Raw genomic sequence first — 139,865 nt, 5'->3', positions numbered from 1 at the left:
AAAAGCTGACAATAGAAAAACTCTGACAGAGGGACGATTTGAGAAACATACATTTTCAACTGAAAAGGCAATGGGGAATGAGACTGCTGTTCAAAGTACAATACACACAATTAGCCAAAATAACAGAGAGAATGCTTGTCAAGAAGCCAGATCAGGCAGTATTAATGAAGTGTGTTCCACTGGTGAGAACTTCCAGGGACAACTAGGTAGAAACAGAGGGCCTAAGGTGAGCCCCATGCTTCCATTAGATAGAATGCAGCCTGGTGCTTGTAAGCAAAGGGTTCCTGTAAGTGATAAGTGTCTTCAAATAAAAAAGCAGGAGGGTGAGGCTGTCGGTACAGATGTCTCTCCATGTCTGTTCTCAGATCATCTTGAACAGCCTATGAGAAGTGATAACGTTTTCCAGGTTTGCTCTGAGACACCCGATGACCTGTTGGATGATGTCGAAATAAAGGAAAATTCTAGCTTCGGTGAAGGTGACATAATGGAGAGGTCTGCTGTTTTTAACGGAAGTGTCCTGAGAAGAGAGTCCATTAGGAGCCCTAGCCCTGTAACCCATGCAGCGATGTCTCGGAGTCTCCGCAGAGGGTCCAAGAAATTAGAATTCTCAGAAGAGAGTGATTCTACTGAGGATGAAGATCTTCCCTCCTTCCAGCACTTACTGAGCAGACTAAGCAACACACCTGAACTTACCAGATGCATCGGTGCTGTGACACAGTCTGTGTCAGAGAAAGTGGATGGGGCGCAAGCACCATGGAAGGGTGGCATCAGTGACAGCAATAAGGAGGTGATCTTGGTAGAGGCATCTCAGGAACATCAGTTTAGTGAGGATGCAAAATTCTCTGGCAGCATGTTCTCTTCACAGTACAGTGCTGCCCAAGGTTCACCTGGAAATGCAAACTCCCCGGATCCCAATTTTAATGCACCTTACAAACAAAGGAGTCACCAGTCTGAGAATGAGGAAGCTTTTCTAAGTGACAAGGAATTGATTTCAGATAATGAGGAAATGGCAGCTTGCCTAGAAGAGGATGATGATCAAGAAGAAGATAGTATAATCCCAGACTCAGGTAGTTTTGTTTGCTTATTTGCACCAGTCTACAGAACTGAGCTGAACATATACAGTCAAATCTCTTTCCTGGGGCTGGAGAGATTGGGGTGGTTAAGAATAGGTACTTTGTGGGGTTGGGAAGGGCTGGAACTATGCCTCAGCTGTTAAAAGCACTGGCTGCTCTTCCAGGGAAAGTAGGTTCAATTCCCAGCATCCATGTGATTTCAGTTTCAGGGGGATCCAATACCCTTACACAGATACACATTCAGGCAAAACACCAATGCACATTTAAAAAGTAGGGACTCTCTTATAAGAAGCCCAAGTTGAGTTCCCAGCACCCAGTCAGATATCTAATCACCATTGTAGCTCCAGGGGTTTGGGATCTAATGCCTCTAGCTTCCATGGGTATCTGCTGCATTCATATATAAGTAGCCCACTCAGATATACATAATTAAAGATAAAATAGCCCACTCAAACATACATAATTAAAAATAAAATCTGTTTAATGCTTTCATTTACCCAGACCGTCTGGGAGCATGAACTTGAGTAACCTAATTTTCAGTGGACCTGCTTCTAGTTTTTATCACAGAATTTTTCTGATTTGTTTGGAAGTTTTTTGTTGTTGTTTTTTTAGACATAGCCTGTGTAGCCCTGGCTAGCCTGGAACAGAGGTCTACCTGCCTCTGCCTTCCAAAATCTGGGATTAAAACATTTATCACTTCACCCAGCCTATTTTAGGAGTTCTGAAAGGAAACCCAGTGTCCCAAATGTTCCATTTCTGTGACATGAGAGGGAAGCAGAAGCTGTACAAGGGAAGGAACAGGTTCTGCAGGCCGGGGGGTTCACAGTCTGACTTTACATGTGAGTCTATTGTCATTTTCTGTAAAGGGGCATCTGGATATGAGAGTGAAGACGGCTCACAGAGTGATATTTTAACCACTCAGGTAAGAAGCTTGCACACGTTTGATGTCCTTTGTATATGGTGTTGTGAACCCTGCATTCTCATACATGCTAATTTCATCTGTGGGTTAATGATCTAACATACATGATCCCTTGTTTGCTCGCGTGAGTGTTCTAAAGCATTTAGATGGAACTCTACTTTTTATATCCACAGTCTAGCTCACTGTAGAACACCAAATCTTAACTTTAGAACAAGCCAGATCTAGAAAATCCTACTTGCCCCATAGCTAAATTACATGAAAGCACTATTATATCAAAAGGGACATGTTTATTCTCAGAACCAAACTGAAACCTACAGGATTCTTTCCACTAGAGCCCATCTTACCTTTCAGTGTGTTATGGATATTTCTTTTCATCTTTGTCTTTTATAATCTACTTGCTTCTTAGTATCTATATGTCATCTCTTTCTGCTTGGAAAAGAATGTACAGGTATTCATTCCTGCACCTAGTACTTGCTACAGGTGATTAGCTACATTTGGAAGGGGCTAAATGCGTGTACTCAAGGCAGAAGAGTCTCCTGGAAAAAACATTATCTTTTCACAGCTAGAACTTAGTCCTATCACCTTTCTTTTTGATTAAAAAGAAAGTCCCAAACTTCTTTTTAAACCTTAGATTTGTCTAGGTCTTTCTTTCCTGTCTCTCACTAACTGAGCAACTTCTGAAGGCCCCTCTATTCCTCTACAAAGTCTTGGGCAGAGTACACAGCAAGTCGGAGTGAGCATTGGTTAGAGTTCTCTGCCTGACTGTGATCTTAATTAATTGGCTCATTTTCTCTGAATTAAAATAGTTATATTCTTTTTCTTTTAAACATACATATTTGTATGTGTGTAAATGGATAATGCCACTAGGGTAAATGTGTAGAGACCAGGTGACACCTTATATGAGTGAGTTCTGGGGATCACATCAGGTCTTGTTTGGTAGCAAGTGCTTCTATGCTCTGAGCCAACTCACTGGTCCCATGGTATGATTTGGAACCTTCTGAGTCATCCTGCTATAGCTTTTGTTTCTCTCCTAAAGCATAAATGTGCTTTTAGCTGTAGCATGTGAGTGACTTTTCTTGTCTTTCTAAGAAGTACTGAATTAAGTGAAATTGGGAATTCTTGGTATTCCTGAGGTCATTTTGTTGTCACCAAAGACAGCATCACCTATTGGTTCCAGCATTGCAATGGTAGAAGTAGGTGCATCTCTGTGAGTTCCAGGCCAGGCTGGTTTATATGGTGAATACAAGGCCAGACCTGGCTACAAAGTGACACCCTGTCTCAAAAAATAAAACAAAAATTGATTAAAAGGCTTAAGCTTTCTCACAGCGTTCCACTCCTGATCTTTTCCGGATTTAGATTTGGGGCTCTGTCAATATGTCTGTCACCTAATTCTGTCCCTTAGCTGCTTGTTTTTTACGTTCCAACTTTTTATTCCATCTGTCTTAGCCATACTGTATTAAATCTGACATTCAATACACTATGTTGTTTCTTGTGTCTCTGATCCTATTCCCAGAAATATGTTCATTATTTAATCGGGATTCGTTTTTTTCAAAGTGTTTTTATATCAAGTATCTATTCAAAACAGGTAACTTGGATCTGGATTAGCACAAACAAGCAAAATGATTACAATGGGATCTTTCCTCTACGTTTATATAGAACTGAGGGTAACATGATACAGAATGCCTTATGTGAAATCACTGATAAACCTCTGTGATGCTTATGAGATGTGTGCTTACATGTGCCATCTCAGCCAGGTGAAGATGCAAGATTGTCTCCTCTCACTACGTAGGTCCCAAGGATTGACCTCAAGTCATTAGGCTTGGTGCCAAGTACCTTTACCCACTGAACCATCTCTCCATTTTATAACCCAAAGATTTCATTCGTTTGTTCATTTCTATATTGAGTACCTCCTGGGAAATGACTCTGATAGGCAGTGAGATGGGCTTGGTGTTGCATACCTGGCATGCACGTAACCTTGGCATTCCCAGCGTGAGGGAAGCATAGTCAGGAGAATCTCAGCTTTGAAGGTAGCCTGGGATACATAGACCAGTCTTCAAAACACAAAGAAAACAAACAAGGGACGATTCCTCCCATTGGGGCGTGTGTGTTCCCCCTGAATATACTGATGCATTGGCAGCCTGAGCCAAGTAATGAGGCATGTCCTGATAGACAGTTATTGCTGGGCTTTGAAAGATTAGAAGAGGTTACCAAATGGGAAAAGAGGGGATGTAGGAACTGAAGCAAAAATACAGATGTACTGAATGCATAGGAATCACTGAGCAGTCAGTCTAGTGTTTCTAGAAAACTGGGCTTATGGGAAATAAGGAGACATAAAAACTGAAAAAAAAAGGAGAAATAAAAACTGGGCTGGGGACAAATAGGAGATGGGATCAAGGTGTCCTCAGACTTCCTAATGGTATCTCTAGGAATCTGAACTTTGACCTGACGGGTATAATGACTAGGTTCTCTCATGTTCAAAAATACTGACTTATTAACTGAGCTGTATTATGCCACTTGAGGCTCTTTTGGAAAGAGGAGTCTTAATAAATGCGGCTTTCAGAGAACTTGGGCAGTATTGCAGCCATATTAAAGTGTCAGTGTATCATCGTGGGAATAAAACTGAAGAAGAGAGCGCTATAAAGAGATATTTCAGAATTAGAGTCAAGCAAACATGGCAACCTGTCTGACTGTGTCCTCCCTGCTGTGTTTGAACAGTTTACCTATAGAGTAATAAGTTTAAATTCCTTCCTATAGGAAAAGCCAGAAGAAAGTCACTGTAGCAGTGGTCCGTCACTTTTCCCTGATTTTCTGGTGTATTTAATGGCTATTCGGAGGTTAGATGTACTTGTGAGTGTTAAGAATTCAGCTTTTAAAGCATTGGTCTTGTATCCGTGTGGGGCCTTGGCTAGGGTTTGATCAGTGATGTCAGTACTCATGGATACCACGTGGTGGCATTGGTGGCGCTGCAGATGTTGGCAGCAATACAGACTCAGTAGCAGTGGGAACCTTAGTAAAGTTCAATTTTTTTTGTCATAAAATTATCCTGAGAACTATGAATTTAGTGTAACTTTTGGAAGAAAACAGCTTGATTTTAGTGGAAAGCAAAGTCATTTTCAAGGGTCAGAACAAAGAAGAGACAGTGAAACAGAATTTGTTCCCCTCCCACAGCTGAAAACCAGGCATCACCGTTTCTTCTAAAAGTGGTGAGGAGACATATATATATTTTAAGAAATTTTTATATGCCCACATTCTTTGCTTGTCAAATACCTTAAACTTGCTAGATTGTCTGTGATAGGGTCTCACTGTATAGACCAGGATGGCCTCAACTCAAACTCAACTGCTACTATTAATGCTACTTTGCCTGGTTTAGATCTCTCTCTCTCTCTCTCTCTCTCTCTCTCTCTCTCTCTCTCTCTCTCTCTCTCTCTCTCTCCCTCTCCCTCTCCCTCTCCCTCTCCCTCTCCCTCTCCCTCTCCCTCTCCCTCTCCCCCTCCCTCTCTCCCTCTTCCCCCCCTTTCAAGACAAGGTGTCTCTGTGTAACAACAGCTCTGGCCGTTCTGGAACTTAACTCTTCAGTCTAGCCTTGAACTCAGAGATCTGCCTCTACCTCCCAAGTACTGGGATTAAAGGTAGCTAGACTACTTCTTGAAATGGATCAGTAAACAATATGAGCCCATGTGCGAGAAGAGCTTATTTTGAATTTAAAACAGTAACTTGGGCTGGAGAGATGACTCAGTGATTAAGAGCAGTAACGGGTCTTCTAGAGGTCCTGAGTTCAATTCCCAGCAGCCACATAGTGGCTCACAATCATCTATAATGCAATCTGATGCCCTTTTCTGGTGTGTCTGAAGACAGCGACAGTGTACTCACACACATAAAATAAATAAATCATTAAAAAAGAAAATGGTAACTTGTTTACAGTCTTTCTAGAATGTCATAGGAAATTATTCAGTACTTCATTCATTTAAAAACTAGATATACTTGATCTAAGCACAGTGATGCATCTTTACACTCAGCTACAAATCTTTTAAAAATAATAAATAAATAAATTGCAGCTGGAGAGATGGCTCAGTGGTTAAGAGCACGGTCTACTCTTCTAGAGGTCCTGAGTTTGATTCCCAGCAACCACATGGTGACTCACAACCATCTGTAATAAGATCAGATGCTCTCTTCTAGTGTGTCTGAAGACAGCTACAGTATACATAAAATAAACAAATCTTTAAAAGAATAAATAAATCCGGCTTGAGAGAGGGCTAACAGCCACTCTTACAGAGGACCTGGATTCAGCTATTGGCACTCACATAATGGCTCCCAGCTGTTCTGATGGATCTAATGCCCTCTTGTGACCTCTGAGAGCATCAAGCATACATAATGTAGATAAAACATCCATAAACCTAAATTTTTTTAAAAATTTTTTTATCAGACTTTTTTTTGGGGGGGAGGACTAATTAAATGTCTTATCTCACAGTACCAAATCTTTGAAACCTCATTTATGTAGTTTGTGAACAGATTCTTGTGAATTTTAAGCTTATAGTACTGTTACAACCCCGCTCCACCCCCATCTTTAAAAAGAAAATAAGGAGCTACAATGAAGCAAATCTATTTGGGAGAGCTGGAAGGTGCCCTCTCCTCCAACATCATTTTGAAATAATTTCAAGGTCATTAACCACATGAGTATGCTTGGACTAAAGGGTATTTAACCAGAACTCATAACTCCATACGAGGTGATCTTAGTTCCCATGCTGAAATTAATTGGTGTGACATATTTCTACTTTATGACACATCTCTTGAAGTATGTAACTTTCTTAGTGTTCTTGTTTGGCTTTACAGCAGAGGGCAACCATGAAAGATAACCTGATAAAGCTCCAGCAGGAAATGGCTCACCTGGAAGCTGTGCTAGAGCAGCATGGGAACCAGCCTTCTGGCCACTCCCCTTCCCTCCTAGCTGACCATTGTGCCCTGGAAGACCTGCCAGATCCAGAACAAAATATATCAAGAACAGGTTTGTAATGCTGTACCAATGCAGTATCATAAGCAAAATTCTTCCCTCCCTCGGCCCTCTATTTTCTTTGAAAAATGAGGACTGAGTTCCAGCATTGTGTGGTCTTTGCTCAGCACATATTTACTGAGTTGCTCTGTGAGTAATTTGGGAACCTTATTCCTGGTCCTGCTCACAAGTGATGTACCACTGAGAGGGACCCAAACGAATCACTCACTCGTGTTCTCTGGGTGTTTACAAGGAGGTGCTGTGGACCCCATTGGAAATAGAAATAGTTCTTGCTCTTAGTTGTTGGAGATTGGTAATAGGTAGCCTCGTCATTTCAGAATGCCACGTGAAACTATGAACCATTCAGAATCACAAAGTGAAACCCAACTTCCTGTGTTTTCTGATTTAGAAGAAACATTTGTTTCAGGAGCTGCACCTTAGTTTTCAGGTGGAAAGTGGGCTTTGGTGGTCATGTTGGTAATCCCAGCACTTGGGGTGTGGTAGCAGAGGAATAGGAGTAAAAGAAGTTTTCCTTTAGAGAATCCTCGCACATGGCCACCCACAGGAGGAGTTGGTGCTTAGGAACAGATCAGGGTAGTGAGCCTTCACTGAGTTCCTTCACTCTGACATCAACAGTCCTGCATGACTTGCTGCTCAAGTTCCTCCTCCAGCACTTTCTCCTCAGTCCTCTGGGCCTTGAGGCCTTCCTTTGACTCTTAGGGACTCGGTCTGTTTATTATTCAGTATAGTGACCTTGGTCTCCACATGTGCCTTGTAATTTTTCTATGTTCAGAAAGAAACAGTAGCTCATGCAAGGGACACTAGGAACTGTTGCTATGACACTGCTTCAAAATCTCTCTCCTTAAATACTTTCTTTGTAACCACATCTTTATTTAGTTCATCACTAGATAATGAAGCCCAGAGTCCCATCCCCAATACAGTTATCTGTGGGGTACTGTCACTGTCATTACTGTGAAAATAGACAGGACTTTCAGTGCTCTTGCACAAGATAAAAATTGTTACTGTCTGGCTTGGAATATCTGCCTAAACCTACTACTTCATATTTGGCATGCATGCTAGAAGGGGGGTTGGTTGGGGTTTTTTTTCCTGTGTTTTTTATTTTGTTTTGTTTTGGCTTTTACTAAATGTCTGCAGATAAAATGTTTCGTTGTGGCTCATTTCTATAGTACTTGACTGTCTGGAGCAACTCCAGATTTGAGCCTGTCTCACCTTAGGCTGGTGCATTAAAAGAAACTCAGTTTCCTTTCTTTTTTAAAGGAAAGGCCTGATAGCACCGCACCTTTAATGACAGCACTAAGGAAGGCAGGTACAAGAGGATCTCTGTGAGTTAAGACCAGCCTGGCCTACATAGCAAGCTCTAGGATGGAACCATGGAGAGACCCTGTCTTTAAAAACAAAAAGATACTTTTAATATATATATAGACTTACACACTGGGCTTAATAAGGAATGGCACAGGTGCTCGGTGGGCCTGACAGCCACTGTAATTCCAGCCTAGGATGGCAGGGATCTCCAGATAAAGCTGGCTAGGGATACTTGCCAAACAGCAAACTCTGGGGTTGATTGAGAGACATTACCTCGATGAGTAAAGTCAAAGAGACATGGAGGGGGCTGGAGAGATGGCTCAGCAGTTAAGAGCACTTGCTGGTTTTTGGGGGTTTTGTTGTTGTTGTTGTTGTTTTCAGAAGACACAGGTTCAGTTCCCCACACTCACTACTGACTGTAGAGGCCCTTATTCCAGAAGCTCTGACACCCTCAGACAGATGCATGCAGGCAAAACACCAGTGCACACAAAAATAAATTAAAAAGCCATAGAGAATCATTTTTTACATCAGTATCTGGCCTTTAAACACTAATGTACATGTGTGATCACACACGTTACTTACAATATGCTGTGCATATCTGAGCAGGCGCTTTGATTACTGATCCCCAGCCCATGATCTTAAAGAGGATAAAGGCCCTTACCTGGGAATTTAACATGAATGTCCTGCTCCTTTGCATATAGATCTTCCTGTTTCTCTAAAGTTTATTTCACAAGTTGCATAATATTTGGGCAGAAATTTGTACACATACATTTTAAATTATCTTCCTCTAAAGATTTGCTTCAATCTCATTAGGTGTGCATATTCCCCATCATTCAGAAAGCAAATATTAACGTTCATGAGGTGATGGCTCACTGGTAAAAGTGATTTCAGATACATCTAAGCTTTTCTAGCTTTTCTAACTCAGTGTTTTATTCCTAGAAATACTTTTCAGTTTTTCTAGGATCCTCCCCTGTGAATTCTGAATGAGTTGCTATTAGTTAGCATAAACAGCTTATATAACCTGCTCTGTGTGTGTGGGGGGGGTGTTTACTCTTAGTAGCAGGATTTTGCTGAGTGATCCTGATTGACCTGGAACTCACTCTGGACTTTAGTGTCTCTCTGACACCAAGCCTGACCACCAGTCTTTTTAATAGGTTAAAAGATGTTTAATTTAAATATACGTATTTAAATTTTTAAATATTTTTTTGTTATCTGCATGTATATATGTATACTTGAGTGCCTGGTGTCCAGAGGTCAGAAGACAGGATTGGTGTCCCCTGGAGCGGGAGTTACAAGGTTGTAACTACATAAACATCATATGGTTCTGGGAACCAAATACAAGTCTTCATTTATGGACTGTTTTTGATGTTTAAATATAAAGTCAAGTGGATCTTTGTGAGTTCTATGCCAGCCTGGTCTACAGAATGAGTTCATTTCTTCCTTTAAGCCATTTCCTCAAAGGGACTAGCACGTGCGAGTCTTACCTTAGGTCTGTTATGATTTTCCCCTTCCTCTGCCTTTCACTATTATTTCCTATTACCCTAGATTCCTTATCCTATACCTTGAGGTAGGGATGTGTGTGTGTTCCCAGTAGTTGAAAGTATGAGGCAAATGTCCTCTCTGAATCTTCCCTGCACCCTACCTTCTCCCATTAAAGCTCCAGTGGCCCTGTGCCATCTCTGTTGAGCTCTGTGCTTTCGGTTCTTCTGCTTTCCTGGTAGCGGAGGAGATTTTGGTATAGATCAGTTTGCTTCCGGGATAAGAATACATTATATATCTTTGTTTTTTTATCATTATTGAATACTACCTGGTACTATCCTTTGTCTGCTGAACTACTTGTATCCATAAAATTCTGTCTACTACATTTGCTTAGATATCAGTTTCAGGGCTTGGGTCGTGCTTCAGTTGGTAGAGTGCCTGGCTAACAGTGAAGGGAAGCATTTGGTGATCTGGTACATCAAATCAGGTGTGATCACACGCAGCTGGCACCCTGCACTTGAGAGGTGGCAGCAGGGAGATCAGGAGTCCAGTGTTATCCTCAGCTGTGTGTTCTGCCACTGTCATTTGTGCTGGCACACGCTGCTAAAATGTGCTGAAAAGATGACAGTGCTGTTACATAGAAAAGAAAAAAGGGACCAGTTTGATTGTCATAGATTGCTGCTTTTAAAAAAATCAATATCCTCACCTGAATTAAGACCATCAGAACAAATAAGTAAAATAGATTTTTCTCATTCCATTTAAAGCAATTTTAACTTCAAAGAACATTAATGGAAATCCTGTAAGCCAGAATCCAAAGACCGCTTGTGATGACAAATTCCAACCACAACCTCCGGATGGTCTCAGCAGTGGAGTTAACAAGTCAGGGACTGGAAGGTAAGAGATGTCAGTTTGTGGCATCTGAGTGACATCTTTGTTACACTGAACTCCTGTCAACTTTCCTTCCATCCCTGAGTGGTGGCCATGACTCATGTGATTCCTGTGCAAACATGAGGACCCGAGTTTGGATCCCTTGACCCCATCTAAAAGTTACCAATAGCTGCACACCTGTAACCTTGTGCTGGGGTTCCTGGAGCAGGGCTAAGACAGGCAGATCCTGGGTGCAGTGAGTTCTAGATCAGTGAGAGATGGACATGTAGCCATATAGAATCCCAATGGGTAGATTTCCTCTAGCCTCCACACAACCCAACTAAGCAACCATGCTCACACACCTGAATGCAACCATAACAGGTGCCTACACCCATATTTAAGAAAAAAAACGCCAGGAGTAGTAACACAAACCTGTAGTGTCAGCTCTGGGGACACAAAGACAGGAAGCTCTTTAGTGCTGTTGGCCAGACAGTTTATCTAAATCGGTTCACTGGAAAGAGACCCTGCCTCGAAATAAGGTTGAGAACAATCAAATTGGATACTCAGTGTCAGTTTCTGGGTTCTACCTGCTCCCTTATACAGAAAATGTTTCTGCCATTCTCCCTGGGTTTGTTTTTTGTTTCTTTGTTGTTTTGTTTAGGGGTTATATTTGATTATTTGTTTGAGTTGAGTCACCATAGCTGGTTTGCAACTCTCTGTAGAACAACCTGGCTTCAAACTTGGAGTAGTCCTACTTCAGCATTCAGAATACTTAATGACTCTAGGTCACATTCCTTTCTTTATTTGGATACAGACTTTGTTAGGTATGTTCAGGCCTAAGCTACAACCTGAGAAATAAGCACTTAGACCTAACTTTGTCGTTTAGAGGTTAGAATGTAATGTAACTGAACTAAAACCAAAGCCTGCTGGCTGATGGTATTCTCCAGGCAGACCTTGTCCTAATTGAAAATTTTGCCTTCCTAGAAAAAGGGTATCTGTTAATTTACTCTGGGAATAGTGTATAGAATCTGGATTAACAATAGTGGGTATTTGGCAAAAGAAAATATGCTGATGTGCTTTTAAACAGCTCTGAGATTGGCCTCGGGGCCTCAGACCAGCCCTGAAGGGGGGTGTCATGTGTCAGGAGTGGTGTGTTAGCAGGCAGTTTGGATCCAGGCCTTTTTTTGCTGGTCATCCCTTATTTCTCTGACAGCCAACTGTTTCAGTCATGCTTTGGCTACTGAGGAGTCACAATTAGGCCTTTCTGAATTGGTGGTGATGGTTTTCTTCTTTCATCCGTCTTTCTAGGCCTTCCCCTTCTAAATCTCCATTGGCAGGCAGCAGGTGTTCTGCACATGCCCACTCTAGGGGTCTTCAAAATAGAAACTCCGCCTCTCAAGAGGAGCTCCTTCAGCCTGTTGAATCGGAGAAGTCAAATGAAACACAGAACTTAACAGGGCGGTCTTGCTTGCCAAGGCAAGATCCAGGTAATGCTTTTTTAATGAACAGGCAGTTTGTTTCACTGTATATCTTTTATAAAGCTGTTCTAGTAAGCTTATCATGGATGTTTGTTGTACTTACGTAAGCTCACCTTTGAAAAATTAACTAAAGTTGAAGTCTGAGCTGAAGTCTGTCCATGGTGAATTACCAATAGTTTTGAATATGGTAAACTCTGGTCATCGAAATGTTTCACTTCATCTGTTAGAACTTGAGACCCAGAATAAAGTTAGAAGCCTGCTATTTGATGGAAACTATGTCACATCCCAGAGTGATTTAAATATATATGTGTGTGTGTGTATATGTAAATAAATGTAAATGACGATCTTATGTTTCATAAATCACTTAGTAGATAGTGTATTTTATTACTTGTAAATCTAAGCATTAGTAAAAAAAGGTTTTAACTACTCATCAAAAATACATTATTATAAAAACCATCAGATTTAGCATCAGATGTAGTATTTAGCTGTGTTCTTACCTGGCTTCTTTTTTGTTTAAGATGTATTTATTTTATGCTATATATATGGGTATTTTGCTTACATGTATGTCTATGCACTGCATGTGTACTTGGTACCTGTTGCCGCCAGAAGAGGGTAATAGGTGTCCTGGATTTGAAGTTCCAGGCTGTTGTGAGCTGCCATATGGGAGCTGGGAATAAAACCCAGATCCTCTGGAAGTATGGCCAGTGCTCTTAGCTGCTGAGCCTTTGTTTTTCCCCTAGCTTAATTTTTGATCAAAGACATATTCCAAAATATTTTTAAATGTATCTACTGTTTTTTAACATTCTTATCACCTGTTGATTAAGTGAAAAATATAATGGTTTATTTATTATTTTAACCTTTCCTTTCTCATGAAAGTCCTATATATTGACTGTCCCCAAATTAGACAATGTAAGAGTACTTAAAATCACCTCCACTTCTGTTCAGTTATTAATAATAAAATATTGTTGTTTCAGCTGGGCATGGTGACACAGTACCTGATTGGCAGAGGCAGGAGGATCTCTGTGAGTTTGAGGGCAGCCAGGGCTACATAATGAGACCCTCTACCAAAATAATAGTAATAATAATAATAATTGCTGTTTCTTTAGTTATTTTCCTCAGTTTTATTTTTTAAATATAGTTCTAAACATAGTTGGACATGTCTATGGTCTCCGTTACTTGCGTTGCTATTTCAGGAGGACTGCTTCACCTACAGTTCAAGGCCAGTGACAGTGTGCAAACTCTATTTCAACCAATCAATTAAAATAAAACAAAAAATAGTTTTAAACTTTCTGTGTAGCCAGGTAAGCCTTGAACTTGTGATTCTCCTGCTTCAGCCTTGAGTAGCTGGGGTTATAGGCCTATGCCACCAGGCCTATGCAGTAAATATTTCTGCACTGGCAAGATGTTTATCAGATAAGAGCACTTGTGATTTTATTTTATTTTTTTTCATTTTAAACAAGTTTATTTAAACAACAAGACGCTTGACTTGAAGGGAAAACTATCTAGGATCATTTTGTTTAAGAGTAATTTATCCCTACTTAAAGACAGCTGGCCCTACACGTAACAGCTACGTACAAAAAAGTTATAAAATTGTCCTTGGTTTTACAATGATAAATGAAAAACATTAAAATTCTCCAATCGAACAAGGTATGCAAGGATTTTGTGTTGTTGGGTTCTTTTGTTAAAACAGTGAGAGCAAAATAACTTACTGGAATATAAAGAGAAGAGTTGAATGAGCCACTAATGGAGAAGGGGGTATTTTCACAGAACCAGTACTTTTTCCAGACCATCTTCATCTGATGTCAACCAAAAGAGAACACTGGCCATTTAGTTTAAAAAAAGGAAAAGAAAAAAAAAAAAAAGCAATATGCTTGTGCACATACACCAGTTACTTTATGTACAACAAAGAAATGGGGATAGGGAGATGGAAGAAGAGAGAAAACTATACTGTAGTAGTCAGGATGTGGCGGCACCAAATTGCGGTTCTAATTGAGAATGTATTCTTGGTCTATAACAAAATTCTGGAGTAAAGTAGCAGGCTTCCTTTTTAGTAGACACCTCCTGTCTGCTGCTGGAACACATCAATCGTATCTTCATCCTCCATTTCCAACTGTGCAGGTGTGTCTGTTTCATTGATTGGTTGTCCATCAAACCAGAACCTGATCTGCCTCATTGACAAATCTTGCCATTCACAATAGGCTTTCATTAGTTTACTAAGTGGTGTGTGCCTCTTAATCTTAAACTGCACCACAGAACCACCCTGTCTCACCACCTTCAAATTAATATGATCATTGTTCTCAGTCTTGACTCCTTCCTTCGGTTTCTCATCGGCCATGGCGAGCGCTAGAGTCTCCTCAGCTGCTGCTTCACAAAAGAGGCACCAGGTCCGCCGCACTTGTGATTTTAATCTCTGGTACTCACAGGATAGAAGGAGAGAGTCAACCCCTATAAATTGACCTCTGACAATTATATCACATGGATGGGGACAAAGTGTAAAATCTAATGGGTGGGCCAGAGAGATGTCTGAGCAAGTTGCCTTCTGAACTCAATGTGCAGAATAGGTAAATGTTAAAGAAAAATTATAATGAATGACCCCACTACTTTGTTAGCATAGACATAATTTCCTCAATCTCATTGGACATTAAGGTCATTTATAAAATTATGCCATTGTAAACAGTTGCACATATTCCATCACTAATCCTTCTTTAAAGATGTATTTATTTTTATTTTATGTGTATGGATATTATACCTACATGTGTGTCTGTGCACTGTGTACATGCATAATACTTATAGAGGCCAGAAGAAAGTGTTGGAGACCCTGGATCTGGAGTTAGAGGCAGTTTTGAGCTACTGTGTTGGTGTTGGGAACCAAACCTGGATCTTCTGGAAAAGCAGCCTTCTCTTCAGCCCCAAATGTTAAGGTTTTGGCATATAATGCCATATTATTCTTTAGAGAAGCTGAGGTGCCATGCTTTCACCAGTGTATCGTCCTCTTAACATAATTTAATGGGTCTTTTTCTTCATAGAAACCAGAACCTCGAATTCATCACTTATTGCCTCGTAAATTAAATTGTCTTCCCTGCAGAAGGAACCCCATACCTGGAATCTGGAATCAGCCTTTTCTCTAGTGGAGACCCAGAATCGGAGTCCCCGAAAGTGTCCTCCCGTGTTTGCACTTCACCAGCTTCATCCTCTGCGCTGAAAATATCCCAAGGTCAAGTTGCTTTCAGGAGTCCAGCTGCTGGTGGTGCTGATACTGCAGTGGTAGAAATTGTGAGCAAGATGAAGCCGGGACTGACCTCTTCAAAAGAGAGAGTGGATGGAGAGATATCCATGGTGGTGTCAGGCTTGACCCCCAAAGAAGTAGTGAGTGTGTCATCTGTTTTTCTCCATCGGGGACAAGTTAGGCCACCAAATATTACTACAATTACTGGCAGTGGTTAACCTGTAGGAAGAAAGTTATTTTAGGAAATTCTTAGTGAATACTAGGCACCCTGTGAGATGATAAAAGATTTTGAATTGTATTGAAATATCCTTTTTATCAAAACAAGCAAACAAAAAACAACTGGGTAACTAGAGAGCAGCTCTCTTCAGAAGGCATTGTTTTCCCCCCAGTTCACATCAAGTAAACTTGCCCACAGACTAACTCAGTGTAAGCTGGTTCCACAGCACTGCCAGACAGCGGCGTTTCCCCGGGGCTTGTCTTTATCTTACCTGGGAATGGCCTGTCTGTCCTTTCTGCCCTGTAGTACTTACTCCCTTGCTTATTAGGATTTGGGCCCCTGGGCCAGAAATGGAAATTGTTTCATACTAATAACATTAAGCCAACTGATCCCATGTTTCTCTTTAAGCTGTTTATAGATTCCAACCATTCTGGAAATTTTATTTCTCCTATAATTAACTGTGACAGTAATATATAATAACCCGTCAGACCATCGATTGGATTTAATAATAGATGCCATTTATTACATACTGAGAGGCAATGTTTAAGCAAGAAACTCTTGCTTAATAGAGCCTTCATAGGCGTGGCTCCATTCCCCATCCTAACAGTGCTACAGGTAGTGACTCAGCATAGATTCTCTATGGCCCCACGTGTCCCGCCGTGGAAAAGGCAAGGCAAGCTTTGTCTGCCCTGATAAGTACAATGCATACATACAGGATGGTAACTTTATGTTATCACTTTACAGTCCCATGTTCACCCAGCAGGTCGCTCTGAAAATTCTTTTTATTTTATGTATATGAGTACACTGCTGTCTTCAGACACACCAGAAGAGGGCATCAGATTCCATTACAGATGGTTGTGAGTCACCAAGTGGTTCCTGGGAACTGAACTCAGGACCTCTGGAAGAGTAGTCAACTGCTAAGCCATCTCTCCAGCCCTGCTCTGAAAATTTTTACCTGTACTTGTTTAAATATCTCCTAATGGACTTTCTTACACACCTAGAATTCCCGTTAATTCACTGAAATTTTTTATTACCTCATTTCTTCATTTTGTGAGTTCAGCTTTTTAGAGGTAGCTAGAGTGGTCTAATCATTTTCGCCTTGGGCAATTCTGAGCTGCAGATTAAACTACAAGTGCTTGGGTACATGTTTTCTTTAAACAAGCAAAGAGGAAAACTTTGAGCTCTATTCAGACTTGCTGAAGTGTGTTAAATTTATGATGAAAGCCACTGACTGTATATTACACATGATTAATTTTGAAGCCCATATTAGGATGATCTTTTCAGCAGTTGCTTGTCTAACCGAACACTGTTTTAAAGCTGGGATTTCAGCAATTAACCACTTCAGAATTGCCAGTGACACTGTCAGAGGGCAACTGCAGAGGTTGGAGGAGTGTGGAGGGTGATGCCAGCTTCCCAGCCTGATGTTTCCCAGTGCTCAGACATGCAGCATGAGGCAGCACAGGCTGGCTCCCACTGCAGTACTGAGGGGCACATGAATATTGGCACGGGTGGTGACAGCTAGAAAATGAAGCTTTTTGGTAAACAAATTTATTTACCAAACAGTAGCCACCAATTATAGCAACTGTGCCCATAATGGATCTGGTTAATTTCTTTTACTGCCCATTGATTTTTATTTGCTTGATAGATAATAGCTAAGGGACTCTAGATTTCTTTTGGAAAGAATGAGTCTCCTCCAATATTTTTTCTTAAGAGAGAATTGATATTTTTTTGCACTAAATCTACAAATACTTTTGCTTGAGTGCTTTGTAGCTATCAGAGTTGAATCTTGGATTTAAGCTATATATTATTTACAGCAGAACTTCTTATATAAGGCTAGTTACCACTCAGTTTTGTAGACTTAGAAATTTACTATAGGATAGTGGGCTGTCATTCTGTAAAGAAATTTTGAGGATCAAGCCATATGATCTTTGGTTATAATTCTATGGCTTCTAGTGTGACATAGACTACATTAGAATTCTTTTCTCTGATCCACGTATGGTTTGGGGTTTTTCGTTTGAAGGCATTGTTTACTTGTTTGAGAAATTGTCAATTTTGAGACTTAAGCCATGTTATATGTTTAAAAGTCAGGGTGTAGTGATCACGGTGACTCCACAGTGTTTGCTATGTAAGCATATCAACCTGGGTTCAGTCCCCAAAACACAATGTGGAGAGAAGCACCTCCACATTGTCTCTGACACCTCCAGGACCGCGAGAGAGCGCGCGCGTGCGCGCGCACACACACACACACACACACACACACACTCAATCAATCAACATTTTAAAAGTTTTTTAGAGATGTGCCTTTTATGAGAATGGAGACTCAGAATCAGAGTAATTAATAATTACTTAATTACTGTGTAATTAACTGTGTAGCAGAGATAACCGCATAATTCAATGTTTGATTTTTGTTTCAGGTGATTGTGCAAAAATTTGCTGAGAAATACGGCCTTACCTTAACTGATGCAATTACTGAGGGGACTACACATGTAATTATAAAAACAGGTATACTACAAACTTTTACAGACTATGTTATATTTACATCATAAGCCACACAAAGAGCTGTCTCAATCAAGTTAAGAATCCCTAACCCAAAAGTTCAAAATCTTCAACTATTTGAATATAGACCTAACATCTAGAAAATGGAGAATTTTACCCTTCATGTGATGATTCATAGCCAGGATGTAGGCATGTGAAACATGTTTCATAAAATTGCCTCCATGGTTTGCAGGTGAAGCTTATCGAAAGGGTACAACTTAGTTGACATGCACAAGGCCCTAGATCAGCGGTTCTCAGCCTATGAGTCATGACCCCTTTGGAGAGATTGGAACAACCCTTTCACAGGGGTCACCTAAGACCGTGTGAAAATGTAGGTGCTTATATTACCATTCATAACAGTAGCAACATTACAGTTATAAAAAGCAATGAGATTCTTTAATGGTTGGGGAGGTCACCACAACCTGAGGGAACGTATTAGAAGGTTGCAGCATTAGGAAGGTTGAGGACCACCACTCTAGGTACTATCTCTAGCACCATAAATAAGAAATTACCCTCAGATTGGCTGTGGAGACTCACCTATGATCTCAACATTCGGGAGACTGAAGCAGGAGATCAGAAATTTAAGGCCAGCCTAGGCTATGAAGCAAGGTTTTGTCTTTTTAAAAAAAAAAGAAGAAGAAGCAGCAACAACAAAATTTGAATTTTTGCTATGTTTGAAGATGTCTCGGTTTATATGCAAATTTGCTGAAAATACTTTTAGGCCTAGCATTCCAGAGTACTGAGCCTGTTTAAGCAAACCATGGACGAAGTCTCCTGATAGTCACTCATTGCTTTTTAAAGATAGCCATTTTGTTGACCTTATTTGGGTTAAAATTTGGGAAGTGGCCAGGCAAAGTGCTGAACCTATTTGGAGTTCGGTGTATATAGAACAGACCAAATCATGGAAAAGCAAGTGAGGCAGAGAAGAGAACAGGGGAGAAGTAAGTCTTCACACAAACTCTGGAGAGTAGCTACTAGCTACCTGTGGCCTCTGGCTTGAGTGTGACTAAGTCCTATAACCTTAACATGGAAAAGGGAAAGAGCAGCTCACTTGTGTGCTTGTATAAGACAGCTCTGGAGTTTTCACTGGCTGTAAAATTTGAGTAAACTAGTAGACATTTCAGGCTGCTGAAAAGCTTATCTGAAGTTGGCCTGCATCAATACAAGCCTGATACTTGTAGCAAGTGAAGTATGGATCTAGCCTTTGATGAGTCTTCTGGAGTGATTGTCTCGGTGATGCCCTCTGTGCTTAGCACCGTGCTTCTCACAGTGGCAACTAATAAGCTTAGAGAGTATCAAGGGATAGATGGAGAGACTCGGGTTCCAGGGCTGGAGCAAAGGCACAGTGGTTAAGAGCCCTTGTTCTTGCAGAGGACCCTGGTTTGATCCCTAGCACCCACATGGCAGCTCACAACCATCCAAAACTAGTTTTAGGGGATCCAATGCCCCTGTGACTTTAGACACAAGGCATGCATATGATATGTAGATGTACATAAAATCTAAAACTATTTTTAGTGAAAGTGATGTTTGACAGTGAAGGAATGAGAAGACTGAAGGGGCCAAGATAGATAGGTTTAAGTGGATGAAAAATTATTGTTAGGCTTCAGAAACTTTTTAAAAGTTCCTAGGGGTGTAGGAGGTATGAATTGTGGCTACACTCTAAAACCTAGCTATAGAATTGGTTTTCTAATGTACTCTTTTTTCCTCCTGAGATGTTCCTACCCATAGGGCCCTAGGGTTTTCCAAGGACTCCAATGCTCTTTGTCTTTTTGTCTTAAGAATGCTAAAATTTAGGTTCCTTGTTCAGGGGATCATCCCAGAGGGCAGTGCTCAGAGGAACAGGTGCCAGAACAAACTATAGCATGCAAAGTACTATTTGAAAGGGGAATGTCGTTGAATTTTAATATATATTTTAAGCAGGAAGTTTAGATCAAAGGTGATAAAGGCTGAAAAGAGAGCCTAAAAAAAATACGTATTAAATCTAAAGCAACTCTTTAAACTCAAAAGCAATACATTTGTTGTCTGTGAACAAAATCAGCTTTTATAGCATTTAAACAAAAAGCTTCAAAAAATTATGAGGAATTCTGTGAGGCAGAATGACCACTTCTGCCATTTGCAGATGCCTGCTGTGTTTGGGATCCAGTTGAATACTTTCTCCTGTTTAAATGTTTTTTTTTCTTCTCAGTTTGCTTAGTTCTTCAAAGAGGCGTTTGAAACACTAGGCAATAAACAGATTCTTCAGCCACTGCTTATTGAGAAAATAGCAGTGATAAGACTATTTTTCTGTCCCTCTCACGAGTGCAAGGGAGTAAGGTCCCCTGGGTAGACACTGCCTGGGTGAACTTTTGTCACGATGTCTTACATATTGCTGTCTAGTGAAGCAGATCTTCATCCATATCAATTACCATTACAACATGGGTAACTAACGCAGGACAGAACCCTCAGCTAACCTTGGCATCACTAAGTTGAGGCCAGCAGTCCTCTGCTCTTCACATGGCATCTCTCCCAAGCATCCGTACCCCACACCTGGTTATCTGTGATCAGAGGTGAATCACCATTCCAGACTGATCTCGAGAACAAGGGCTGGGGCTCCAGCTTTCCAGGGGCAGCGCCTCTTCTGTCTTCCTCAGCCTTTGTATGGTTTTCATTTTTGCAGATGCTGAGTTTGTGTGTGAACGGACACTGAAATATTTCCTGGGCATTGCAGGAGGAAAGTGGATAGTTAGCTATTCTTGTGAGTACAATGTGGGGGTGGGGGGCTGTGCTGTTCCCTTTAGCACCTTAGAGCTACATTTTACACCTAACATTAACACCTGAGGTTTCTGCTGATGCCAAGTCTGAGCCACCTAAGGGTCTCTAATGATAACACAAAGCTAGCTTTGTCTTTAGGTGCATGTTGCTTTGTTCAGATCTGCTGGTATTGCCAAGAAAGTGATTTCTTTTATAACTAGTACCACCTGATTTTTTCTTGGCAGAGTTAGCATATGAACAGGGATTTATTTAATAGTCGTCGGGAATCCATGTACAGCAGCGCTTTTATAATGTTTACATTAAGTATCAGCTGTCTCCAGGAGATCTCTGCCACGAGCCTTATGAATCTCCTCTCTTGTAAACCATTGAGCTTCCCGCCTTCACAAAAGGGAACATGTTCTGATCTCTGACTTACCTTTCCTGTATTCTCTTCAGGGGTGATCAGATCTATCCAAGAAAGAAAACTTCTGAATGTGGTAGGTACCTGATACAAACTAATCCAGGACACCTTGTGTGGGGGTGTTGGGGTCAGGTGGAGGAGGGTGTAGATCTATCTGCTTTCTTCTTCAGTACACATCTTTTCCTCAACAAGGGGGAACCATCAAGAGTGATGCCAGAGAGAATAGGCCAGGAAATATATTCTTAATCATTCTAGGTTTCAAAGGAAGGTCTTTTCTTTGGGGAAAGAGAAAGGACTTTACAGATTAAAGATTCACAGGTACAAATAATGAATCACCTCCAGAGAGAGATGAGGTGATGTGCCTCTGTGACCCTGTCACTTGGGAGTTTGACCCTGTCTTTGATGTGCCTCTGTGACCCTGTCACTTGGGAGTTTGAGGCCTGGCTAGACTACATAATAAGACCCTGTCTTTTGGTTGATTGGTTCCGTTTGTTGTTGTTAGCTCTGGCTGTTCTGGAACTTGTTCTTGAGACCAGGCTGGCCTCAAATTCAGAGAGATCTGGCTGCCTCTGCCTCCTGAGCATTGGGATTAATGGCTTGCACGACCACCGCCTGGTTTAAGAGCCTGTCTTCTTTTAAGATCAGTAACAGGCTCCACAATAATTGTTGTTGTTATAGGTAGCAACAGAAAACATAAAGATTTTGATGTAGGATTGAGCTTGGCTTATTAAGGAAAAGTAGACCATTGTAGTTGAAGACAGGGAATTAGTGGGCTGTGTACAGGGACCAGAGGTGAGCTAGGGGGAAAGAGTCAGCCAAGGACCAAGGCAGGTCAGATTTTGTGTTAACCATAGTCATAATTTCAGTTTTGTTTTTAGGATAATCAGAAGCATGGAGATAGTATCTATTTTAGGGTTCCTTTGCATTTTTAGTGTGGGGGAAGGTGTGTGATTTGGCACATGTGGAGATCAAAGGACAACTTGTGGGCATCAGATGTTGGTTCTTTCCTACTGTGTGGAGGCTGGGATCAAAAGTCAGCAAGATCAAACTTGGTGTCATATTTGGCAGCAAGAGTGTTGTCCACTGAATGAGAGATATCTCTAGCCCTTTGCCTGGGTTCCTGATACTCTAACAACACTTAGCAAGTCTTCCTTACCGTCTTAGAGTTTCACTCACAATGGCATCCAAGCATTCTTCCTGAAAACTCCAACCTCCCAAAATAGTTACTATGGAAAAAAAAAAAATCTAAGTTTCTTTAGTTTGGAGTGTGTGTCTCTGTGTCTGTGTGCACACGTATCAGAGACAACTTTGTAGACCCTCCTACCTTTCTATAGGTTCTAGGGTAGACTCAAGTTGTCAGGCTTCGTGGCAAGCACCTTAACCTACTGAGCCATCCCACTGGTCCCATTTTATCATTTTGACCTTTTTAACTATAAATCTCAACAAAACTCTGAAGAACCCTAATTTCTTCAGATGGCAAAATACAATTGATTTAAGTGATCAAGAATCCTCCAGTTACCTCACATGGTGTTAGCAGTTTAATCTAAATGCTAAGTGAATGTTGTGAGAAGATAGAAATGTTAGAAATTAAAGTGCATTTAAAAAAAGAAAACAAGTCCCAGTGGTGTGAAAGCCAACTGGTAATTTCAATAAAGATTCTCTTTGGGGTTGTTGGGATAGCTTAGGTGAAGTGAAGGCATGCAGACCTCAGGACCCACATGGAGATGGGGAGGGCCAGCCTCAGCAAATTGTCCTCTTAACTTCTACTTGTGTATCACACTAAATAGATAAAACGGTTGCTGTAATAAATTAACTTTCACAGCTGAAATCCTGGTCATTACATCTACTCCATAAAATAATTTCCTTACTTTTGGTCCAAACTTGTGATTCTGAATACCTAAAATAGATTTGCTGGTTCTGCTTCCAATAAATTTTCTCACTGTCTGTCTCTCCCTCCTCCCTCCCCCATAACAGTGTTTTGTGTTCGGGTTTATTGATCCTTTTCTCTGTGTGCATTGGTGTTCTGCCTGCATGCATGTCTGTGTGAAGATGATGGATCCCCTGAAACTGGAGTTACAGACAGCTGTGAGTTACCATGTGGGTGCTGGGAATTGAACCTGGGTCCTCAGGAAGAGCAGCCAGTAGTAAAGTGCACTTGCTACTCTTTCAAGGAACCAGGGTTTTATTCCAGCAGCCTCATGGAGTCTCACACTTATTTTTAACTCCAGTTCCAGGGCATCTGACATCTTTCAATCTTTCAATACTGGGCATGCATATGGTACATATAACATACATTTAGGCAGAATACTCATACGTATAAAATAAAAAGTAAGAATGAATTTTTAAAATAAAATTTCTAAGACAGGGTCCCACCTGGGTTTGGTATCTAGGTCTTTAATCTCAACTCTTGGGAGGAGGCAGAGTCAGGCAGATTTCTGAATCCCAGGCCAGCCAGGCTCCACTGACTTGTCTCCAGAAAATAAAGAGAAGGTTTCATTATGTAATCCTGGCTGGCCTGGGACTCATTAGTGCTTTGTTGCTGAGCCATCACCCACCCTAATGATCACAGAAGTTTGTGTTTGGTTTCAGCGTGAATTTGAAGTCAAAGGAGATGTTGTGACTGGGAGAAACCACCAAGGTCCAAGGCGAGCCAGAGAATCCCAGGAAAAGGTAAAGTCCCTCTTGATGTGACAGAACCCCAGCCTAAGGCTCTGCAGCCAGCTGGTACGGTGAGGTTAGTCTGTCCCTGGTAAGGCATTTTTCGTGATTACTATCGGAGCACGGGTGGCAGTGGAGACAGGCTTTTGTTTTGTTTTTTCTTCTAGCCAAGAAGGCAAACAGGGATTACTAGTACCCCATAAATAAGAGAACTTTAAGCTGAGAGTGCAGTTGTAATTTGGGTTCCAATCTGAGGTTTAGATCCTAGCTGATGATGACAGAGCTTAGACTTCGGAGATGTGAAGCCTTTTGTGCTTTCTGCACCATGGTGTCTTTCTGTAAGCAGCACAGTGGGTACTGAGTGGTTTGTAATCCAGTTTTACAATTCTGTGATGTGTGTGCTGTTGTGTGTGTGATGTGTGTACCTATATTTTACACTTGAGAAGATTGAGGGCCGGTAGCTTAGATTCCCCAACATCACTTAACCTGGGAGTGGTGGAAGAGGCGGAGCCTGTACACCTGAGCTCCAAGTCTAAATTCACAAGTGTCTTGGCTTTAGAAAGGTGTAGACAAGCTTCACAGGAGAAAAACAGATTATCCCAGCAACTTTGCAAGAGCAGGACACTCGATGACTTTCCCCAGCATGTTATAGCAGATGGTGCAGCCGGAACTCCATCTTCCTTGCAGGAAAAAGTCTTCCCAAGATTTCACACGTGCCTGGCAGGCCTGAGCCAGCTGCTGTCTGTTACTGGATTAGTGCTTATGATCCCGGGCTGCTTTTCTTCTTCAAGTGTGTGCCAGCAGGTGCTTGAGAACAGTCCCACACGGAGCACCTTCTGTTCTTCGCAGAAACTCGAGACTAGAAGAGGTGGTTTTTCTCAGGAGATCAGGCCTGGAGTTCTGAGCCCTGGGATCAGCCCATCCTCTCTCTGAGCCTATCATACCTGTTCCAGGTGCCAAGAACATAGCTCGCTCCGCTTCCACTTCTCCCTGTTCCTCAAAGAGTTCTCCATGAACCAGCCATGTGTTCTTAAACCCCTGGAAGCCTCACACAATCAGCAGTGGGTTCCTTCTCCCTCAAGATCCCTTAGGATTTCTCTTACACTCAGAATAGCAGGGATAGAAATGTCTTGGGCAAAGTAGTGACGTCCTGAAGATACTAAAATGTCTCTACAGTATTTTCACAAAGAAACCTGGTTGTAGAGGCGAGCTTCAGGTTTTGTGCCTGAAGACACTCATCATTGTCAGCCTAGATAAGAAGATGCTGAAGTTTTCTTCTCAAGGCAGCATTTGTCTCCAGCCGGGTGCCTGGGAACCTTTAGCTTTTCTGAGCATCAGGCCCTGCCAACATGCTGGGGATCTGTTTTATTCGTACAGATTGGGAGAGCGGCAGAGGCTCCAGAACCGTCATTCCCAACAATAACTGATTTGCCCGCTGTTCTCTTTCTCCTGCCTGCAGTGTCAATAGAGTCATCTGTGAGGTTTTAGCCCCTTGAACTTTCTATCTCAGCCTCTGTGCTTAGGTGATTTTTGGACCCAGACTAATTTTGTGTTAGTGTCATAAAAGGGTAGGAAGGAAAAAAGAAAAAGAGAGAGAGAGAGAGTTACTCAAATGATACATGAAAATATGTCCTAAGTCTGATGGCACTCCTGAAATGCTAACACTCAAGGCTAAAGCAGGAGGATTATGAATTGGAGGGTTAGACTACATATTGAAATCCTTTATCAAATCAAAAATATTAATAATTGGCGCAAATTTAGATTTCTTTAAAATAATAGCTTGAAAGCCTAAGAACTTATGCTAGTGTACACGTGAGCATTTGTGCTATCTGACATGCCGGTGTACACGTGAGCATTTGTGCTATCTGACAAGCCGGTGTACACGTGAGCATTTGTGCTATCTGACAAGCCGGTGTACACGTGAGCATTTGTGCTATCTGACATGCCGGTGTACACGTGAGCATTTGTACTGTCCAGCACAGTTGTTACTAGACACATTGAAAACAGTTAAAGCAGATAAGGTGGTTCAGGAGTCAGGCAGGTGTGTTTGTTTCCAGTGTGGCGTAGTGGCACATGCTCGAACTGCTCCAGCCTGAGGCTCTATGAAGTCCTGCCTTTAATTAAACCAGCTCCTTGACAGGTGGTGCACAGCTTCAGTCCTACTGTGTGTTAGAGGATAGGCAGGGCTACATGAAGAAACCCTGTATAGGGGAGGGGCGAGGTATGGGGGGCGCATCAAGGAGGACAGCTCCTCATTCCCACTGTGCATGGTGGCACATACCGTTAATTCCAAGTCACCTTTATCTACATAGAGAGTTCCAGGCTACCAGGACATAGTGAGATCTTTTCTCAAAAATTAAAATAACTCTAAAAGTTTACAAGTTCGGGCTAGGGGATAGTAGCACACAACTTTAATCTCAGCACTCAGGAGACAGAGTTTGGATCTCTGAGTTTGAGGACAGTGAGGACTAGACATACAGAGAAACCATTTCTTGAAAAAAAATTTTTTTTTTGATTGGAGAGATGGCTCAGTAGTTAGCAGCACTAACCGCTCTTCCAGAGGACCCAGGTTCAAATCCCAGCACCCACATGGCAGCTCACAACTTTCTATAACTCCAAGATCTGACACTCTCACATAGACATACATGCAGGCAAAACACCAATACACAAAAATTTTAAAGTAAATAATAAATTATAGAAGGCTGGAGAGATGGCTCAGTGGTTAGGAGCACTGGCTGCTCTTCAGAGGTCCTGAGGTCAGTTCCCAACAACCACATGGTGGCTCACAACCATCTGGAATGGGATCCAATGCCCTATTCCTCTGGTGTGCATGAAGATAGCACACTCATACATAAAATTAATAAATATTTTTTTAAAAGAAAGGGGAAGTTTAGAAATATGGTTCTTCACTAGCACCATATTTTAAATGTTTAACAACCACACACGACTGTGACCTCCTGCCTTATGAGACCAGATACAGGACATTTTCCGTATCACAGAAGTTCTTCAAATAGCACTGAGAAGCAATGTAATTACAGTTTCCCTTAGGATGTATCTGTGTGTATAAGAGGAGCGTGTCCACATGGTATAGGTGCTCTGCTGTCTGAGTTCATATTAGTTCTGATGTAACAAGCCTGAGTAATTGTCTAACTTTAGCCAGATAGCTCTGAATTGCTTGCTGTTAAACATAAAGAAGGACCAGAGGGGATTATCTGTTCCTTTGTCTTTAGTTTTGTTCTCTGACAAGGGTCACCCAGCATGGGCTTGGGCCTGATTAGTAACAAGGTGGGAAGTTCATCCCTTGAATAACAGAATGACTACAGGGACCAGAGAGATGACTCAGAGGTTTCGGCACCAGGAAATCTGACTCCTGGCCACTGCACTTGACATATATGATATATGTGCTTTTCTTTTAGAATGACTAGAATGTAGATCACTTGTATACAAATATCAAAAAAAAATCTAAATCAGTTCAGAGTCTTGAACTGATTGTCCCTGGGAAAGGAGACAAATTGTCAGGGGATGAAGGTTCTTCCATTGCATGGGGAGAATGTCCCTTTCTTTTCTAAAAGACCCACACTCTGAGCTTAGAGGTACTATTTCTAGCATTTGTGAGGTGGGAAGGAGAGTCAGGAGTTCAAGGCCAACCTACATTATAAGTTTGAAGCCACCTGGCCTATGTAAAATCTTGTCTCACAAAAAAGGGAAACTGGAAATGTAGTTCATTGGTTGGTGCTTGCTACTCACTAAGATCTGATTTTGATTCCCAGCACCCATAATTCACAACTGCTAGTAACCTCAGCTCCAGAGGATGTGCTGCATTCTTCTGGCCTTCTTGGAATACATATGTGTGGCGTATACTCTCTGTTCTCTGTCTGTCTCTGTTTCTTTCTCACACGTGCACACAGTTAAAAATTATAGCTTTCTCTCCACCCTATCACTTACTCTCCTCTTTTTGCAGCTCTTCAAGGGCCTGCAGGTCTATTGTTGTGAGCCTTTCACCAATATGCCCAAAGGTAAGGCTACAGAGTATTTCAAAGTGAAGGTTCCTCACCTTTTCCTCTGCTTACCCTTCAGCTCCAGGGGCTGGAGTTCTGTGACTTAGGGGGGGGGGGTCTAGAAGCAGTGGTCCTCACACCTATTTCCTCATGCTTTGCTGACCCTTCCCCCAACGATAAAATATTTCATTGTTACTTCATAACTCATTTTGCTAATGTTACAAGTCATAATGTAATAACCCAATATGCAGAATATTCAATATACAATTCCCAAAGGGGTCGTGACCCACAGGTTGAGAACCGCCACCTTGGCGTCTGGCCATGAGCAAATGTGTGGTAGCAAGGGAGCCTAGAAGTGTAACTTTGCTTTCTTCTGTGCTAGTTATTGATTGGATTTTTAGGAGGTTTCAAGTGTCATTCATAGTCTTTAATGTAGTGAAAGCCAGAGCCACTAGTGGGTATCACTGTGGGAGGGGTAAACTAGCAACTTCAGTTCAGGCAGCACTTCCACAGTTCCCAGGAATAAGCAGATGTTCCTTCTAGAACAGTACAGGATGCTTTGAGCATCTCCAAAGAAGCCTTGCAGGTTGGTCAATCAGTGCTGCTGATTCTTAGGCCCATCCTCTTAAGAGATTCATTCCCTAGATGTGTGGATCCTAGCTCAGCATGCCATCTTTCCTAACGACATGCTGGATCTCTGACCAGGGTGACTTGTATTTCTCCCCCACTGGACAAAATGCCTTCCAGTCTTTCACACTTAGAGTAATTACCATCAAGAAAGGTGCTCTCAGTAGCCGTAATTATCGATTACCAGCAACAAACTAGGATGGAGGAGCAAAGAAGAAAGACGGGGCTTTTCACATAGCATCTAGCAATTTAGCAAATTACAAGAAATTCAGTTCTCTCTTTTCAACATGTTTCATTTGGGAGACTATGAAGCCTTATCTACTGCGTGAATTCATGGAGACTGATAACCGAGAGTGGGCAGCAACCATATCAGTGTCTGACTGACTTAGAAGCCGTACTAATGTTAGGGTCTTTCTATTCTTTAAAACAAAACAACAACAACAAAAAACAGCTGAGCTTAGGTGGGGAAAGACTCATTGAGGTTTGCTCGGGAGACTTGTAGAGGGCCCAGGAGTAGATGTGGTCGCTATGGTGATTTTACATCTGTGCTCTGTAGAGGAGCTGGAGAGGATGCTGCAGCTGTGTGGGGCTTCCGTGATAAAGGAGCTTACATCGCTCACCAATGACACAGTGAGTATTTGGGGTCTTCAAAAGGAGAAGAAAACACTCTTCTTCCATTAAGCAAGTCCCATAAAGTACCCCAGAGTGCTTTCTCTACCCATGACTGTATTAGAAGACCCGTCTGTGAGTAAGGGCTTGGGAACTGTAAACATTGACTATATTGAAGGAGGTCTTTTCCTTCTAGCCCTTTTAACCATGTGGAAGTGAGCACGTGACTTTCCCAGAAGCCTTGCTTTGACACTAAATGTTTTTTCCTTTCTGGGGATGCAGGGAGCTCATCCAGTTGTGATTGTGCAGCCAAGTGCCTGGACAGAAGACAAGGACTGCCCTGGTAAGGTTCCTCTGTGTGCTTACGTCCATGTGTGCACTTAGATCACATGAGGTTCTGTTGGATGGGTTTATTTCCTAGCAGTTCTACCTGGTGATTACCTGACTAATACAATTCTCCGCTGCTTTTGTTTCTTTCATTTGTTTTGGGGGTTTTGTTTGTTTTGGGGGGCTTGTTGTTTTGGTTTGGTTTTGAGGCAAGGTCATGTCTTAGAACTCAGAAATCTACCAGCCTCTGCTTCCTGAGTACTGGTATTAAAGGTATTGTCACTATGAGCAGCCTATTTTGTTTTTGTTTTTGTTTGTTTGTTTTGTTTTTGTTTTTTGGTTGGCCTGCTATCCTGATCTCAAATACTTGGCAATCTTTCTGCCTCAGCCTTGAAAGTGCTGAGATTATAGGTGTGCCCCAACTACACTCAGTGTTTTTATGGGGTTTTGTTGTTTGGTTTGGGGTTTTGGTTTTTCAAGACTGGATTTCTCTGTTTATCCCTGACTGTCCCTGGAACTCACTCTGTAGATCAGGTTGACCTCAAACTTACTAATTCATCTGCCTCTTCCTCCTGATTGCTGGGATCAAAGATATGTGCTACCACTACCTTACTTTCAGCCTATTTTTAATGTTTGTGTGAATGAACAACTAAAATGTCTACTAAAAAGCTTTATTATGGGAGTGGAGAGGTGGCTCAGTAGTTAAGAGCTCTGATTTCTCTTCAGAGTTCCTGGGTTCAGTTCCCAACACCACATGGCAGTTCATAACTGTCTGTAAATCCAGTATCTGACATTCTCATATAGACATACATACAGGCAAAACACCAATGCATATAAAATAAAAATAAATAAATTCAGAAGAGGGGACAGGCTGGAGAGATGGGTCTGTGATTAAGAGCACTGACTGCTCTTCCAGAGGACCTAGGTTTAATTCCCAGCAACCATATAGCAGCTCACAACTGTCTGTAATTCAGTTCCAGGGAATTAAGTGCCCTTAAGCGGGCTTACATAAATAAACACTGTTGTACATAAAATAGCTAAATAAATATTTTTAAAAATATCTTCTGGTGGTTCCTCAGAAAAATGGACATAGTACTACCTGAAGACCCAGTTATTCCACTTCTGGGCATTTACCCCAGAGACGCTCCAACATACAACAAAGATACATGCACCACAATGTTCATTGCAGCTCTATTTATAATAGCCAGAAGCTGGAAAGAACCCAGATGTCCTTCAGTAGATGAATGGATACAAAAATTGTGGTACATTTACACAATGGAGTACTACTCAGCTATCAGAAACAATGACTTAACAAAATTCTTAAGAAAATGGATGCATCTAGAGAATATCCTGAGTGAGGTAACCCAGTCACAAAAGAACAGATATAATATGCAGTCACTGATAATGGGATACTAACCCCAGAAAGCTCAGAACACCCCAGAAACAACTCACAGACTGTGTGAAGTTCAACAACAACAACAACAACAAAAAAAAAAAAAGAATATATTTTAATTAAAATAGAACTGTATCACATCCCCCTTTCCTCCCTATGGCCCCTCTTAGTCTCTCTCCTATCCCCTCAAATTAATAGCCTCTTTTCCTATATTATTGTTACATATATACATATGTGTATGTATATGTACCCACAAATACTTAATTACAACCTTAAAAAATGAAGGAAAAAAAAAGAAAATATCCAATAAAGAGTAGAAAATCCAGTGGGGGAAAAATACATATATTTTTAGTGTATGTGTGCCAATATGTGTTTACTTTTATAAGATTTTATTTATTTTATGTATGTGAGTACACTGTCGCTGTCTTTAGAAACACCAGAAGAGGGCATCAGATCCCATTAGAGATGGTTGTGAGCCACCATGTGGTTGCTGGGATTTGAACTCAGGACCTCTAGAAGAACAGTCAGTGTTCTTAACCACTGAACCATCTCTCCAGCCCCATGTGTTTACTTTTAAGTGTACATTTGTGCGGGTTAAAGGATAACTTAACAGAGTTGATATTCTCTGTCCACCGTGTAGATCCTAGGGATCAATCAGCTCAGCTTGTCAAACTCTAGAAGGGTTTTTGATGTTCTTGCTGTTTTGAATTATAAAGGTAATATATGAGGCCAGATGTGCTGGTCCACACTGTTAATCTCAGCATTTGGGGGGCAAGACAGTTGGATCTCTGCCAGTTCAAGTACAGCCTGGTAACAGGTCAAGTTCAAAGCCTACAAGAGATACACAGTGATAACACACTTGAGTGTGTGTACAAACATGCACATTTACACACAGATGATCTGCTGCTTATGGTATTTTGTCTTTTCACTTAAGATATTCCTCCATACCATCTGCTCTCTCTGGTGGCTTTTCTTTAAACATGTTGGAACTTGTGTTATTTCAGTTTACAGAGGCTGGGCTTTTACTGTGATTGCTCCCCTGGCTTCTGAATAAGTGTTGCTTCAGAGCACCTGATTAGCCCTAAGAACTTATATACTCAGATCTTAGGGTGGGTTGGTTAAAGTCTGGTCTGGGGGACTGGAGAGATGGTTCACAACCATCTGTCATGGGGTCCGATGCCCTCTTCTGATGTGTCTGAAGAGAGCAACAGTGTGCTCACATACATTAAATAAATAAATCTTTTGAGTGTTGTCTGGAAGGATGACTTGACACCAGTCTCTGCTTGTGTTCTGTCTGCAGATATTGGGCAGCTGTGCAAGGCACGTCTAGTGATGTGGGACTGGGTGTTGGACAGTATATCTGTCTACCAGTGTCGGGATCTGGATGCCTACCTGGTCCAGAATATCACCTGTGGCCATGACAGTGAGCCTCAAGACTCCAATGATTAATGGTCTTTCCGTGCCAGGAGAGCATCTCAGTCTCCAGTACATCAGCCTGGACAAAAAAACAGCTTCTACCTATGTAAGGGTGCCTTAAATATTTTCTAATTAAGTCCCCCTTTGAAATCTGTCTTGAGCACAAAAGTTTTCACCTGAGAAGACTCCAAGACTATTTAAACCTTGACAATTGAGCAAGATGCTAATCCGTTATATATGGTTCTTGGAGAGATTCGCTCATCTGAGCTGGGCATGGTGGTGCCCATAATCACAGCACTTGGTGTAAAAAGTTGGGAATGTCATAAAGTCAAGGCTAGCCTGGGCTATATACGACTGAAGAACAAGTAGCTAGTGGTCCTGATTTGTTCCTTATGAAATGGCATGTTCAGAATGGCCAAGAGTCAAGTCCTTCAAGGAGATGGCATGAGAGCTGTGATTTGACTTAGAATCAGTGCTCCTCAAGGCTCCAGGCTTAATACCAAAGCACCAAATAACACCCATTTCCCTCCCCAACAACACCTAGAGTAGGGCTTGTGCAGGTCTTAGATGTCAAAGACACTGAGGAAATTCAGATGCAGATTATGTATTTGATGTGCATGTGAAGTTTTTCAAGTGCCAGTGTCAAGGAGAGCCTTCTAATTCCCTATAATTGATGAGCAGAGTATCTGTTGTAGTAGCTCTAAGTAACCCATTCCTCTTTAAATACAAGGTCTCCGATATGAATATTTTATGTCTATAAAATGATGGATTCCACCAGTAAAGGAGCTGTTGCTTTCTTTGAAGTAATTTTTTCCCTTTTCCTCCCTGTTGCTCAACCATACTACTTCATAAATAATTTTGCTTGCTGAAGGAAGAGAACATATTTTTCATGAACTCAATCTTGAACTATTACAGATATTGGGGAAATGGGTCTTCCCTGGCCTCCCAGTGTGCAAGGGCAGTGGAGACCTAATTATATAAAGTATGTTTATAAATGCTGTGCTGTTAATACTGCAAATAAACTGAATAGCAAACATTTTGACAAAGAATGATTATTTGGGGGCCTTGTAAGATGGTTCAGTGGGTAAGGTCCTGTTGCCACACCTAACAGCCCGAGTTCAACCAACCCCTGGGATCCACATGGTAGACAGAGACCTGAAACCTATAAGATGTCTCTGGCATGTCCAAGGTCCTAGGAACCCAAGTGTTTCAGGTTTCATGAAACCAAGAGCAAGGTGGCAGCAGGCCTCTCTCTGCCCTGAGGATGAACCTGCTTTAAATTCCTTCAAGTTAGCTGGGCAGTGGTAGCCCACAATTTTAATCCCAGCACTCAAGAGTCAGAAGCAGGAAAACCCCTGTCTTGGGAGTGGATTTCTTTCAAGTTAGACCAGGCATTTTTAATGCCAGCACTGAGGAGGCAGAGACAGGTAGATCTCCATGAGTATAGAACCAGCCTGTCTACAGAGGGAATTCCAAGCCAGCCAAAACTACATAAGAAGTCCCAGTCTCAGATAAGTAAATAAGTTGATATTGACTCAATTGTGACTGGGGACTGAGTCCTCTGTCCTGCTGATCTACTGCCTCTCATCAAAGTTGGTTTTCTCTACTATATCTGCATCTGGCTGCACTGTCTCCTAACCCTTTGGAGGCACTTTTGTTGTAGGGACTCAAGTAATCAGGTTGTACTCGCTGGATAATTCGTGGTGTTCTGTCTTAAGACCTATCATGGCAGTTACAAATCCCCTCACAATGGTGTCTGGATTCCTGTTGGGTTGAATTGAGACAACTGTCAAGGAAAGACAGGGCCTCGTGTCTCCTTGGCTAGTCTGGAACCTCCTGCACTGACAGGCTAGCCTCAGACACAAGAGACTCACCTGCCTCTGCCTCCTGAGCACTAAGGTTACAACAGTGTGCTGCCATAACCGACCTGTGTGTCCTTTCATAATCCATATGCTGTTGGGAGAATAGAATCTCCTTCAAGACAGAGATGAAATCATCACACATCAATAATGACAGGACAGACGGGGAAGGAGAAAAACGGAGTGAAGCGCACTTTATTCTCAGTCTTCATCATTTTATCTGAAAAGTGGGAACAAATTTCCTATTTATGAGGCATTCCCTAGCCGCCAAATGACTGAGGGAAACCTGGGCCTGCCTTCTGGCCCCTCCTTTGTCCCATTTGCATCAGTCATGACCCCAGGAAAGAAAGCAATTTAGGTTTTAGAACTTTACAAAAAGTCTTCCTTCACTGGCCATGGTGGGCAGACAACAAAGGAAACCTGCCTGGCAGAGACAGCTCATGGATCATGGCTCTCATTCATACTCATTCAGCCTCCCAGTTTGTTTTTCAACTATCAGAAAATACTAGTTCAGATTGGGAGGTGGAAACTGAGGGGTCTGTTCCTGGTCAGACTGGACCACTTGAGACTCTATCTCAAAACAAAAAGGCTTTCCAATTCAGCCTTATCAAAGCAGAACCCTCCCCAGACCTATTACTTTGCTAAATACTTATCAAGAAATTGATGGGTCTCCTTGTTAGTGGTTATCTTACTTTGGGTTGTATTGCTATGAAGAGACACCAAGCCCACAGCAACTCTTATAGAGGGAAACATTGAATTGGGGCTGGCTTATAGTCTCAGAGGCTCAGTCTATAATGGATGGGAAGCATGGCAGTGTGCAGCCAGACAAGGTACCTAGAGGAGCTGAGAGTTCTACACCCTGATGCAAAGGTAGCAGATGGGGACTGTCTTCCAGATTGGGCAGAGCTTGAGCATAGGAGACCTCAGAGCCCACCCCTACAGTGACACATTTCCTCCAACAAGGCCATATCTTCTAATAAGTTCCACTGCCCAAGGGCCAAACATTTGAGTCTTACGTGTTTGTGCAACCTGCTGTCCCTAAACACTGATGTTAGTAGAAAAAGACATGGCCGTCTAGAGCACCCCTGCTTTCATGGATCCTGGGTAAAAAGCAGATTTAACTGAAATACACTTAAAAGTCATGTAATTGATTCAGTCTCTGCACACATACACCCCATTTGACTGGAGCTCTGTTTGCCTTTCCTAGAAGTCCACTTCTGGCCACGCCCTCTGTTGCTTGCCCTAGTTTAAGAGTTCTATGGGGGGAGAGGGTGAGGGGAAAAAAATCTGAAGATGGTGTGAATCTTGATCCTTCGACCTCCAACTGATCCCTTCCCACTCTTCCACCTTGCAGTCTCTAACCCTCTCTGGGCAAAGCAACACTTTCCAACTTGTTCCTAGATTGCCTGTTATCTCACTCTGCAAAGAAGCTGGAAAGGGAAGAGGATTATCATGCAGGCTTAGGGAGGGGGCTCAAGAGGAGAGCTCTGGCTGATTATCTCCCTCCTTAAAAAAAAAAAAAAAATGTAACCAGAATCCACAAAGTATCTGCACAAAAACATGCAAGAGTATAAGAAAGGAATCAGTGTTGGGACGGTTGGAGCGGAAGGAGTCAAGATGCCCAGAAAATGTATCCTGTGAAGGCTGCTAGGAGCTGATAAGAACGGCTTGGGAGGCAATCAGCACCAAAAAGGGCAGAGTGAGGGAGACTGCACATGTGCCCAAGGGAAGCTGGACAGAAGGGAGGCTGCTGCTCAACAAATGTGAGGTTCACTCACGGATGGCTTAAACTGACTGAGGCCTCTGCATCCTGCTTCCAAGATGCCTGGTGCCTGCAAATAGCCTAAAAATTTGCTAAAACAAAGGACCGTCAAAGAGATGAGTCGGCATGGGAAAGGTTAAAGAGAACTGGAAACAGTTTCTACAAAGAGCATGCCTTGAGGGATCTAAGCTAGTTCTCAGCAGAGGTGGTGCACACCTATTACTGGAAACTGAGGCACGATTGGATTGGCTAAGCTTAAACTGGGCGTGAATGGTATGGAGCTCACACTTAGGCAGAAAGATCACTCTCCCAGGCCTGTTTGAGCTACAGGAGATCCTGTCTCAAAGAAACAAGAAACTGAGCTGGTGAAATGACTCAGCAGGTGAACGTGTTTCAGTCCCCAAACCCCCGGGGTGAAAGGAGACAGGACACCTGACTCAATTGTCTTCTGATCACTTGAGCCCTAAGGCCCACTTGTCTGCACGTAGAGACACAAAAGCCAACACCGTAAAATGTAACACAAATTTGAAAACACTGATCCTGGACAGTAATGTGGCTGAAGGATGTGACCTTTGAACACCTGGTTTCAGAGACCAAAAGATATGACATGTACCTTAGCAGCGTGGTTTCAAAACATGTCCCCTTGATAGAGGCCTTGGTGTGGAGCAACTCCATTCTAGATTCCTAGACCTGCCCTAGACCCACTGAACCAGCAACTGGCAAGTAAGGCCCACCCAGTGACCTGGAACTCTGCATCAGACTCAAGGCTAAATAAGCAAAAAAAAGGGGGAGGGGGTGGAATTAGGTCTTGTAAAATGTCCCCTGCATATCCTCCTTTTGTCTCAAAGAAAGGTAAATCTTTGAGTCTGAAAAGAATAAACAAGGTTGGGGGGCTTGTAAGAGGTTCTTATCTCCAAGGTTGCAGCAGCTGACTTGCCGTTAACTCCACAATGGCCCCTTAAAAATAAACAAAGCCAAGGACAAAGATTATATTATATTAGCAACCTAGGAACAGAAGGCCAGACTAGTTAAAAAAAAAAAAAATACAGCTAGAGGTTTAGGAGTTTTTATTAATATTTAAATTGCAGCAGTGAAACCACAGCTGCAGCCTTTGACTTCAGCGTGGAGATATGCAAATGTGGCTTTCAAAAGCAAGGCAATTTCACACAGCCCTCAAGGTAAAAGAACAAATAAAACAAATGATTTTGTAATTTATCTCCATTGACTGATGGAGAGCAAGGCCCGGGCAGCCCTGAGAGAGTCAGCAACTACTTGCTCTGTAAGGGGAGCAGAGAAAGCCTGCCTGGAGAGAGGGACACAAGCAGCTCCACAGACCAGGGACAGAAAAGACCAAGGAGATTAGGAGGCTTCTGGGAGGAGAAGATGACTACAGCAAAGTGGACAATGTCAGAGACCCAGCCTTGGGTTCTGTGAACCACTTGATCCTGACAACTTACGGGAGCAGCAGCAATAATCATCCATTACTACCGTTTGCCACACTCCTGGGTACCATGCATCGCTCCCTACAGACAAAGAAAATAAAGTTTTGAGAGGTCAAGTCACTTGCCCTAGGTCACACTATGAAAAAAAAGTGACAAAGCTCAGATTCAAAGCTGTGTCAGGCTCAACAGCCCATACTTTCTCCAGTGCATTTCTCTGGGAACCAATAATAAGATTTAGTGATCAAAGCCAGCTGTGGTGGCACACACCTTCCTTTAATTCCAGCATTCAAGAGGCAGAGGCAGACCTCACAGAGCATCTCTGAGTTCGAGGCCAGCTTGGTCTACAGAGGGAGTTCTAGGACAGCCAGAGCTGCACAGAGAAACCCTGTCTCAAACAAACTTGGTGATTGAAGGGGGTCTATAGTTGTGAAAGTGGGTGACAGGTCCTTCAGGCTTTCAGGTTTCTTACCATCCAGGGGAGACAAGCTATAGAAGAATTCTAGTTCATCGGTTCTTTGGAAACGATGTGGTGGGCCAGGACTCAGAAAGACTTATAAAAGAGATCTTGGCACCATTTAGCCAAGTAAAGAGGAGGCCAAGAGTTTCTGGCAGGGCCCAGTAAAATCCCTCAGGCTCTGGAATTAGAGCCTGAAGTGCCAGTGTAGAGGAGACATGACAGAAACATCATTGGTCATTTCCCAGTTTCCTGAATTCTTACACCTTAAGCACAACTCTCGTGTCATCCGACGATCCCTTCCAGATGCCCTGGCTTACCACATGTAGGAACTCATAGACTTCACTCAGGCTGTATTGAGCGCCGATTTGACACCTCTGCAGGGCCCAAATCCTCTTCAACCCCATCCTTCACAAAGCCTTCCCCCTGACTTCCCAGACTAGAATCCCTCCCCAGTTAAAATCCCCATCCTGGGGCTGGAGAGGACTCCATGGTTAAAAGCACTGCCTGCTCTGCCAGACAACCCAGGTTCGATTCCCAGCACTCACCTGGCAGCTCCCAACTGTCTGCAACTCCACTTTTAAGACATCTGATGTTCTCCTTTGGTCTCTGCTGAATACACATGGTGCAAATAATGCATGTGCAAGCAAAACACCCATACAATAATTTTTTTTGAAGTTTAAAATACCCATTCTGCTTCATTTGTATTTGATGTTGTTATGTAATCCTGCACGGCCTGGGACTCACTTATGTAGACCAGGTTGGCCTCAAACTGAATTCAGAGACCCACCTGCCTCTGCCTCCTGCATGCTAGAATTGAATGAGCCCCCACACCCAGCTTTTTTTTTTTTTTTTTCTCTTAATGTAGCTAATCTTTATCATTCTTAGTAACACTTCAGTGTGCTACTGCAGGGGTATGCTTATGAGTGCAGGTCCCCCGGAGTGGGAATTACAGACATGAGCTGCTTGGACACATTGGTGCTGGAGACTGCACTGAGTCTTCTACAAGAGCAGAAGTATAGTCACCACGGAGCCATCTCTCCAGCCCAGTTTGTGTCCTTTGCTTTTTGTTTTCTTCTGTTTTGGCAACAGGATTTCACCTAACCCAGGCGGCTGGTGTCAAACTCACTAAGACCAGGGGTGACCTTGAATTCCTGATCCTCCTGCCTCTAACCTCCCAAGTACGAGATTTTTCCATCTGTCAGCCACGTGTGTCTACCTCCGGTCTTCCCTGTGTGCTTAGAAGGTGCTTATGCTCCCAAATGGGTTGGTTAGTGGGTTTTTGTTTTGTTTTTCCACCTTTATTATTACACAGTTTGCCCTTGGCAGCTGCCTTGTTAGGCTAGGCATCCAGTGAATATTTGCTAAATGGGTTACAGGGGACCCAGGAACTCAAGGGCTTCTCCTGCTGTCAGCCCCACCTTTAGAACCTTGGAAAGCAAGCCACTGTACTGCCTCTCAACAGGCTCCACAACCCAAGGCATCTACACATCTGACATCTTTTCCAGAGCCTCTTTGTCTTCTGCCCACCATGAAGCCTATCCCTTTGTCATTAGTCAGAACAGCACCGACCCATCAGCCTGCCCTGCTCACCAGAGAGCCTGCTGCTGCCAGGACCAGAGGGCATAATTGCAATGTCCCTAGGAATGCCTCTGCAAGTTCAGAGAACTAGCACCGCCATTATCTCTCCTCACTCGGGCAACAGTGGCTTCGCAGATGATAAGACTGAAGTTCAGGCACTTGTCAAAGGTCATTGTATGAGTTGGTGGCAGAACTGGACCCAACCAGTTCAGGAGCGTCCCTATTCATTAGGGGCACAGATAGAATGCTTTCATTAAGGTGTCTGGTCGGTGTCTGGGGAAGTGAGCTTTGACTGGAATTTGGAGGCTGATGAAGGTCAAGGAAAGTTTGCAACTAAAGGCTTTTCCCTCACTGGAATCCCTGCTACTCTCATGAGTTAATTCCAGAACAGGGAAAGGTATGTGTTCCTGTGTGTGCGTGTGTGCTGGGCATGTGGAGGCCACAGGTCAACATCAGGTGGCCTTTCTCAGAACCCAAACACCTTGGCATGTTTGGTTTCGTTTAGTTTGGTTTCCTTGGCTGGCCTGGAACCCATCGTAGAGACCAGATTGGCCTTGAAATGACACAAATCTGCTTGCCTCTGCCTCACAAATACTGGAATTAAAGGTGTATATCATTATACCTGACAGATGTCTTTTTTTGTGACAGGGTCCCTCACTCAGGACCTTTAGCTGGACTTGCCAGTAAGCCCACAATTCCTTTTTTTTTTTTAAGATTTACTTATGGGCTGGAGAGATGGCTCAGCGGTTAAGAGCACTGACTGTTCTTCCAGAAGTCATGAGTTCAAATTCCAGAAACCATATGATGGCTCACAACCATCTGTAATGGGATCGGATGCCCTCTTCTGGTGTGTCTGAGGACAGCTAGAGTATATTCATATAAAATAAAACAAATAAATGTAAAAAAAAATTACTTATATTTTATACAAGTACGTTGCTGCTGTCTTCAGATATACCAGAAAAGAGTGCCAGATCTCATTACAGATGGTTGTGAGCCACCATGTGGTTGCTGGGAATTGAACTCAGGACCTCTGGAAGAGTAGTCAGTGCTCTTAACCGATGAGCCATCTCTCCAGACCCCCACCCATACCACCACCACCACCACCACCACCATTACCACCACCACCACCACCACCACCACCACCACCACCACCACCACCCCACTTTTTCATGACTACAAGTTCACAGTTAAATCCTTCACCAACCGAGCCCCTTCCGGACTTTGAAGCATTCCCAAGGTCATTCAGGAGGAAAGGGACTGGGTAACTACAGAGACTGCAGGTAAGCAGGTGTCTTGCCGCTTCCCTTGAAAACTTCATAGAACAAAATGACTGTCAGTAAGTGACATTCCAGGGACACCTGGGGGTCCTCCCAGCTCCTAGTTGATAAGGCTCTAGAATAGAATAGACTATGGACCAAGTTAGAAAATGTTGCCTTGGCAAGCCTTGTCCCTGGAACCTGGGGAGGGGGAGAGCTTTCCTGGAACTAAGAATTTTTAGGGACTATCTTTGGAGTCTCCCCGAGGCTTCTAAGCTTGCTGGTGGGATCATCCCAAACAAGTAGGATCAGAATGTCATGAAACCTGAGCCAACTCTGGTTCCTCATCAAAAGCTAAAACACCAAGAGGAACTGTGTAGCCCAAGCATTGAGCACTCCCTCACCAAAGGCCAAGCACAGGACTAGGCCCTCCCCTCCTCAAGAGCTGTAGAGTTTTCTCCAACACCAGGCTCCACAGCTCCTCCATTGTGCTAAGGTGTCAGCGGTGTCCTGTAAAGACTGAGGTCCCCAGATAGGGGATATAAAGTCTAAGACCAGAAGGGTGATCAGTATACCACCTTGGGAATGCACAAAATGCCACAGAACTGTACACTTTGCAAAGAGGAGTTGTATGTGCTATGAATTTTATGTACACCCCAGATCAAACAAAACAAAGCAAATTCTATATCCCGGGAAGGGAGAACTGAGCCCCCAGCTCTGAGGCTTTGAAAGGGTCAAGGCTCCTCGCAGGGAGTGGCAATGCCAAACAATGTGAGGGCCAGGCTGAGCCTCCCCCTCCTCCTCCTCCACCAGATGGGAACTGGGACTCCGGGAGAAAGGCCCAACTGGGGCACTTAGGGCTACAGCCCAAAAGAGTCACCCAGCGAATGCACGGGCCACAGCCGTCGGCTCATTTGCATCATAAGCGACTGGCTTTCTCTGCTCGTCCCTCATTAGGACACAATGGACAGTTGTTTGCTGGCGCAGCAGATCATTTACCAAGGGAGAGAGGGGACAAGTGACTGATAGGCTGTGGTGTTGGGGGCGCGCAGCACCCCTCCACCCCTGCGTTCCACCAGCCACGGGAACTTTTGTTTTCGTGCTGAGAGTGGACCTTACAACGCCAACCAATCCCCTCCTTTGGCAGAGGTGCTGAGAGGATGTGAGACTTAAAGTCAAACAGCTAGAGCTGGGGCTTCCAGTACCAGGAGCTGACTCCAGATTCTTGTTCCCGGGCTCAGCCCACTTCAGCCCTGCAGTCTCTTCCCCCTTCCTCTTTCTCATCCGGGGTTCTAGTTCTCCAACTCCTGTTCCCGTCTTTGTTGCCCAGGGTGCTCACTCCCTATCTCATCTCCTCGCCCTGCCTTACCTCTAATTAACCCTTGGAAGGGTGGATCTGGGAGGAGTGCTGTGGAAACTTGTGATGTGGAAACGTGTCTGTGTTTTGGGGACAGGTGAGAACAGAACATGTCATGTCTAGGGGTCATGTTTTGGTTTTGCTTTTGTTTTCTCTCCTCCGATCTGAGAAGCTCTAACTTATGAATGAGTGCTGGGTTACAGGCATACACTACCAAACCTGCCTTGGAGCCTATTTTATAAACCAGGCACGAAGACAGCCGTGTTTTATTTCTTACCATCTTTCAAGGTAAAGCGGAGCTCAGAGAGGTTGAGTAACTTGGGCAGGGATACTCAGCTGTCCGGTGATAGTTGTTTGATTAAAAAACCTAGGTGGACATTTAAAAGAGTTGACCTAGTCTCTGACTGTGAGATCAAGCAGCCAGAAGCTGAGAGAAGCAAATTCCTTAGTTCCAGGGGACCTAGTGCTAAAGCCTACAACCATGGTCTGGAACCTGAAGGTGAAGATGCTGGGGGGGGGGGGTGATGAGTTCCAGGTGTCTCTGACCAACTCCATGACAGTGTCAGAACTGAAGATCGGTGGGCCAGCTTTCCAGCAGCGTCTTGCCAACCTAAGTGGTGAAATGCTACAGGGGGGTGTTAGCCTTTCCAGGCTGGGCCTGGGTCCTCACAGCACAGTCATGCCAGTGGTTCAGAACTGCAGCGATTCTCTGAGCATCCTGGTGAGGAATGAAAAGGGCCACAGCAATATCTACAAGGTCCAGCTGACACAGCCTGTGGAAGTGCTTAAAAAGCAGATGTTCCAGCAGGAGCAAGTCCATGAAGACCAGTTCTGGCTGAGCTTTGACGGAAGGCCCGTGGAGAACAAAAAGCTACTGGGGACGTGTGGCCTAAAGCCCCAGTGCACAGTAATCATGAATTTGTGCCTAAGGGGGGGGAGGGGACTACTGTGCCTAAGGCCCCTATCCAGAAAGTTAAAAACTAGCTGTGGTGGCGTACACATTTAATTTTGGCACTTGGGAGGCAGAGCCATTTAATCTGAGTTCGAAGCAAGCCTGGTCTTCACTGAGTTTAAGAACAACAAGATCTACATAAAGAGACCCTGTCTTACAAACAAACAAACAAAGCAAAAGAAAACCCCTCTGTTCTTCCCCCAGACAGCCTCTCACAGTCTAACATTGGGTGGTAGAGGCTCATGGCATGTACAGCCTCACAGAAGGCAGCCACTGCTCTGTTCTCCAGTGACAGCCTCCTTGAGGACCTTCGCTGACTCCCACCTTTCTCTGGGCCCCCTTTGCAGGATGGTAGAACAGCACAGATGCAAGGCTTTGCACCACCCCCCACTGGGGGTCACGGGGGGGGGGGGGCAGTGATCCAGACAGAGCAACCTGGCAAACCAGACCATGGGGGTCTCCCTCCCACTAACACCCCTCCCTACTCCCATCTGCCCCTCCCTTTTGTGGGTCAAAGCTGCCAGCTTCTAAGTCTGTTTCATTATGCTCTGTGGGTGGGGGGAAGGGAGAATCAGGGTGATGGGTGTCAGGGTGTCTGTGTGCATGAACATAAGGCCTCCGGGTTCATTCTGACACTGAATGAAAAACTCGCCAATTATTCGTCCAATCTCATTAATATGCAGACAGACATCTGTTATTTAGGAGTCAACAGCAGAGGCATTTTCTTGGGGGGGAGGGGTACTTATGTACACCTCTCATCTCTGGCTACTATGGGATAGCTGCTTGGAACTCACCTCAGCCCCCAGAATCTGGAACGCCCTGTCTCTGACTTCATCGTAGCCTTGAGGAAGGGGGGTAGGGGTTTGCTAAAGATGGAGGGTAACCTAGAACTTAGATGAAAGGAGGGAGGCAGAGGGGAACCAAAATTATAGAGGAAACTGCTAGAACAAAGAGCTGAGCTCTTGCTTGGGGAAGAGGGTGGAGCAGAGAGAGCGGCAGTGGGAAGGCCTGCCAGGGTCCTGATGTCCACTGGGAAATTAGAGACATGACAACTTGCCCTCCTCCTCAGGCCACTGGACAAATCTGAGTGGATCTGCGAAGGTTGCTCTAGCAACGTGGGTCCTTAGAGACTTCAGAGAGCTGGGCCCGATGATAGGATATGCCTATAATCCAAGTGCTGTTATGGTTGAGGCAGGAGGATTACAAGTTCAAGGCCAATCCGAGTTATATAGTAAGATCCTGACTGGGGGAAAAAAAAAAAAAAAAACAGCTTGGCATTGTGTCCCAAGCCTGTATCCCTCAAAAGAACCATTTTCTGATGTTCTTAGGAGCTGGGCCTGGTGGTGTAGACTGAGACGTTGAGAGATATGTATCTGTATAGAAAGGTGTGTGTGTGTGTGTGTGTGTGTGTGTGTGTGTGTGTGTGTGTGTGTTTCCTTCTGAGTCAGGGTCTCACTATGTAGCCCTGGCTAGCCCCTATCTCCCAAGTGGTGGGATAAAAGGCGTGTTCCACCATGTCTATCTGGAGAAGATTCCTATATTAAAGGCCAGCCTGGGTAACTTTGTGAAACCCTGTTTTAAAACGATAAAAAGGGTATCCCCAGGGAAATGGTCAGTCCAGAAAGCATACGTATGGGTGACATTATCCTGACTGAGCTGGTTGTCTGTCTGTACTTAGAACTGTAATGGTGCTTTAAAAAGAGACCATGAATGTGAATGAGAGCAGGGTGGGAGGGTACAAGGGAAAGGCTGAGAAGGGAAGGAGGGGAATTATGGAATTACAATCTCAAAAGAAGTTGAAATATAGAAGGGGGCATGGATACAGATATCACAGCAAACATAAAAGCCTAGGATCACTCCAAATAGAGAGAGGGTGGAGGGGAAGGGAGGAAGAGAAAAGAAAAGTGAAGAAGGAAAAACCTGATTCTTCATACCTTATTCAAAAGCACCGCCATATTGGTTATAAATGTTGACACCAGGCCATGCATGGTAGCTCATTGATCCCAGCACTTGGGAGGCAGAGGCAGACAGATCTCTGTGAGTTCAAGGCCAGCCTGGTCAACTACATGAGTTCCAGAACAGCCAGAGCTGTTACACAGAAAAACCTTTTCTCAAAAACAAGACAACAAAAGATTGACACCAGCTGAGACCCTGTCAAAGAGTCAAACAATGTTCTCAAATTCTTTCAGCTCTCAGGAGAGTCCTCTCAAGGTGATAGCTATGATCAGCCCCTTTTCCTAGGTATCAAATCCAAGGGTCAAGCAGGGGCTGAGGCTAGGGCTGGGGTTGGGGAAAGCTGCAAAGCTGGACACAGCCCTAGGGCTCTTTCCGTGCCTGACTCTCCAGGGATGCCTGGAGTCACTGTTGTGATTGGGGCTTCATAAGCTGAAGTGTTTGAGAAATTAGCCCAGGAATCTCTCACCCACCCCTGGCTGAGGTTAAAGTACATGGACAGCACCACAGCACAACCGGTTATTCCATTAAATGATTATCGATGCTGCATTGGTGTCTAAATTGAGGGGTGGAGAACAACTGCAGAGGAAGTCAACTCTAGCACACTGGGCCAGGGAGTGGATGTAAGGTCCCCTATAGCCTGCAAGGACCTTTGTGGACTTATGGACAGCCCCATTGCCTCTTCCTACCCTTTGGGATCCTAGGCCCTGAAATAGGTCTGGCAATACAGCCCTGAAGAGGAAACTGAATTCCCTCCACACTGGTTTCTATTAAACTTTGGGGGTTGTTCCCGCTGATTTATCTTCCTAATTAGGTTTGCTTTGGGCCGTTATTGAGATGTTTTTGTGTTCTCTAAGCACAAATGGTACAGGAGGAGGACTGGGAGAAGTGAACGGGTGCAAACCTTGTGCTGTGGTGGCTACAGGCTTGAGCCTGCTTTGTCGCTTTGTATCAGACAGTCCAAGAACATCTCAATTGTTGTGAAGATGAGGAGAGTCTCATTCTGAACCCAGGCTGGCCTTGAACTCTTAGCAGTCCTCCTGCCTCAGCCTCCCTAGTACTGTGATTACGGGCACTACACCAGGCCCACTTCCATTTTTATGGTGAATCCCTACTGGGAAAAAATATCAGTCTTCTCACAGAGACAGAACCCCACCCCCTCCAACACCTCTTGACTCAGGACTTGGGAGTCCCTGAGGAAGGTCTTAGAGTAGTCCCTAAACAGTGGAGGGATGATGTAATGGCTGGTATCTAGATTCCCTTAGATTGGCAGCAATGGCTTTGGGATAGGAACCCCGCAGCCCCCAGGTGGTGAGAAGGAGGGTCCAGTAAGCCAGAAAATGGGGGAAATTCCTCCCTAGAGAATTAGAATGGGGTCTGGCAGAGGGAAAGGAAGAGATATTTTGTTGTCTTTCAGAAGAGCCCAAACCTTCAATCTCCACCACGCCATCCATCCAAAAACCCAAATTCAACCGCCTCTGCCTGAAATCCCTGGTGGCTCCTCATGAGATGGTGCTGACTCCCTGTGGACTCTTCAGTGGCCTCACAGGACCTGTCCAGCCTCGTCCTCCCTCCTCGCTGTGGAGCCGGCCCAGGCCACACTTACTCTTTCCTTTGTACATCTGCACTTGCTGCACCTATGCCAATGGCTCCTCTCCCTCAGGACTGGCTCAGGGAGCCCCACGGCAGCCTGTGTGTGTATAGGGTCCCTCAGCCAAGGTACCATCTATGCCAGTTCTCAACCTGTGGGCCACCACCCCTTGAGAAGTCAAATGACTTCTTCACAGGGGTCACCTCAGACATTCAGAAAACAGATTGTTTACATTACAATCCATAACAGTAGCAAGTTTGCAGTTATGAAGTTGCAATGGAAACTATCTTATGGTGTAGGGAGGATCCCCACCCACAACATGAGGAACTGTGTTAAAGGGTTACAACATTAGGAAAGTTGAGAATAACTGGTGTACACTTAGGGTTCCTAACTCCCCTACTGAGCTAGGCTCCAGTTCAGGGACTGTCTTCATCTTTCAATCCAGAATATGGCACCATTAGCACAGCACATACTTAGTGAGTGCAGGGAAGGACAGTCTGTAAGGGGTCCCAGCAGATGGGAGGGTAAGGCCTGCCTTCCCTCTCTCTGGTCTGGGAGGATGGAGTTGGGGGAGGGGAGAGCCAATGATGGTTCCTGGGGGAGAATGTCACCAAAAAGAGGCCAGTGGGACCAGAGCCAGGGAGGGAATACAGGACAGTCTGAAACCAGACTCCCAAGAAAACAGACCAGTACTGTCCTTGCTGACAAGTACTCCAGCCATCCCCTCTACCAGCTTTCATTCCACAGGGGCTGGGGGGGGGGGTGACTCTCAATTACAGATGATGTTCCCCCCACCAATCATAACAGAGCTCAAGACAGAACTGAGGGAGAGCCCCTGTTTGGACCCCTTCAGAGACCCCAGGGGTTACCATCCCCTTAGGAAACTTCACCTTATACATGGTTCAGATTCAGTGATGTGGAGGCTTTCAATGCCTTCCTGTCTCCATAATCTCTAGAGCATCGCAGGCTCCAAGCCAGGGCAGAGATGGTGAACAAGGGGCTTGTGCCACTTCAGCAGGCCCTCTGCCATGCTAGCAGGACACCCAGCCAGGCTCAGGAATGCCGAGCAGTTGTATATCATTGGCTTGCTCCAAGTCCCCCTCTCCCAGGGCTGTCCACTCGCATTAACTGAAGAGCCCCAAGGTATTTTACTCCCCCCCCCCCGGGGGGGGGGCTCCTAAATTTTATCCTTCCGTGTATGGCTTTTTTTCCTGTGTTTTCTCTGGGGGAGAGGGCATTGGTCGATTGCTTTTCTTTGGTGGGGAGGGAAAGAAGGAAAAAAAAAACTAAGTCCATAGTTATTTTCTATGGTCATGGGCTTTATTTGCGGACTGCTGGGGAAGGGGGAAGCTCGAACTGGTTGGTGGGTTGGTGGGAGGAAAGAGCTTCTTGCTTTAAAATTTAGTGCATGTTGCCTGAAGGTTAGCGTGTACGAGAACAGATGTGGAAGTGAGAGGAGAGACAAAGAGAAGGTCATCAAATGGACACTTTCCTTAGGGAAGGCAGACGGGATATGGGGACCAGGGTGAGCAAGGAAGATATAACTTTATATAGGAGACTCAACCAAAGTCATTGCCTGGTTTCCTGAACACCCACCTGCCCTCTCCAAGTTCATGCCCCAGATGCCTACCCTGTTAGCAGCAGGGAAGGAGATAAGGATGTAGAAAATGGGGTGAGGGGTTGTACCCTTCTAGCTCCTCCAACCAGAATTGCTCCTCTGCCTGCCCTGCCCTTCCAGCCAGGGTCAGGAAGTCAGAAAGTCCAAGAGCACACAGGGAAACCTTCCATGTCTCTCACCCAGCCCTCTTCCCTCTCTGCCCCACCGTAACCCCTCACATGAGGTTACAGCTCTTGGCTCGATCCTTATGCATCTCGTCCTCATTGCCCCGGTCTGGCCGTCCTGACAGCTGAGTGGATCGCTGCAGCCCCCGGCGAGAGTCGGTACGGCGCAGCTGCCTATGGCCACGGCCAAGAGAAGCCACTGTGGCCACATGGAAGACATCCCTGACGCTGCGCTCCGAAGATCGGGAGGAGCATTCAACGTAGGACACAGCTCCCACCTGCTTGGCCAGCACAGTACCCTGGAAAAGCAGCAGATGGGTGGAAATTATAGGCCTTCATCTGGGTTTGGGAAGGAGCGTGAAGGCTGTGGGCTGGGGTTGAAGGTCATGCAGAACTGAGGAAGAATTAAAGGTTAGGGTCAGGGGTTAGGGCAAAAATCAGGGAGCAAAAGGAACAGGCATGGGTGTGAAGTCTAGGTCAGAATTCAGCTGGAGTGAAGGGGTCTCACCTGCTCATGTGTAACAGGGATAAGTCTCTGCTTGGATAGTTCCCTCAGTGTGGCCAGGTCAGTCCGCATGTCCAGCTTACAGCCAACTAGAACCACCTTGGCATTGGGGCAAAACTCCTGAGTCTCTCCTTGCCACTGGTTGGGGGTGGAAAATAGAGTTATGGAGGGGTGGAGGAAGATTTAGGGAAAAGCTTTGCTCCATGAACACAGAAATCACTTATCCTTCTAGACCTTCCCAGGGAAGAACGGTGGTAGTAGGCTGGTCTTGGGTAGAGACCAGGGCAGTGTGGAAGGCAAGGAGAAGAGAAGAGGGTTTCGGTGAGAGCTCTAGGCTTGTTTGTCAGCCTGCACACTGCACATTTCTACTCCCCTTTCCCATACTTTGTCCTGAGAACAGACCAACTACACCCTCCCCCGCCTGGGAACTAAGGACAACCTGGCTGACTCGATTGCTTTCACCAGGGACTTTTCTGATGGAAACAATGGCCTGGACAGCCAGCCACTGGGCTTTCCAAAGCCCCAGAATCAGCATTCACTGCCCTTTCATGGCCGAGGAGATGGGGAAGGCAGATAAGCGGACCCAAGGCCCCAGGACCATTTCAGGTGGGAGGCATGGGGCTGGGGCAGAGAGATGACAGCTTCAGTCACTGCTGAGGATCATGCCTTGGGTGCCTAATCTCCTGAGTAGTTCCCCCAGACGCCCACCTTCTTGAGGACACTGTCCAGTGTTTCTGGCCGGCTAATGTCAAAGCAGATAAGCACAGCATCAGAATCTGGGTAGGCCAGAGGCCGGACATTGTCATAGTAGGAAGAACCTGGAGGAAGAAAGAAAGGAGATAAAGCCACCTGAGTGGGTGGCAGGCCTGGAAGGGAATAAGGGACTCAAGTGACCCTGGTTAAGGTATACTGGTGACAAAAAGTGAAGCAGTGGTCTTTGCGGTCTTTAGCACCCATCACAAAGTGTGTCTTGAGGAGAGCAGGCAGGAGAGAAGCAGAAACAGTGGGAAATGGCTTATGGGTTCCTCTGCTCTAACAGTGATGATTTGTAAGAATCTCAGGAAATCTACCACAATTCTAACAAATTTTGTTTTTGCGTTCTGGGCTTTGATGACACATCTTCTAAAGTCCTCCGGGGAACCAAGTAAAAATAAAAAAAAAAAAAAACCCTTCCCATGAGGTTGGAGCAAGGACAGGCAGGGAACGAGTGTTCCTGTTCTTCTGGGACTCTAATTCAGCCGGGTGGGGGCAACTTTTCACCACCGTCCCCCACCCCAGAAATTCTAAATAGCTTATTTAAACCCAGTCCCATTTCCTAAGAAACATGTACCAAAATAAGTCATTTCTTTCCAAGTTCCTTGGATAAGCAGGAACCAGCTGCAGGGCTGATATTAGTTTGGTTTCTGTCAGACATAAGAAACTCTGCCTCAGTTTCCTTGGCTCAAAACAGAAATTGATGTTCTGTTCTGAAACTGGGTAGATATCTGAGCTGACCCGGAATCTAAGGCTCTGGCCATGGGAGGGGCTAGAGTAAGGGACCTTGGCAGTCAGGGTGACCCCGAGGGACTTGGCTACCTGAAGTATCCCACATGTTGAGCTCGATGCGGCGCTTGTCGATCTCGAAGCTGGCGGTGTAGTTCTCAAACACCGTGGGGACATAACTCTGCAGACACCGATGGGTCAAAATGAGAGCTTCCCTCCAGCACTCACCCTGACAACTGCCCTCCTCCCTCGACACCCGGTCCAGCTCAGTCCCTAGACAGAAGTTGGTCTGCGGCTGGGCTAAGGGAAGATACGGGGAGCTACTGCCTCCACCTCCATAGAATCCTAGCTAGACTCTCAGACCCCACCTCGGGGTCCCTTTAGCCCCTAGTTCTTTCCCTGTCGGATGGCCCGGACCACCGACAATTCTCCCAGAGCGCCCTCCCGGATCCTCTGATGCTCCTAAGCCCCATCCATTTCACCGCGTTCCTTGATTCTTTCCACTCCAATCCTCTGCAGTCCATTCAGAGCCCCCAACGCCTCCTTCCCCTCCTCCGAGCCTCTTTCTCTCGTCCCTGGTTACCCTGGTACCGGCTTCCAGCGGCCCCCGGGGCCCCTATTACCCACTCCCCGCAGCCTCGGTGCCCCTCTCTCCAGACGCCAATTCCTCACCCCGGGGTAGGCGTCCTTGGCGAACACCTGCAGCAGCGCTGTCTTGCCGCACTCCGCGTCCCCCACCACTACGATTTTGCAGCGGCCACTCTGTCCCTCCATAGTCCCGGCTACGCGCCGGCCCCCCACGCCGCCCCCCTCGCGGGCACAGCCGCCGCCTCTGCCGCCTCCTCCCCCGCCGCCGCAGCTGCAGCCTCTCGGGCCGCCGACACCGGCATCTCGCGGGCCCGCGCCGAGCCCCCGCCCGGGGCTGCGGGCCCCCTCCGCCCCGCCCCTAGCCCGCGGGCCGCACCTCTGGCCCCGCCTCCCACCCGCACCGCCGAGGGGCGGGGCCCTGCGTGGGGCGGGGCCTGGGAGGAGGGGTGCGAGTCAGACTCAAGCGCGCAGCTGTGACCCCAGGAGTGCCCGAGGGATTGTGGCTAGCGAGCTCCGTTTATTTGAGTTTCTCGGGAGTGGAGGTGGGGCGGACCTAGGGAGGACCGGGGGCGAAGTTCTGAGGGGTCGGCTGCAAAGCTACAGGCACAAGCGCAAGGCCTGAGCCTTCTGTGTGCCCACGCGTGCACGCAGGTGTGCTAGTGCGGCGGACACGCGCGGCGACAGCGATCTATTTCCCGAACACAGGGGGGCGTAAGATGTTAGGAAAGGGAGGATTTTTTTGATTTGTGTCTCCTTCCTCCACTCTCGGGTCCAGGCAGAGCTTGGGGAAATGGAAGTACAGACCCTAGCACTCCCACCCTACATTAGTGACATCATAGCTTTCCATCTTCATAACGACCGGTGGCGGGATCTAGGCCTGTGACCAACCTAGAAGCGTGGACTTAGCTCCTCTAGCCAAGTACTGAGTGGAAAGTTTTAGAGACGCGTTTGCGTCCTCTGGTGGACGTTGTGGTAGAAAGAGCAAAGGGAAGGCTAAGGAAGCTAGAACCCACTGACAGTCGGCTCTGCTGGGGCCAGAGCTAAGCCCCTAAAGCCAATTTCAGCCTCATCTCAGACTAACAGTAATCAAACCGCCATTTGCATGACATACTTTGCCTAGAGGAGGATGAAAAGATGGGCTTGGGGGCTGAGAGGAGGGGAGCTGCGATCGGGATGTAAAATGAATGAATGAATGAAAGAAAGAACGAATGAAAAAAAAATCCTGGGCTGGAAAGATGGCTCATTGGTTTTGCCAGAGGTCCTGAGTTCAATTCCCAGCAACCACATGGTGGCTCACAACCATCTGTAATGGGATCCAGTGTCCTCTTCTGGTGGGTTTGAAGAGAGCTACTGCATACTCACATATATAAAATAAATAATTTAAAAAATACTCCTTCCTTAGCCGGGCAGGATGCTGCACACCTTCAATCTCAGCACTCAGGAGGCAGAGGCAGGCAGATCTCTCAGAGTTTGAGGCCAACCTGGTCTACATACTACATAAAACTCAGGACAACCAGGTCTAAATAGAGAAATCCTGTTTCAAAACAAACAAAACTTTTCCTTAAGTCTAGGATGTTGGTTTTAATTTTATCTCGTTTTGAGTAACCGTGTAATGGTAACCAAAGCACGAAATATCATCACTATGTTACAGGAAGTAAAAAGACAAACAGCACTAACAATCAAAACTGTTAAGTTTGAAGTTAAGATGTAACTCAGGAGTACAGCTACATTCATGAGGCTCTGGGTTCTATCCTCAACAAAAGGAAAAGAGAATGAGAAAAAAAAAGGTGGGGGGAGGGTGGTGGCGCATGCCTTCAATCACAGCACTCGGGAGGCAGAGGTAGGCAGATCTCCGGGAGTTCAAGGCTCGCTTTGTATTCATGGCAAGTTGCAGGTTCCAGGCTCCAGGCCAGACGTGGCTACGTGGTGAAATCCTGTCTTAGGGGTTCACATGCTTGTAGCTTGCCACTGAAAGAATACAGTGAACGAGAAGACTGCTTATTACTAAACGGTAGAGTTAAAACCTGAGGCACGATGTCACTGGGTTCTGATCCACAGGTGACTAGCTCCCCAAATGTGACCTAAACTCAGATTTTTAAGTTATCCTTCAGACTGTGCCACGACAACTTTTAATTCTCATAGGGCTTCCTATGAATAAATCAAGTCTTAGAGTCGGCATGCCCCAGAAGCTTCTCATGCTTATCAGCCACACGCGCAAACACCACCACCCGCCACCTGCACCGCTAGTCTTTTCGCGCCCTCGCAGCTCGGTCAGCAGAGGGCCTAGCCCTTTAAGTCCGCCCGCGAAGCTCCACCCCCGAGCAAGGGCCCCGCCCCACCCACTGGTGTCCGCAGCCTGCGCTCTTCCTGACGCGTGTCCCGCCCTCCCCAGCTGTGCACCGGCTCCGTACAGCTGGGAACGCACGTCGGGAGTCTAGCCATGTCCGCGGAGAGGGAGGCAACCGAGGCGGCCACTGTGGCGGCGGCGGCCGAGGCCGGGGCGGAGACCGGGACCGGAGCCGGGGAGGGCGAGCCTTCGCAGCCCCCGACAGTCGAGGTGGCGAGCGACCCGCAGCCGCCACCGGCCCCCGAAGCGTCAGCATCCGCCACGGCGCCGCCGCTGCGCTGCCTGGTACTCACCGGCTTCGGTGGCTATGATAAGGTGAAGCTGCAGAGCCGGCCGGCGGTGCCCCCGGCCCCGGGTCCCGGTCAGCTGACGCTGCGCGTGCGAGCCTGCGGGCTCAACTTCGCCGACCTCATGGGCCGCCAGGGGCTGTACGACCGGCTGCCGCCTCTGCCCGTCACCCCGGGCATGGAGGGCGCGGGCGTAGTGGTGGCCGTGGGCGAGGGTGTCGGCGACCGTAAGGTGAGCAGCAGCGAGGCAGGAGTGGGCGCGTGCCGGGGGTGTGGCCGGGCCGGGAAGCCAGCAGGGACGCGGGTGGACTAAACACGGAACACATGGAAAGCAATTTATGTCTTGAGGCTCCTGAGAAAAGGATTTACTGGCCACAATGTTATTGCCCCTTACCAAGGCTTTTGCTTTTTTTTTTTTTTTTTTTTTTTAAAGTAGTGGCCGCCGCCCCAAGCGGAGTTGGGGGGGGGGGGAGACAATAAGGCGCCCAGGCGCATGCGCAGGATGACCTACTCGTCTCCTCCCCCCACTCCCCTAAAACCACACCTGTACCCCTGCCCACTAAACACTCCCGGGGCACTTGTGTTCTGTAACTCTAAGTGGTGGCTAGCTCCCACTTTCCCTCCCGACGGAGCTTTGAGAAGCTATGTAGATGGGGTTAGGCGGGGGCGCAGAGGCCTTGCCAGAGCGCTAGTCACATGCAGCCCCGTGGTGTATGGGGGCGTATGACGGCCCCTCCCCGTACTGGGCCAAAGGGGACACACCCATCATGGAGCCGAGAAAGCCTGGCTTTCCCCACCGCCAAGGGCCTTACGCTACTACTCCGGTATTTGCCGTGAGGGAGGCGGGATCAGTCTCCCATCTTTGTCTTGGGCTTGCTCTCGTGACTGCAATTCCATCTCTTCAGTGACTCAGCGGGCAGGCCACGACCCAGGGCTACCCTTGGGAACTTTCTGGCCCAAACTGCTCCTCCCTTTCAAAGGACCCCAGCCTCCGAAATCTAGGCAGAGCCCATTTGGACTAGGGTAGGGAGGTGTGGCACCTTGAGCAGGTTGGCCCAGCTTTGCCAGTCTGTTTCTCGTTTATCATTAATCACAGCCATAACCTTGGCCACATGAGACTTACAGATGACCAGCTTTCTGAGAGATCTCGATTGAGGCCTCTTTATATCATGTATTTAGGAGTTTTTTTTTTTTTTTTTTCAAATCCAGCACCTTCATGAGAAACTGCTCCAAAGCAGCCTGAGTCTTGTCTTTGCTAACCTACTGGTTTTGCTGAATTTGCTGAACATGAAAACCGATCCTCCTTAAAGTCATAAATCCAGCTGTGGTCACACCCTTGCCCTGACTTAGAAATAATCCTACTCTTTGATAGTGCTAAAAGGACTTCTAGAGGGTAGGGGGTAGAAGGGGAAGTTAACAGTTCGTGTTACTGCTAAAGGCCACCCATCTATCCACTCCTCCCCACACTTTCCGCCTGGTAAATACAGGATTTCCTGCCTAGGGCAAGAATCTGCTGCAAGAGCCTGGATTCTTTGGGGAGGGCTTTCCCACCCTCCTGGTGGCTGAGTTGGGGAGGGGTCATGGCCCTGAGTTGGGAAGGCTAAAGGTTAGGTATGAGCAAGATTGATACTTGTTCTAGATTCCATCTGGGACTGGCCGGTTGTCCTACCGGCTTATTGCTCTGTCGTTAGCTCTCTTGGGTTGTTGCTACTGTGTCTTTTAGACTTTCCGTTTTGGGGCTTCCTTCCCCAGGCCAGAACTCAAAGAAAAGGCGTCCTCTCCAGTGGTGTGTGAGGACAGATGACATGTAAAAGGACCTGTGTAGGGGTCTCATTCTCCTACCCTGTGGATCCTAAACGTCCCTGTAAGGAGTTAAAATAAGCCCCGATTGCCTAGGACAGTACCCACATTTCTCTCTGTGTGGTCTTCAGAGAGCCAGGACTCATGGCTGACGGAAGCTCCCCCTCCTCCTGCCTAGTTGCTAAACTGGAGAGATCCTTCTGTCTTTGTCCCCTTGCCTCCTGCAGAGAGACCCTCATGCCATCGACTAGGAATGGAAGACAACGCCTTTTTTCCTTGTGACTGGAATGGGTTGCCCTCTTTGAGCATTAGGCTTGTGTACCAGGTCTGGTTCCTGTTTTTTTCTAGGGCTGCCAATGTGAGCCTATAGACAACTGCAGAAGACCCCTGAGGTGGTCACACCCAAGCATTTGCTGTTTACAACTCAGGCACATTTACCTGCCCGTGCCTTGGCCCCTGCCCTGTGCAGCCCTCACAGTTATTTGCTGACTTCTCCTTGCTGTTACTGTCATCATTATTGTTAGCTAACATTACTAAGTGTTAGCGATTGTACATTACACTATCACTGAATGTTGTTTTTTCCTAATTGGAGATCTTTCGAGTCCCCTCTTGCAGATGAGGAAACTGGTTAAGCGGATTTTTATTTGCTCGTGGCTGCGCTGTCATTAAAATGGAGGCAGAGCCCACTTTTAGAATCAAAAGCAGCTCCAGCTCCTTAACAGTAGTTACGCTTGCCCTAACTGTTAAGTTTCTTGCATTCAGGGATCTTATGAAATAATGAAGTATGAGATCTGTTATGTGGGGATAAGGGCAGCCTGAAGCTGATGTGAGGATTGATTAGATGCTGCCCTATGAAGCACTAGATAGACACTCAGTGACCACCATCAGTCCTGTGTCTCCAAGGGCCTGGGCCTGGCAAAAGCTAGTAGACACCTGTGGAAAAATGGATAAGTAATCAAATGACATTTTCCCCTTTTTTCAGGCTGGGGATCGGGTGATGGTGTTGAACCGGTCAGGGATGTGGCAGGAGGAAGTGACTGTGCCCTCAGCCCAGACTTTCCTGATGCCTGAGGCCATGACCTTTGAGGAAGCTGCCGCCTTGCTGGTCAATTATATCACCGCCTACATGGTTCTCTTTGACTTCGGCAACCTAAGACCTGGCCACAGCGTCTTGGTACACATGGCTGCAGGTGACAGGTCCCTTTCTTTTTTTTTCACCCGACCTGATTTCCCTTCCAGGCCCCTGTCTGTAGCCTATCTGGTTAGTTGTCATGGCAACACCAGACTGCCTGGCCTGTGGAGCCCAGAGGCCTCTGCAGTATAGTTGCCGTGGTAACATTTAGACACCAGGTCCAGCCGGCTGTTCTTAGCAGCATGCTCTCACCCTCACACCACACACCAGCTCCTGTCCGGTCTCTGTCCCTCTGGTCCTCAATTATGGAATTTGAACATGGGCCCCAAAATGAACTAAGGCACAAAATGAAAGTGATGGGCTGACTGTACTCCAGCTTCCCAAAGGAAGTACCTAAGTGACTCTGTGCCCGTTTCATGCTGCAGGTGGTGTGGGCATGGCAGCCCTGCAGTTATGCCGCACCGTGGAGAATGTGACAGTGTTTGGAACGGCCTCAGCCAGCAAACACGAGGTGCTGAAGGAGAACGGGGTCACACACCCCATCGACTACCACACGACTGACTATGTGGATGAGATCAAAAAGATCTCCCCCAAAGGTGGGGGCAGGACCTGGGAGGTGGGCACAGCACAGGGAGATGGGGCGAGGGGTGTCTAGATCTGTGGATATTAATGGGTCTTCCCCCTGGGTCTCACTCTTTGACAGGAGTAGACATCGTCATGGACCCTCTGGGTGGATCGGACACTGCCAAGGGCTACCACCTCCTCAAACCCATGGGCAAAGTTGTCACTTATGGTAAGTTGTACCAAATGCAGAGAAGTTGCGTGGGACAGGAGAATGGGACTAATTAATAATAATCAATAAATAGAAAATCCCACCAAGGGGGTGGGATCCAGGGGCCTGAACTTTTGAATAAGGAAGCAATGGGCTGTCTGTCCTCTACGGTGAGGTCAGGTTTGGAAGGGTCCTGGATATTTGAATGGATTGCTGCCCCTGGGTGACAGCCACTTATTCTTCATGCGCCTCAGTGAGTCATAGTCATTCTGTATCCCTATTTGGGGATTATTTCTGATTCGAAACCAACCAGTCTGCCTGCTTCCCGCACCTGGGCTGCTTCGGCAAGCTGGATATTTATTTTAAAACCTACTTTACACACACAAAAAAGTAAATATAAAAATAAGAGCAATTTTGGGAGAGAGCATGTGCTCTCTCTCTCTCTGCCAAGGGCTCCTGACTCTTCCCTCCACATGTCCTGAATGCTGAGGTGACAGCAGTGTGGTGCAGGGCGCAGTCTTCATCTCCTTTTCTTCCTTTTTTGGGGTAGGGAGAGACAAAATCTCACTATGCAGCTCTCTGGTAGCTCTGGCTAGCCTGGAACTTGTAGAGATCCCCCTGCCTCTGTCTCCTGAATACTAGAATTGAAACTGTTTATGACTACATCTGGCTTTCTGGTTCTGTTTGTTTTCTGAGGTAAGGTTTCAGTATAGAAAGCTGGCTTCAAACCCACTTATATAGTCAGGGATGAGCTCAAACTTCTCATCTTGCCTCTGCTTCCCAAATGCTGAGTTTCAGGGTCACAACGCATACCCACCTGACTTACATAGTTCAAGGTAGGCAGCCATTCCAACTTGACTACGTCCCCAGCCCTTGTGTGTATAATTTTGTTGTTGTTTTTGCTTTGTTTTCCTTTCTTGAGACAGGGTTTCTCTGTGTAGCCTTAGCTGTGCTGCAACTTAATCTGTAGACCAGGCTGGCCTCGAACTCAGAGTTTGCCTGGGATTAAAGATGTGATCCATCAACCGCCCGGCTGTATGTTATTTTTTTTAATGTTTGTTTATTGTGTGTGTACACAGAGGTACCATGGTGCACATGTGGAGTTCAGAAGTCAGCTGGCAGGAGACAGTTCTGTTCTTTTCTTCTACCATGTGGGTCCCAAGGCAACTCTGGTTGCCCGGCTTGGCTTAAAGTCATCTCAGTGTGTGTGTGTGTGTGTCTGTGTCTGTGTATGTGTATACAAAGAATTAGTTTGGGCCTAAGCCTGGAATTTCCAGGATTGTCCTTCTGTTGAGTATTAATAAGGAGATCAAGAAGCTAGGCAGACCTGTACTCAGACACACAGAGATTTACCTGACAGCTGGATCATAAGACCTGTCACTCTGTCCCTTAGGAATGGCCAACCTGCTGACAGGCCCCAAGCGGAACCTGATGGCCATGGCCCGCACCTGGTGGAATCAGTTCAGTGTGACAGCCCTGCAGCTGCTGCAGGCCAACCGAGCTGTGTGTGGCTTCCACCTGGGCTACCTGGACGGTGAGGTGGAGCTCATTAACAAAGTAGTTACCCGCCTCCTGGCTCTGTACAATCAGGGCCACATCAAACCCCGAATTGACTCAGTCTGGCCCTTCGAGAAGGTGAGCATAAGATGGTCCCAGTCAAGACGCACAGAGCCCAGGTCCTCAGGAGAGGATGCAGGGGCAGATGGACCTGCCTTCTTTAGCCTGACTCTGAGGTGGGGCAGAAGGCATCAGGAATGATTTTCTCTTTTCCTCCAGGTGGCTGACGCCATGAAGCAGATGCAGGAGAAGAAAAACATAGGCAAAGTCCTCCTGGTCCCTGGACCTGAGAAGGAGACCTAGGGCCAGCGGCTAAGGGCCCTGGAGAGCCGGGAAGGGAGAAGATGGGAAGCCCTATTGTGTTGCCCACCAGCCTCTCACATTTCATCTTATCATGATGCTCTACCCTCCCTCCCCCCAGAAAAGGCCTCTGTGCTGAGGACTGCTTCCCTGCTCTGAGCTTATTCTTTGACCAGGGCTCTCCCTTCCCCCTTCCTGCCTCAGGAGAGGTTGGGAAGTGACCACTTGGATGTCTGGGCCCTGCCAAGGGGACAGAGAGGGTCAGCAGGAGGCTGGCTGCTTCCTGCCCCCCACCCTGTCCCTGGGCCTGCCATGCAGCTTTTGTGCCAAGGTTAGCCAGTCCCTCCCTTCCCTATCTTGTGTGCTTCCACCTCAGCCTCATCTTCCCTCCTGCCCCACCCCCACCCAAAGAATCTGTGTGTCAGCTCAGGATGTGGGGCTAATCTGTGAGTCCAGCATGTACCTGTGTCTCCGTTGTGTCTGTGCAATCCAGGCCGACAAGGCCCACCCCTGGACATAATCAGTATCTAGCCCTGTCTCCTGTCCCCAATGTCGCAAGCACAATTAGACTTCTTCCACCTCCAGTTTGCTGCCTCCTACAACAAGGGCAGGAATCAGACTGACACCCTAGCTCACCACTCTGGGAGGGGTACTGGGTACCCCACCCTTCACTGAGGTCTCTGGATTTGTCTCAGTGCCTTAGCATCGGAAAACCTGTGCTTGTGTGTTTGTGTGTAGCGAGCAGCCCTATCTCTGGCTCCTTTTCCACCCTTCTCCCCAGTGCCTTCCTCATCCTGGTGGAGCTGAGGCCTACTCCTCCCCAGTCCAACACTGCCAAAAATCTGTGTATGTGCCAGGGGTCGGGGTAGGGGGCAGCTCTAGTCTCTGGGGATCAATTGCTTTCACTGTGGTCTGTGGCCTGTCCTGTCTCTGTCAGTGGTGAATAAAGAGGCAGTAAGCTGGATCAGCCAGAGTTCTGGGAGACACTGCTGGGTCTTATTCTGGGACCAAAGTGAGAATCCAAGCACATTTCCTTTGCTATCTAGGGAGGCTGCTACCTTCCCAGAGTCTGGATACAGCTCTGGCCATTCAGCCCCAGACTTTGTTTACACTGGTGGGGGAGAAGGAGCTTGGGCAAGGGAATTACTGGGCTGGTTAAAAGGAACGGGGCTACTGGAGCCAAAGTGGGGACCTTTGAGGCTAGGTGGGGGTCACCTGCTACTTCTGAGCTTGGATTAGAGAAAGCTGTTACTCCAGCCACTGTCAGAGGGAATATGGAGGAAGGGACCCAGCCTCTCTGTTGTCTTAATTGAGGCCTCTATATAGGAAGTGTGATTTCTGCTTTTGTGTCCCCCCCACCCCATTACCACAGCTGCCTTTGTGTTTGTGTCAATAAAAAGCCAAACCCTGAGTCCTGACCAGATGTTGTATCTGAGAGTCGCTGGAGGGTGGTGGCACAAACCTTTAATCTCAGCAGTTGGAGGCAGAGACAGGCAGCTCTGAGTTCGAGGCCAGCCTGGTTTACAGAAGGATTGCCAGGGATATACAGAGAAATCTTGTCTCAAATGAAAAAAAAAAAAAAAAAAAAGTGAGAGAAAGTGAGCCAGTCCAGCGTCAAGGTCTCGGTTCTCTCTCCCTCAGGTATCTTGAGGTAAAGACTGTCACACTAGGTTGGCCCTTTCACTGTTCTTGGTAGAACTAGACAATAAGTGGTCCCAGTTCCCAGCAGGTGGATGCAGACCTAACCTGACACAGAAGTGAAGACAGCCAGGCCCTGCTGCCCTGGGGGCACAACTGCCAGGGCCTCCACCTCCCCACCCCCACGGGTGGGCTTCTGGAAGTGGATCTCCAGGATGTCATGCAGCTCCTGGGCATCCAGGACATCAGGAATATTTGTCACCAGCACTGAATGAGATGCTTGCTGGAATTTGATCTAGAAAGAGGAAGTGAATTGTAAGGGCTCGTGGGAATGCAGGGCAGTGGGGAGCAGAGGTTAGAACAAGGAACATCCCACAAAAAAAAACATGGAAGCTAAGGCTCCTGTATAAGCCGGAGAGGTTGGGGGGCCCTGAGCCCTCCGGCAGGTAGACACTTCCCTGGCCCCACCTTCACTTACCTCAGCTTTCTGGATCTCCCCGCTCACATAAGGAGAGACCCTCAGAAGGACCTGCTGTCGGCCCAGTGGGACTATGAACTGGCCGATCTGGCATAAGTTCTGGGCCACTATGAGAAACGGAGAGATGGTCTTTGGCATTTGAGGCTTCTCTTCCCCCAGTCTCATGCACCCTGGCCCCTTAGGTACCTCCCCTGAAGGACCTTTACCTTCTTCATTAGCAAATCCCAGCATGACAGTCCCTTGCAGCATCTCGCGGGTCTCTACATCCCCACCTCCATTCTTGGCTTTGCCAAAGAAGATCTCCAACTTGTCTAGTAGCTCCTCTTCACTCAGCCTAAGTCCAGCAGGAAAGCCACTGACTAGCACCCTGTGGCTATCTGGCTGGCTGGACACCTAGCAGGAGACAGGACAGGCTCAGCTGGCCCCACTCATTTGTAGGACCCAAATGCTGAATCCCACCTATTGCATGGAGGACCCTGCCATTCTGGCACCTGGATGTTGGTCACCATGGGCAGCTCCAAGGGCTGGATCTGCACCCGCAGTCGGCAGTCCTCTATGTCAACTTTATGTTCCTTTTGTTGTAGCAACCGCTCAACCACTGGAGGTGAAGGGACAGGATCAGTACTGGGAAACCTTATGACCTCCCTTCTGAGCCTCCCCAAGACATCCCCTGCACCAAGGCTAACCTTTGGGGTCATCAAAGGTGACCAGAGCAGAACCTCCAGGCAGAGGACAGCAGATCTTCAAGTTAGAAACTAGATTCTTGGGTACTTGCCCACCCTGTGTAGTTAGGCCTTGGAATACCAGGGGGACTTCGGGCACTGGGAATGGGATCTAGAGGTTGGGAAAGGGAGGCAAGTAATAACCTTGAAAAGTAGGAGAGGTCCCCACCACTCCCTTCTGGACAGGATGTGTCCCCCAATTCTGTTTGATTGATGGTTCAGTTCAGACAGCCTTCACAGAAGAGCTGGGCTGTGTGGGTACAGGTCTGTCACAACTGCCACTTTTCAGACAAGCTCTTGGCTTGTCCTCACTGAAGCCTGGGAGGTAGGTAACTTGATCTCACAGATGAGAAAACAGATCAAAAATTCAAACAATGTAGTGTGTGTGTGTCTAGGTATTTGTCCAGGCCAGAAGAGGGCGTTGTTTCTCCTGCAACTGGAGTTACAGGTAGTTATGAGCTGCCCCCAGGTAGGGGCCAGGAACTGAACCTGTGTCCTCTGCCAGAGCTGCAAAGTGCTCTTCGCCACTGAGCCATCTCTTCAGCCTCTTTCTACCATGAATACTTCAGTTCCCACCTGACCTTGTCTCTGGGAGAGTCTATGCGCTCCCTTTTCAGCTGCTGTAGCTCCTGCAGCCTCGTCTTGAGTCTGGATTGCTCCTCCTGAAGACTGTAGAGGACCTGTTGGAGCAGAGAGGAATAAGAAGATAACCATCAGTCTGTCTAGAACCTGGAGGAGGCAGGGTGGGAATGGGGCTGGTCTGGACTCTCCAGAGCAGAGACGTTCAAATCTCTGAACATTCCCAACCTCTTTTCCCTCGCCTGGTCCTAACCCAGTCCACCCAGGGGGCCTGCAGCAACTACAGTTGATTCACAAGCCAGGTCCAGAGTTTAACACTAGCTTAGCTCTTGCTACAAGACCCTGGGCAGCACAATCCTCACACAAAGAAATGAAAGTAGCTGAATCCTCTAGAAGGAGCCAGGGCTTGAAGTAGCAAGGTTTCACACTACTTTGCTAACTTTTGTTGTTCTGGGGGATTGAACCCTGGTCCTTCAACCTGGCATTCAAGGTGTACACAATCACTGAACTACGCTCCCCAGCCTATTAGTTAATATTTACTGAGCTAGATCTGTTTGCTTTCTTTCTACCTTTATTTGTGTGAGGAGCCCTGAGGACTCAAACTTTGTGGAGTTTGTTCTTTCCTCCCTCCCTGTGGGTTCTGAGGATTACACTCAGGTTGCCAGGCTTGCTCAGCGATCACCTTTACTCCCCTTTTTTTCTTCTCTTTTCCCCACCTCTTCTTCTTCCTCCTTCTTCTGATAATAAAAGTCTCAAGTAGCAAACTGGGCATGGTAGCATTTGCCCTTAGTCCTAACACCTAGGGCTACAGAGGAAAAAAAAATCCTCAGGTAGCCCAGGCTGGCCTCACACTCTTTACAAAGTCATGGATGATCTTGAACTCCAGTTTGCACCTCCTCAAAGCTGGAATTCCAGGGGTATACTACCATGCAGGGATTGAACTTCCCCAAGCACACATTCTACCCAACTAAGCTACATCTCCAGCCCTTCCTTCAGCTGTCTTGAGGCAGAGTAGTCAAACATAGTCCCAGTTGGATTTCTACTCATCACATAGCTCAGGCTGGCCTCAAACTCACGGCAATCTTACTTCGGCTGGCAGAGACCAGAGATTACAGGCATGAGCTACCTGACCCATAAACTAAACCTTTCAAAATGACTATACCCCTCAATTCTTGTTACCATGCTAGAGAGGTAACTGTCTTGTCCTGACTTTATAGATGAGGGGACAAACTGAAAAAGGTTAAAGGATTTGTCAAAAGCCATTTGGCCAGGCAGACTGATGCCGGAGGGAGGGCTCTGCCAATCAGTGCTTCCTAGTGAAGAAATGAAGTCCAGAGTGGAGAAGGAATTTGCATATCCCAGTTTTCCTCTTTCCACACACCAAGCCTCCTTTCAGGCTGGTGTGCGTTGGAGCGAGTCCAAATAGAACAGTGACAGGACAGAGAGGGAGAAATACCCATGAATGCACCTTTGTTTGTGGGAGAGCACCGACTTTGGCTGGCAGAGCTTAGGAGGACATTAGGAAACCTGATAAGTAAGACTGGCCCAGAGAATGTCATCTTGGAAGGATCCAACCCTGACTCGATCTCCTCTGTATCCTTAAGGTCTAGAGAAGCCTCTGGAACAAAACAGGCATTGGTAAACATGCGACAAATGAAGCTCGTGACAGGTCAGGAGCCTGTCACAGGTCTCACTGAAAACACTCTGTTTGGGTTTGCTCTGGAGCAAAGGAGAACTAGAGCTGGACCACATTATGCCGGCTCAGGAATGGCGAAAGGTCCCTGTTTATATCTGTGACTCAGAGGTTACAAATGCTATGTTTGAGGGCCAGTAAGATGACACCAGTCAGGATCCATGTAGGAGGATGAGGAGTGTTTTTAAATATTTTCCCCCATAAAGATGTAGTTCTTCCTTTAAAAAAAAAAAAGATTTATTTATTTATTTATTTAATGTATGAGTACACTGTCACTGTTTCATTACAGATGGTTGTGAGCCACCATGTGGTTGCTGGGAATTGAACTCAGGACCTCTGGAAGAGCAGCCACTGCTCTTAACCGCTGAGCCATCTCTCCAGCCTGAAGATATAGTTCTAATAATCTCTTTATCTTTTTTTTTTTATTTAGAAATAATTTTTGTTGTTGGTTTGGTTTGGGTTTTTGGGGGGGGTTGTTTGTTTGTTTGTTTTGTTTTGTTTTGTTTTGTTTGAGACAGGGTTTCTCTGTGTAGCCCTGGCTGCCCTGGCTCTCACTCTCTAGACCAAGCTGGGCTCAAACTCAGAGTTTTTTCCCTGCCTCTGCCTCCTGAGTTCTGGGATTAAAGGTGTGCACCACCAGTTGATCTGGTGAGTGAGTGTGTGTGTGTGTGTGTGTGTGTGTGTGTGTGTGTGTATACAGATATATGTACGTACATGGCACACAAGCAAGTGGAAGTCTAAGAACAAGGCAGATGTCAGTCCTCTCCTTCTACCTGTTTGAGACAGGGTCTCTCAAATGTCACCACTGTAGAGACTAGGCTAGCCCTGGACTTCTGGGGACTTCCTGTCTGTAGCTACCACTTAGATGTTGGAGCATTGGGGTTATAGATGCAGGATACTATGCCCAGCTTTATTTGGGTTCTAGGGATTCAAACTCAGGCCCTCATGTTTGCAGGGACCTTGTCCAGGGAGCCATATCCCTACTCTGTAACATTTTATCTTTTTAAACCTGTTGTTGGTCATGAATATTTTTATTTTTTTGTTTTGGTGTTTGGGATACAAGGTCTCTAGTTAGCCAGCTAACACTAAACTCAATCAATCCTCCTGCCTCAGCCTCTAGAGCACTTGACTGGAATTACAGAAATACACCATGCTTCTGCCCTTTCCCCTGTTATAAACGATGCTACAAGAGTAATGTCTGCACCCATGTTCTCTGTTCACAGTGGGGTAAGCCCATTGCAAGTAGAAAACACTGTTAAGTCCAAAATGCCTAAATTTTTGGGTCCTGGGTCTGGGATGACCAAAACTACAAGAACCAACACTGGAGGCAAAAAGGGCCAGAGCCACTTAATGCCCTGCTTGAACTACACCACAACAAAAGCCACTAAGAAGTTTGCTGTTTGAAACACAGTAGGGGTTTCTGCCACCAGGAACATTTCCGAAATAAGTGTCTTTGATGGTCCTGTGTTTGCCAGAGTTTCTGTGGAGCGCATTACTGCAAGAGCTGTTCCATTCATAGCAAGGTGGTCAGGAATCAATTTCCTGAAGACTAGGGGACTCAACACCTCCACCTGATTTAGATTTGCTACCAAAGCCCATCCCATGTGACAAAAGAAAGAAAACCAACATCTTCTGAGACCCTAAAATAAAATAAAAATTATACTTTTAAGAAATGCATTGAGGGGATGGGGAAATGGTTCAGTGGTTAAGAACACAGTGCTCTTCTAAGAGTCCTGAGTTCAATTCCCACAAACCACATGGTGGCTCCTAACCATCTGTAGTGGGACCTGATGCCCTCTTCTGGTGTGTCTGAAGACAGATACACAGATACATTGTACTCATATCTCATGTCCATAAAATGAATAAATCTAAAAAAAAAAAAAAAAAAAAAAAAAAAAAAAAGGAAATGCATTGAGGGCTGGGGAGATGGCTTGGCAGTTAAGAGCACTGACTGCTCTCCCAGAGGTCCTGAGTTCAAATCCCAGCAACCACATGGTGGCTCACAACCATCTGTAATAGGATTCGATGTCTTCTTCTGGTGTGCATGAAGAGAGTGACAGTGTACTCTAAATAAATAAATAAATAAATAATTTTCTTAAAAAAAAAGAGAGAGAGAAATGCATTGAATAAACCAGATATGTAGTGTAAACCTACAGTCCCAGCACTAGGGAGGCTGAAGCAGGAAAACTGAATTTGAAGCCAGCTTCGGTTACATATCTTGGCCCTGTCCCAAATAAATAAATAGAAAGATGTGGGAGAGACACACAGACGAACTCTGAATTCACTTGGCAGAGCATGGTTTAGTATGCCATCCCCATGACTCTGTGCCATAATTCAGAGATAACATCATATCACAAATGGAAAAGATCAAAATTCAAAGAGTACTTCCTCGCTAGGTGTGGTGGAGCAGGTCTTTAACCCCAGCACTGGAGAGGCAGGTGGAACTCGGAGAATTTGAGCCCAGTCTGATTCATGTTGGGACTTGAAAGCCAACCAAGTCTACATGGTGAGACTCTGCCTCAAAAGCTCAAAAGCGAAACAAAAGTAAAGAAACAGTGAAAGAAGACACTTCCTACTGAGTGTGCGTCACTTTTTGTGAAGTCAGACCACTGCGAGTTGAAGACTTACCTGCACGTGAACTTCTGATTATTGTCTTATGGTAAGTATAACTGTTAATTGCTTAACCCAAATGCCCAAGTCGCTACACTTCTTTAGTCAGCCTCCCCTCCCATACCCTCCCCCACCCCTAATCCCCGTGCTGGGGACAGAAGCAAGGACTTAAGGACTTATTTATGTTAAGCACATGCTCTATCCCAGCTTGGAGGTGATTTTGTGACACTTGACTGAGCCCCACTGTACTTGACACATAAGAACGTCCTCAGAAGCCGCTGGTCTACTTCCCCTGCCTGCTGGGTAAATGGCATTAGGCTAAAATGAGGTATGTGGGGGGGGGTGCTGGTGAGATGGCTCTGTGATATAAGCACATGACACCCAAGACTGATGACTTGAATTTGACCTCAGATCCCATGGTAGGAGGAGAGAAACTTCCAGAAAGTTGTCCTGTGACTGGCACATGCTGACCTTGGCAAGTGTGCTCACACACTCACACACACTCTCCCTCCCGAAACTCCCCCCCCCACACTACCAACAATAATAAAGATTATAAAGTGATTAAAAGACGAATTATTGGCAGGCTGGAGAGATGACTCGGCATTTAAGAGCATTGACTGCTCTTGCAGAGAACTCAGGTTTGGCTTCCACCACCCACACCACCATCTTTAACTTCCCTGAAGGGAATCCAGTATCTTCTTCTGACCTCTGAGGGTTCCAGTCATGCACGTGGTGCACATATATGCATTTAGGCAAAACACCCATACATAAAATAAGATAAATAAATCTGGGGCTGGAGGAGCTGGAGAGATGGCCCAATGGTTAAGGACTGTTCTTCCAGAGGTCCTGAGTTCAATTCCTAGCAACCACATGGTGGCTCACAACCATCTGTAATGAGATCTGATGCCCTCTTCTGGTGTGTCTGAGGACAGCTACAGTGTACTTACATATAATAAATAAATCTTTAAAGAGAATTCTGGGGCTGGAGACATGGCTCAGCAGTGAAGAACACTGGCTGATCTTGTAGAGGGCCTAAATGTATGCAAGAGGCCCCGCAGACATACACATAGGCAAGACACCCATATAATGATAAAAGATAAAAATAAATCTTTCAGAAAAGATAAATTAATCTAAGACAAATTTAATGTTATTCTTTATTATTATTATTATTTTTTTTGGTTGAAACAGGGTTTTTCTGTGGAGCCTTGGCTGTCCTGGGACTCACTCTATAGATCAGGCTGGCCTAGAACTCAGAGATCCACCTACCTCAGGCTCCTGAATGCTGGGAATAAAGGTGTGCGCCACTACTACCTGGCTTTAAAGCAACTAAAAATAATAATAATAATGCGGCTGCAGAGATGGCTCAGCCGTTAAAAACATTTGCTGTGGGGGCTGGAGAGATGGCTCAGTGGTTAGGAGCACCGACTGCTCTTCCAGAGGTCCTGAGTTCAATTCCCAGCAACCACATGGTGGCTCACAAGCACCTAAAATGAGATATGATGCCTTCTTCTGGTGTGTCTGAAGACAGCTACAGTGTACTCACATACACAAAATAAATAAATCTTAAAAAAAAAAAATAGGCAGGAACTTTCCATTCTTTAAAAAAATTTTTTTTTCTGTTCTTACAGAGGACCTATGTCAGTTCCCAGAACTATGTGTATGTCTGAGTACCATGTGCATGCAGTACTAGAGGCCAGAAGAGGGTACCAGGTCCCCTAGAAGGTTGCTGGGCTCCAGGTGAGTGCTGGGAATGAAACACTGTTCCTCTGGAAGAACAATCAGTGTTGTTAACCACTGAGCCATCTCTCTAGCAGAGTTGCCAGGATTTCTTTTAAAAATGTATATTTTGCAATTGTTTATATTTATAGGTATTTTGCTGGTATGTATTTCAGTGTACTACATGTGTGCCTGGTGCCTGGAGAGGCCAGAAGAGGGCATTGGATCCCCAGGAAGTAGAACTAGAGTTATGGATGGTCCTTAGACAGGCTGGTGGTGGGAACTGAAGCTGGGTTCTCTGCAGGAGCAACACATACTCTTAACTGCTGAGCCATCTGTCCAAGCCACGACTTTAATTTTCAGGACAGGGTCTCTCACTCACTGACCTGGAGCTGTCCCTTGTCTCTTCTCCCCACTGCTGGGATTACAAGCGCATGCCATGGTGCTATTTTGTTATCTGGTGGTTCTAAAAAATATTTATTTATGTATGTGAGTACACTGTAGCTGTCTTCAGACACACCAGAAGAGGGCATCAGATCCCATTACAGATGGTTATGCGCCACCATGTGGTTGCTGGGAATTGAACTCTGGAAGAGCAGTCAGTGCTCTTAACTGCTGAGCCATCTCTCCGGCCCTCTTTATCTCTGTTCTTAAGGTCTAAATTTCTTCTCATACCTTTTATTAAAAAGATTTATTTGTTTATGTATGCGAATACACTGTGGCTCTCCTCAGACATACCAGAGGAGGGCATTGGATCCCATTATATGTGGTTGCTTGGAATTGAACTCAGGATCTCTGGAAGAGCAATCATGCTCTTAATGGCTGAGCCATCTTTCCTGTCCCTGCTCCCTCATATTTTTAAGGTAGGCAGTTTACAGACTGAGCTAGTTCCCTAGCCCTCCTCTGGGTATCCTTGTGAAGAAATTTAATATTCTTACACAGTAAGTGAAGAAATGGGGATTAGACTGTAAACTTTAGAAGGGCTAATGTTTGGTCCAGTGCACCATGTTTGAAGAAACTAAGATCTGAAACCAGGCAGGGTTGCTCTTCATTGCTCCTTTTCCTTATTTAGCTCCTGAGAGCTTCCCCCTCCCCCCCCCTTTTTTTTTAATGTATCTGGGAGGCAAATGGAAGTTTCCATGTCAGAGAACAAGGGGAAGACTGAGAGCTGTTGGGGACAAGCTGCATTGGCTCTCTCCTCACAGGTGGCTGCCCACTGTAGGACTCTGTGCATGCTCCTGAGGACTGTTGGCAGGCAGACTTCACAGCTCAACCTAGCATATCAGAGGTGGCTTCAGTCAGAGGCACTTAGAGAGGAGACCACCTGTGCCAGAGAGGACCAATCAATGGTCAGGTTGATGTGGCAATCTGAGGGGAGGAGTTTTTGGCTGGGAAGTACCTCAGAGTATTTCCTTTGCTGTTAGAACAGTGAGGAGCCGTTGACATTTACAGTTCTCTACAAACCCAAAATATACATCCACAAAAAGAATTACTAAGGTCAGTTGAGGTGTCAGAGTCCTGGTTTTGAAGCAATAGGTAAATGACCAGCTCCACAGGCCAAGGTATCCTAAGCTCTTTAGGTCTCTCCAGGCCTTAAAGCAGTTCTCAGCCTACAACACTCTATTCCCCCCTCACACACGCAAACACTCCTGCTCCCTTACTCACAGCTTGCAGGGTCGCAGACATGGTCCTCAAGTCTGGCTGACAGAAGCTGAGGCTTCAGAGCAGGGCTCAAAGGGTAGAGTTCTGAAGGACTAAACCCTTTATTTGAACCCTCAGAGGTGGTTTCAGACCTCCTTAGCCTCCAGCAGTGTCTGAAATACACTTCCACTTTCGTTTCTGTGAATTCTCCCACTGATCATACAGCCCCACCCCTGGGAGGAGCCTCCCATGTCTTCAAATCTAACTACCCGCTCAAGCATGTGCTCCTGGGACTTCAAAGGGCAGACTGGCCCCAACTTTTTCAGGCAGCCAATTCTAGCATAATCCGATTGGTAGGATTCCCTAGCCGCTTTCTTTCTCTCTCCTTTAAAAAAAGATTTATTATATATAAATACACTGTAGCTGTCCTCAGACACACCAGAAGAGGGCATCAGATCTCATTACAGATGATTGTGACACACCATGTGGTTGCTGGGATTTGAACTCAGGACCTTTGAAAGAGCAGTCAGTGCTCTTAACCAGAGCCATCTCTTCAGCCCCCACCCCCAGCCTTTCTTAAGACTTCAAGAGACAGGCTCTCAGTGTATAGCTTTAAGTGGCTTTCAAACTCAGATCTGACTCCTTTTGTCTCCAAAAGGCTGCAGTTAAATGAGTCAGGTGGATCTCTGACCAGGCAAGCCTAGTCTAGGGCAGCCCCAGCTACATAGAGAAAAACTGTGTCCAAAAACCAAAACCAAAGGGCTCAGCAGTGGAGTACTAACCAGAGGACCTAGGTTCAACTCCTAGTATCCACTTGACCATTCACAACTCTAACTCCAAGATTTGAAAACCTGAAACATACATGCAGGCCGAAACATAACATCACAAAAAAAAAAAAAAAAAAAAAAAAGCCCAAGACAGCACATTCAGCAGATCTTTAATGTTTATTGTGTAGGTACCCATGTACCATTGTGTAGGCACGGGAGTAATAGGACTAGCTAGCATTCTGCTATCCCTTTTAAAATCAGTGGGCTTGTGTGTATGTGATGTATGTGACACAGGTGCCGGGAAAATCAAAATCCAAAGAACACAGTTCCTAACTGTTGAGCCATTGGTGCATCCAGCCCCAGGATCTCTTAATGGATCTTTCTCTAGAGTCAGTTAGCACTTTGGCAGTGCAGAAAAGTACCCTGGACAGATCTTAACCCTGCACTAGCCAGCACCCAGTGCTCCCTCATGCTTTTGAGATTGTGCCACAATCAACCCCGGCTGGCCTCAGCCTCAGAATCCACCTGCCCATCTGAGTACTGTCCACATGCCTGTTATTTTCTGTGTACATGTAGTAAGGACTGAGTGGTTTCAAAACAGGGTCTCACTGCTATCCTGGTTGTCTGGAACTTACCATACCATGCAGACCAGACTGGCCACATTCACAAAGTTTGCCAGCATCAGCCTTTAGTGTTGGGGTTAAGAGAAGCCCCACTCCCCAGCAGTATGGCTTTAATCTCTGCTTTACTTTTCCTGTAGTGCTGTCAAGGAACCTGTGTTACTAGAATGAGGCTCCTAATGGGAGGCAGGGCTGGGCCTCACCTCTCCCTGCTTCTGAAGACCCTTGTGTTTCTCATTTAAAATGCAAGGAACAGCTCTTGGGCAAAGGCTGTCAAACCATCATCAGATGTTTACCAAGTCTTGTGGTTTGAGACTTACAAACACACCTGTTTCGTTTCATTTCCCCAGTCTCTTTCCCACAAAATTTAATAGGCAGACTCATATATTTTTTAATTTTTAATGACGAAAACAAAAATACATCTAAAAGCGAAGCTTCTGGAAAAACCATTTGTTCTTCCCTGTCTTGTATCTAGAAAAGAAAAAAATAAAACAAATGATACACAGGAAAAAAATAAACAGGAAAACAAATTCTTTGACAGGAAGCAGTAGCTGTATTCAACAAACAGGACCCACTTACCGCTCCTCAAACTTGACCTTGGCCTCCCGCCTAGCCTTGCGTTTCAATGCTGGGTCTCTGAACACATCCTTGTTGACAACAGTTTTGTCCAAGGGGATATCCACAGAGTACCTGGATTAACAGTGCAGAGGCAAAAATTAGCTAGGGACACCAGGAAGCCAATTCTTGTAGAGGTCTGGTATGGTCAGGATATAAGCCCTCAGTAGCATAGCTAGGAATGTCTACTGAAATTTGCCATACCCTCATGAAATTCTTTGGAAATTCTCATTTTGTCCCTAAATTTCTGAAATTCCTTTTAAGGGGTGAGATTTCATCACACCAGACTTTACTTTCAATACAACACCTGGCTATCTGTCCAGCTGGATTCTCCTTAGCCAGATGTGGTACACACCTGTAACCAGAGAGACTGAGGCAAGATCTCAGACTAGCCTGAGTTGAGCAAACTAGTTTGAGCCAAAGAGTAAGACAGCCCCAGCAACAAATGTTAAAGACCCATGCTGCTGGGTCCCTAGGACCCCTCAATTCCCCAAGTCTCTTTATTACTCATGGACCAAGAGACCTGTCACTATACAGGTCTGGCCGGAAGGTGGATTAGCTAGTTCAAGCTAGCCCAGAACTTACGTGGGGAAAAATTCCTAATTATGTGTTTCTGCACATGAGTGCAGGTTCACCTGGAGACCAGAAAAGTGTGATTTCCTTCATGGAGTTTAGCCAGCTTGGAGCTATGTAACACCGTCAGGTTCTGGAAGTCAATCTCAACTGCTTCCACAAAAAATAAATAACCATTCCAATTACTAGGCTGTCTCTATCCTGGCTACAGAAGAAGAGCCCTCTCCCTTCCACTCTTACATGGGTCCAGGGACTAAACTCTGATCACAAACAGCAGGTCCTGAGTGTCTCGCAGCCCAAAGGGGGGGGGGGGGGGACCGTACAGAATCTATCAAGCCCCCTCCCCCCCAGCACTGTGAACAGGGTCTTGCACCTGCTGGGCAGTGCAGGATCATATAAGCTCAGAGGCTTAGCATTCTCCAGCCCGAGAGAAGGGGGTCCAGAGGCAGGAGAGGGGAAAGGGAATGTGATGGCCTTTCCCTTTCCTGTACCACAGCAACCACAAGGCTGCCCCTTCTTCAGTGGAAGATATGAACTTCCACTTCCATTTCTGGAAAGCTCACCTTGTGGGCATGAGGTGGTTGTAGTTATAAACTTTCACAAAGGACTTGATCTTGGATCGCTTGGCGATCTTCTTCTTGCCCATGGCAGCTGTCACTTTTCGGGGATAGCGGTCAATTCCAGCCACCAGGGCATGGCTGTAAGGGCGGTCTGATGTGCCATCATCAATGTTCTTCATGAGAAAAGGGGAAAAACAACACTTCTTTGACCCTATCTTATTATTGAATACACCCCCCATGCCCAACGCCTCTAGACTGTGGTAGACCATTTAATGCTAAGAGTCAACAGGACAAAAAAAATAGTCCACCAAAAGCTAACACTCAAGTGATGCTAGGTGCCTTCTAACACCTTCCTCCATGAGGTTAATTAAGATAGAGCCGAGACTGCAAAGACGAGGAGGCCAGTGTCCTCAACTGCAAAGTCAAGACCACAAGGGTTATAAAACTGGGTAAGAGGCAAGTAACTAAGGTTTTAAATAAATAACCAGGGGATGCTATCTAAGTGGAAGTAGTCTTTCCCAACCTACACTCTCAGCCGCAGCACAATCACTACGATCTTAAGTAACTTAACACCTCTAACCCTTAGCATCTGAACTAAGTTACTTAGGATTAGGTTACTGCAAGCATTACACACCACAGCTGTAATATGTTCAATGCACAATAGTCACCATTAATATCTCCTGTCTACTGCTAGAACAGGCCTTAAATTCTGATCCGGTTCATCTAATACAGCAGCCGAAATCCCCACATGCAAGCAGTCAAGAGCCCCGAAGGTCTATTACCTTCACGATGACGGCTTTGCGTCCTGAATAGCGTCCAGCTAGGACCAGCACCACTTTCCCGGGTTTCATGAACTTGCCCATTTCTGCAGAGAACAAAGACAAGGAGCCGCTCAGAAGTTTGTAAAGCGGAAGGCCCAGGAGCCGACTTCTACATGCGAGCTTCGGTCGTTGCCGACTAGGCTACGCGCTTGGAGGTTCTGTTCGAGGGACGCAACTCGCCGTGAAGCCGCCAGAGGCTTAGAATCTGAACGAGCCCAGAAACCCGACCCCAAGGCCGGGATGGCGGCGGATTGGAAGACCCTCTCCAGGCCTCTACTCACCGACAGCAAGCAGCCGGCACCCAGCGGAAAAGAAAGAAAGACACTTCCGCTAACCTTTCACCTTGCGGAGAGGTGGCTTTACTTCCCGTCCCGCCTCTCAGGCCCAGCCGTGACACGCGGTTGGTGGTCAAAGCTGCTGGCGGAAGAAGCTCGTGAGGGCGGGTCGGGCTGAGCATTCGTTTGAATCAAGCTTTATTAGCAGCACCAAGCAGCAGGCAGGAACAGAGAGTTCTGGTTCCGGCCTGTGGGAGGGAGGGACAAGGAGGACACGTGAGCCTGCACTCTGTTCTAGCGCCTTCATTGTAGTCCCCTGCTCTGCCACTAGGAGGGGGACAGAGTCTGAAATTTACAGCTTTGCTTTGGAAGACAGAGCCAGGATTTGCGAGGATGGGGCTTGGGGGGATGAGGCACAAGCCTGTAATCCCAACATTTGAGGGCCTGAGACAGGAGTTCCAGTTCCAGTCCAACGTTACATAGACCCTGTCTTTAATACGTAAATCAATTAAATGTTATTTTAATTTACATAATAATTTGAAATTACCATTCATAGGAAACAAAATGACCTCGTGTACTGTTAAATGGGGAAAGATCAGACAGCGTCCTTATCTCCAACATTTAACCCGACAATTTCGGATATTATTGACCACAATATGCACGTGGTACCCCTAGCTTTTAAAATATATCTTATATATTTTTTCATGTATATGTATATATACATATATTAAAACTTATCTTTACCTTTTGTGTATGAGTATTTTGCCTTTTTGCCTACGTGTATGTACGTGCACCAGGGTAAGTGCCTATTGTCAGAGGAGGCCAGAGGAAGGTGTTGCATGCCCTGGAACAGGTGTTCCAAATGATTGTGAGTCACTATGTGGGTGCTGGGAATTGGCCCTGGGTTCTCTGCAGAAAGTGCTCTAAGCACAGAGCCATCTCTCCAACCCGTTTATTATTCTTTCAATATTTTCAATTCAACTTAAAAGATTTAAGTTATGTGTATATGGGCATCAACATGTGGGTGTGCGTGAGAATATGGTGCTCTCAGAGGCCACAAACATTGGATCTCCCGCAGCTGGAGTTACTGGCTGTGGTGTATCATTTGATGTGGGTACTATAGGAAAAGAACTGAGCTTTGCTGGAAGAGCAGTATGTGGTCTATGCCTCTAAGCCATTTGGCTAGCACTTACTAATCTCTGAGACAAGGTCCTACTCTGTAGCTAAAACTGGCCTGAAGTCACATTGCAGCTTCGGCTGGAATCCCGCTTTCAGTGATCCTCCTGCCTTAGTCTTATGAGTCCTGGAATTACAGGTGTGAACCACCACTCCTAGCTTAGACTTACATTTCTATACCCAACTAAAATGGTTTAAGATATATATATATATATCTTAAACCGTGTACCCCAAGCTGCACTTAGACTCATAGCAGTCCTCCTGCCTCAGCCTCTTCCATCTGTGATTCCAGGCATGGGCCACCATGCCTGGCTGCAAGGAAAATATTTTCTGAAGCAGAAGGAAGCATAGGTGATGAACAGATCAGCCTCCCTTTCGCACTAATTCTAGAATACATTTCACCAGGCTCTCTCCTACCTACTACTAGTTTTTAAAAACATTTTAAAACTTTTTTTTTTTTAAGGCTGGAGATATGGCTCAGTAGTTAAGAACGCTGACTGCTCTTCCTGAGTTCAATTCCCAGCAACCACATGGTGTCTCATAACCATCTGTAATGGGATTTGATGCCCTCTTTCTGGTGTGTCTGAAGACAGCTGCAGTGCACTCACATACATGAAATAAAAAAATCTTTAAAAAAACTTTTAATTTCATGTATATCGTGTTTTGCCTAAATGTATGCCTGTGTACCTCATTCATGTCTACATGCAGGTCAGAAAAGGGCATCAGATTCCGACCCTGCAGTTACATACGGTTGGTAGCCACTATGTGGGTGTTGGGAATTGAACTCAGATATCTCTGGAAGAGCAGCCAATGCTCTTAAGCACTGTGTTATCTCCCCAGCCGCCACCCAGCAGTTTTGATGAATGAACTGTTTATCAAGGAGCAGCTGACTACAAGGCTCGGCCTCTTCCTCCTGCCTGGCTTGATGTCTGTCTGCACATCAACTTCCCTGTACATCATGGCTTCCATGGTGTGAGCCTGCAGGTTCATACTGAGATCCCCAGAAGGCTGCCTTCTGACTGACAAGTGTCACACCAGGCCTACTGCATTGGAGAACACCAAGTGTGAAGCACTAGAGAGAGCCAAAAGGAGATGTCTTTGACTCACTATTATGTAGCTCAGCAAAAGGATCCGTGTTGAGTTGTGGTCCATGACTATAATCCTAGCAGGAGGCGGTAAAAGGAGGATCAGAGAAGTCCAAGGTCATCTTCAGCTACAAAATGAGTTTAAGACCAGCAGAGGCTACAGAAGACTGCCTCAAAAACACAAGGCCTCTCCTAGTGGCACAAACCTCCTGCATACAGAGGCAGGAGGATCACTGAGTTCAAGGCCAGCCTGGTCTACATATGGAGCTCTACGACAACATAGTTTCTGTCTCAAAAACACACACACACACAAAAAAAAAAAAAACCCTAAGAGGCTGGAGTACTATGGAGTGCTACAGTTAAGAACACTCGTTTCTCTTCCAGAGGATTTAAGAATATGCTTTCTGTTTGTTTTGTTTTTTCTTGAGTTAGGGTTTTTAAGACTGGGTTTCTCTGTGTAACCTTGGCTGTCCTAGAACGCACACTCTGTAGACCAGGCTGGTCTTGAACTCAGAGTTCTGCCTGCTTCTGCCTCCCAAGTGCTGGGATTAAAGGTGTACACCATCACAGCCCAGTGGCAGTCCACTCTGAACGCTGTCAGTTCCAGAGTCCATTCTTTGCACAGAGAGCTGTCCACTCATGGGAGCCTGCTGTGTCCACATCCCACAGTGTAGTGATGTGAGTTCAGTTCCTGGAGCCCACAGAACGATGGAGAAACTAACCGCATAGGAGCCATGGAACTCACGATCCCTGCCCCCACCATACACATGCAAACTTAAGTTAAAAGACAATACAGAGGTATATGCTGGATGGCCATTCTAGTTCTTATCCACCCAAACACTGACAGCCTCACGAGTGGACCTAACAGTACCAATTATGAGAAACAGCATGTATAACGCTGTTCACTGCAGTGCTGGTACTATATAGCTGCAAAAGATGGACAAAGATGACCAAGACCAGACAAAAACAATACATACTCAAAATGTATACCAGACTGCCACCAAGTCCTGACCCAATCCAGGGCAGAGAGGAAGTAGACAGTTTCTAAATAAATATCTAGATTACATGGTTGATAGGACTAGAGAGACCTAGAAAGTGGGGAGGAGCTATGGGCTTTGCAAAGAAGCTACACAAAATACTGAAACTACACAAAATGCTGAAACTTTATTACCAATCACAGATAATATCATTATTCATTTTCTCCTAGGGTTGGTGCTAAGGATTACCGGGCAAACTCTCTACCACTGAGCTGCATTCCAAGCCCCAACATTGTCCTGCTTCTTGGGAAACACTAAGTGTCAATGATGCATCTTAACTGACACACTGCTAAACAAGGTAAAGTGAGGGAGTCACCTTCAGTGTTGCAGGCCCTGCCACTGTGCACACTGCAAGACCAAACCTCCAGCCACTGTGGCACTCATCACGAGTGCTGTGTGCTCTTGACTGACAGGGAGAGACAGTCAGTCCCGAAATAGCACAGGGCATCAGCTACCATTCTTTATAACTAGAGGAGTGCTGACTGAATGTGAGAATTACCTCAGCAGGGAGACTTCCATTCTCATCTTAGACTCATATTAAAACTCCCTCAGAACAAAGGGGAATCAGAATTCATAATTGAATTACAGTTCTACCCCCTAGGGCTTTCAAAGCTGCTTCTGATAAAAGGAAGACTGTTCCTAACTTGACTAGCAGGAGCCTCAAGGTCAGTGTCTTCCAGAACCCCTCATACAGCAAGTTGCTGCCATGAAGAGAAGGGTGTGCACAACCTACATTTTCTAAAAATCAGGCATGGCACGGGGAGTTGGGCATTAGCTGTGTGGTAACTGAATTCGTTACCACAGGCTCCAACAGTGGGCCAGGCATACTGTGTTAGGCTAGGATCAGCTTCTGATTGCTTTTTATATCTGCAGAGCAGCTGTGCATACTTTGCCTGCACCGTACCATGGAGCCACACCTCTAGTCCTGATACGGTTTACTTTTTGGATTTTATTATTACATTTACTTGTGTTTGGGCAGGGAGTCACATGTTCCTCAGGTCTGTGTGGAGGTAAGAGACAGTTAGTGGGAAGTCTGTTCTCTCCTTGTACCACCCAGATCGCCAGGTGTGGTAGCACCTTTACCTGGCGAACCTTCTCTCTGGCCCCACACTATCTCTGATGAGAGACTCTGGCACCTCTTTCTAAAATTCTAAGAGAAAAGCAGCCTTTGCTTCCATTAGCTGACCACCTGAAAAGGGTCAAAAAACGGTCTCTGACTCCCTGGCTTTTAATCTACAATGCTAGGACATCTACCTCTTCAGAGCAAGGTGTTTGGGGTCTAAGGCTAGGCATTCTTATCAAAAGGCATCTTTGATGTTCTTGAGCTGGCGCACGGCCAAATCTACAGGGAGACTGAACTTGAGGCTGCTGAGGCGGCTGAGCAGGTTGAGGGCACTCTCAAAACCTGTGTGGGCCATGTAGCTCCAGGGCTGGTAATGGGGCTCGATGAGTGACCCTGACTTGCAGATGAGGTTCACCCAGGACACCAGGCGCTGCTCATTCAGTGCCATGCACACCAGCGCCTTCAGCTCCGAGTCGGCGCTGCGCTTGAAGGGGTCATGCTCTGTCAGCACCAGGTGGATGGCTGTCAGAAGGCTCTGTTTGGGGTTCACAGCAGCATCACCCACTATAGGCAGAGCGAAGGACTGTGAGAGCTTCCGGGCTGGGGATTCCACATACGCACGGCCATTCTTGGCATGATAGTACTTTACAAAGAGCTCCCAGGGGTGCATGGTCTCAGGGGCTGAGGAGAAAACTGGCAACAAACAAGCAATGGGGGCCATGACAAGGCTCATCCCAGAGGAGGAGGCATATAGTCCGTGGGCCAACAGGTCCCTCACAGCCACTGTCAGCTCCTTCCGCACAGCCATGGTCAGCTCGTCCTTGCCTCCCAGAGAGAGGTCCTGGAGGTTGGCCGAAGTGATGACATGGTCATGTGGTTGATGTCTCAAGGCCAGCTGCTTTACTCTGTCCACCGACACTTCCAGTCTCTTCAGTAAGGGGGAGTAGTCTCTGTCTGCCTGGCCCCTCTGCCACAGGGTTTGGGGGATCTGGCCAGTGGCACAGCCCAGCTGGCTAACAGCGAAGATCTGGAGCACAGCCAGCGCTCGGCGCATCAGGTGCAGCCCCGTCTCCCGGGCTCTCTTGGTGTCTTCTGCCTTCGCTGCTTAGAAAACAGTGACTCATTAGAAAGAGGTCAAAATGACACAGGACATTCAACAAATCACAAGCTGTGAGCAAGCCCTGCCTCTGAGCCACAGTACAGGTGTCACGTGGAGGCAAGGGTGTAGCTTATTTTCAGCTGGTAATAGCAGCTATAACTGAGATGCCGTGTAGCTCATCCATTTGTGATGTACAGTTCAGGCTGCTGACTGTTCAAACAGGAGCTTGCTACCATGGCACTCCTCATCCCTCAGCTTCTCTATTGCTGGGACTTCAGCCAGGCACACCATGTCCAGATTGGCCTCAAACTATCCTCTGCCTCCTCCCGCCTCACTTTCTGAAGTGGTAAGATCACAGGTGAATGCCAACAAGCTCAGCTGCTGCTGCTTCTTTTTTTTTTTTTTTTTTTAGCTCAGGATTAAACCCAGGGCTCTAGGGACCCATTTACACTAGGTGTGTACTAGCCACATCTCCTAGATCTGGTCATTTCTTCTCTCCCATTTCTCCCCAAGACCCAAGCAATCATTAATTTTAATATTTGTGTGTGTGTACATGCATGTGTGCAAATGTTCATAAGGTCAGAGGAAAACCAGAGGGAGTCAGTTCTCTCCTTCTTCCATGTAGGTCCTGAGGCTCCAACTCCCATCCCCAGGCTTGGCAGCAAGTACCAACACCTGCTGAGCCAATCTCACTATCCGCTCTCTTTGCCACACAGGCTCTCGGTATGTAGTCTAGATTGGCTTTGAACTCTCAATTCTCCCGCTTCCACCTTCCCCCCTTCTGCTTTTGTAGCCTGTGCATTCTAGGAGGTGTACTTACCTTTGCCGGGTCCTGGGGGCAGTGTGTTGCTGCCTGCTCCGGCGCCCATTCCTGCCTTCCCGCTGGCTTTGCACTCACAATGCCCACCAGTCTGCAGAGGGCTTCCCACCTCATCTATCATCAGAAGTTACAAAAACAAGACATGCATTTATCCCCTTCACAGTAGACTTTTAAAGGGAAAAGAGTAGTTAATAGTGTCTACTATATGATCAGAATTTTATAAATTATTGCGATTTACTCTATGATGTCTGGTACAGCATAGTTGGCTCAGTAATATTTGCTTAGTAAATGAGAAATGAATCATCCCCAGTAAGACTAAGCAGGTAGGAATCTGTGCAAGGCCATGACCAGCAGTGGACCTGAAAGACCTTCAGATCATGTTCTTTCCATCCTACCATGGCATACATGAGAGGTCTCACTCCGTAGGCCGCCTGGAACTCATGCTATATAACAGGCTGGCCTATAACTCAGATCTGCAAGCCTCTGCCTCTCGAAATTCAAGGATTAAAGGCATGCACCATCATACCCATTTCAAGTCTCTTAAACAATGTGGGAACTGGCCCCTTAGATATGAGTTCTCAGGCCACACAGAACTACCACACTGTCTTCAATTCTTCCTCCCAGATGCTCTCTGACCTTGGATGAAGCTGATGAACATCTCAAGGTCCCGGATCTGGGTTTTCAGCTGTTCGACCAACTGTTCCTTCACCCGAGCTGGGTTAACAATCTGAGCAACTGCTGCATCTACTCGTTGACGAAGCTCCTCGGTGGACAGGGAACTGATGTCCTCATTCAGATTCATGTCCAGTTTCTTTATTAACTCATCGATGATCACCTATCAAGACACAGCAATGATTGTACCCTTCAAGGTTCTCAGGCAGAGGACAAGGGAGGAAAATCTTGACAAGGCTACTGTGCTCAAAGATAAATAAAACCCGCACAGACCTCCCCTTTCAGAAGAAACTCATGCTGCTGCTGATTACGACACGGCCTGAGAGATGGCTCAGCAGATAAAGTGTCTGCTATGTAAGCCTAGAGACCTAAGTTAGACCCCAGAGCCCACATAAAGGTCAAGAGAATGTGTGCTGTGCACATGTGCATACACACTCACACAATAATTTAATAAGAAAGAAGATGGGGACACAGATTCTCTTCTCCTTCCAGAGTAACAAGAATCCTCAGTTCAGGGCTAGGAATGAAGTTGTTTTCAGAGTGCTTGCCTAGCATGAATAAAAACCTGGGTACATGCTCTCTGGTACCATATAAACCAGGTGGGAAGATGAACACCTGTCGTCTAAACAATTGGCCGGAGGATCACAAGTTCAAGGTCATGCTTGATTACATAACAAGAGGCCAGCCTAGGCTATATGAGGCCTGTTTCAAAAACAAAACAAAATAAAACAACAACAACAAAAAAAGAACATCTAATTCCTTTGGGTCAGAAATGGTACCTCTCATGCACTGTGAATTTAACAGGCCAGTAAGCTTTCACCCAGTAGAAGTGCAAACGATCCAAAGTGTCTAAAGATCCAATAGCCTCAGATTTGGGCTGGAGAGAGGACTCAGCAGTTAAGAACTCTGGCACTGTCACAGGACCAGAAATGGGTTCCCATGTGGGTGCTGGGTATCAGATCCCATTACAGATGGTTGTGAGCCACCATGTAGTTGCTGGGAATTGAACTCAGAACCTGTGGAGGAAGAGCAGTGTTCTTAAGCGCTGAGCCATCTCTCCAGCCCGATTTCTCATATTTTTTAATTGATGAAAACAAATGACAGAGGGGAACTTTGGAAGGAAGGGAGCAAGAGTGGTTTCAGGAAGTAGTAAACTTTCCCTTTGATTTGGACCCTGAGTTCCCGGAAAGGCTATAGAGAAGTGCACTGGGGAGAGGCTGTGCTGGAATACCACCAGCAGGGACATATTAAGATGAGAAATGGCTGAGTCTGAGGTCTGCTCACCCGCTGTCTTTCCAAGACCACAGATTGTGGCAAGGAGTCATAACTACCCTCCTGATAAGCAAATGTTTCCAGGTCATCAAGCTGGGTCTTGAGCTGCAGAATCAATTCTTTCTGCTTCTCCCTCTGGGTTTCTAGGCGCTCCCGTTTTTCCTGTTCACTCTGTGATGAGAAAAACGCTTGGGTTTATTTTACAGAAAAGAGAAACCTAAGGTACTTTAAGACTCTCAGGCCAATAATGACCAGGGAAATATATAAATAAACCTTCAACAAAACAACAGACAGACAAGGCAGGTTCAGCAGTAACAGTGTACTTCACCCAGGACAACTGATTATATCTGTGTTTTCATTTCCAGCACGATGCAAACACGACAAAGCCTTTTGCTAATATGTTTGTTGTTTTTCAAAGGTCTAGATAGGAGAGAGACAACTTTAGGTAAGATGGTCTCCAGGAGTCAAAGGCATCTAGCATGGCCAATCGACACAGCATAACTCCTCACTGCTCTGTGTAAACCAATTTTTGCACAACTGTCTTGGGGAATGAGTCAGGGATGGTGCCTTGTGAAGACCTGGGGATCAACATCACATCATGTCCAGCATGAGCTAGATAGCTAGTTTGAGGGTGAGTTTTACAAGGGACTCTGTCTCAAAAGGCAAGGCCTGGGGTCTCAGTATAAAGAAAGGCTTTACATATATAGAAATCAACTAGTTTTATGAAATTTCAAAGTTACTTGGAAAGGTTATAGCTATTTCTGTAAAATGGGAAACAATGAAATGTAAGTACCCAAGGTACAGAAATATAGAAGCCAAGTCACAGGGATGGAACATTAACAGTGTGGTGCGTGGGTGTATGTGTGGGGTAAATTTCTCTGAGAACAACCCCTTTCACACTGCCAGATACCTTCCTTTATGTTATTAAATGTTCTTTACAGGGATCAAGTCTTGCCAACAAATTCTTACATACTGGGTCTTCCTTCATCTTTTGAGTACAAAAACAAAACAAAAAGCAAGCCAGATGTGATGTGCACACTTGTACTCCTCAGTGAGTTTCAGGCTAGCCTGGCTATACATACAGACTCTATCTTAACAACCACCACTGACCAACCAACCAACCAACCAACCGACCGACCGACCAACCAACCGACCAACCAACCAACCAACCAACCAACCAACCAAAAAACAAAACAAAAAAGGAGCAGAAGCACTAAACCACTCACAGGCGTAAGGCTGCAGTTTTAATCTACACAGTATTAAAGTTAGCCTTAAAGTGGTACTTACCAAGCCCTCAAGAAGCAATGTAGGAGGAGAGAGAAAAGGCAAAAAACAAATAATTATGTTTTCATTTAACTTCTTAAAGAGCAATCCCCTTTAGCTTTGTTGAACATGAGTGGCCTCAGGATGTTCTTCTCCAGTCTTTCCTGGGTGCTGCCGCTCTCAGAACCCCATTCTTTGTCTCAGCTAGTAACTAGGCTGCCACTGAAAGCTTTCCCCGGTTTTCTCCAGGAAGAACAAGTCATTTCTTCCTTTCTGTGTACACTTAGTCATCATAGTGTTTGTTTAGGACCTGTCTCTGCTAATCTACAAACTCCTACAGGGCTCTGACTTTTGATCTGTACACCTGTGCTCAGTATGGGGTGAACTCTCAGGATGTATTTTTTTTCCTTATAAAATATCTCTAAAATTTTATCTTATGTTATGGATGATTTGCCCACATGCACATCTGTGCATGACATGAGTGCCTGGTGCCCACAGAGGCTAGAAGAGGGCTCCAATCATGTAAACAGGACATATAGACAGTTGTGAGCTGCCACGTAGATGCTGGGAATCAAACCTGGGACCTCTGCAAGAGCAGCCTGCTCTCAACCACTGAGCCATCTCTCCAGACCTCATTACATATGTCTTACATGTTTTTGGACTAAATTTGGTACAGAACAATAAATTCCAAATAATGAACTGGGAGAAATTGTCTAACTAGCCAAAACAGAAAGAAACAAAGACATAATCTATCTTTGTCATCCCTTTGTGAAGCCGAGGAAGAAACCACCTATAAATCCTGATTTGTTTCCATGACTACACCTGCCAAAGTCTGACACTCACTGTCATCATTACAGCATATTTACTGGAATTATGCAAACAAATTTATCAGCAAGACCAGTAAGTGCTGGGGCAAGGCAGAAAATAATAGGTTTAATGTCCAGTACACATTGAGATAAAGTTGAAGGTAATTGGTCTGGAGAGATGGCTCAGTGGTTAAGAGCACTGACTGCTCTTCCAGAGCAGTACTGAGTTCAAATCCCAGCAACCACATGGTGGCTCACAACCATCTGTAATGAGATCTGATGTCCTTTTCTGGTGTATCTGAAGACAGCTACCATGTACTCATAAATAATAAAATTATTTTTTTTTAAAGTTGAAGGTAATTTTGAGAGACTGGAGAGATAGCTAACTTGGTAGTGTGCCTGCCTAGCATGCTCTAGATGCTGGGTTCAAATCCAAGCACTGAATAACTGGGGATGGCCCATGTGCTTATAGTCCCAGCATCCAGAAGGTGGCGGCAGGAAGATGAGAAATCACACCAAGTCTGAAGGCTTATGTTTGATGTCTAGAACTCACATTCTAAGGAGAGAACTAACTCCTGAAAGTTGTCCTCTGACCTCCACATGCAGGCTGCGACACAAGCACTGTGCTTGTGTATACACACACACACACACACACACACAAACACACACACACATTCTATAGCAAGTTCTGGGCCAGAGAGCCTGACTTTAAAAAAATCAATAATGATAATTTTAAGGGCTGAGGGCATGGCTTAATCGGTGACAGAGTGTTTGCCTACAACATGCAAGTTCCTGGGTTCCACCCCCAAGACTGTCTATCCCGTTTGTCCTCCAAATCAGAAAAAGTACATTATTCTGCCCAAAGATGCCCTCCACTCAGGTACTGCCCGTTCAGATGTCAATGGTATGTACTTAACAATACAACTGCTTAATTGGCAGAGCACAGTTTTTTTGTCATTACCCTGACATTGTCTCTGAAAATGACAATAAACAATAGAGACTGTGCCACAAAAGAGACAATGTCACATCTGCACAGGACCTTCCATGTTGTTCACTCACTACTGGACAGAGCCTGGCCACTTTTTAAGTCTGGTGACTAGTGGTTGACTGCTCTTTGTGCAAGGATATATGGGTATGAGGAGGAAGGAACTGGAAACAGTTCAGATCAGCATAAGTCAATATCTCCTGCCAATAAGTTTTCTTGGCTAAGTCATTTTGAGTGGGAAGAAAGCCACATGTAGACTGCAAACTGCAGGAAGAAGAAAAGGTGGCCTGTCTCAAAACTTCCAGCTTCCAGAGATTCCAAGTTTGAAAGGAAACTTTTCAGAGCACCCTGTTAATAAGCAGGATGGCAGAGCAGTCTGAAGACATTGTTAGGACATCCTTACAATCAGATGTGTTTCTTTCCACTGCCAAGGTGATGGTGTCTGTTCACCAAGCCTCTCAGTAAGATTAAGACAGCATAAAGATTACAGCCTATCTATATGCCAAAAAAAAAAAAAAAAAAAAAAAAAAAAAAAAACAAGGGGGATCAATTAAACATTTTTATGGATTCCAATTCACTTCCCTTTCATTTACCATTTCTCCCGTTTCCAATGATCATTCTATCAACAAGTGCTCAGGGCTGGAGGTATACCTCAGGGTAGAGAGTGTGACACAAATACACTCAAGTACCTCAAGGCGTGGGCAAGGTAGGTAGAGGCAGCACAGCTTCCATTACCCACTGCCTTTTCAATATTCCTTTTCAATGCTCGTCAAATGTCTTTCTGCATCTTCCTATTTCCATTCCTCTATCTTGTATACACGTATCTATAATACTTTCAGCTCGGTCGCTCCTTACCCTCTCTACCTCGGTCCGTGTCAGCATCACCACCCACAAACTCCCTGCCTGCATCATCTTCATCTTCAGCCGGACCCAGCCACAGACACTCACCTGGTCCTCGCCCCGCACCCGTGGCCGGTCCCCCGGCAGCACATCGCTTTCGTCACCGCCACAAGGGTCTTCCAGCCCCTCATAACCTAGGACGTGAGGACAGCCGCGGAAGGCAAAGTCTTCAAGCTCGCGCAGGAGACGCTGCTGCTCCGCCGGCGCCCCGCGCACTACCTGGCGCAGGCGGAACTGCACTTGCGCGAAGTGCGAGGACAGCGCCAGCAGGGCCGAATCAAGCTGTCGCCGCTCGGCTTGCAGCCGCCTCAGCGTGCGGACAGTCGCGTCGGGAGGAGAGCCCGGAGCCGCTCCAGGATCTTCGGCTGCCGCCTCCTCCGAGAACGTCGCCGCCCCAGGACTGGCCTCGGCCACTGCCCCCACAGGAGCCCAGCGCACAGTCTCGCATGGTGGCAGCGGCTCCTCTTCTTCTTCCTCGTCCTTCGCCTTAGGCTCGACAGCGGTCACCACAGTTCCCAGCTCCGTAGCCACTTCCACCGTCGCCATCTTCCCGGAAACGCTGCCGCACGTCAGTTGCGCCCCCTTGCTGCCATGGCAACGGGCTCTGACAGGAAAGCTTGGACGAGCGGTGGGCGGGGCTCGCACGCCTCCAATCTCGGGAGGGCCCGCCCCCTCTGGACTTAAAAGCATTTTGTGAATTAGACACTGGAGTACTTCGCGTTGGAGGAACAAGTGAATGAAACAGAGAACAAGTAATGTCCTGCCTATAGTAGCCCTTTCCCTGGACAAAGAGGGTAGGTATTGTATTCCTGATCTGTTTATATCTGGAGACCCGAGATGTAGTAAGCGCTCCCAGAGTCCTTCTGGAGTGCAGATAGATCACTTGCCACCTTTGCCGCCCTCTCAACTCTTCCTCCTACCATATAAGGAGAGGCAGCTGCTAGGGGCCTCCTAGGATCTAAAGATAGAGGCCTTTGCTTGGGACTCCAAAAGCCACGGGGCAGCTGGAGCCATCATGGAACGGTGAGTTTCAGGCCATCATAGTACAGGTCCTATATAATTCCTGCCCGTTTTCCTGCAGATTTCCTCCTGCCCCACATCTTGTAGAAGTTGTTGATTCCCATCGGAGCCCCAGACTCCAGGTCTCTGACTGTGGGTGAATGAACTCCCTAACTCCTCACTTCCCTTGTCTCTCTGGGTTTACTCTCCACTCACTACCCCCCCCCCCCCCCCCCCCCCCCCCGTTCAGTGCGACTCTATTGTCTCCTCCCCCACCTTTCCATATTGCCTTTAGTCTTGCCCACCCCTACCAAGCCCCACCTCCAACCTCTTCAGGCAGCCTGCCCGGACTCTGTGGTATGACAGACCCAAATATGTTTTCATGGAGTTTTGCGTCGAGGACAGCACGGACGTCAGTGTACTCATTGAGGACCACCGCATCGTGTTCAGGTAGTAGACCGGTCTCCAAGACTGTTCCTATCTTCCTGGGGTCTCAAGAACTTGTCCCGTCACTTCCTATTTCTCTCTTTACTGTGTCTTTAGCTGCAGGAATGGTGATGGAGTGGAACTGTACAACGAGATTGAGTTCTATGCCAAGGTGAACTCCAAGGTGAGGGCAGGGTAAGGCCAGTCAAATCTGGACAGAAAGGCTGACCAAGCAAGGAAACTGGAAGTTTATTCTCTAAAAAAAAATGAGGCTGTCTGTCTGACAGGACTCCCAGGATAAGCGCTCTGGTCGCTCCATTACTTGCTTTGTGAGAAAATGGAAGGAGAAGGTGGCCTGGCCTCGGCTCACCAAGGAGGATATAAAGGTAAGTGTGTGGAGCGTGGTCTACTGCTGCGCTCCCTCTTCATCCGTGTGCTCTCTCTGGGCCCCCAGGCATCAGAGTTATATCTGGAATGGTATCTGCCTTCTTTTCAGTCACTACTGAAGGAGTCAGTCCTCTGGGTCCTGTGTATTTGGTCTCAAATCTTCTGGAATCTTATGTATTTCCTCCTAGTCTAGGCACCATCCATCAGGCTTTGTTGGGGGAAGTAGGCTTTTGTCTGCGTTTGCTTTTGCTTTTGAGTCAGGCTCTTTCTTTGTTACTCAGGCTGGCCTTGAACTCTCCCTCCTTCTGCCTGAGCCTCCGGAACACTGACATTACAGGCATTACCATGCCTGACTTGGTTGCATATTTTCTGTTTCATTTCTAAGCCACTCTTTCCATCATTCCCAGCATGCTCTGTCAAACATAACCTTGACTTTGTCTCTCAATCTTAGGACCCTTTGGTATCAACTGCTCCTCTAAAAGTTGGCCACCTGCTGGTTGAATCTCCCTTTTACATTTATTTAGTAGTTTGGGTTTTTTTTTGTTTCTTGGTTTTTGGTCCCCCCACCCCCACGGTTAAAAAATGATTCTGAGGGGCTGGACTTATGACTTTGTTAAGAGCATTGGTTGCTCTTGTAGAGAACCTGAGTTCAACGGGCAGTTCCCACAAATGGTGGCTCCCAACCATCAGTAACTCCAGTTCACAGTGGGCCAACACCTTCTGACTTCCATGGCCATGTGGTACACATACACACATGCAGGCAAAACATTCAAACACACAAGATGAAGTAAATAATTCTTAAAAATTATTCTGACTAGCTACTGGCGTTCATTATTTTTTTGTTTGTTGCTGACATTAAAAACATGTAGGTTATGGGGCAAGTGAGAAGGCCCGGAAGTGGAAGGTCCTTACTACTGATCTGAGTTTGAGGCCCAGGTCCCACATCCCGGAAGGAGAGAACTAACCCCACAAATGTGACGTTCATTTCTGTGTAAAGTGACATGCTCCTTCCAATAAATAAATATGATTTTAATATTTTTATTATAGACTATGAGACTGGAAAGATGACCCAGTTTTGTTGTTGTTGTTGTTGTTGTTTTTTGAGGAGGGGAGGGGAAGTTTCTCTCTCTCTTTGGTTTTTGGTTTCTCAAGATAGGGTTTCTCTGTGTAACAGGCCTGGCTGTCCTAGAACTCAACTTGGAAAGCCACCTACCTCTGCCATCTTGAGTACTGGGTTTAAAGGAATGTGCCACCACACCCGGCTAGAGAGACCCAAGTTTTTAAGAACAGTGGCTACTCTTCCATAGGACTCAGGTTCAATTCCCAGCTCACTGCAACTCAGAAGTCTTGCTTGGTTGAGTCCTTGCTTTGTGTCGACCATCAGCACTTGGAGGGCAGAACTCTGCTTTTTCAGACCCTGTATTCATGGCATTGTATTCAGCATCGTGTAGGTTCTGGTGAACATTTGTGGATGCAGCTTGGAGGGCAGGTTGGGAGCACTGTACCCCACTGACCTTTCCCTCAGAGGTCCCCATCTATGCACATGCCCCACTCTTGCCCTCCCTGCTGTGGCCATCTCTTACCTGTGCTTCCAATTACAGCCTGTGTGGCTCTCCGTGGACTTCGATAACTGGAGAGACTGGGAAGGAGATGATGAGGTGGAGCTGGCTCAGGTGGAGCATTATGCAGAGGTATGAAACACAGCACCTGCTGTCCATCTGACTCATTCTGTGTGTGTGCGCACATCCTCACTGCGGAGTTATCAAGGCCCAGTCAGGGACACTGGAGCTCCCTCAGCAGGCCACTGGCTGGTGTTTATTTGATTCACTGTGTATTTTTCAGAAACAAGAGTAATTAGTACTAGTGAAATGAAAAGGAAAAAATGAAAGACTTGTTATTTATTTATTTTTGAGACACGATCTTAGCTATGGAATGGTCTGGAACTCTGTAGACCAGACTGGCCTCAAACTCAGAGATTCACTTCTGCCTTCCTAGTGCTGGGATTAAAGGTGTGTTCCACCCTGCCTTGGATTATCTTTATTTATGTGTGTTGGACCCCTGGAGTTACAGGTGGTTGTGAATTGTCTGATGTGGGTGTTGGAGAAAAAACTTGAATCTGCTGGAAGACTAGAAGGTACTCTTATTTTTGAGCCATCTTAAAACAAACAAATAAGAAAACAAACAAACAAAACAGCTGGGCAGTGCTGGCACGCAGGAGACAGAGGCAGGCAGATCTCTGAGTTCAAGGCCAACCTTGACTACAGAGTGAGTTCTAGGACGGCCTGGGCTACCCAGTGAAACCCTGCCTTGGAAAACCAATAAACAAACAAACCCAACTTAAAACATTTTATTTGTTTGCTTGTTTGTTTATTGGGAGGGGCAGATGCACACAAGCCATAACACACACGTGGAGATCAGAAGACACGTCTTGGGAGTCTTTAATTTCATATATATATATTTTTAAATATATACTTGGGAGTATATATTTCCAACATATACGTCCCAGGAACTGAACTCATGTCATCAGGCTTGGCAGCAGCCGCCTCTTCTTATTGAGCCATCGTGACAGCCCATATTAGTAAAATTTCACACAGCCTATTTGCAGACTAGTGTCTGCATTCTATAAAAAAATGTGACAAAGGGCTAGAGAGATGGCTCAGTGGTTAAGAGCACTGACTGCTCTTCCAGAGGTCCTGAGTTCAATTCCCAGCAACCACATGGTGGCTCACAACCATTTGGAATGGGATCTGATGCCCTCTTCTGATGTGTCTGAAGACAGCTACAGAATACTTATAATAAATAAAATAAAATAATTAAAAAAAATGTAACAAAACCTCCCCAACACTCTATAATTCTTATTCTCATCTATAATTATTGGTGGTTTCCCTAAGGTAAAAAAGTTCATAGGAGTCTAACACTAACCAGTATAAAACTCACAAGTCACTGGTTCCCCATAAACAACACCTTTCTTGTGTGATTTGGTTTTAAAAGACCAGAAACTCCTTAATTCAAATGGTAAGACGATTCACAGACCCCAGACTTGTATTGACATGGAGGGTGAGTGTGTTTAAATTGATTTTTTTTTCTTTGTGAGACAAGGTCTTCCTATGTAGCATAAGCTGATCTTGAACTTGCTATCCTCCTGCCTCAGCCTTGTGAATGCTAGGATTATTAGTCTGTGACATCCACTTTTTTTTTAAAAGATGTATTTATTTACTTTATGTGAATACACTGTTGCTGTCTGAATACACTGGTTGCTGTTGCACCAGATCCCCTTAGAGATGGTTGTGAGCCACCATGTGGTTGTTGGGAATTGAACTCAAGACCTCTGGGAGAGCAGTCAGTGCTCTTAACCACTGAGCCATCTCTCCTGCCTGACACCCATTTTAAGTTAGGATTTTTTTAAAAGTTATTTCATCTTGGTTTGTTTGGTATCTTTTTGTCATGTGTCTATGTGTGCCTTAATGAGCTTCTGAGAGCCATGTTCATGAAGGTGAGGAAGTCTGAGAGCAGTAACTGTGGGTGCTGGGAACTGAACTTGGTTATAGTGTAAGAGCAGTAAGTGCTCTTAACCATTGAGCTGTCTCTCTAGGCTCTGCACTCCTTCCCCTTCTTTTGTTTTGTTTTGAGGCAGAGCTTCTCTGTGTGGCCCTGGTTGTCCTGGAACACTAGAGCAGGCTGGCCTCAAGCTCACAGAGCTCTGCCTGCCTCTGCCTCCTGAGTGTTGGGATTAAAGGCAAGTACCACCACACCCGGCTGGCCCTGGTGCTTTTGAGACAGGGTCTCATGAAGCCCAGGTTGATCTCAAAGAACTTCCTAGCTAGTGAGCTGAGTCTGGCCTTGAACTCCTGACCTTCCTGCCTCTATTTGTTAAATTCTAGTATTTGCAAGCAAGTACCAACATACATACCCAGTCCAAGGTTTTGTAAGCCACTAGGTGGGTTCTGGGAACCAAAGGCAGATCCTCTTAGAGAGCAGCAAGTGGTCATAACATCTCTACTAATCTTCAGACTGCTCCTTCCTCACCCCTCCTCTCTTGTGACTGTCTCTTTTCCTATCAGCTTCTGAACAAGGTCAGCACTAAGAGACCTCCCCCTGCCATGGATGATCTGGACGTAAGTACTACGTTTCCTAGATCTTTCAGTTTCCTTTTAGCCTTTACAAATAACACATTAGAGCTGGATACAGCTCAATGGAAGAGTGCTTTCCCACCACACCCAGGCTCCAAAAGGGAACAGGAGGAAAACCAAACACAAACATAAGAGTGTGTATTCCATTCTCTAGTGCACAGTGGTTCTCTGCATGGTAAACTAAGTCTGAGTTTGACACAAGGTCGAGTGTTCTCTCAGTCTCCCCCTTCTTCCTCCCCATCCTAGAACAGACCTGGCCCTGATGAGTACCTGCAGCTTTTTAGAGCAGCAACACCATCTGAAACCCTCAAAACAAATGACGCCCGCACAATAGAGCCCTGTTCGTTGAGGTGCTTTGCCTCGTTCCCCAAAGTTAGCCTCCCAAGGGATATGACTTAGGATTTTAGGAGAGCAGGGGGAATGAGCAGCGTCTGTGAGGGGTCACCATAGAAACCACAGGTGCTTTGTCTTCTCCTTCTAGGATGATTCTGACAACTGACTAGCTTTCTGTGACCACAGACCTGGGGAGGAGGCTGAGAAGCTAGGATGGGGTCTTCTTCAACCACTTCATAATGCATCAAGATCCACAGAGACCTCTGACCTCTTCCAGAAGCTCTTTCTGAAGGGTCCCTCTCCATGTGGGTCTTCCTCCTGGACGCCTGAGTGTGGCCCTGCATCAGATGGGGTGGGGAGCTGAATGGTGAGGCTGTTGACTTCCCACTGGTTTGACTTAGAATCTGTGCTTGGGATGCGTGGGTTTTCAGATGTGTTTATATGTGGTAAAGCAGAGGCCAAAGAAGAAAGAGATTATAATAGATTCTAGGAATGACCCTTCTCTTTCCTTCTTGTACTTTCCCCTCCCCGTGGAAAGTCCCTTCTTTCTCCAGAGCTTCTGGCCACTTTTGCAGTGGGAAGATGTTACACAGGCTTCATCTCACCCAGATAGGTCCCTGTCATCCCTGGACCTTTAGCTTCCTGTACCTCTGTGGTCTAGAGTATGTAGTGATGTTTTTTTGTTTGTTTGTTTTCAGAAAATGAGAGTTTGGTCCTCAGTGCCTATACCAGGTGACTCACAACCACCTGTAATTTGGTACACATACACATAATTCAAAAATAAAATATTTAAAACATCCAAATTATCATTGGGCAGTTGTGGCGAACGCATTTATTCCCAGCACTTCGAAGGCAGAGGCAGGAAGATCTCTGTGAGTTCGAGGCTAGCCTGGTCTAGCATGCAAGTTCCAAGACAGACAGTGAAACCCTGTCTCAAAAAACAGAACAAAACAACCCCCAAATCCAAATTATCATAAATCATAGGTTTCTGAGGTTTTGGGGTTGAATTTCTTCCCTTCAGTTTTGAAAAAGTTACATAATAAAATATTATGGGTATTGGTTTTAAATAAAATATTAACAAATATGCCTTGTGTCCAGCCTCTCATTTCCACCGCTGCCGGCCAAATCACAAGGCTCCAAGAGCTGAAGAACGTCTTAGTTCGAGCTTGAGTTTAGTTTTGTGGTCTTTCAGTCTCAAAACGGTGACAAAACGACACAGAACACCTACAATTCGCAGTTTTAGTAAGTTTGGTCAAATCATACCTCTTCAGGCTGAGCGCAGTAGCGCTTCAATAAATTTGTACCTCTTCGCTCTCCGTCCGCCGCCCAGCTTTCCTGCGCGCGCGGGTCTCTCTGGCCTAGGAGACTGCGATGGCGTTCCTGTGTCAGCGCGACAGCTACGCGCGGGAGGTGCGGACGGGTGGGCGAGGGTCCTGAGAGCGAGGGTGCCATCGGGAGGGAGGGTGGATGCAGGCTCCAGTCTCGGCGTAAGAGGAATAATGCTCACACTCCTCTGCACAGTTCACCACCACCGTGGTCTCCTGTCAACCTGCCGAGCTACGGACGGACGCCAGCGGCAAGAAAGAAGTGCTGAGCGGTTTCCAAGTGGTTCTGGAAGACACGCTGCTTTTCCCCGAGGGTGGGGGCCAGGTACTGGGAGCAGCCTCAGCCCGACCCTCTCCCAGGAACCCCCACATTCCAATTCGCTCCTGCAGAAAATGCGCTCGCCCTTTCTCAGCCTTAGTAAATCAGAGGGCCGTTAGTTCATTGCATTATTCATTCAGCACATGCTTCTGTAGATAAGACACATGCAGCATGTCATATTTCAGGCACTTAAGATCGACTGAACAAGATAGTGCTTCTAAATACACGTGGAGTGCTTATTGCAGACAACCCTGTATGCCAGGTATAAATGATAATGTCACCAGAAATAAGCTCGCTAAAGGGAAAGAGTGATGGAACGCTATCCTCAGTAAAGAGCCTTCTGGACTATTGGGTAGTTGTTTGTGAAGGGAAGGGGTGAACCAGTGCAGCTCTTCTGGGGCAAGAGAAATATTTCGGTTAGGTAGAATAGCTGTGCAAAGACCCTGAGATGGAAGTCAGCATGAAGCGTTTTTACAGGGACAAAGATGCTGCTCGGAGAGTTCAGAAGAGGGGCATTGCCTTTCAGAGCAGACCTCTCAGTGCTCTGATGGAGAGCCCAGCTACAGCTTACAAAAAGATAGTGACACCTAAAGTGGGCATTGTTGGAGGGGTCTTACCAGCCAGGTTGATAGCATAAGCAAGGGCAGTGAAGCCTGAAAGAATCACTGAATCTACCTAACTGTAAACAAAGCAGTGCTGTGTGTGCCGAGGACAAGCTAGAGAGCTTTGGAACAGTGATCCGTGCTAGTTAAGAGAGCTTTGAGGGGGTGTCTAGGAAGGTATAGACTCCATTCCGGAAATCAGTGTGCTGTGGAGGATCTGAGGCAAAGAAGAATTCCATGGGGGGAAAGTCCCAGTTTTTGTTTAATTTTTATCAGTTTATTTTCCCACACCAGACATCTAATCTGCTAAAGAAAACTCCTTACCCCCAAGTGTCTATAAAGTGCCTCTTCTCATTTTTATTATTTTAAAATTACATTTATTCATTCTTTTATTTGTGTGTGTGGGTGTGTCTTAGAGGACTTCTGGGAGTTGGTTTTCTTTTTCTACTCAGGACCCAGGTATCTAACTCAGATCATCAGGCTTGGCAGCAAGTACCTTTAACCTGTGAGCCATCCTGCTAGCCCAGAACCTTTCCTGTTCGACATTACTTCCTTCAGTCCTCCTGATGTCCCAGACTATTAGGTCTCTTTCAATTGGGTTTCTGTGGAGTGATCTATGTGTCTTGTCTACATATTATTTAGATGGCTTGTAGCAGCTGACATTTGATACTTTTCTAAATGATGAATGGATATTGTTTAATCTAATTTTGGTGCCAATGCTGATGTCTTTGTGGTTAAAGGCAGGAACACTCAGACCACTTTAGACCTTCCTAATGCTGTTGTGGTGCTGCCCAACTATAGTTTTTTTTTTTTTTTTTTTTTAAATATTTATGTATTTATTTCATGTAAGTGGGTACACTGTTATTGTCTTCAGACACACCAGAAGAGAGCATCAGATCCCATTACAGATGGTTGTGAGCCACCATATGGTTGCTGGGAACTGAACTCAGGACCTCTGGAAGAGCAGTCAGTGCTCTTAACCACTGAGCCGTCTCTCCATCTCCCATAAATTTATTTTGTTACTACTTCATAACAAATTTTTGCTGTTATGTATTGTGATGTAAATATCTGATATGCAGGATATTCGATATATGACCCCTGTGAAAGGGTCATACAACCTCCAAGGGGTTATGAGCCATAGGCTGAGAATCACTGATTTAAGGTGCCAACTATCAGGATTAAGGATCTTTTGATGAGTTTTACTAAAGTCTTCAGTGTGTATTTCCTTTTGCTTTAATTCTGCTATTCTACCCTAAAAAACAACATATATAGGTGTTCAAATAGAGGACAGAGACTCCCGTCATGGAATCAAGTGGGCCCACCTCATTTGACATTGCCCTCCCTTCCTTCACTAGGAAGCTCAGATTCTGGGTCTGCGTCTCTGAGAGCTTCCCTTAGAGGCTTTCTCCTCTAGGTAGGGTGAGCCCTGCCCCAAGGTTGATGACTTCTTTCCCTTAGCCTGATGACCGTGGAACCATCAATGACATCTCTGTGCTGAGGGTGACCCGCCGTGGGGCCCAGGCCGATCACTTCACGCAGACACCTCTGTCCCCTGGGAGTCAAGTCCAGGTCCGGGTGGACTGGGAGCGGAGGTTTGACCACATGCAGCAGCATTCAGGTAAAGGACTACAGGACGGAGATACCCAGGAAGATGGGCTGTGGGTAGCCGTGCCCCGGTGACAGAGCTGGGGTTTCAGTTCTCTAGGAATCGACATCCTTTGAACCAGCTTTGATCCAGGCAGACAGGGAGGGAGGGATGCACATGTCATATTATGCCTATGAAGGCCAGGGACAACTTGGGATCAATTCTTTCCTTCAACCATATGGGTCCTGGGGGTTGATCTTAGGTTGTCACAGGGAAATCCTTAATCACTGAACTGTCTCACCAGCTCTTTCTTGGTTTGGGGGTGGGGACAAGATTTTCCCATGTAGCCTTGGTTGGCCCCAAACTCATTCTGTAGATCAAATTACCACTTGAATACTGGATTATAATCATACCATGCCTACCCAGTTAGTGCTGGTTAGGAGTAGTACCACTTAATGTCTCTATCTGGATGTCTTGTAGGTTTTCAAATTCATTATGCCCCAAAATGAAGTGGAAGGGTCACCGTCTTCTCCCCGCTTGCTTTCATATACTGCTGGTCTTCAGCATCTCCCCAGTCTTCTCACAGCATCTTGTCAGCATTTCCTCAGTCACTCAGGTCGTTCCAGGTGCCTCACTGGAGACAGTGAGTCAGAAACTGTCTCCACTTCTCGGTTCTCTTTCTACTTTTACCTACCACAGTCTTCCCAGTCCCAGCACTTGCCATCTTCCCTGTGGACCTCTGGCTGGTTTCCTCACGTGCAGTCTTACTCCCCGCTCCTCTGTGCCCATACAGCAGCCCAATCAGCCTTTTCTTTTCCTCATAGTAAGGACTAGATCCGGTGCCTCATGCCACAGAGCATATCCTTTTAATTCCTTGCACTGCTGGTGATTGAACCCAGGACCTTCATGTGCTAGCTAAGCCCTCTGTCACAGAGCAGCCTCAACAATACTTAAAAAAAAAGAAAATGAGATCACCTCACTCCGTTGCTCTTCAAAAATCTTTAAAATCTTCCTTTAGTTCTTGTGTGTAAAACTATTACCAAGGCCTACAGACCTGCTGTGGCTGCTTGTGTATATGTGCTTATCTCATCAGGACCCCACAGCTGGCTGGCTGCACCCCCACCGCACCCATCTTTTGGAACAGACTACTGGTACACATCACACCTCTTTTCTTCCTCAAGGCTTTGATAGTTCTTTATGTCTTCCTGCTTAATTCTTCCTCTTCCTTTGTTACTGTCTTCTTCCCTCTCCTCAGTCAGGAGTTCAGGCACACCTTGGAAGTCAAGCTCTGCATTCTGCATGTAGTAGGTGTTCAGTAAACATTTGTCAGATGAATGAATGCCACACACCAGAACTCCCAACTCCGACCCGGCTTCTGAAGAGATACTTTAAAGGCCTTGGAAAGTTATTGTGAAGTAGCATTGTAAGGCTGATCAATGGATTTATCTACTATCTATCTATCTATCTATCTATCTATCTATCTATCTGTGGCCCCACCCCCACCCCTTTCTCAGTGCTGGGGAATTAGGCAAGCACTAAGGTTATACTTACTAGGCAGGCACTCTGTCACTGAGATAGATTTTCAGGCCTTATGGGTTTCAGTAAAAATGCCTGTCCAGCCTTCAGTGAGTTTCTGAGATGATAAAATGTGTGCCTAGGCTTTTCACTTTGCTCCTGTCTTACTCTTGGTTCAGGGCAACATCTCATCACCGCGGTTGCTGATCTTCTCTTCGGGCTAAAGACAACGTCATGGTGAGTAGGGGCATAAGGTGTGATAGGTCCCAGTGCTGGGTTAGGACAGGAAAGGAAAGGACACTGTTCAAGGTGCCGGTTTTCTCTTGAAGACTGGATCATGGATGTTTTAGTGTCTCTTAGGGGAAACGTAAGATGAGACAGGCATCTTCTCTTTGATTGAGAAAGAATATAGAGTTTAGAGCCCAGAGCAAAATCTATGGTTCTGCCATTACGGATAAGTGTGGCCCCCTTTTGTTATGGGAACCTGAACTCACTGTGTATTCAAAGGAGACCTTAAAGTCCAGCCCTCCCTCCATCCCCCAAGCATTAGGATTCCGGGCATGCACCTTCAGGCTCAGAGTGAGCATGCCTCACGAACAACCAGCATGCTGTGACCGTGCTTCTTTTTCTGGCAGGGAATTAGGGAGACTCAGAAGTGTGATCGAGTTGGATAGCCCTTCTGTCACCTCTGAGCAGGTAGCTGCCATTGAACAGAGTGTCAATCAGAAAATCAGAGACCGGCTGCCTGTGAGTGTTCGAGAGCTGAGCCTGGATGACCCTGAGGTGGAGCAGGTGAGAAGAGAGCCGGCAGCAGTTTCCACAGAGTGCCTCTCCAAGGGCTCCTCATCAAATTTCAGACAGCCCTGTTACCTTCCCTCTGTTCCAGGTGAGGGGCCGGGGTTTGCCCGATGATCATGCTGGGCCCATTCGAGTTGTTACCATTGAGGGTGTTGATTCCAACATGTGCTGTGGGACGCACGTGAACAATCTCAGTGACCTTCAGGTAAGTGAGGAAGGGCTATGGAGTGTTTGAGGACGGGGTATTGGGAAGCAAGGCTGGGGGTGGTACGTGAGTCTCTCCTTTGTTACTTCAGAGCTAAAGAGGGGGTCTGGTCTCTCTTGCTTCTATGTCCTAAGACCTACTGTGGTGTGTGTGTGTATGTGTATGTTACCCTCTTGGTGTAGGTCATTAAGATTCTGGGTACTGAGAAAGGGAAAAAGAACAAAAGCAACCTGATATTTCTGGCTGGGAACCGGGTCCTGAAGTGGATGGAGCGAAGTCATGGAAGTGAAAAGGCCCTGACCTCACTACTTAAGTATGCCTTACCCTGCCCTACCACTTGCTCCCAAGGCCTGCTTCCCATTTCCACCTGCTGGAGAGACAGAGTGACCTGCTCCTGAGGGTCAGGTGCTCTGGACAGCAGCTCAGATGCCCACAGAATGTTTTAGTCCTGTATCATACCTCCCAGTTGCTAAGGACCTCTTCAATTGTTCCCATCTTGAGAAAGGTACCCCAGCAAGGAGGGTATCCTTGATTTCTGTCCCCAACTGTGGAAGGGCCTGGGCAGGTGGCCATTCTCTGTTAACCGCTGTCTTATAGGTGTGGAGCAGAGGATCACGTGGAAGCAGTGAAAAAGCTCCAGAATGCCACCAAGCTCCTGCAGAAGGTGATTGGTTCTGTGGGGATGAGCCCATGTGTGGATTCTCCAAGAGGGTTTGAGGGCAGCGATGATGGTGACCTGTTATCTTTTCCATGTGTCTGAGTTCTCGTATCCATTTCAGAACAACCTGAACCTCCTTAGAGACCTGGCTGTGCACACTGCCCACAGCCTCAGGAGCAGCCCAGCCTGGGGAAGTGTGGTCACTCTACACAGGTGAGAAATGAGAGGCCCAGGTCTCAGCCTCACCCCACAGTGCCGTGCACAGAGGGTTGCTGAGTGGTTGGTTTACTAGGCTGAGCAGACTCCAGGAAGGGTGCTGCTGCCTTCTGGGTTTGGGAGTAGCATCTTTACTGTAGCTGTGTAGGTTTCATTAGCTCCTTCCTGGCATCTCTCACCATCTAACAGATCTGGGGAAGCCGCTGAGGCTGAGGGCATCTTCTCTGTGCTAAGGGGCTTGGGACTTAGTGCACTCAAACATGAAGCAATGAGAACTCTGAGTTCTCAAGAGGAGGAACCTGGCCTCCTGAGGAGTCACAGCACCACTTTGTCCTGCGTCTCATGTCTGTGTCCTTTGTTGTAGGAAAGAGGGCGATTCTGAATTCATGAATATCATCGCAAATGAGATTGGGTCAGAGGTAAGAGGAACGTGAGAATCCTCTACTGTGTAGAGGCCCTGGGAGGTACGAATGAGGGAGTTTGCTTAGCCGTCCCTTCAGGTTAACACATGAAGAGTTGAAAAAATTTTATTCAGATTGTTTTCCGAGCTTTAGCTGAGATCAATTTCTGCTGAGATCAATGTCTGTTGTTAAGAAAACTTGAAAGCCACTTGGATCCCTGTGCTGAGAGAATGTCGGGTTGGTGAGACCCTTTGAAGGCTCCTCCTCAAGTCTCACCTGCCTTTCCTGATCCTCATAGTCCACCTCACAGGAGGTGACCAGGTTTCTTTTGCCCTTACTTTACACCCTTTACAGAATGCCTCCTGGGGTCAAGCTCGGGCCTGTGATTCTGTCAGTACACAGCACTGAGTCTCATGGAGCCCTGTTCCAGCCTGAGAGACACGTGTCTTCGGCATTTGTAATTTGGAGTGATAAAGCTGGCAGAAGAGCACATTACTTAAAGACAGTGAGAGGCTTCAGGGCCAGGCCACAGTCTGCTTGAGGCATTCAGGTGTGGAGGAGCAGAGAGGCAGCAGCAAGAAGTGGCCATGGCGGCTAGGGTGTCCCGTTCAGCAGAGACAGGAGAGGTGTCTTCCACTCGGTATGGTCGGTGGCTTTCTTTGGCCTCTTAGTTTCAACCTCCTAGCCATTCTCATAAAGCCTGGTGGCCCAGCATGCCAGGGTGGAAGGCAGCGGCATCATTGGTGACATCTCTGTGGCTTAGAGGACTGTCTGTTCTTCACACAGGGCTTAGGGGCGTTGACCCCATGTGTGTTCATCCCCTTGTCTTGCCTTCTAGGAGACCCTCTTGTTCTTAACCGTGGGGGACGAGAAAGGTGCCGGACTCTTCTTACTGGCAGGCCCGGCAGAGGCTGTGGAGACCCTGGGGCCCAGGTAATGTGAGTGGCTCCTGTGAGGTTGGGATGTTGTGTACTTCCGGCACACTGATGCCTTGTGCTGCTTAGCAGGGCATCACATCTGTGATGTCCTTGAGAGGCATGTGAGGCAGGCTGAGCAGATGTGGGCTGACACAGGCAAGCCTCGTTGGACAGATGAGGGACCTTAAATCATGCACTTGAGGTCTCACAGTTAAAGGGGCAGAAGGAGACAAAAACTCAGGGCTTTTTTTTGTTTTTTTACAGAAAATTTAATCCTAAGCAGTGGTTCTCAACCTCTCCAATGTGAGATACTTTAATACAGTTCCTCATGTCGTGGTGACCCCCAACCATAAAATTATTTTGTTGCTACTTCATAACTGTAATTTTACTACTGTTGTGAATCTTAGTATAAATGTCCGATAAGCAGGATATCTGATGTACCACCCTGTGGAAGGGTTGTTCATCTCCCAGAGGGATTGTGACCCACAGGTTGAGAACCACAGTCCTAATGCTAGGTCTTGTCTGACACTGTTCTTGGGTTGCTGGGAACAAATGTTTCCTCACCCCAGATTAGGATCCCAAACCAGACCAAAGTACAGATAGCAGCAAAGTCACATTTGGTTACTTATAGGAGCAAAAATAGCTGTGTCACCAAAGCCCAACCCAGCATGGGTGACAGCTCCCAAAGCTGGGAACCTGGAGCTCACTGCATGAAGAATGTACATGTGGTATTGTGTCTGTACCTGTGTTTAGTTTCTATCCTTGAGCTCAGAGTCACGAAGAGCCTGTTTGCTTTCCCTTGTCCAGTTCTGCCTCTGTGCAACACAGCCCACTGTGCTGGTTCTGCCCAGTAGTTTTTTTTCTCTCTCTCTTTTCCTTTTGAGACAGTGTTTCTTTGTGTGCCCTAGCTGTCCTGGAACTCATAATCTGCCTCCCAAGTATTGGGATTAAGGGCATGGACCACCATGCCTGGTTTATTTTCTTGTTTTAATTATATTCAGAGGTGTATGACTCCTGTTCTTTTGGGCATTAGAATTTTCAGTCATCATTGGCTCTTTGGACTATGTGTTCCTTGGAAACATCAAAGGAAAACATAGTTATTTATAATGGAGACTCATAACAGGAAGCCTCAGGTGACCTGTAGTCCGGTTTGGCTTGTACACAGTCCCTTTCTCCCTCTCTCCCTTTCTCCTCTTTCTTAGACAAGGTTTTATCCCGTAGCCCAGGCTAGTTTCAGACTTTTGACCCTCCTGTCACCACCTCTCAAGTATGTACCAATATAGACAGTTTTCTTAAATAGTCTCCGAGACTTGCCCCAAACTGCAGTCCTCCTGCATCAGCCTTCTGATGTCTAGAAATCACCTAGTCCCTTCCTCTAGGCCTGAGGACTGCTCTTGGCTGTTGGCTTCGCAGACCATCTCCGTAACCATCTCTTCTTTCTCTAGGGTGGCTGATGTCTTGGAAGGCAAAGGAGCAGGGAAGAAAGGCCGCTTCCAGGGCAAGGCCACCAAGATGAGTCGACGGGCAGAGGTGCAGGCACTTTTGCAGGACTATGTTGGCACACAGAGTGCTGAGGAGTGAGGGGCCAGGATGTCATCCCTGTGACCACAGCAGTCTCTTGGACAGTAAAACATCGTGACTCAAATATGATTGTGTGCTGCTGTTTATGTTAGTGTGTGTACTCTGCAGTTGATTAGCACCTGTGTGGATGGTTTCACGAGTGGGCATTACCAGGGCTGCCTAAGGTTTCATGCAGTGGTGTGGTTACCTACAGCTAGTGCAGGACCCAGGGCTTAGCCTCATCCAAATCTCCTTGCTTTATTTTGTCTTTGTGGGTTTTTTGTTCTGTTTTGTTTTTGAGACAGTCTTACTATGTCACCCAGGCTGGCCTCAATCCTAAGTGCTGAGAATATGGGCATAGGTTAGTGTGTGTGTGTGTGTGTGTGTGTGTGTGTGTGTATGTGTGTGCGCACGTGTGCACACGCGCAAGTGTATGGAGACAACAGCAGTTGTCCTCAAGGTACCATCCTGTTACTGTACTTTGGCTACTTTGTGGGTTCTTTCTTCCACCCTTCTCCAACCCTCTTCTTCCACCCTTTGAACCCCTTAATACTAGGTAGGGGAACAAAAAGGGTAGAGAGGAAAGAAAAGCGATCCCTGAATCGAACATCGGGGTGGAAAGAGGGCAGTGTCATCATCAGACTTCTTCCTGCTGATTAGATGGAGTTCCTAGGGCAAGTTTGATCTTCGCAGTCAGGATATCTAATTTCTCCTTTCTTCTTTGTGCATGACTACATAACAAACCTCAACCGACAGCAACAGTCACCTGCCTCTCAGGGTCCTCTGAAGAGTTCCAGAGTTTCAAAAGTCACACATTACAGAAATTATCTGCAGCTGGTAGATTCATGCCACTGCTAGAGCGTGAGGCAAATCATAGTCAGCTGCTGCAAAGCAAATGTGTATCTCCATCTTGGGATCAAAACAAACACATTTTTTTCCTGTGTCTTTTTTTCAAAGATTTAATTTTATGTGTACACGTGCTCTATCTGCATGTATACCTTTGTGACAGAAGAGGGCATCAGATCCCAGTACAGATGGTTGTGAGCCACCATGTGGTTGCTGGGAATTGAACTCGGGACCTCTGGAAGAGCAGTCAGTGCTCTTAACCACTGAGCCATCTCTCCAGTCCTACAGTTCGCCTTTTAAAATGTTTATTTATTCATTTGTTTTTGCAAGAGCATCTCTACTATCCTGGAACTCACCAAGTAGGCTCTGCTGGTCAGTGAGCCCTGGCTCTGCCTCCTCAGCCTAAGTTTACATTTATGCCTTTTTTTTTTTTTTTTTTTGAGACAGGGTTTCTGTATAGCCATGACTGTCCTGGAACTCACTGTGTAGACCAGGCTGGCCACAAAGTCACCATGTCAAGCCTGATTTTTTTTAACATGGGTTCTCAGGATCATGTTAGCTCCTCATGGCTTCAAGACAACAGCTTTGTCAACTGAACTATCTCCCCAGTTCTTCAGACCTCTTTGCATGTGATATGCGTGTGAGTGCGGGTATACACATATGTGAGCATTGCCGACGTGTATGGTATGTGTGTCCTCTCACTATAGGAGTGCTGGTATTACAGATCCATGCTGCGTGTCCTGCCTGTTTATAATTTTTGTTTGTTTTTGAGACAGAGTTTCTCCGTGTAGCTCTAGCTGTCCTGGAACTCACTATGTAGACTAGGCTGGCTTTGAATTCACAGAGATCCACCTGCCTTTGCCTACTGAGGGGATTAAAGACGTGAACCAGCACCACCTGGCATGGGCTTTTTTTTTTAAGATTTATTTATTTATTATATATAAGAACACTGTAGCTCTCTGAAGAGGGCATCAGATCCCATTATAGATGGTTGTGAGCCACCATGTGGTTGCTGGGAATTGAACTCAGGACCTCTGGAAGAACAGTCAGTGCTCTTAACCACTGAGCCATCTCTCCAGCCCCCAGGCTTTTTTGTTGTTGCTTGTTTGTTTTGTTTTTGTTTTGTCTTTCGTTTGTTTGGTCGGTTGGTTTACAATGTCTTAAATAAATAAAATGTAAGTATTTATTTTGTCTGTGTGTATGCCAAGTCTATGGATAGCACAGAACAGCTTGTGTGAATCTGTTCTCTCTTCCGTGTGTGAGAATTTCACACAGGTCAACAGCCTTGGAGGCCGGTGCCTTTACGTGCAGAGCCATCTTGCCAACCCCAGCCTGGCTTTTTATGCGGGACCCAGGGGTCTGAAATCAGATGGTCAGGCTTGCAGCAAGCACTTTTACCTACTGATCCAGCTCAGCCCTCTGGACCTCCTACAGGGCACTGATCACATTCATGAGTGCTCTGCCCACATCACATAATCACATCCCAAAGGCTGCAGCCTCTATGTACCTCACCAGGAGCTAGGATGGGAATTTCCAGGGGACATAGCACTGAGACCATAGAGGTAGTAATAAGACAATGGTAGACTGGGCATTGGCTCAGCATCACTTAGGTGGGGGCCCTGTTCACTTGGAGCATGGATGGTTTATTCAAACTTGGGCTCACTTCAGAACAAGTCATAAACCTGCCTTGCTGGGCAAACATGGCTGTTTGGCTTTACTGCTGAGGCACTCCCTGGCCTCCAGTTTCTTGACCTGAACTTAGGGACATCAGCATAGTGTCCTAAGAGAAAAGGAACTTGCTGAAATAACTCAGGAAGAGACATAAACACTGAGGCAGGTTACATGGAAACAGAAGTTAGTTGTGTAGAACAGGATAAATAAGCAGTGTGAACTGACATCACTCGAGTCTGTCACAGGGTTTCTAATCCAACGCCTGGGTCAAGAATTAGGTGTTCAGGGAAGGGGTAGATTGCCTGATGAGGTTCACCAGAAAGCACAACAACGGATTGATTTGTCGGAGAAGACCCTTAAAGGGCCCTGCAGTTAAGTGCTTGCTGCTCTTATGGAGATCTTGGGTTTGGTTTACATCACCCATATTGGGGCAGCTCACAATCACCTGTAACTTCAACTCCAGGGGATCTGGTGCCCTGTTCCGGCCTCCTCAGACATCTGCACACATGCAGCAGACAGATATAAATAAAACTTCACCTTATTTTAAAGATTTTAAAATAAAGAAATAGATTTTATTTATTTTATGTGAGTACACTGTAGCTGTCTTCAGACACACCAGAAGAGGGCATCAGATCTCATTTCAGATGGTTGTGAGCCACCATGTGGTTGCTGGGAAATTGAACTTAGGACCTCTGGAGGAACAGTCAGTGCTCTTAACCGTTGAGCCATCTCTCCAGCCGAAAACTTCACATTTTTATAATGTGTTGGAGATGTGGCTCAGCTCTTAAGAGCACTGACTGTTCTTCTAGAGGACCCAGGTTCAATTCCCAGCACCGACATGGCAGCTCTGTGGTAATCAGCTGTAACTATGGGGGTTATGGTTATGGTACTAGGGGATCTAATTCTTTTTTGGCTTCTTCAATCACCAGGCATGTAATGCACAGACACACAACCAGACAAGACACCCACACAAATAAAAATGTAAAAGGGGAGCTGGAGAGATGGTTCAGCGGTTAAAGGCACTGGCTGCTCGTCCCCAAGTTCAATTCCCAGTATTCACAGGGCAGTTCACAACTTTCTGTAACACCAGAGGATCTGAACCCTCACATGGACATACAGGCAAAACACCGATGCATATAAAAATGTTTTTAAATGAAAAGGATATGGTTCTATCTCCATATAGAGATCATACTTTCTTCAGCACAGCTATGGTGTTTTGGTACAACTGTCTTCTTGGAGTATGAAAAATGGAAGAGAGTCCCCCAGAGCAGGAGGCAGACAGGTTAGAAATGTCCCTTGTTCCTACCTCACCCTTTGTCCTGGGTGGAAAGCCACAAGCCCTCCACACTATGCCAGAATGCCTGGATGTTTTTTCCTCAGCGAGACCTTAAATAAACTCTGAGGCCCTGTCTGGCACTGATGGGAAAACAGACCCTGATGAACAAACACTCTTGGAGAAAGTGCCTGTGTTTTCCTGAACCTGAGTCAACTCTGACTAAGGTGTCCTCAGCAGAGGGCAGCCTAGCTGTTCAGGGGGAGTCATGAGGAGTTCCTCTTTTCCTCTAGGAAAGTGTTGTGCCTTCTGTGAAGTGTCAGGATGCAGGACACAAAACTTCACACTTAGAGGCAAGAACAGATTTTCCCTGACAGTTCCGGGCTGTGCTCAGAGTTGAAGCTCTCCCAGGGAAAACCTCTTGGTTGCTGTAGCCTTTTCTAAGGTCTTTGCATGCGGCTGAGGCCTGATGGCAAATATCCCTGGTTTTTGTTTGTTTTGTTTTTGCTTTCTTTCAAGTCAGGGTTTTTCTATGTAGCCCTGGCTGTCCTGGAACTCACTCTGTAGACCAGGCTGGCCTCAAACTCAGAGATTCTCCTGCCTCTGTCTTGTGAGTGCTGGGATTAATGGTATGTGCCACCACAGGCCAGCTCCCTGGGGTTTTCCTAAGATGCCAGCCTCAGGATATGTGAGGTCCTAAGTGTCAAACTGAAAAGCAAACACATAGAAACCCCATCAACCTCAAATCTAAGATGAAAGGCAGGCACTGGGTAGATGTTGGTAGAGAAGAGTCAAAGGCTAGAAATGTACAAAGCTGGGGTTGTGGCACATGCCCGCAATTCCCAACACTCATGACGGTAAAGCAAGAGGATTGCCTTGAGTTAGAAGCTTCCTTGACCTAAATAAACAAGACTTGTTCTCAAGAAAAAGGGATGGTGTAAGGAGATATCTCAGTACAGTACTTGCCACACACCCACATAAACATTAGAAGGCAGAGACAGGAGGATTCTCTGGAGCTCCATGGCTAGTCAGCCTAGCCCAAACAGTAAACTCCAGGTTCAGGGAGAGACCTTGCCTTAAAATAAAAGGTAACAGAGATCAATAGAGAAAGATGACGGACATTAACCTTCAGTCTCCACATAAATGCATACACAAGGGCAGGCAAACACACTTGAACTTGTATCCACACATGAATGTGTACATGCACACACTGATTGTTTTGTTGTATATTTTTAAGAAGGTCTCTCTGTGTAGTCTGGATTCCTGGAGCTCATTAAGTGTCTGCCTCAAAAGTGTCTGCCTCCTAAGTGCTGGGATTAAAGGCATCAGCCCCCATTGTCAGCACGATTGTTTTTTTCTTTTAGGGAGGTAGAATAATTTAAATTTAATTTTAGGGAGGCTCAATAGTGCCTTATGGGGTGGCGGAGAGAAGGGGATCAATCCTAGAGTTTCACACTTGCTAGGCAAGGGCTTTCCACTGAGCCACACTGTCAACACTGCTGGATTCTTAAGATTTGTAAGGAAATGGACCAGAGAGATGGCTCAACCATTAAGAGCACTGACTTCCCTTCTAGGGGTACTGAGTTCAAATCCCAGCAACCACATGGTGGCTCACACCATCTGTAGTGGGATCTGGCGCCTTCTTCTGGTATATCTGAAGACAGCAACAGTATACTCATACGTAAAATAAATAGATCTTAAAAATAAAAGATTTGTAAGGAGAATAGATAGTAAATGTGTCACTTTAGCAATAATGTGTGAATTGGTTCATATAAACAGTAGCTCACTGAGCCATTGTACACTGTACACACATTTCAGAATATCAGGTTATGTGGTAAATACATGTACTTTTTTGCCAATTAAAATAAATAAAGCCAAGGAGTCTCATAAAGAAATAACCAACATGCCTGTGGACAAAATGCCCCTTTTCCTTTTACGGCAAGGCAACTTGTATTTTTGCTGTTGCTGTTGACTTGTGTCTATAACGACCGAGCCCAGAAAACATTTGCTTATCCGCTCAGATGTTTATTGAGAGCTCATCTTTCTCTGAGTGTGTCCTAAGCTCCCAAGATCACGAGTAATACAGGTGGACCCTGTTCTTCAGGCAATTGTAGCTGGAGAGAAGAGAGACGATACAAAAAGAGAGAAAGACAAGAAGTGAAGGGGCATCTTGGTTGGCATTTCTATTACTGCAATCAAAAAGCCAACTTGGGAAGGAAAGCATTTATTTGGCTTATACTTCCATATTGCTGTTTGTCACTGAAGAAAGTCAGGACAGGAACTCAAGGCAGGAACCCAAACACAGGAGCTGATGCAGAGGCCATGGAGGGGTGCTGCTTACTGGTTTCTTTCCCATGGCTTGCTTAGCCTGTTTCTTACAAAACCCAGGACCACCAGCCAAGGAGTGGTACCATTCACAATGAGCTGCTCCCCTCCCCCAATCATTCACTAATTAAGACAATGCCTTCTTACAGCTGGACCTTGTGGAAACATTTTCTCAATAGAGGTTCCTTCCTTTCAGGTGACTCTAGTTTGTGTGTCAAATTGACAAAAGACCAGCCAACACTGAAGGAATGAATGCACTAAAATCTTCAGGGTCTAAAAGAAAAAGATTTGGGGCTGGAGAGATGGCTCATTGGTTAAGCGCACTGATTGCTCTTCCGGAGGTCCTAAGTTCAATTCCCAGCAACCATAAGGTGGCTCACAACCATCTGTAATGGGATCTGATGTTCTCTTCTGGTGTCTGAAGATAGGTACAGTGTACTCATATACATAAAATAAATGAATCTTAAAAGAAAGAAAAAGAATCACCAGAAAGAGAGAGAGAGAGAGAGAACTCATCTGTTAAGAGCGCTTGTTGCTCTTGCAGAGAGCTTAGGTTTGGTTCCCAGCATTCACAAGGTAGTTTACAACCATCTGTAACTTCTGTTCCAGGGCATCCAATATCCTCTATGGGCACCAGAACACATACACGGTGCCTGTATGTTTATACAGGTAAAATACACACTCACACACAGATAAAATGAATCTAAATAAACTTTTAAGGAAAACAATTGCTTCTTGGCCTTTTGGCTAAGATCAAGCCCTGTCTCAAAACAAAGCAAATCTTGAGGCTGTGAGGTTTGCTCATTGTTAGAGCGTATAATTAGGATGTACAGCATACTGGGCTTCCTATAGCCACTGAAGCAACAAATCAAACAAACCAAAAACAAACACAAACCACACCCATTTAACCTTTGTAAGACCCCTGTGAGATAGGTCCTATTATTAGCCACATTTCACAGGCGAGGGTACTGAGAGAGAGAAGGAGCTTGCATGAGTATGTGTCTGCTTTCTCTCTCTACCTCCCCAAACCCCTTCTTTCTTTCTGAGTCAAGATATCTCATATCTAGCCCAGACTGGTCCAGAACTTGCAGTGATCCCCCTGCCTCCACCTCCCTCGTGCTGAGACTATAGATGTGTACCAGCATGCTTTGAGGCACATCTCTGAGCAGCAGCCTGGTTCCTAAGCCACTGACCAATGGGTTGTCTGAAAGCTCAATAAGGCACCTCACAGCAACACAGGCTAACATGGCTCACATCTTTCCTGTCCCGTAAATATCATCACTTCCTCCAAGTCAAATAAATAATTTGGGGGCCTTGAGACTATTGGGTAATTCTGGCAGGAAAAAATAACTGTATCGTCAAGCTATAGATGTGAAACCTCTACTATCATGCCGCCATGAAGCCTCTCATTCAGGGCAGGCACACACACAGTGCTGTTAACTGAGAAGCCAGGCTTTCTTATGTTCTGACTTTGCACATGAGGAGGCCTAAGGACAACTTCAGGCGTCTTCTTTCTCTACTCCTGTCCATCTTATTCCCGTGAGACAGTCTCTCTCTATCTCTGTCTCTCTCTGAACTGAGAGTTCAGTGTCTCACTTAGGTCAATGCTCAGTGAACTCTGTGTCCACCCGTCTCCACCTCCCATTGCTGGGGAAAGAGGCATGCACAGCATACAGCTGTTTTACAGGGGTGTTAGGGATTCGAACTCAGGTCCCTGTGTTTGTGCAGCAAATGCTCTTACCCTCTAGGCTATCTTCCTGGGCTCCAGGAATTAATCTTTATGGGGTTCTAAAGGTAAGGCCGTAGTTCCCTATACCTCTTCCTGAGCCTGTTGTTCTTCCTTGTTTCTGTAACCCTGGTTAACAGTATTAAGTGATTCCCAACATTCCACTTTTGATGCCTCTGCTGTGGATGTCTCGGAGGCTTCTACTCCGCTTAGGAAGTCTGAAACGCCATCGTCGTGGAAAAGTTCAGGCCCTTGGCTTCCTTTGTTTCCTCCGTGTTCCTGTGATCTGAGCAAGTGAACTTGTCCGGAGCTTCTTACAAAGCTTTGCAGTTTCTTCTGCCTTTACAGCTTCTAGCCCAGATAGGATTCTTCAGTAATGTCAGTCCCAATAACCTATCCCTTGTGACAGATAGGGCAGCAGGGGGCGCTGTGAGCCCGTGCTTACCAACCCCTCTGGCAGCCAGAGAGGGCCTAGGGATAGAGCTTAGTTTGGTACACAGCCTGGCTGATGTTTAGCTGGCCTGGACCCGTCTCCAAATTAACTTATTAACTAATTAAATAAGGGAAATAACAAGGATAAAAGAGCCCTTGTCCAGTTAGACAGGCATAGTATCCTGGTTCCTAGGCTGTGGAACATGAAGAGAGGTCCAAAACACAAGCAGATAAACATGGAATGACTCAAAACCTTCTGGAAATTACTTTCCCTCCCTCCCTTCTCCCTCCTCTCTGTCTTTGAGTGTGTATGTGTAGATATGCATACACGTTCCTGTGTGTGCTGCTACACATGTGTGCACAGTTCCTCATGCTTGCATGGCAAACACATTACGGACTGAACCATCTCCCAGCCTCCCTCCCTCTTTCTTTCAGAGGGAGCCTTGCTATATCGCCCAGCCTGGCCTTGACTTCCTGGGCTCCGCTGTCCTCCTGCCTGGACGACCCGGAGAGCCAGGGCTCCAGATGTGTGTTGCTTAGCGAGGCACCATCGTTTCTAATTTTAGGAATTCCGAATTTTCCCCAACCTTTAATTTTGGTGCCGGGGCTTCAGTGACATTGAGCTCAGGAGCTTCCACGGAGTCACCCTCATGGTGCTGAAGCATGAGCATCTTATTCGTTTGCTCCTTCATCTCCATCACCTAGCAAGCTCCGAGGCCTCAGATAGTGCCTGGTCCTGAAGCGATTCACAGGCAGCACTTGTCTTCTTGGTTGCCACTGCTCCTTTGGATTCTTTTGTGTCCGTTTGATAGACGTTTGTTTGTTTGTTTGTTTTTGAGGCAGGGTTTCTTACTGTAACCCTGCCTATTCTGGAATTCGCTCTGTAGACCAGGCTGGTCTTGAACTCAGAGAACACCTGCCTGTTCACTGCTCCAATCCCCTAAGTGCTGGGGTTAAAGGCAGTGCCGCCATCACCTGACTTCTGGGTTCTATTTATTTACCTTTATTTTTTGTACTTTGACTGTCTATATGTCTGTATGAGGTGTTTGATCCCCTGGAACAGGAGCTACAGAGGGTTGTGAGCTGCCATGTGGTTGCTGGGAACTGAACTCAGATCCTTTGGAAGAGCAGTCAGTGCTCTTAACCACTGGCCATCTTTCCAGCCCTTCTGCGTTTCTTGTTAAACTGAGGTTTGAATGTTGACTCTAGTTTTTTAGGTTCTCAAACTCTGTCCCCCTGGGACCCTAGATTATCACATTTCGTCCTTGTCTTCGAATAGCCTCCCAGCTCTTCTCTGGGACAGAAAGGCAGCAGCAAAGTCAGTGATTCTGCCTTTCCAGCATCCTTTGCTCTAGGCAAGATTTCTATATAAGAATCTAGATGTAAGGAATATGGAGATGGCACCTCTGATGAAGTGCTGGCCACACAAGCAAGGGAGTCCAGAGTTTGGTCCTCAGTGTCAGCCTAAAAAGCAGCATGTCACAGTGCAGACTCGGTGGATCACTGAGGCCCCTGGCTGTTCTGAGCCCACCTGCTGAGTCCCAGGTCAGTGAGAGACCCTGAACCAAAACCAGGAAGGTGACAGCACCTGAGGAGGAGCAAGGGCCAAGACTGACCCCTCATCTCCACACTCCACATGCACCTCCTTCACAGATACTCGCACATGTACACGCACACACAATCTCTGTGTCCCTAAGTAGTAATCAGTGGGCAATTTATTTTTATAAATTAATGAGCTCATTGCAAGACATGTAAAATAACATATGTCACTATTTTAAAGATTAATTTTTATATATAAGTATACTGTAGCCATCTTCAGACACACCAGAAGAGGGTATCAGATCCCATTACAGATGGTTGTGAACCACCATGCTGGGAATTGAACTCTGGAAGAGCAATCAGTGCTCTTAACCACGGAGCCATCTTATATGGGGCCATTTTAATTTAAACCACCACAGGATCTCTGCCTGGGTGTCATACGTATGTCAGACCCTCTGGAACTGAACGCTTGTGAGTTTCAGTGTCGGTGCTGAGAATAGAACCTGGGTATTTGTAAGAGTAGTAAATGCCCTTAACTGCTGAGCAATCTCTCCTATTGGTTTGTTTGTTTATTCATGTGTATGTGTGTGTGTACATGTGTGATATGTGTGGGGTGAGTGTGTGTGTAGTATGTGTATGTAATATGTGTGGTATATAGTATATGTGTGTGTGTATTTTTGTGTGCTGTGTGGGGTGTGGATGTGTGTGGATGTGTGTGTAGCATGAATGTGGTGTGTATGGTTTATAGTGTGTGTGTCTTTGTGTATGTGTGTTATGTATGCATATATATGTGTAGTGTGTGTAGGGTATATGTGTGTGTACTGTGTGTGTATGTGTGTAGTGTGTGTGGTATGTGTATAGTATGTGTATATGTGTAGTATGTGTGTGTATATGTGTAGTGTGTGGGAGTATATGTGTATAGTGTGTATGTATATATATAGTGTGTGTAGTGTGTGTATGTGTGTGTATGTGTGTAGTGTGTGTGTATAGTGTGTGTGTACTGTGTATGTATGTGTGTTTGTGCACACTCGAACACATGTGCGTCAAGTGGCCAACATCTCCAGTCAAGCTAGCTAGAAAGAGTTCTTACACAGTCACAGAAAGAATGGTGTGATGTCACTGTGTTGGTGATGTTTGATATTTCCCAACTTCTTTTCCCCACATAGAGAAAAGGGATGAGGAGGGAGAAGAGGAAGAGGAAGAGGAGGAGAGGGAAAGAAACAATCTTATTTTGTATTGTGGGAAAAAAATCCTCGTCAAACATTCAAGATACCTAAATGTGTTTTTGAAGAAATCTAGGAAAGGCTAGTAGAAGTCCTACCACGTTAGGAGTCATTATGGTTCCCAGAAACAGAGTACTGAAGAATAAAAGATCGAAGTGCCCAAATATCCCACCATCTTCCTGAGAAATGTTCTGGCAAGTGGGTAGTAAGAGCTATGCAAGTTTGAACCTTTGACCCACAAATACCAGTTTTGGGAGAATACCCCAAGGAAATAATAATCCAAAAAAGGAAAAAATGTAATTTTTGTAAAGATAGTCATGTGCTATTTATGAGTGAAATCTGGAACCAGCTCAAATGCCAAATAAGGGAATGGCAGGGCCAATACAGCATAGGGACCTGGGCAGCCCCAGAACTCAGCTCTCAGCACCAGGGGTGTGGCCTCGGTGTCTCTGGTACATTGACTATTAGAAGTGACAAGCACGGGTGTGTGTTAGTGCAGAAACACCAGGGAGGGATGGCACTGAGGCCTTCTGTGAAGGTGCAGTGACCTGAAGTATCTGCTGCAGCCCTGGACATCTGACCAGTTACAGATGGTTGTGATCTACCTTGTGAGTGGGGACTCGAACTTGGATCCTCTGGAAGAGTAGTTAATGAGTGCTCTTCACCTCTGAACCCTCTCTCCTGACTGTATTTTAAATTTGTATTGCATTTTACTGGTTAATGTGTAGGTATGCATTCCAGTGGGATGTAGGGATGAGGCTAGCAGAGGGCAATTTATGGAAATTAGTTTTTCTCCTTCCAATATGTGGGCCCTGAGTATTAAACTCAGTCCTGAGGCCTGAGGACAAGAACATTTATACTGGGAGCTGGAGAGATGGCTCAGTGGTTAAGAGCACTGACTGCTCTTCCAGAGGTCCTGAGTTCAAATCTCAGCAACCACATGGTGACTCACGACCATCTGTAATGAGATCTGATGCCCTCTTATGGTGTGTCTGAATACAGTGTACTCATACAATAAATAAATAAATCTTAAAAAAAAAAAGAACCTTTACACTAGCATTTCTCTCTCTCTCTCTCTCTCTCTCTCTCTCTCTCTCTCTCTCTCTCTCTCTCTCTCTCTGTCGACAGGCTTTCATATAGCTTAAGCTGACCTCAAACTTGCTAGACAGTCTAAGGTGACCTTGATTTTGTGATCTCCTGCCTCTGACTCCCAAGTTCTTAGTTACAGGTCCATGTCAGCACTAAGTTTTCTAAGGCATTGGCAATCAAACCCAGGGTTTCCTACATATACATACCAGGTAAGTATTCCAGTAAAGGGGCTAAATCTCCAGCTTTGTATAGAGAACATTTTAAAAGTAATGTATCTTTAATGTGAGTTACTATTTAACAACCAAAAAGCAAGTAGTGTTCACTGGATGGAATGTTGCTAGTTAATGTTTACACATGAAGAGAGACCTCATTTTTCTAGTGAGTTCTTAATGTCAGACAGTTATTCAGCCTGGTAGGCCTTTCTCCCCCCCCCCCCCAGCTCAACATAGACAGTAAAACAGGATTAAATTGGGATCTCCTCATTAGTAACTAATGGAAACTAAAACACATTTGTTCTAGCAGAATGGGCACTGGATTTCGTGGTGCTGTGGTAAAGAATTAAGAGCTCAGTGGTATTGGCAGAGGCAAGACAGTTCCAGGCATTGTAAATAAAGTGGGGAGGCAGCAGCAGGTAGAGAGGATGAGGAGGAAGAGGAGGGGAGGGGGAAAGAGTGAGAAGAGAGGAGAAGAAAAGAAAAAAAAATATATTAGGGATGGTAGTGACTTACTGGTACTTCCAGCACTTAGGAGGATGAGACAGGAGGATTGTAAATTCTAGGCCAGCTTGGGCTACACAGAGAGCTCCAAGCTAGGCTGCACTATGGAGTGGAAGGAAGGAGGGAAAAAAGGAAGGAAGGAAGGAAGGAAGGAAAGAAGAAGGAAGGAAGAGACAAGGGACATAGGACATGTCTTATTTCCTTCATCTCTCTCTCTTTGAAGACCGAGCAGAGTTATAATGTTTGTCTTAGCTACGTTCTGTGTTGGTTCATAGAAGAATGTGCTTTGTTTGGCTCATTCTCCTTGGTGATTTCATAACAATGTTAAGTACATCCAAGCCTTTGGGGAGACATATGATCTCTCCCACTAACTCCTGCAGTGGTTGGTTGTGTCAGACTTGGCCAATCTCACGCAGTTGCTGGCTGAGATGCTCAGTTGGTCTGGAGTCCAGAGCTGTAGGCATCTGTAGATAAGTTAGCACACAGTCAGCGTTGGGGAGCGGGGAGCAGGGGTCTGACTCTAAAGCTCACAGAAGTAAAACTACTGTGAATGAGCTTGAAGTGACTCTGGTTGCTTTAACAGCTAGATCCGATTGGAAGGAATATTTTTTAATTTAGAGCAATATATCTCCCATGTAAGACAGAGCTGGAAAAGCTTTTCTTCTTTTTTAAAATCAACTTCAGGGACAACCTCCACCCTCTTCTCAGAAATTCAAAGCCCTTTTGAGCCATGTAGTGAGTTTGAGGCCAGTTAAGTTATATGCCTTTAAAGAGGAAGGAGCTGGGTATTGGTGCAGACCTTTAATCCCAGCAGGGGTGGGGCAGGGATTGGGGTATGGGGGGCAGGGATGTGGCAGTGGTAGTGGCAGGGTAGGGATGGGGGCAGGGGCAATAAGGCAGAGAAAGGAAGAGGGAGAGAGAAGCAGAGAAAGAAAGAGAGGCAGAGAAAAAGGCAGAGTCCAGCCTGGTCAACAAAGTGAACTCCAGAAGACAGGGCTATACAAAGAAACCCTGTCTCAAAAACAAAAAAAGGAAAGAGGACTGGCAAGATTGCTCATAAGATAATTATGCTTGCCCCTAACTTGATAACCTGTACTTCTGTACTTGATCCTGGAACTCACATGGTGGAAGAAGAGGGAGAAGTACACATTGCCCTCTGACTTTCAGATGGGTGATACATTATGTGCATCTCTCTCTCTCTCTCTTTCACACACACACACACACACACACACACACACACACACACACGAATAAATAAAAATTTAGAACACTAGACCTGCTTCATGGTGTAATTTCTCAGATACTCCTTGGCTTGGCCAGCCTAGGATACCCCTCTCTGCCCTACACCGCAATATATTCCATTACAAGTTTCTCATGTCTTCGTAAATGAGAAAGGGCCTGTTTCTAGGTATGAGCTGGTACCTACTGTGACCAGTAGGACTGCTGATCAAGTGTAAAGAGCCTGGCACAGACTGGGGTTATTATATTTACTTCTTTGAATCCATTCTGATGCCCCTCAGAATTCTACCCAAGGCCTCAGAACCGAGGGGCCCTCTGCTGTGGTGTCATTGTGGTTTACAACAGTCTGTAGAGACAGGCCTGCATGTCATCCCACAGAAGCAAAATGGATTGGTAAGGAAGACCTTGGCAGTTTAAAGACGTGGTCTGTGATAGTTGCTTTCTTATCACTGTGGCAGAAAACCTGACAAAAACAACTTAAGCAGGGAAGGGTTTCTTCTGAATTATGATTTGAGGGTGTGGTCCCTGTGTGGAAGGTTGGTAGGAATGGTGGTGTATGGGTCATATCATGTCTGAAATCAGAAGCAGAGGGATATGATGCTGGGGCCTCTCTCTCTCTCCTTTTTTTTTTTCTTCTCTTAAAAATAAATAACTATTCCCACCACTTGGAGGCAGAGGCCAGTCTGGTCTAGAGTGAGTTTTAGGACAGCCAAGGCTACACAGAGAAACCTTCTCTTGAAAAAATCCCAACCCCTCTGTGTGTGTGAGTGTGTGTTGAGTGTATGAGTATGTGTGAGAGTGAGTGTGTGTGAATGTATGAGTGTGTGTGAGTGTATGAGTGTGTGTGAGTGTATGAGTATGTGTGAGAGTGTGTGTATGAATATGTGAGTATGTGTGTGTGTGTGTGTGTGTGTGTGTGTGTGTGAGTGTGTGCTCGCACGTTGGTGCATGGATGTGTGCACCTACTCAGGTGTATGCCTTGGTGTGCATACAAAGGTCAGGTATCAGTCCTTGCCTTCCACCTCATGTAAGACAGGGTCTCTTGCCGTTTGCTTCTGTGTACACAGGGCTAGCTGGCCCATGAGCTTCTGGAGTCTACTGTCTCTTCATCTTGATCTAAATACTCCAAGGTTACAGAAATTTGACACCCAGTCTGACCTTACACCGGGTCAAGGGGTCAAGCTCAGATCCTTGCAGGCACTTTTACCCAGACATCCATCTTACCAACCCCTCACTTTCTCCTTATTATCAGACTCAGGGCACAGTGCCAATCAAACTCAAGGCCATCTTCCCTCCTCAGACAAACCTCTCTGGAAACCTCTCCTGGTGATAGTGAAGACAACTGCTGCCCAGTCTAAAAGAGAACACTGATTTATGTCACTTGGGTTATTAAATCAATTAAACCCCACTCTGTCTGTCTGTCTTTTTCTATTCCTTTTTCCCTGTCTCTTGTTTTTGTTTTGAGACAGGGCTTCTCTGTGTAGCCCTGGCTGTTCTGGAACTCACTCTGCAGACCAGTCTATGCTCAGATTCACAGAGATACTCCTGCCTCTGCCTTCTTAGTGCTGGAATTAAAGACCCGTGCCACTACTGCCATCCGGACCCCCAAATTATATCTCATGAAGAGGTGGATCCAGAGGGGACCACACTTTAAAGATTTAAGGTGAGTGTGTATGTGAAAATACACATACCACCAAAGGACTATATAAGTCAGTCGACATTGAAGATGAAGGGATTTTTGTTTTGCTCGCCCTCGGAGAGACAGGACTTGTAGAACAACAGAATTGTCCTCCTCAGCGGAGCAACTGTGGCTCCAGGCAAGAGATTCTCCAGATTGGGCCTGTGGACATTGTTACAGAGGAGGGATGGGGACACTCACTAAACACCCACTCAAGATTTCAGCTGCTCCTTCCCACAGTTCCCTGCCCTCCACCTGTCATTCTATCCTGGGAAAACTGGTCATGTACGTGGGGGTGGTGACAGAGTGGATAGAATGGGGTCAGGTAAACGAAAGAGGCTCTGTCTATGGAAATGTCATCTTCCATCCTGGGGTGGGACTTCATGGTTGGGTGGGTACTTGGCTGCGCTTTGTCAGTACTCCTAACAAACACATCGGTTCTCAAAAGTTGGACGTTAGTGGAATTATCCTTTGGCCTGTCATTGGTGAGGAGCAGACATCTCTTCACATCTCCCCAGGGGAAGTTTGTATAACAATACTGCGGGTAATAAAAGACTGGACCTAGGCTGCAGTGGTGACTCAGCAGTTAAGAGCACTGAGAGATCCTGGGTTTGAGAAACAACCACATGGTGGTTCACAGCTGTTTATAATTCCAGTGCTGGAGAAATCCAAATCCACCACTTTCTTCTGGCCTTGGAAGTCAGTGCACACACATGGAGCACAGGCATACATGCAGCAAATACATATACATGTGTGTGTGTGATATTATCATATATTAATAAATATATATATACATAATATATAATAATATATGTATTAAAAAGGACTAGACCTCAGCTGCCCATTCTACGGGTCGGGAGGCAGAATGAAGTAATCCTGGTCAGTCTCCTAATATTAGAATTTTGGTTGAGTTGATCTGAAGGCTATGACTGTTGGACAAGAGCAAAGAAAAATGTAGGGGAATGGTCTGGTGCTGCTATGCATTCAAATGCTAAATACTGGCATCCAAAATCTGCCCCCCCCCCCAATTAGGAGATCCTCTTGTACTCCAAATGATGCTGAGTAACCCGTGCTCCCAAGTTAACTGGTCAATAAAAGGCTAAAGTCTGTGACTGGGTAGTAGATAGAGGTAGATGGGTTTTCTGTTACCTGGCTGGGGGTTGGAAGCCACCGTGAGAGGAGATGGACCATGAGCACGTGACCAGGAGTAACAGCAAGTACCAAGGGACATATGGCTGGGATGTCCAAAACCTGCCCAATCTAGGCTTTCAGTTTGTAAATAAAGCACCAGGATTGTGTGTCTTATGCGGGCTAGGTAGAGTTTATAATTCCTTTTACAGAAAAAGGCAAGAAACAGCATCAAGGGAAAGTTGGAAAAGTTGCTCTCTGAAAAACTAGCCTCATACTTAAAAAACAAAACAAAACAAACAACCAAAAAAAAAAAAAAAAAAAAAAAAAACCCAAAAAAACTGGGAACAAACAAACCAAAAACCCCCACCCAAAGCCCAATCAAAACATGGACCCCACCCCCACACAGGTATTCTAGCTGTGGCCTGGGTTACTCAAGCCTTTTATTTCCATTTCAACAGCTGTGTGTTAACAGACCACAGGAAGCAGACTGGCAGAGGGGAGGCTGCTCTGGGCTGAAAATCAGGTGAGCTGAGGACAACTTAGAGTTGTGACTTAGGCCAGCCATCACACCAATTTTGGCTTCAATTTCTTTCTTTCTTTGTTTTTGTTTTTTTTTTCCCCTGGGTTGGCCCTCATGTGAAATGACCTAGGCTGATACAGAGGAACATCAAAGCCTTTGCCAGTGAAGGTGGGAGGTGCTCACATCCGAGTCCTCGTACAAGGCAAAGAAGTGGACAAAAGGTTTGTCTGGGTGTGATCCCAGCGAGGAGGAAAACCGAAGCTGGGCTGGCAGTTCCTTACAAGGTTGAATACAGTTACTGTAAGACTTGGTATTTCCACTCCTAAGGAGTCTCCCAAGATATTAGCATCTTGTAGCCGTACAAATACAGTAGTGTTACTCATAATGACCTCACAGTGGAAGCAACTCAAATGTCAACAAGTGAGTCATAAGCCAACAAAGTGTAGCATATTCCTACAATGAAATCTTTTCCTTGACAAGATGGATGCATGTCCAACATAGTAGCATATGCCTTTAATCCCAGCTCTTGGGAGGCAAAGGCAGGGGGAACTCTGTGAGTTTGAGTCCAGCCTGATCTACAAACCAAGTTCTAGGACAGCCAGAATTGCACAGTCAAACACTGTCTCAAAAACAAAAACAAAACAAAAAACCCCAAAACAACCCTATAAAAACTAAATAACAACAAAATCACACTAATGTATTTATTTATTGTGTGTGTGTGTTGGGGGAGGGTGGCTCACACAATTCATGGCACATTGAAGTAGCCAGAGGACAATTAGCAGGAGTGAGCGATGTTTTAAAAATTTCTTTATAAATACACTGTAGTCGTCTTCAGACACACCAGAAGAGGGCATCGGATCCCATTCCAGATGGTTGTGAGCCACCATGTGGTTGCTGGGATTTGAACTCAGGACCTCTGGAAGAGCTTTCAGTGCTCTTAACCGCTGAGCCAGCTCTCCAGCCAGTGATGTTTTATAAAGCTGAGGATAACGTTTTATAGAGTGCGGTATGGTGTGGTGGGAGGGCGTGCCTCACCTCAGCGGGCTCCTGCTTAGGCTTTCCCCACCACGCCCCGAGGTAGAGGTACTAACCATAAGATGGGTCTAGTATAGAATGGAGTTTATTTGGGGGCATGGGAAGGGAAGTTGAGAAGGAAGTAGAGGCAGAGAAAGGGAAGGGTTAGAGAGAGAAAGAAAGAAAGAGACCCGCGTGGAACACGTGGGTGGGGGGAAAAAGAGGTGAGAGCAAAATGGGGTCAGAGAGAGGGAGAGGGAGAGGCCAAACAGTCCCTTTTACAGCATAACCAAGCCTCCGAGGTTGTTGCTAGTTAAATAAATGTTGGGCGGAGTCTAGAAAGAATGTTACCAGTAGGTCTTCCAGTGGGTCCTGGGAATTGAACTCCAGCTGTCAGACTTGGTGGTAAATGAAAAAGAGAGGGAGAGGGGGAAAGGAGAGGGAAGGCAAGAGGGAGAAAGAGATAGGTGGTCGTGTCTACTCCTAAAGTAAAGAGTTTATTATAGATATGTGGGAAAGCATAGAAGAAAACGTGTCTGGCAGAGTCCAGACAGGACCTTGCTGGCAGACTCGGCAGGTACTTCATATGACCAGAGGGGCAAGGGAAGAGGAGAGGAGGAGGGCCAAGAGGCCAGAAGACCAAAAGAGGAGTTGGGGACCAAGAGTAGGATGCTAGAAGAGTGGATCAGCCGGAATGGGTCAACTATATAGGAGTCAGAGGAGCTGTTGGGTGGGAAGCCAAGTCGGGAATCTGAGCTGGAGAGTTCAGGTAAACTGGTGAAGTATGCTAACCTTAACCCTGAGCTCTAACCTAGTGCAGCCTGATGTTAGTAAGCACCTTAGTTAGCCCTTCGTCTGGGCTTGAAGCCTTACAGGTGGCAAGCATCTTTACCCCTGAAGCTGTGCACAGTAAAAATGAGTTATTTTGTTTTATTTATTTTTTTCAGTGTTGGGGATTAAGCACAAGGCCTCATGCATGTTAGGCAAGTGCTTTAAACACTGAGTTACAAATACCTTAGACCCGACTGTACACCTTAAATGAGTGTACTTCATGCTATGTAAATTGGTTTTTTTCTATCACAAAAAAGAACATTCTGTAATTTGCACAAACTGGAAAGAAAAACTAAAAAAATAACAACCAATCAACAACAAACATCGAACACACTGGACAGCTCAGAGGAAAATAGACCCATACATTAACTTAGGAGTTATATGTATTAGTCAGCTTGAGCTGCTGTGACAAAACCCCATAGACTGGTTGACTTAAGAGAAATTAGGTTCTTGCAGTTCCTCCATAGGCTGGAAGTCCAAGGTTAGGGCATCAAACCTTTCAGGCCTGGAGATGGCTTTTTCCTGACTTGTACATGTTTGCCTGTGTTCTCTTGTGGTACAGAAAGAGGACAAACTCTTCAGTGTCTCTTATCAATAAATGTATCAGAAAGGTTGGAACAACACACATTAGAGTTACTATTTGTGAGCCAACCAGTATCACTCCATGGCACCATTTACTAACGATAGAGACAATTCACACACAGTCCTTGATCTCTGTACTCTGACCAGTTATAAATTTGTTAAGCCGCGCTCACTGCAGAGAGAGTCTTCTGTGACCGAGGTTGAGAGCACCACACATCTAATGAATATTTAAAAGGACTTTGATAACATGACTGTTGGAGCTCAAATCTGGTACCCTGAGGTGACTACTTGGTATATCAAATAGGACTTGGCTGCCAAGTTCTCCCAGCATCCTTCAGTCTGGCTGGCATACCCCTAAACTTCTCCAGCCCCGTGTATTGGGCTGAACTGCTTTGCCCGAAAGCTACCTTTCCCTACATTGGTTACCTGGCCCTTTTGTTTATTCTCCCCCACACCCCAGCCTCTTGATTTGGCTCTCCCCTCTCCCGTCCACCCCTTTCCTCACATGGCTCAGCTCGGTCAGGCCACATTTCTTCTGAACTCTCCCAGATGTCCCTGTCTTCAACTATGCTCTCGCTTCTATCTACAATAAATGTTTTCCTCCACCATCCCAAGGAACAGTCGTGGCCTTCCTTTTTATTTCCTCCTTTTCATGCAATGACCATTTAGGGAAACATTAACAGGGTTATTCCCCAGGGCCTGCGGTACCACCCATGAGTCTCCTGTGGAGGGTGTGCAGGTACCCATGGAGGTGAAGAAAGGATTCTCTGCAATGGATTTACAGACAGTTGTGAGTCATCGATGCGGATGCTGGGAACTAAACCTGAGTCCTCTGGAAGAGCAGCAAGTGATCTTAACCACGGCGCCATCACTTCAGTGCCAAGACTTTCCGATTCTTAAACTGGCCCCAGCACTGTGACTAGATCCTCAGCCCCTCTGTGTCTAAGCATGAGTAATGTGAGGTTAAATGATGTTAACTGCCCATGAGAGGATGGGTGTGTGGAGGTTTGGTCTGTTGCTATGTATTATAATGCTAAACACTGGTCCCCAAGATCTTGTTACCTCCTCACCACACCAAGTGATGCTATGCGACCTTGCTTCTTAATTCAAAACTATTATTGGCTGAATAAAGATGCTGACAGCCTATAGCTGGGCAGAAGAGATGTAGGTGGGGTTTCAGTTCTAGGGCTTGGGGTCTGAATGGACTGTGAATGGGGAGAAGAGGAGTGGGGAGAGAGGAAGCTGCCATGGGGTAAGGGGTTAATGAGGGCTGGCCAGTTGGAGCAGCCCAGGCAGAACATGGTAAGTCACATCTCAGGTTGTTATAAGGGAAATAGACCATGGAGGTGCAGTGAGGTCTGGGGGCAAGGGAGATGCCTCTGGGAACCCATGTGGGGAATCCCTTCCCCCTGAGGGATCAGTTACATGATGGTATAGTACAGAATAGAGTTTATTCAGGACATGGGGAGGGGATTTAAGAGGGTAGTAGAGGCAGAGAGAAGAGAGGAATAGAGAAGTAGAGGTTGGCCATGAGCACGTGGAGGGGGGGCGGAGGAAGGGAATGGGGAGAGGAGGGTTGGGGGGAGCAAGAGGCCAAGAGAGCAAGAGGAGGGGGCAGGGATCCCCCTTTATAGTATCAAGTAACTGTGGGGTGGGGTTTACAGAATCCCAACAAAGGTTGTGTGTCTTTTATCTGGGAACTGAATTATCAAAGGTGGGGTAGAAACCCCTGAGATTAAATAATGACTACAACATGGATGACATATATCGTAGCGAGAACTCATACAGCTAAGTGTTTTCCTTCCTGGTGTGGTTATCAGTGGCACAACTGGAATGCTTCCCATTTGGCTAGAATCCTCCAGCAAGGAACCAGAGTTTGGAGCATCAAGCACAGGCCCCAACCTGAATTGTGGGGTTCAATCAGATAGATGACAACCAACACCCTTCTTCCTGTGTGGGACCATTAGAGTCTTTGCCAGGCTCAGGCTATTGCTGTAACTTCAAGATTGGTATGAACGCTCCCCCTCCTTGAAATAAACACATTCCAAGAGTCTGGGGCAATCAGTCAGTTCTTGCCTGATGCGAATTAAGGTTATGGGGAGGGGGGAACAGGACCAAGCTTTGGAGGTGGAATTGTGAGCCAGGATGAAAGAAATCACTTCACAGAAGCTTGAAGTAGCTTTTTGAGCATGCCTGGGTGCTTCAAACTTTTCTTTGAAGTTTGGGCTTTTTTTTTTTTTTTTTTTTTTTTTTTTTTTTATAACCCCAACACTTGCTGACAGCAGATAACTTGTCTTGTTCTGCCCCCTCCACCTCCCGACTTGCACACAGTTGCTTCACTTGGCAGTGACTCTGCTCCTCCAAATTGCAATATAATCCCAGAGCAATGCCTGCTGACCTGTGGTCTGGTAACCAGTGTGCTGTCCTGGCCACTTGGTCTGAAGCTCAGCACTGAGCCAGAGTGTAGTCTGCCTGCCCATTTAACCTCTCCCAACCCCTGTCTTTCACAATAATTGTTACAGTGACTTTAGTGATCAGCAAGAGAGCCTTCAGGTAGATCCCCCACCCTGCCCCAACCTGTCAATCGTATAACATGTCAGGAGCTGCACATGAGAAAATGGCATAAAAAAATCTTACCCTCACTGCCTTTGGTATTAGGGGGATGAATCTAGGGTCTTGCATACCTGAGACACTCTGGTCACTGAGCCACATTCTCAGTGTGTGTGTGTGTGTGTGTGTGTGTGTGTCACAGAGGTCAGTGTGGCTGTTTCTGTCAGTTACTCTCCACCTTATTTTTTTTGAGGCAGGGTTTCTCATTGAATCTGGAGTTTACCAAGCTTAGACTGGCTAGCCAGTGTATAAACTGATGGTATGTTCACTCCATGACTTGGTTAAAGGAGGGAGGGTTTTTATTGTAGATGTGAGAGAGAGAGAGAGAGAGAGACAGACAGAGACAGAGAGAGACAGAAACACACACACACACAGAGAGAGAGGCATCTGAAGAGTCAGAGTGGAGGAATCGACTGAGCACAGTCAACAGACTGAACCTGACCATGAGAGAAGCAGGAGCAGAGAGAGGGGAAAAGGGGACTGTTAATCCCACCTGGAGGGACTCAGTCCACTACCACATTTATTTAGCCAAATTTGAAGCAAGTTTTATTGAATACTGGCCAGGATGATGGACACTGGCAAAGTCCAGACCCGGGATTCCCAGAGATTGGTTTCGAATTATGTTAGTCCTGTACTTATAACAGCAGAACCCACAAGTATGGACTTTCTGCCCTCATCTAACTGGGAGCAAGCATACATCCTGACATACTCCCTGCCTATGTACCTACCTACACGTGTGATCAAGCGAAGCCTATGCAGATGGGGCAAAGAAGCTTGTTTGCAGAAATGAAAACACACAACAGCCCACAGCCTTCCAGGAAGTTATCTTGCCTTGGTTGAGCGGGGCTTACAAGCTGATCTGTTCTTGGAAGAGTAAAAACCTTACAGGTTAGAGGCATTTTTGTTTTATAGATCTCTCAAGCATAATAATTTAAACTTTAAACATAATGAGCCCTCACAGAACATAGAGAGGGGAGATTGTGAGAGAGCAGAGAGAGGAGGGAGGGAGGGAGGGAGGGAGGGAGAGAGAGAGAGAGAGAGAGAGAGAGAGAGAGAGCTAGATAGAGGGAGAGCATGGGAGTCCATGGGAGGGCAGAGAGGGGAAGGGAGACGGAAAGTGAATATAGCCAACATAGCTAGGTTTTAATGAGGCTGAGTACCTCAGGGAGGGAAGTCTGAGAGCTTGAGGGAATTTAGGGGAGGGGAGGAAGTGAGAAGTTCTGGGGTGCTTGAACACATCCTTGTGATACTGAGGGAACCTGGAGGCCAGTATGCACTTTGGTGTGCTCATAAGTACCACAGATAGTTTCCTTTGGCCCTGACACTGAGCAAGCCACAAGGGTTCTCTTGTCTCCACTTCCCCATCGAAGGGATTACAGCCCTGTGCTGCTGCAGCTGGCTTTTACATGACTTTTACCGGAAGACAAACTCTTGCAGGGCAAGCACTTTAACAACTGAGCCGTCATCTCCTCAGTCCTCTTAGGTTTTTCTCCTCAAGACAGAGTCTCATAAGTTGTTCCGCCTGGCCTTGAATTTGCTCTGCAGCCGGGGCTAATCTGGAACTAGCAATCCTCCTGCTTCAGCGTCCTGAGTTCCTCATAATACAGTTCCTCATATTGTTGTGACCTCGAACCATTAAATTATTCCATTACTACTTCATACCTGTAAGTTTACTACTGTTATGAATTGTAATGTAAAGTCTGGTATGCAGGATATCTGATATGCAACCCCCAACGGTGTCAAGAATTATTTATTTTATTATTTTAAAGACGTATTTATTTATTTTATATATGTGAGTACACTGTAGCTGTCTCCTGACACACCAGAAGAGGACATCAGATCCCATTACTGATGGTTGTGAGCCACCATGTGGTTGCTGGGAATTGAACTCAGGACCTCTGGAAGAGCAGCCAGCACTCTTAATCACTGAACCATCTCTCCAGCCCATTTCTCCACCTTTTAGGACAGGATCTCTCATTGGCCTGGAACATCACCTCATAAGCTAAGTTCAGGTTCAACCTGTCTCTTCCTTCTGTCTCACCATTGCTGGTATTACAAATGTGCACTACCATGCTTGGTATTTTACATGGGTTTTGAGGACCTGGGTTCAATTCTCAGCACCCACATGGCAGCTCACAACAGCTGTAACTTCAGCCCCAGGAGATCTGGAGTCTGCAAGCATCAGGTACACACATGGTACACAGATGCATATACAGACAAAATACCCAGACACATAAAACAAAAAGGAAAAATAATAAGAACAAAATAAAATAGAGTAATAAGCAAGACTTCATTCTTAAGTAAAATGTTGTTTTAATAAAATACTGCACACATGTAGTTTTCTTATCAAAGATAATAGAAACAAAGTGCTTGGGTGAATGGAAATAATACACCGTTTATAGCAAAACCAACGGATTGTGAATAAATAGCTTAACCATTTTTTTTTTTCTTTTTGAAGACATACTCTGAAAATCAGCCCAAGGCTGGGGGACAGGCACAGAGGGGCTGCCTTTTCCTCTAACAATGAGTTCTTGGCTGGCTTGGGCTAGAGAAAGGAGTCATTTTGATTCCTGCTCCAGGAATCAAAAGTAACATCGGAGTGACCTTTGAAGAGAGAAACCTGGCTCTCCCCTTGCCATTTTGCCCAAGATCTCAGAGTTTAACTGAACCCTACAAAAGCACCAGCAAACGGTTGCCCATCGGACACCGCAGGGTCCAGCAGCAGGATCAGGGAACCCGTGGAGAATTCTAGGGCATGCAGACCCGGGGAGGAGAAAGCCAGGACGTGATAGAGAAGATGGTGGTACCTGAGGGATAGTCACCATTACCACTCAGGAACACAAGCACACGGTGTGACTCTATGTACAGTAGAGAAAATCTGGAAGCAGAATCATTGCCTTTAACTACTCATTACACTAGTTGGTCGATCATTATTGAGAGTGTTGTATCTAAAGACTCAGGTGTGACTGAAGCCGGTTAGACGTGGCTTGCATATGGTTTGCTCAATACACCAAACACTCCCCCTCCTCCCAATCCTTCTTCCTCTTCCTAGATAAATGCATGGTGCTCTTTTCTCCCCCTCCCCCTCCGGGATGGGCAGGAGGATTCTGTTCAGTGAAAGCATCCTCAGTCAAGATCTCTAGCCTGGGCTATCTCTTCTGTGTCTGACAGGAGACTGCAAAGTGAGTCTTCAGGGAAACGTCCAGAATGACCCAACTTCTAGCATGCAAACCTTCCTTAAACAGCCCCGTTAGGTTTTTAAAAATTCACCTTTTTGGTTAAGATAGCAAAGAAACACAGGGCTACCAGGGCTGATGTAAACAACCCTGGCCGCACAATGGGTTGCAGAAGGTTTTGGTTGCTCCTAGTCCTTTGCGTGGTCCTTTAAATGCCAAAGACTCCACATGCCTTACAAAGACTTCTTGTGTGTTTGTCCCAGGACCCGGAATAGGCAGTAGGGGATGAGACTGACAGATGCAAAAGGAACTGTCGCACTCTTGCAGAAAGACAAGACATAGAAGATCAACTCAATCTGGGATGGGGGCTTCAGAGAGTCAAAGAGATGCAGAAGGACCAAGGAGGCCACGATGCAGGCAAAGCGGAACGGAAGGGACTTGCTGAGTTCTCCCTTGCAGCTCTTCCGGTACATGCTGGAGTTGAGGGCCAGCCCCAACCCCAAGAGGGTCCCCAGGTTTTTGAAGAGGCTGGCAAAGGGTGTAGTGTCAAGGTGGACCCATTCCGGGCGCTCACACCATCTCTTGGCTTTCTCCAAAGTCCACAGGAGATCCACCCCCAGCCCTTTTAGCAGCAGGTAAAATCCGAGCGCGAAACCAAACAGGAAGAAGGTGATGAGACAGTACCTCCGGAGGCTGGCATTGTAGATTCCCCGGATGTGGCTGAAAGTTTCAGCTACAGCAATGCCTGTGTGGGAGAAAGAACTGTGAGGAATAGGGGTGGCTATGGGTGACATGACATCATACTATAGATGAATTTAAACCACACGCCGAAGTGGAGGGCCCTCAGCATAGTGTCTTTCAGATGGAAGATACATATCACCTACATGTTCCCACTGAGTTTAAGTTTCCTGTTGTGGGTCCCGTTTCATCTTGCATATACTTGGGGTGGGTGTGGGGAGGCAGAGTGTACTCCCACTAGACAACCCCATTGAATGGACTTATCCTATTTATTTATTTAAAATTTCACCACATTTATATGTTTATTGGGTATGTGTATATAAGTATGTCTGTGTGTGGTTGGGCACACATGTGACATGGGCACCTGTGTAGAGGTCAAAGGGCAAGTTACAGGAGTTGGTTCTCTCTACCATGTGGGTCCTAGGCTCAAACTCAGGTTGTCAGGCTTGGTAGCAAATGTGGTCACCAGCTGAGCCATCAGATGAGATCACTGCTGTCCTTTAGTGCCACCCACTGTTCTCAGTTCCTCCGCAGAAGCCAGTAAGTTGTCACACAGTCAATGAGGCTATTCTTTGTAACCAGAGCATCCCCAAATTTGCCGTGTGACATAGTTTCTATGAGTGCATGCTTACTCACTAGGCATTTGTATTTATTTATTTACACGTTTGGTTCATTCTGTCTGTGTGTGTGTGTGTGTGTGTGTGTGTGTATGTGTGTGTGTATGTGTGTGTGTGTGTATGTGTGTGTGTGTGTGTGTATGTGTGTGTGTGTGTGTGTGTGTGTGTGTATGTGTGTGTATCAGAGGACAATTAGATGGTGTGGGTTCCAGGGACGGAACTCAGATTCTCAAGGCTTGCAATTGATCTATTCTGCCCCCCTCCCCCAGCCCCAAGTCTAGACATTGGTTTTGTTTGTTTGTCTTGTTTTCCATGTTTAGCCTAATCTTTTCTTTCTCTTCCTAACTGGATCTCAGAGATTGCAAACACACAAACCTCTGTGAGAGAACTCCAGCTGCAGACATGTTAGGTCTGCAAAGGAATTTCAATAATGAGCTCTCCCCATGACCCTATGCATTTGGTAGATTCTCTGAAAAGGAACTGAGAGCTGGTTCACACTGAAGATCAGAGAGAAATAAAGATAGTAAAATGCCTGCAGGCTTTAAACAAACTTAGTTGGGTGAGTTTAGCTCCATTCAGGGTAACTTTCCTGGGACACTTAAGCTGTATAGTTCTGGGCATAGTGTGGAAACCAATAATTTCAAATTGTGTGTGTGTGTGTGTGTGTGTGCATGTCTGCATGTGTGTGTGTGCATGTCTGTATGTGTGTGTGTGCATGTCTGCATGTGTGTGTGTGCATGCAAAGCCAGAAGCCAGCTTCAGGTGTTGTTCCTCTGGCATATCCACCATGTTTCTGTATCATCTGTATCTGTATCTGCATCATCTGTATCTGTATTTTCTGTATCTGTATCATCTGTATCTGTATCTGTATCATCCGTATCTGTATCTGTATCATCCGTATCTGTATCTGTATCATCCGTATCTGTATCTGTATCTGTATCATCCGTATCTGTATCTGTATCTGTATCATCTGTATCTGTATCTGTATCATCCGTATCTGTATCTGTATCATCTGTATCTGTATCTGTATCATCCGTATCTGTATCTGTATCATCCGTATCTGTATCTGTATCTGTATCATCTGTATCTGTATCTGTATCATCTGTATCTGTATCTGTATCATCCGTATCTGTATCTGTATCTGTATCTGTATCATCTGTATCTGTATCTGTATCATCCGTATCTGTATCTGTATCATCTGTATCTGTATCTGTATCATCTGTATCTGTATCTGTATCATCCGTATCTGTATCTGTATCATCCGTATCTGTATCTGTATCATCCGTATCTGTATCTGTATCTGTATCATCTGTATCTGTATCTGTATCATCTGTATCTGTATCTGTATCATCTGTATCTGTATCTGTATCATCCGTATCTGTATCTGTATCTGTATCTGTATCATCTGTATCTGTATCTGTATCATCCGTATCTGTATCTGTATCATCTGTATCTGTATCTGTATCATCTGTATCTGTATCTGTATCATCCGTATCTGTATCTGTATCATCCGTATCTGTATCTGTATCATCCGTATCTGTATCTGTATCTGTATCATCTGTATCTGTATCTGTATCATCTGTATCTGTATCTGTATCATCTGTATCTGTATCTGTATCATCCGTATCTGTATCTGTATCTGTATTTGTATCTGTATCATCTGTATCATTTGTCACTGAGACCCAGGGCTCACCAATTAGTCTAAGCTGGCTTGTTCTTGAAATCTGGGGATTCTCTTGTCTCTGCTTCCCCTGGCAATACAGGCAGGCACTGCTTTGGATGCTTTTTTATGTGGGTACTGGGAGTCAAATCCAGGTAAACCTACAAACCAGGTCCTCATGCTGGCTTGCAAACAAAACCACACCCTAAGCCTCCCACGCACTGGCCTTTGACTCTGAAGCTGCTGAAAGGATGGTGGCTGGAGGCCATGCTAAGCCAGGAAGATCCAGAAGAAGTAGGAAGTGGGTGGGGAAGGAATCGGAGCTGCTGATACCTGACAAGACTCCAGCCACAACCTGGTGGGGAAAGTGAGCGGCAAGGTAGATCCGGGACAGACAGACGTTCAGCTGCACAGCCCAATATCCCAACCACAAGACGACGTTCAAACACCTGCAAGACAATAGGCACCCACTCCAGAATCCAAATGGGGATCCTTCAACAAAGAAAACAATCCTGGGGGGAGCCTGGCAAACTGAGGCTCCATCAGAAGAATTTTTAGAAATTGGAAACCTTAATCAAAAGCTCAAAAATACGTGGTGTTTGTCATGTTTTGATGAGATCCCCCCACCCCCATTCTCAGGTATCTGAATACTACTTGGTCTCCAGTCAGTGGTCCTGTTTGGGTAGGATTAGGAGGTGTGGTCTTGCAGGTTTTTTTGAGAGCTTAAAGACATGTGTGGGTGTGCATGTGTGAGTGTGTGTGTGTGTGTGTGTGTGTGAGAGAGAGAGAGAGAGAGAGGGGGGGGGGGAGATTCTCTGTGTGGTGTGAGTATGGATGTGTATGAGAGAGATTCTGTGTGTGTATGTGTGTGAGAGAGAAATCCTTTGTGTGTATCTATGTGTGTACGAAAGAGAAGGGGATTCTGTGTGTGTGTGTGTGTGTGTGTGTGTGTTTCTGTGACTCTGAGTTGCTCTCTCTGCTTGGTGCTTGTTTAACACGTGAGCTCTCAGCTGTTCACAATCCCATGCTCCTCTGCCACAGTGGGCATGGGATGCATATGTGCCACAGCATATGTATGAAAGTTAGAGGACCATCGTGGGAAAGGTTTTCTCCTTCACCGTTAGTTTATCTTTTCTTGAGGAGGATCCTTATGGAGCCTAGGTTGGCTTCAAACCCACTAGGGAACCAAGGAGACCTTGAACTCCTGCTCTGCCAATTCTCAGGTGCCAGCCATCACACCTGTATCATTTACATCTATTTGTGTGTGTGTGTGTGTGTGTGTGTGTGTGTGTGTGCTTTGCCTGCATGGATGTCTGTATGCCAGGTATGTCCACAGAAGTGGAATCAGATATGGAACTGGGGTTCTAGGCGGCTGTGAACCATCAAGGGGGTGCTAGGAACTGAATCCAAGTCCTGTGGAAGGGCCTCCAGTTCCTAACTACTGAGTCATCTTTCTAGCTCCCCTTTACATGCATCTTAACTGCCTATTTTTGTCCGTTTGATAACTAAGGATTTACACTGTTTCTCCATACCTAGGATCCCCACATTAGGAACTTATATCTGTTTACTTTAGCTTATATGAAATGACTCCAGGATGATACAGAAACGAAATATTTTTTTTTTAAATACTAGATACACAGCTCTGTGACAAACTAGTCATACAACATGCACAAAGCCCCAAGTCGAATACCTAGAACCAAACCCATGAATGAATGATGTAGTGAATTTAATCTATGCCCCACCACTCTCTAGAGCAGTCATTCTTTTTTTTTGTTGTTCTGTTTTCTTTTTCTTTCTTTCTTTTTTTTTAAAGATTTATTTATTTTATATATGTGAGTACAGTGTCACTGTCTTCAGACACACCAGAAGAGGGCATCAGATCCCATTACAGATGGTTGTGAGTCACCATGTGGTTGCTGGGATTTGAACTCAGGACCTCTGGAAGAGCAGTCAGTGCTCTTAACCGCTGAGCCATCTCTCCAGCTCAAGAGCAGTCGTTCTTAACCTCCCTAATGCTGTGACCCTTTAATACAGTTCATGCTGTGGTGACTCCCAACCATAAAATGATTTCATCGTTATTCCATAACTGTAATTTTGCTACTGTTATGAATTATAATGTAAATATCTGATATGCAGGAGATCTCACATATGACCAAAGGGGTCTCAGCTTATAGGTTGAGAACTGCCGCTCTAGATGCTCTTGAGAATCTCTGTTCACGGTGGTAAGCTTCATTTCTTTGTCTAAAACGAGGGCTACCCTAGTGGATCCCTTCTGGCCCAGGCATCCAGTGATGTTAACTCGCAGAAGAAACGTGATGCCTCTTACTAGTGCCAACTGTAGGCATAAAAAATGAGCTGACGAGGTGGGAAGGACCCCTCTGGGTCAGCTACCGAGTGTGCAGCTTCCTGCTCAGCCGCATCCCCAGTGGTAAGTTCTTACCGGAATCCACACGTTGGCTTTTTCTTTCCACGAAAGATAGCGAGGGTCGAAGTGACCATAACGTAGTATACACCTGCCGAGCCCATGGCATGGCCGGAGGGGCTCCCTAAATGGCAGAAAAGAGATGAACGGACTGAAGACGGAAAGCCGTGACTCTGAGGGACTGCCGAGTCATCCATCGCTGCACACCTAACCCTCCATCAGCCCATCCATTCCTCACGCCTTCCGTCTAGCTAGCTCTCCACCCGCCTCGCTCTGCATTCCTTTATCTGTAATTCAGTTATTTCACAAATTAAATTCACACTGTGTGCCAAGCATTGTGCAGGGCTGTGGGAGTGCTGCTGTGCTCAGCCAAAAACAGAGAGGTCGTCCATTGCTCTTGAGGTTACAGCTGGCTTGCAGACTGCACAGGAATCAGGACACTAGGAGTGCAACTTACACACTGATCCGTCCACCCTCAGCTCCCCTGTATTTTACTTCCCCCTCTGCTCTGACCACTAAATGTATCGGGCGTGCTCTTCTCCCAAAGTTTCTCCGGTCAGCTCCCTGGCCTCTTCATGTCTTGACTCAGATCTCACCTTTTCAACCTACACCAACCAATTTACAGTTGCTTCCTTGCTTCTGAGACCTGCCATCCACACCCCATTCCTGGATGGAATGATAGTTTTCCAGCTGGTAAGAGTGTAGTTGTAGGTGGTTCTTCACTCTTAGCCTTTTATGGACTTGTCTTTGGACCAAAGACAGCCATCTTGGTCAATGTCATACTCTGTACCTAAGTATAGGCTGTTTCCTATGACTGGTCTGTATTATGCCATAAAGGTTGGTGCCCTCGACCTGTTCAGAGCAATTTTTGGAGAGACATCTCTAGTTTGGGCGCTCCTTGTGGGGTCATGTGAGGTTTAGTCTCAACTGGTCTTCATCTGCTTGTGAGCACATCCCTTCCCTGAACGATTGTGGCTCCAGAGGGTATTGACCGTTTTCTCATCTCCACTCCACACAACATTCAGGAAGTCTTGTGGACAAATTCTCCTTCCCCTACCCCAGTCTCTCCTCCCTTCTCCTTTCCTTTTCTCTCCTCTCCTATTTTAAAAAAAGCATGTGTATGTTTTCTTACATGTATGTCTGTTTACCACATGCATGCAGAAGAATTAGATATCCTGAGACTGGAGTCACAGACAGCTGTGAGACACCACATAAATGCCAGCAATCTTCTAATATAGTGCTTTACTAATTTGTTATGGAAGAAGGAGGATCAGAAGTTCAAGATCATCTTCAATTACATAGTGAGTTTAGTCTGGCCTGTGTGAGCACGTCCCTCAAAACAAAGAAACAAACTCCCTCAAATAAGACAAAAACTGTAGGTAGCATTGGGTATGGGATGGTCTGCTCAGAGGAACTTGTTCACTGGACCAGGCTGCTAGGAGGGGCAATGAAGGCCTCAGGCTTCTATCAACCACTATCCGCTCTTTGGATACAGGGCTCTGGCTCACCCATTGCCCATGGGTATACCGCTGCCCTCTCGGACTAGTAAATTTAACCCTGAAGCTATCACTTAGCTTTCCAAACTAGCAATGCAAGGCTCTGGTGCCATGATTTGGGGTGAATTTGTGCCACATGGAAGACAAGCTGACTGTGACAACAGAAGGAAGCAATGGCTGTCCTCAAGCCCCCTCAAGGTCAGAGCCGATCCACAAAGGATGTTAGTGCAAGTCTATGAAGAATGGTGTCCGCCCGCCCTCAGTGAGGGCTGGGACTCTCACCTGGTCCAGTCTCGCAGGTGACAGGAAACTGCTTTATCAGAGGTGCTGAGCTGTTGCTGTAGTAGTCGGTGTCCAGGACCCACCAATATGGGCGCTGTCCAAAAAGAATCCTGTGGAGAACAGAGCCAGAGTCTGGAGTGAGACAGTACGTGATTTTACTGGAAGCCCACACTTTCAAGGAGAGAAAGATGCCTCAGTGTTTATTGTCTTTGGAGGTGCCTTATCTGGGGGCACTATGTATGATAGGTAGATGATTTCTGAAATTTGAACAGGTGAATGAATGTATTATCTACTCAAATGTAAACATAGCTTCAGAAATTAGGTGCACTGGTGGTCTTAGCTATTTGGGGGGCTGACACAGAGGATCACTTGAGACTAAGACTTTGGGGCTAGCCTAGATCCTGCCCCTCCCAACACCATCCCTCAATCTAATGTGAACATATACATGTAGAAGCCATGTGGAGGCCAGAGGACAACCTCAGGAAGGCCATCTGCCTCTTTTGACATCAGGTATCTCGCTGACCTGAAGCTCACCAATCAGATTAGATTAGCTCCAGGGACACACAGGTGTTCACCTTACCAGTATTGGGGTTACCAACGAATGCTGTCATGCCCAGAGGTTCAAGAACTCAGGTCCTTGGGCTTATAAGAAAAACAGTAGCTGAGTAATGCCTTCAACCCCAAGAACCCACTTCATAATAAAGATAAAATAAAAGAGGGCTAGGGGTATATCACTTGATTAGTATGTGTGAGGCCCTAGACTCAATCTTGAATCCCATTTGTTCTCTTCAGGACTTTTACTACTTAGGACCAAAGAATATGATAACTGGAGGTGTCAGGCCAGCAAGATGGCTCAACGGGTAAAGGTGCTTGCCCACAAACCTGATGACCTGAGTTCTGTTTTTGAGATGCATATGATGGAAAGAGAGAATAGACTCCTGTTAGCTGTCCTCTGATGTCCATGTGTATGAGCATGCATGCGTGTTCATGGGCACACACACACACACACACACACACACACACACCTGGCAGAAAGAAACACACCTGTAACCCTAGCCCGTGTCTGATGAAAGAGGAGGATTGAACATTCACAGTGATTAATTCACAGTCATTATCAGCTACTTACTGAATTTCAGGCCAACCCACGTCACCTGAGTCCTTGACTCAAAAATGCCCTAGAACTTGGGTATAGTTGTGCATGCCTCTAATCCTAGGCCCCTGGCATCTGAGGCTTGAGAATTACAAATTGGACACTAGTTTAGGTTACACAGCAAGAGACCTTGCCTTATAAGAAAAAAAAGAATCCAAAGAGTGTGTACCGGCTCTGTATTCAGGTTAGAACTTAAAAGCATGGTGGCTCAGGCTTGTAATCCCAGCACTTGAGAAAAGGCATGAGTTGAGACCAGGCTGGACTATTTAACCAGATCCAGGCCAGACTGGGCTACAGAATGAGAAGACCTCCCCGCCCCCCATCTTAAAAAGCACAAGCAAAAGTCAGACTGGTTGGTGCACTTCTTTAATCCCAACACTCTGGAATCAGAAGCAGGCAGATCTCTATGAGTTTTAGGCTAGCCTGGTCTACACAGTAAATTTCAGGACAGCCAGGGCTACATGGTGAGATTCTGTCTCAAAACAAACAAACACGAAATCCACAAGCAACTTTAGGAATCGTGGACTGGGTGATGGCTCAGGAGGTAAAGTGTCTGCTGTGAAACAGGAAAACCTAAAGTCCATCCCCATCCTATCAAAAGAAATCCTGGGCATGGTGGCGTATACCTATGGGGACACAGGCAGCTAGATCTCCAGGGCTCATTGGTCTAATCTACTACTCAGGAGCTCCAGTCCAATCAGAGACCTTGTCTCAAAAAGTTTATGAGGAACGACCGCTCTGACCTCCACAAACAGGCACATATGTGTTTGCAGATGAACATGTGTACACACACACACACACACACACACACACACACACACACACACACACACACGGTTGGGGGCAGAGAGAGACAGAGAGAGAGCATGAGTAAGAGCCTGGTACATAGTAGCTGCTCAATAAATGTTCATTGTGTGTATTAAGACTCTGGAGAGAACCAAGGTTTATAGATTCTAAAACAGAAGCTCAGTGAGTTTATGTAATTCACCAACTGGAAGGTCCTGGCTATCTGGATCACTTTTTACCACCCAACTAAAAGGTGAGGAATTACTTCCCTCCTCGTCACACTCTCCCTGCCTCTTTCACCTCTGTTTCTATGGCACCCATAGAAATAGTAATAAAATAGTAATAAATGGTTTCTTTAAAACCTGTGCTCAGGGGTTTTAGCCCCATGGAGGAGTCCTTGCTATTATGCTCCAAGCCCCCAGGTTCAATTCTCAGCATGCTAAACTACATGTGGGAGAATGCACCTGGAAACCCAGCACTCAGGAGATCTAGACAAGAGGAATTTAAGGTCAGCTCAAGGTCATTGTATTTTACATAGTAATTTTGAGGCCAGCCTGGGCTACACAAGACCCTAACTCCAAGTAATAAAGTAAAATAAACCAGAATAAAGCCTGCACCCAGACTTTTCATTAAATTCAGCTGTCTTTCCATCCTCAGGTCTGACAAAATAGTCACTGGTGGGTTTCTTACAACCTTTAGTCCTTCTGTAGAGACTCTCAAGCCAAGAGGACTAACCTGTAGCTCGGTAAACAGTGCGGGGGCACTCCTGCTAAAGGATAGTCATTTCTACAAAGAACACAGCCTCTTTCTCTACCCATCACTCCTCTGGATGGTTCTTACCACTTAAAGACGAGGTTAAACCAGTCTCCAATCACAGCCACCCAGAGGAGGTTGATGCCCACAGTCTCTTGAAGATGGAACCAGATGGGAAAGAGGACATAGTAGGCATTCCTGAGGTCAGCGATCACAGACACAAGGACGAACCAGTCCTGGGAGTCTTTGTAATTCACTTGGAGGTAGCGAGTCGACCGGATCCCAAAGTCATGGAGAATGTTCATTCCTTCCTCCATCCTTCCTCCCTTGGTACTTCAGGAAGCTGCCAGCAGAACCTGTGCAGTGAGTCCAGCCTGGTTGGCCTTGGTTCCTCTGCTATCAGTCTGGGCCTTGCCCTTGTTTTATATGCCCTGCATTCAGTCTGTAGGCCAACCCAGACCTGATCTTTGGACTCAAAAAACCACTTTTGTCTAAAATCTATTGATCAAAGGTGCATCATCAGTAGGTTGATGCAAACATGTTCTGGGTGATTTACGTAAAATAGCAAAACAGGCACACAAAAACAGCCTGATCGGCCATTGGCAGAGCCAATTATTAACTTGGGCACACAGCTTCACAGTGCTAGGGGGTGCCCTCCTTCCTGGTCCTCGAAGCCAGGCCAAAGGCTCAGGGCAGAGTCTGTTTCAACCGTGGCTCTTGCAAAGGTGTCTGCTTTTTGAAGTCTGCAGCTGTATTTATTTGGAGACAAAGGGAAGTGTGCTACTGTGGGGAGTGATATTTTTTGTTTTGTTTTGGGGGGGGAGTGGTGTTTTTTAAGTTATTAGTTTAAAATACACAAAATGTGCAGCAATAGGCTTTGCTGTCCTGGAAACCCTCACTCTGCTGACCTTTCCTCAAGTTCACATGGCCCTGGGGTCTACCTCTGGTTTGCGAAGCCAACAATATCTCCAATATTGATTTTTGTACTTCTTGGGGCAAGAAAACAATCATTTAAAATGATTTTTCATTGGGTTGGAGAGATGGCTCAGTGGTTAAGACGACTGGCTGGTCTTCAAAAGGACCTGGGGTCAGTTTCCAGCACCCACAGGGCAGCTCACAAATGTCAGTAACTGACCCAGTTCCAGAAGAACCAACAGTTTCACACAGATATACATCCGGCAAAACCCAGCAATGCACATGGAATAAAAATATTTTTTAAAAGCATTAAAAAAGATGTATGTTAAATGTTTTTCATCTATGCGTGTGCACGTGTGTGCATGTGACAAAGTGTGTGCATAGATTAGGGGATAACTCCAGGCAGGAAAGAGGACACAGAAGGCGTTCCTGAGGTCAGTGGTCACAGACACAAGGATGAACCAGTCCTGGGAGTCTTCATAACTCACTTGGAGGTAGTGAGTGAATCCCAAAGTGGAGAACGG

At 45.9% G+C, this 139,865-nt stretch overlaps 11 protein-coding genes across 12 annotated transcripts in view; 5 read left to right on the top strand and 6 right to left on the bottom strand.

Moving 5' to 3' along the window:
- The window catches only part of BRCA1 (BRCA1 DNA repair associated), a gene marked incomplete at both ends in the record, with an annotated part of 54,475 nt that extends 22,162 nt beyond the window's left edge, over positions 1–32,313 (top strand). The window contains 14 exon segments of the mRNA XM_080924445.1: positions 1–1,067; positions 1,937–1,992; positions 6,820–6,991; positions 10,543–10,672; positions 11,954–12,132; positions 15,209–15,489; positions 17,981–18,068; positions 20,758–20,835; positions 21,288–21,328; positions 23,842–23,922; positions 27,872–27,926; positions 29,092–29,165; positions 29,427–29,487; positions 32,165–32,313. The exon segment at positions 1–1,067 is cut by the window's left edge and continues 2,248 nt beyond it. Coding sequence (XP_080780571.1) covers positions 1–1,067; positions 1,937–1,992; positions 6,820–6,991; positions 10,543–10,672; positions 11,954–12,132; positions 15,209–15,489; positions 17,981–18,068; positions 20,758–20,835; positions 21,288–21,328; positions 23,842–23,922; positions 27,872–27,926; positions 29,092–29,165; positions 29,427–29,487; positions 32,165–32,313 — 2,512 coding nt within the window.
- LOC308426607 (small ubiquitin-related modifier 2-like) lies at positions 14,171–14,458 on the bottom strand (the record flags this gene model as incomplete). The annotated part of the gene is made up of 1 exon (XM_080924446.1): positions 14,171–14,458. One exon carries the CDS (start codon positions 14,456–14,458, stop codon positions 14,171–14,173), a length of 288 nt encoding a protein of 95 aa, XP_080780572.1.
- Positions 32,314–42,472: 10,159 nt separating the features above from the next.
- LOC308425229 (ubiquitin-like protein ISG15) lies at positions 42,473–42,997 on the top strand (the record flags this gene model as incomplete). Its single annotated transcript, XM_080922451.1, has 1 exon — positions 42,473–42,997. One exon carries the CDS (start codon positions 42,473–42,475, stop codon positions 42,995–42,997), a length of 525 nt encoding a protein of 174 aa, XP_080778577.1.
- Positions 42,998–47,818: 4,821 nt separating this feature from the next.
- Positions 47,819–51,064, bottom strand: RND2 (Rho family GTPase 2). Its single transcript, XM_080922876.1, has 5 exons — positions 50,929–51,064; positions 50,350–50,437; positions 49,483–49,592; positions 48,778–48,912; positions 47,819–48,568 (listed from the first exon to the last, which is right to left on the bottom strand). Exons 1-5 carry the CDS (start codon positions 51,028–51,030, stop codon positions 48,320–48,322), a joined length of 684 nt encoding a protein of 227 aa, XP_080779002.1. The 5' UTR covers positions 51,031–51,064; the 3' UTR covers positions 47,819–48,319.
- Positions 51,065–53,231: 2,167 nt separating this feature from the next.
- Positions 53,232–60,457, top strand: VAT1 (vesicle amine transport 1). The gene is made up of 6 exons (XM_080922874.1): positions 53,232–53,710; positions 56,261–56,468; positions 56,836–57,006; positions 57,114–57,203; positions 58,576–58,817; positions 58,959–60,457. Exons 1-6 carry the CDS (start codon positions 53,285–53,287, stop codon positions 59,040–59,042), a joined length of 1,221 nt encoding a protein of 406 aa, XP_080779000.1. The 5' UTR covers positions 53,232–53,284; the 3' UTR covers positions 59,043–60,457.
- Positions 60,458–60,547: 90 nt separating this feature from the next.
- Positions 60,548–70,274, bottom strand: IFI35 (interferon induced protein 35). Its single transcript, XM_080922875.1, has 7 exons — positions 70,141–70,274; positions 62,459–62,557; positions 61,842–61,989; positions 61,647–61,753; positions 61,362–61,548; positions 61,156–61,262; positions 60,548–60,972 (listed from the first exon to the last, which is right to left on the bottom strand). The coding sequence occupies exons 1-7, from the start codon at positions 70,159–70,161 to the stop codon at positions 60,781–60,783; spliced, it is 861 nt and encodes a 286-aa protein (XP_080779001.1). The 5' UTR covers positions 70,162–70,274; the 3' UTR covers positions 60,548–60,780.
- Positions 70,275–71,886: 1,612 nt separating this feature from the next.
- RPL27 (ribosomal protein L27) lies at positions 71,887–74,414 on the bottom strand. The gene is made up of 5 exons (XM_080923870.1): positions 74,354–74,414; positions 74,034–74,116; positions 73,255–73,424; positions 72,083–72,193; positions 71,887–71,974 (listed from the first exon to the last, which is right to left on the bottom strand). Exons 2-5 carry the CDS (start codon positions 74,112–74,114, stop codon positions 71,926–71,928), a joined length of 411 nt encoding a protein of 136 aa, XP_080779996.1. The 5' UTR covers positions 74,115–74,116; positions 74,354–74,414; the 3' UTR covers positions 71,887–71,925.
- Positions 74,415–77,828: 3,414 nt separating this feature from the next.
- On the bottom strand, positions 77,829–87,071 carry RUNDC1 (RUN domain containing 1; the record flags this gene model as incomplete). Of its 2 annotated transcripts, none has more annotated exons than XM_080923834.1 (5): positions 77,829–79,812; positions 80,628–80,741; positions 81,264–81,462; positions 82,584–82,742; positions 86,574–87,071. In XM_080923834.1, 5 exons carry the CDS (start codon positions 87,069–87,071, stop codon positions 78,944–78,946), a joined length of 1,839 nt encoding a protein of 612 aa, XP_080779960.1. In that variant the 3' UTR covers positions 77,829–78,943. The 2 variants fall into 2 exon arrangements, with proteins under 2 accessions (XP_080779960.1, XP_080779961.1); XM_080923835.1 differs by having other exon boundaries at positions 77,829–79,809.
- Positions 87,072–87,395: 324 nt separating this feature from the next.
- On the top strand, positions 87,396–93,885 carry PTGES3L (prostaglandin E synthase 3 like). The gene is made up of 7 exons (XM_080922286.1): positions 87,396–87,548; positions 87,861–87,974; positions 88,068–88,134; positions 88,238–88,336; positions 89,939–90,028; positions 92,399–92,452; positions 92,949–93,885. Exons 1-7 carry the CDS (start codon positions 87,541–87,543, stop codon positions 92,964–92,966), a joined length of 450 nt encoding a protein of 149 aa, XP_080778412.1. The 5' UTR covers positions 87,396–87,540; the 3' UTR covers positions 92,967–93,885.
- A 240-nt stretch (positions 93,886–94,125) lies between these two features.
- Positions 94,126–102,974, top strand: LOC308425083 (alanyl-tRNA editing protein Aarsd1). The gene is made up of 12 exons (XM_080922285.1): positions 94,126–94,210; positions 94,322–94,450; positions 96,505–96,664; positions 98,326–98,383; positions 98,782–98,938; positions 99,033–99,149; positions 99,332–99,462; positions 99,747–99,813; positions 99,929–100,020; positions 100,388–100,442; positions 101,263–101,357; positions 102,787–102,974. The coding sequence occupies exons 1-12, from the start codon at positions 94,172–94,174 to the stop codon at positions 102,920–102,922; spliced, it is 1,236 nt and encodes a 411-aa protein (XP_080778411.1). The 5' UTR covers positions 94,126–94,171; the 3' UTR covers positions 102,923–102,974.
- Positions 102,975–128,755: 25,781 nt separating this feature from the next.
- On the bottom strand, positions 128,756–138,743 carry G6PC1 (glucose-6-phosphatase catalytic subunit 1; the record flags this gene model as incomplete). Its single annotated transcript, XM_080923471.1, has 5 exons — positions 128,756–129,267; positions 131,871–131,986; positions 133,978–134,083; positions 135,738–135,847; positions 138,514–138,743. 5 exons carry the CDS (start codon positions 138,741–138,743, stop codon positions 128,756–128,758), a joined length of 1,074 nt encoding a protein of 357 aa, XP_080779597.1.
- Positions 138,744–139,865: the final 1,122 nt, after the last annotated feature.

This window comes from Micromys minutus, assembly GCF_963924665.1.
Source record: "Micromys minutus genome assembly, chromosome: 10".
Taxonomy (NCBI): Eukaryota; Metazoa; Chordata; class Mammalia; order Rodentia; family Muridae; genus Micromys; species Micromys minutus.
The sequence above is the reverse complement of the archived record's forward strand: the minus strand, read 5'-3'. Positions and strand labels throughout refer to the sequence as shown.

Excerpts from the sequence above, each read along its gene's own strand:
- VAT1 (XM_080922874.1), top strand. The coding sequence starts at position 53,285 with ATGTCCGCGGAGAGGGAGGCAACCGAGGCGGCCACTGTGGCGGCGGCG. Across the intron at positions 53,711-56,260 it reads AGGGTGTCGGCGACCGTAAG|GCTGGGGATCGGGTGATGGT; the intron begins GTGAGCAGCAGC and ends CCCTTTTTTCAG. Across the intron at positions 56,469-56,835 it reads CTTGGTACACATGGCTGCAG|GTGGTGTGGGCATGGCAGCC; the intron begins GTGACAGGTCCC and ends TTCATGCTGCAG.
- IFI35 (XM_080922875.1), bottom strand. The coding sequence starts at position 70,161 with ATGTCTGCGACCCTGCAAGCT. Across the intron at positions 61,990-62,458 it reads TAGACTCTCCCAGAGACAAG|ATCCCATTCCCAGTGCCCGA; the intron begins GTCAGGTGGGAA and ends CCCAACCTCTAG. Across the intron at positions 61,754-61,841 it reads CACCTTTGATGACCCCAAAG|TGGTTGAGCGGTTGCTACAA; the intron begins GTTAGCCTTGGT and ends CTTCACCTCCAG.
- RPL27 (XM_080923870.1), bottom strand. The coding sequence starts at position 74,114 with ATGGGCAAGTTCATGAAACCCGGGAAAGTGGTGCTGGTCCTAGCTGGA. Across the intron at positions 73,425-74,033 it reads GCAAAGCCGTCATCGTGAAG|AACATTGATGATGGCACATC; the intron begins GTAATAGACCTT and ends TTTCTCATGAAG. Across the intron at positions 71,975-72,082 it reads AAGGTCAAGTTTGAGGAGCG|ATACAAGACAGGGAAGAACA; the intron begins GTAAGTGGGTCC and ends TTTCTTTTCTAG.
- RND2 (XM_080922876.1), bottom strand. The coding sequence starts at position 51,030 with ATGGAGGGACAGAGTGGCCGCTGCAAAATCGTAGTGGTGGGGGACGCG. Across the intron at positions 49,593-50,349 it reads CAACATGTGGGATACTTCAG|GTTCTTCCTACTATGACAAT; the intron begins GTAGCCAAGTCC and ends TTCTTCCTCCAG. Across the intron at positions 48,569-48,777 it reads TCCCTGTTACACATGAGCAG|GGTACTGTGCTGGCCAAGCA; the intron begins GTGAGACCCCTT and ends CTGCTTTTCCAG.
- PTGES3L (XM_080922286.1), top strand. Across the intron at positions 88,135-88,237 it reads ATGCCAAGGTGAACTCCAAG|GACTCCCAGGATAAGCGCTC; the intron begins GTGAGGGCAGGG and ends TCTGTCTGACAG. Across the intron at positions 90,029-92,398 it reads AGGTGGAGCATTATGCAGAG|CTTCTGAACAAGGTCAGCAC; the intron begins GTATGAAACACA and ends TTTTCCTATCAG.
- LOC308425083 (XM_080922285.1), top strand. The coding sequence starts at position 94,172 with ATGGCGTTCCTGTGTCAGCGCGACAGCTACGCGCGGGAG. Across the intron at positions 94,451-96,504 it reads TCCCCGAGGGTGGGGGCCAG|CCTGATGACCGTGGAACCAT; the intron begins GTACTGGGAGCA and ends TCTTTCCCTTAG. Across the intron at positions 99,463-99,746 it reads GCCCTGACCTCACTACTTAA|GTGTGGAGCAGAGGATCACG; the intron begins GTATGCCTTACC and ends GCTGTCTTATAG.